The following is a 138,125-nucleotide window of genomic DNA, read 5'->3' as shown; positions in this document are numbered from 1 at the left end:
AGCATCAAAGGAAGACAGCATGGGGAAATTTAGTCTATTGAGGAAGTAAGACCATATCTCTCCATTATAAACGCATTGAAAGAACAGATTTTCACGATCCAAAGCTGAAGCGAAACACAAGACACACTGAGCCAGAAAGTCAAGTTCCCAACGACCCATTCTGTCTTTAGTGCTAGTCTGTGTGTCTAACATTCACCCAAGTGAAAAAAAAGCGTGTTTAGGGATACACTGCTTAAACCAAACTTGCTTGTGCCATAGAACTTGATGGCCTGGTGAAAATAAAAAAAAATTCCAAGTTCAAGCTGTTGGATATTTGAAAACTGTTGGCTGATCGCCAACCTTCCAACCATAGCGATCATCCTCCTCGTTGGCATTAATACTCTCCACCGGAGGGAGACACTGCCTAAGCATAGAAACCAAAGGTTGGCACGTTCTTATAGCATCATCCCGTCCACACCGTTACTAATGGCTTCAGAGAAAGTGACCCAGGACCTATAGAAGTGGCCCCATAGGATCGATGTATCGTGCCAAAAGCTAGCGGTATTACAAGAAGTGACTTCACAGACAATGAAAGGTCTTGCCATATCCAGGAGCTTGAATATATCTTTCCAAATCCAACTTCCATGGTGGCTGACCGTTAATTTCCCAAAAAAATGTTGTTCCAATCAGGTTTACACGAACCCAAGAGACTCACAATGAGCCACCTTCTGCAAAGATCAACCAGACAAGTTTTATAGAAAAAACCTTGTTCAATTCCAGCAATTGTTTCAATCCAAGACCCCACACTCTTTAGGGGTATAAACTGATTCCCATGAGATTCTGTCTCTTCTAGATGAGTATGGGGTATCCTTCCACAGAACCAGAGCCTTGACACACTCATTCGGCAGAATAAAGATGAACGCCATAAAGTTATAACATAATATATTACTGATTTTATTAACTCCAGTCTTCCAGCATAAGATGGATGTTTCACTGTTCAAGACTTGAACCTACAAGTAACCTTTTCAAGGAGAGGCTGGAAGTCTGATCTCTTCATTTTCTATGCTGAGAGGGGTACTTCTAGATATCTGACTGGCAGTGATCCCTGCTTGATACCTACACGCAGAGAAAGTTCCCTACATCTCAAATTATTTCCTCCATCTAACAAGATTTCAGTCTTACCACAGTTCAAAAACAGTCTAGAAACCTTCTTGAAATCCTCCATTATATTGAGAATACCGCGAAGAGAATCCTCAGAACCATCAAAGAACACTAGGACGTCATCTGCCAAGCTTAGATGGGTTGCTAGAGGCACTTGACAAGAAGAGTGAAGCCTAACGACGTTATCCAAAACTCCAGAAATCTGGAGAGTACGTCCATTACAAGAACGAAGAGCCAATAGGAGACTGGATCTCCCTGTCGCAGACCCTTCCTTCCATTAAAGTGACCAACCAATTCTCCATTCACTGAAAACACTGTAAGAGGTAGTAATGACACACTCTTTGATAATGGAGGTCTAAGGCTTCTAGGAGATTGAGAAGGAAGCCCCAATGAACGTTATCCTAGGCTTTAGAAAGGTCAACCTTGCGACATCTTGGGGTTGTGATGTTAGAGGACTCAAAATCTGAAACCAGCTCAGGTGCTAGAAGAACATTTTCACATAAGAGACGCCCTTGCACAAAGCATACTTGATTCGACTGAACTACTTCAAGGATGATGCGCTTGGGACAGTTCCTAATTATCCTTGCGATGACTTTGTAAACCGTGGAACACAGAGAGATAGATCTGAACTGCTGAAGCCGGTCTGCACCTGTGATCTTTAGAATTAGAGCGATGGTTGCAGCATTAAGCTACGAAGCATCTGACGGCTGGTGAAGAACTCTTGAACTGTAGCTATAGTATCAGAACCCACTACTGTCCAAGCTTCCCAGAAGACTCCAGGAAACCCATCTGGTCCGGGAGCCTTGTTCTTAGGCCTACTGAATAACGTGGAGGTAACTTCTTCCTGAGAGGGAACTGCAATAAACTCTGCAGTTAGGGCAGACGGGAATCTGTATGGGATGATGTTTCTGAGCTCGTCCACCAAAAATGGGTGTGTTTCTGAATTTTCTGAACCCAAAAGATCCTGGTAGTAAGTCACGACCATGTCATTTACCAAATCCTTATCACTGATTCTTTGGTCATTATCATCTATCATATACCGAACGGCGTTCCTTGCTTGGTGTGCTATAACAGACGTGATATAAAGTGGTGTTGACATCCCCCTGAGTAAGCCATCTTATCCTTGATTTTTTCGAGAGTATTTTCGATCTACTCTATAATAGATTTATAGAGATCTCTAAAATAGAGAAACAAGATGGAGTTTCTGCTTTCATCTGTTGTTCCTCTATCATAGAGAATTCTATATTTTAGCATCAATACCATTAAAAGAGAATCATTTCCAAATTATACCCTTAATGAAAATTGCAGTTTTTTTAAAAACATTCTTATTTTTACAAAAGATTAATAAAATTCATTAATTGCATTTAAGTCTTTTGGTTCTGGGCCTACATATACACCTAACATCTATAAATAACGAGCTTATATATATATTTAAAAGATATACTAACTTTAAATTGAATATAAGTATAAATATATTATGAACTATAAATAAATTAAGAAACATGAAAATTTATTTTCTTAAATATACGTATCAATATTCAAAATAGATCATTTAAATATTATACAGATTTCAATACAAACCAAAATCCTATATCCTACACCATATATCATATACATATTTGAATATCATTTTTCCATGTATAATGTCATTTTATACATAATATTGAGATGACAATTACAAGTGTTCAAGAATATTTTTAAAACTATATTAAAATCAATTTTTAAATCTAAAATAAAAACACAAACTTATAACAGGTTATTAATAACGAAAATAAACTAATATTGTCATATCAATAAGTTTTTTATATTATCATTTTTTTTATTTGGATAACATAATAAAATTTTATCAAATTCTAAGAAAATCACTAATTTATGTAATATTAAAAAAATATGAATAATTTAATCAATTTTTTTTAAAAAAAATACTATAAGATATTTTGTAATCGGATCAATGGTATCAGATCGTAGGTTAATAGTGAGTTTTTGGGTTTTTACCGGGTTATATCGGATTTTTAATTAACGAATTTTTTATTAAATCCAAACCGGATTATATACAATGTATCGGGTCTATAGGTTCAACCATGAATCTAGGTCAGATATGAAAACAAATCTTAAAACTCAAACATTATTATAGAACAACTACCATATTTCGATCAAATACTATATTTTGAAGAAAAAAATGATAAAAATCTAAAAACTCAATTGTTATGGTTTGAAAGAAAAATAATGGTAATTTGTAAATCAGTTTTCGATTAATAAATGAAAAACAAACAAACCCGCGCTTAGAATCTAGTTTCTCTATTATAGAAGAACACCTTGAAGCAAAAAACCCCATTTATATTTTTCTTATATTCTAGAGATCTTTATTATAAAAGTGAGCTGGAGATGGTCTAAAAAATATGTCTTCCGCTTTCTCAAATCGCCACTGCTTTCTAGCAACAAACTTCTCTTGAAATAGAAGGTTTGATGGACCGGATAAAAGATGCTGTTGAACTTCTTCAAGTTTGCATAGAGCCTCTTCTGCCTTCTGTTGAATGAATAAACACGTAAATATTTATCAAGTATGAGATAGGTTAAATGATATATAGTTAATATTAAAAATTGTTTGATTATATGGTACTTCGAACTATTGGTGGTGTTTACAATTACTGGTTTTTGTGGAATATTTCATAAAGACGTAAATATTTATTAAGTATAAGACGGTTGAATGATATATAGTTAATTTATATTAAAATAAAATAAATTTTGACAAATATAATTTTTTTAAATAGATTCATATTATAATTTAAAAGCATTTAAATATAAGTAAAATTAATACAAAGCAAGTTATGTAAATGGATTACTTTATTTTCATAAAATTATGTTTATATACTTTTTCATTTAATTATTTATACTTAAAACAAATGTTTCTATAAAAGTACATAGATATAAAATTTCTTATTTTTGGCAAACAAGTATTTGAATAAATGTTACTCTCGTGTTTTTAAAGCACGTATCAAAATCTAATTGTATAAATTGAGTAATAGAAGAAGAGAAAAAAGGAAAATGGGGAGAAGTGAATAATAGCTCGAGAAACAAACCATGGCCATCAGAAACTGAAAACATCCCAAATGCGGTTATGAAGCAAAGCCTCCCGACTCACCAACAAGGAAATCCTTCTTAAATTGTATTTTAATATTAATATTTGTATGACGATTTTAACCCTACATCTATATTCTCTTCCCTACGCGTAGCTTTGTCAGTAATCTCTATAAAGTTCATTTCCCAAGACAACTAGCACTACAAGAAAACACAGTTTTAGCAAGGAAATTTAACGAGGAAAACTATTCCTCGTGAAATTACGATGACTTAACGATGAAATTGCGAGGAAATAAAGTTTCGTCGTAATGGCCTTGTAAAATACCGAGTAAAGATTTTCCTCGTAAAATCGTCGTAAGTTAACGTGGTTTTTCCGAGAAAAATGTGTTTCGTCGCAAATTCGTCGTAATTTTAGCATGATTTTTACGAGGAAATAACTTACGAGGAAAGAACGAGAAATCCACCAACTTAACACGTTTTTTTTGCCACCAACCTAATTTTTCGTCGTAAATTCCTAGCAAAATTCAACTACCAGATTCGAAAATTTTCTATATATATGGAGGTTTGAACATAATTTTAAGCACACCAACAAGAAAAAAAAAAGTGAAAAAAATGTCGGGCTTGGGAAATATTTTCGAGTTGCGGAGGTGGATGTATATGCATAGAGATGCTAACGGGAGAGTGACGAAAGAATATCTTGCTGGGTTGGAGCGTTTTATGCATCAAGCAGATTCTACACCGCTCGCCCAAGAAAGCGGTAAAATATTCTGTCCTTGTAGGAAATGTAACAATTCAAAGTTGGCAAATCGTGAAAATGTTTGGAAGCATTTAGTAAATAGAGGTTTCACGCCAAATTATTATATCTGGTTTCAACATGGAGAAGGTTATAGTTATGATCAGAATGAAGCTAGTAGTAGTAATAACAACTTTCAAGAAGAACCGGTTGATCATCAATTGCATAATGCACATAGTTACCATCAGGAGGATCAGCCGATGGTAGATTATGATAGGGTTCATGATATGGTAACTGATGCATTCGTAGCTCATGATGATGAAGATGAAGAACCTAACATAGATTCAAAAAAGTTTTATGAAATGTTAGATGCGGCAAATCAACCACTTTACAGTGGTTGTAGAGAAGGTCTCTCTAAATTGTCATTGGCTGCTAGAATGATGAATATTAAAACTGATCACAATCTACCTGAAAGTTGCATGAACGAATGGGCAGATTTATTTAAAGAGTATTTGCCGGAAGACAATGAGTCTGCTGATTCTTATTATGAGATTCAGAAACTGGTTTATAGTCTTGGGTTGCCTTCGGAGATGATAGATGTTTGCATCGACAACTGCATGATCTACTGGGGAGATGATGAGAAGTTGGAAGAATGTCGATTCTGCAAGAAACCACGATTCAAGCCGCAAGGAAGGGGACGTAATAGGGTACCGTACCAAAGGATGTGGTACCTACCAATTACAGATAGATTGAAAAGATTGTACCAATCGGAGCAGACTGCTGGAAAGATGAGGTGGCATGCCGAGCATACTCAGACGGATGGTGAGATGACTCATCCATCAGATGCAAGAGCCTGGAAACATTTTAACAAAGTACATCCGAATTTCGCTAGCAATAGCCGGAATGTGTACCTCGGATTATGCACAGATGGATTTAGTCCATTTGGAATGTCAGGGAGACAATATTCATTGTGGCCTGTCTTTCTTACGCCATACAACCTGCCACCGGAGATGTGCATGCAACGGGAGTTTTTATTCTTGACCATATTAATACCCGGTCCGAAGCATCCAAAAAGGTCACTTGATGTTTTCCTACAACCACTGATAAAAGAGTTGAAGGATTTGTGGTCAACAGGGGTGAGGACGTATGACTGCTCAACGAAGAAGAATTTTACGATGCGAGCTATGCTTTTGTGGACCATAAGTGACTTTCCTGCCTATGGGATGTTGTCTGGATGGACTACACATGGGAGATTAGCTTGTCCATATTGTAATGGAACGACAGATGCATTTCAACTGAAGAATGGTAGAAAGACAAGTTGGTTCGATTGTCACCGTCGATTTCTTCCAGTTGGCCATCCGTACCGAAGAAACAAGAATTTGTTTAGGCACAAAAAGGTTGTGAGAGACACTCCTCCTCCATATCTAACTGGAGAACAAATTGAAGCGCAAATCGACTACTACGGAGCTAACGAAACAGTTCGCTGGGGTGGTAATTGGCATGTCCCTCGTAATATGCCTGATTCTTACGGTGTTCATCACAACTGGCACAAGAAGAGTATATTTTGGGAGTTACCATATTGGAAGGATCTCCTTCTGCGCCACAACCTTGATGTGATGCATATAGAGAAGAATTTCTTTGAGAACATCATGAATACAATATTGAATGTCCCAGGGAAGACAAAAGACAACATAAAATCGAGGTTGGACTTGCCGGATATTTGCTCAAGAAGTGAGTTACATATAAAAAGCAATGGCCAAGTTCCCGTTCCAATTTTTAGATTGTCTTCAGAAAAAAAGTCGGTTTTGTTCAATTGGGTGGCATCAGAAGTGAAGTTCCCTGATGGGTATGTTTCAAATCTTTCAAGATGTGTTGAAAAGGGTCAAAAGTTCTCCGGGATGAAGAGTCATGATTGTCATGTCTTTATGCAACGACTTCTGCCATTTGCATTTGCGGAGCTACTTCCAACAAACGTACATGAAGCACTTGCAGGTAGTTTACAATAGGACAATAATATTAAATTGGTTTAGTTTACAATAATAGTATTTGACTAACAATGTGTTTAATTGTTTTTGGAATAGGCATTGGAGCATTTTTCAGGGATTTGAGCACACGCACTCTTAAAGAAGAAGTCGTAGAACAGCTTCAGGAGAACATTCCTATCTTATTGTGCAACTTGGAGAAGATATTTCCTCCAGGCTTTTTTGACGTGATGGAGCATCTAGCTATCCACCTCCCATATGAGGCATTGCTTCGTGGACCGGTACATTACGGATGGATGTATCAGTACGAGCGAGCCATGAAATATTTGAAGGGAAAAGCAAAGAACCTCGCCAAAGTTGAAGGTTCTATAATTGCTGGAAGTTTGACAGAAGAAGTTTCTCACTTCACATCGTACTACTTTGCGTCAAAAGTACGTACACGAAGAAGAGCTCCAAGAAGATATGATGATGGTGGCGTTGCGCCCACATATGCAGTTGTTGGTGTTCCAGAAATCTTTAGCCAGATTGGACGACTTGGTGGGAAATCAAAACAGGTTTGGTGGTCGAGTGAAGAAGACGCTCATAGTGCACACACCTATATTCTACTCAATTGCGAGGATCCATTGATGCGTTATTTTGAAAGGTAACTTAAATTGAGTATACATTATATAATTGAGAGAGATTAATTCATGTAAAATGTGAATTTACAGCATGTTTGTTTCACAAGTCGAAGAAACATTTCCTGGTATATCCACAAGTGACGTAGACAAAAGAAAAGATCAACACTTTGTTAAGTGGTTGAAGAATCAGGTATTAATCAAATACTTTTAAAATTTTCATACATGAATGATTTGTATTTCAACGTTCTTTTTATTTTTAAATAGGTTGATTATGACGACGATGCAGATTATCCTAAGTGGTTACACGAAGTAATTCAATCTCCACTTGTAAAGGTCACCACATCACAGATGTATTTCACACGAGGCTATACTTTTCACACATATGAGTATGGTAAACAGCGGGCAACCAGTAACTATGGAATTTGTGTGAAAGGAGAAACAGATTTCTACGGAATCTTGACGGAGATTATTGAAGTCGAATTCCCAGGGATATTGAAGCTAAAATGCGTCCTCTTCAAGTGTGAATGGTTCGACCCCGTCGTCAATAGAGGTGTTCGGTTGAACAAATTCGGTGTAGTAGATGTCAACGGTGGCCGGAGGTACAACAAATTCGAGCCCTTCATCTTAGCTTCACAAGCAGACCAAGTTAGCTTCCTTCCATACCCACGGATGAGAGAGTCGGGTATAAATTGGTTAGCCGTGATCAAAGTTACACCTCGAGGACGAATCATCGTAGGAGAAGAACCACCATTGCAAGAAGAACAAATAAATGAAGTTCATGAACCTGAACAAGAAATTGATGACATCCTTCTCATTGATCCGCATAATCACGAGTATGAAGATCTTACCGAAGATCCCACGGAGGAAGCTGTTGAAGACGAGTTTCATGTAAATGATGATGTTTCAAGTGATGACGAGAATGTCGATGAATCCGATTAATGTATTTCATATTTGTATGAGTTTGATTTATTATATATAATTAAAGATAATGGGAGTTTATTTATAAATAAGATATCGACATTAATTATAAGTAAAGGAATTGTGTTTTTATAATTTTCGGTTTGGATTAGAATGAATTGCTTGAGGTTAAAGGATAGAAGTGTTTGATATATGAAGTAGAAGATAAAGAAGATGTGGTTTGGGATTTGGGGTTTCGTTTTAGGGGTTTAGAGACAGTCGTCGTACTTTCCACGTTATCTCACGGGAATTTTACGACGATTTATAATACATTACCTCGCATATTCCACGGTAACAGTAAACGTCGTAAGAGCCTCGTTAACTTACGTGGAATAAGAGACGATTTATAATTAAAAAAGCGGACCTCGCTTATTCCACGTAAGACTAAAACGTCGTAAGAGCCTCGTTAACTTACGTGGAATGAGCGAGGTTAGCTTTTTTATTTTACTTTTCGTCGTTAATTCGTCGGTAAATATACTAAAATGAAACCCAAATCCCTAAACCCCAAATGTGCAAACCCTAAAACTCCCCATCCTACTTCATATAAACTAAAAAAAAATTAATTTTCAATTTTTTTTTTATGTTTTTAAACCTTTCATATATGATTTGTAGAGTGTGTTTGATTTGTTGTGTGATATGTCAAATTCAAAATTTGTAAAATTGTTTTCCAACGTATTAAACCTTTCAAATTCAAAAAAATATATATATTGAAGTTAAAGGGTTAGAAATATATGAAGTATAAGATAAGAAATATAAGGAAGATAGGGTTTGAGGTTTGGAGATAAGAAAGATAGGGTTTGAGGTTTGGGGTTTAAAATTTTAGGGGTTAGCAAAAAAAGCCTCGCTATTTGCACGTAAAATCGATGATAAAAACAAAAATCGTCGCAAGAACGACGTTAAATAAAACACGGGCCTCTGTATATCCTCGTTAATTTGCTTGGGCCTTGCGACGAAACAAAAGACGGGCCCACGTAAAATCGATGATAAAACAAAAATCGTCGCAAGAACGACGTTAAATAAAAGACGGGCCTCTGTATATCCTCGTTAATTTGCTTGGGCCTTGCGACAAAACGAAAGACGGGCCTCTGTCTTTCCTCGTTATTTTGCGACGAATTGTCGACGAACACTAATCCTATATATAGGCGAAACCGCAGCCCTCTTCATTTCCTCTCTAATTCCTCTCTACAGCCTTCTATTTCCTCTCAACATGGTAACTCTCTTTCCTCTCTAAGTAGTTTAGGGAATTTAGATTAGGTGGTTAGTTTAGGGAATTTAGTTTACGAAATTAGTTTACAAAATTTAGGTTTCCTCATTTTATTAATTACGTAGTTAATACTGTTCATAATTTTTTATTTACTCTTGACTTTAATTTAGAAATTTAAATTTTGCAGACTATTCGTAGGCACCAGCGTAGTGCTCACTACTCGCAGATGTTCGGTCCACCGGGTAGTCGGTTAGACCCGTCTTCACTTCCCGGTTCTTCTTCAGCTCCTGGTTCTTCGGGTCAGCAGGAGACCGTCCCCGAGACTCAATCTTCTCAGAGAGTCTCGCCTTCTTCTACGGCATCGCCATCAGTTCCTCATGTGCCTCCTCCGGTAGCTCCTCCTCCGATGCCAGCTCCTCATGTGCCTCCTCAGATGCCCGCCCATCAGGTTCATGCTGATTTGATGGTGCCAGCGAGTTGTCCTTACTCTCAGTACACTGTTGAGGACATTCTCGGTTTGCCAGGCAGAGAAGGCTTACCGATCATAGACCCCGACCGACCTGAAGGAACTCTTTGGTATGTATGTTACATTTATTTTTTAAAATTCATTTGTGACTTTAATAAATATTTAAAACTTTGAATTTGTTTTTTTTTTCCAGGTTTGGGGTTGATAACTGCCTTGCAACAGAAGTAACCGAGACGATTAAAGGTTACTTCTCCATGGCACATCCCAACTGGAAATCCACTCCGATCTACATCAGAAGGACGTGGTTCAAGATTTACGCTGTAAGTTTTTACAATTTATTCCTGATTTATATTTTTTTAAATTTTATTTTTCTAAACTAATTATTAATGTTTTTTTTTTGCAGCAAAAATTTAATTGGTCCATGGGGGTCACTGAGAAGGTGCGGAAAGAGTTTATCGACAAGGCGAAGAAACGTTTGTTGGACACGGTCTCCAACTGGAAGGGTGACTGGATCGTGAAGGGCTATGAGCGGGGCAAACCCTCAACCATCACCACGGACGTGTGGGATGGCCTCATCCGTTACTGGAGGGATCCTGATGCCATGAGAGTCGCCCAGTCTTGCTCCGCCTCCCGTAACTCGGTAGATGAGCATGGCCACAGGGCGATGCAACATAGTACGGGCCAAAAACCACACGCCCGCGTCCGTTTGGAAATGGTACGTAATTTAAATATTTAACTTTTTGATTTTTAATATATATATATATATATATATAATAAAAACTTTCTTAACTATTTTTAGGCCAAGGAGTTGGGACGTTTACCGACTCTTATGGAACTTTTCGATCGGACCCACAAAAACAAGGCGGGCGCATTTGTAGATGAGAGGTCTGAGAAGATCTACAATGATGTGGCAGCTCGTATTGACGAGCGTGAGACCCAGCTGGCGCAGGAGTCCGCCGACGGATTACCCGTCGTCTTATCCACAATAGAAGTGGATAGAATTTACGAGGAGGTAAATTTTATATAAATTTTTTATTAATTCCATTTTACTTTAAAATTTAAATTTTAATATATATTTTATTGTTTTTTAAGGTCGCTCCTAAGAAAAAGGGACGTGTGTTGGGGATTGGTTCCGTCAACGATGTTCCGAGAGCGACTTCCTCTTATGGCCAGAGACGGGATGATGAAGTCTCTCAGCTGCGCGACGTGTTGGAGACGACACAACATCAGCTGTCGTCGACACAAAACGAGTTGGCCTCGACAAAATCGTCGTTCACAGCTCGTATGACTGGTCTCGAGAACTTCTTGGACGTCATAGCGGCCACAAATCCGGAATGGGAGGCCATGTTCAGGACCATGAGACAACAAAACCCCATTCCAGGCGAGACATCCGTGCAAGTCAACGAGGAAGATCTCTCGAGAAGGAGCGAGGAATTCTACGACGCGGCAATGCAGCATTAGTTTTTTTTTTGTTATTGTATTTTAAAATTCAAAACTTATTTATATATTATATAATTTCATTTTAATTCGGCCAAAAAAATTTTTCTATTCGATTTAATTTCAATTAAAATTTTATTAATAAATTAAATAAATATAATTTTTATTTATAAATTCAGTAAATAGAAAACAAAGTAATTTCGTCGCTAATTCCCGATGTATTAACGAGGAAAATTAACGACGAAATATCGAGGAACAATTATCGAGGATTTTACGTGGATTTAGTTACGATTCTATTACGACGAATTATTTTCGTGTTTCTTACGTTTTTATTACGACGAATTTATTTAGAGGTTTTTGCGTGTCTTTTACGACGAATCATTTACGAGTTTCTTACGAGGAAGCACAACGACCGCGTTACGTGGAAACCCCACGTGGTCTTTACGACGAAAACTTAATTCTTCTTTACGAGGAAAATATAACCTCGCTAATTAACGAGGAAATGGCGACGAATCTTCTCTTACGACAATCATATAACGACGAAACGCCTTTCATCGCCATTTCCTCGTAAGCCTTCTTTTCCGAGGAAATAACGACGATTTTGGCCGTCGTTAAATTTGTGTTTTCTTGTAGTGTAGCACGCTTTGTTCGACGAGGCTCTGAAATGTGTCAGCCAAGTGGTAGCCAGTTTGTATTTCTCTTCTTCTTTCTTCTCTTATTCATTTTCTAGCTTTTATATTTTCTTTTATTTTCTCTATTTTTTTTCTCTTGATCATCTTTTTTTCTCTCCATCATTTTTTAACTGGTTTATGTGAGGATATTGTTAGAGGCCAAGTAAACGGCTAATTGTTTTGGCCATTTGAAGAAATATCATGACTATTGCGTAAAATTAATAAAAAAAAATTTCTAAAAATTGTTTTTATTGATTAGGTTGCTTGCTTTTAAATAGGTTTATGCAAGATTCAATTTCTTTCCTTAGTTTTTTGGGTGTTTGTGGCTTGAAAAGATTGTTAACTGTCTAAAAAAATTCAAAATATGTTATGAGTTACTAGACTGGATTCCAAATATTAAGTTAAAGGAAATAAATCTTCATTTTGCTGTTATGGTTTTTTTTTTGTCGGATGTCCATCTAAGATAAATCAAGTGGTGGTTATGAAAGGTCTCACAACAAGTAATTTGATCTGAATAAGGATTGAAGAGAAAAAAAAAAAGAATAAGAAGCAACATAGAACAAAGAAAGAGACAATGATGATGACCCATGATGTTGAAGTATTTGATGCACTTGACACTAACCAATTGGAAAACCTTGGGGCTCTAGTCTAGAATCTGTATACTCTTGAGTTTAGATGTCGACATTTTCCATGTAAACTTTAAATTATTTATTTACATGTATGGTTTCATAGTAGCAATTAACTAATTTTTTTTGTCAGCAACATAAACAGAATCATGTAGACTCTGTAAACCAAACTGGTAGCTCTGCATCCATATGGACAAGCTCCTTCGAGGACTCATTAGTCTAGAAGATTTATATCTTTCCATTGGATGGATTTCGAAATAACAGAGTTAGATCTTGAAAGATCAGTTTGAAGCAAGAGGGTCTCCCCTTTTTGCTGGAAATTTTTACCTTTGAAGAAAAAGCACTTGTCATAGTTTCGTAATGAACTCTAAAGATCAAAGCAATTGAAATGGATCCTTCAATCATTTAATAGTTGTGCATTTTAACTTGTAACACCAAAGATTTTAAAATATTTTTGTCATTTAGAGAAACAGTAAAGTTTGGATAGCAATCAAATAAAACTGGTCCAGTACATAAACTACATTCAACCGAGCTTAACAAAGAATCTTCAAATACTTTAAATCGTGTGTCTCTTAAAATAGCTAATATTGAAGTATTTAACCTTTTTTTTAAAGAGGTTTAAAACCGACTTGAACCAAGCCAATATGAATATATTTAAAGTTTTTTCTATGTGCCTTTGTAAAGCACTTTCAGAAAATAAATGAATCGTCTCAAAAGGTTTTTTAAGTTGAATATCACGTTCCTCAGTTTTAATAGAAAAAATTGTTCTTAGAAAATTCATTTTCAAGATTTGATAAATTTGATCTTTATGAACTCTTGGGATCTCCCAATTATCAATTGATCCTTGGAAATCATCTATAGTTGTTTTTTGACTAGTTACTATCTTTTTTGAATCTTTTATAGCTTTTTTCCGATCTTGAAAATGAAGAGGCGGATTGGAATTTGTATGATGAAGATCTAAAATATGATTCCATTTTTGATAATAAAAGTGAAAATCTAAGACTCCTTACAATCCTATCTAGAGAGAGGTTTTGTTTTCCTAACACCAATCATGGCGATCAGATCTTTGCAATCCGTCCAAAAAGATCTGACATGTTGAATGCTGGAGCATACTCTCCATCGCCCATCGTAGTGCTTCCACTTCTGAATGCAAGGCATACTCTCGCCGTGGGTAATTTCGTGTCCCCATAAGTTGAACCTTCCCCAAGCTGTCCATCCAAACTCATCCACTCCCACTGAATTGTGATGTAGATGTCCAAGGCCCATTTATCATGCATATATTACCCAAGCTTAAGACTTGGAGTTCCTCAATAATTTGATCTTGTGGAATATGTGGCACAATCTCGTTGGCGTTGAACTAGGCTTAACACTCACTCTCTGCATAACAAACTAGCTCCAGTGGATCCCTGTCCATCCCCCTAAAGAGCTTGTCATTTCTGGCATTTCAAATATACCAGATTATCTAGGGATAAGGATCTCTGTCTAATTCTGGCTCGACAGTGCTGTTCTTTCTCCAGAATAGATAATCCATATTAGCATAAACACTCGGCAACGGAAAGATATCAGGACTTGTGGGTGTTGCTGATAGGGACCAAGCTTGTAGAGCTGGCGAGCATTCGAAGATGGCATGAGTAACAGACTCTTCTGGTTCTCCACATCGGGGGCAATAGTTATCGCATCTCATATTACGCCGTATCAAATTTCTCGTTACTGCAACATGACCTGTTATCAATTGCCATATAAGATGACATATTTTCTGACGCGCTTTTATCGTCCAAGCAAAGGCTTGAAGCTTAGTTATACTGGGCTCCAGTACCTCTTTCTCTTCTTCAGCCTTCAATAAGTTCCGAGCTACCCAATATCCAGATTTAACCGTGTACTGGCCATTTTTAGTGTAGTTCCAACCGAATGTGTCACGCCGATGAGTTGAGCTTATGGGAAAAATTCTTACGAAAGGTATATCAGCAGGGGCAACGTAATCCTTCAGTAGTCGAACATCGCATTCCTTCGATTCCTGATCAATAAGGTCGCTGACTCTCATGTTCGGGTGCAAAACTGGGGCTAAAGGGCGAGCCGGTCTAGCTGGTGTTGTAAGGATCCAAGGATCCTCCCACACTTTGACCTTATATCTAGAATGTATCTTCTGCTTGATTCCCAATAGTAGTAGCTTTCGAGCAGCTGAAATACTGGTCTACACATAGGATGTGCTGCTTACAGAGATTATTCGTAAAGGCGAACTCATTCTGTAGTATCTTCCCCTCAAAATACGAGCCACTAACGAATCAGGGTATTGAATTAGCCTCCATAGTTGTTTTGTTAGTAAAGCCAGGTTGAACTCATGGATCATACGAAAACCAATCCCGCCTTCCTCCCTTGGCAGAGTCGTGCTTACAGGCTATTAAAAAAGGCATTTGCCTAGGGCCCCCAAATTTTGTAAGATTTTTAGGGCCCCTAATTACAAAAAAAAAAAAAAATTACATGGTAGTTAATGTATTTTCTTAGTTAGATTTTTATTATTATTTGATTCTCAATTCCACTTATGTTTAAAATAACTATTTTATGATCAATTTTACTATATTTTATATAAAACTAGGGGAGGCCCGCCCTGCGGGCGGGATTTGATAGATTGGTTTTTATAAAAAAAGTGTCATTTTCTGTAAATTTCTTTTATATTAAATTGGGTGTGAGTATTATTATATTTTCTACAACAAATTTTAACTTTATAACTAAAAATTATTGCATTGTTATTAATTTTGTTGTTTTAACCCTAAATTATAAGTTTTTTTAGTGTTTCTGATTTATAACACTATAAAATACATAACTCAATCGGATTTGATCAAAAAGAGAATGGGGTCTGTATCTCGAATACCATTCTATCCTTATTTTGTGAGGGTATATAAAATAGTGGACAACGATGTTTTTATTTAGAGAAATTTTTTATCAAAGTTATTGTAGTTGTTTTTTTGGATGTTAGTAACTGATATTATTAACAATGGAGGTTGTTTTTTTGGCATATGTTTGTTTCTTTGGTATTGGTATGATATTTCTTTGATTATATTTGTTTATATATTATGAAATTAATCGTACTAATAAGTGTATTAATAATGAAGAACGAACCAAGCAAACCGAAGATGCTGATTTTATATAATAAAGCAGCATATTTAAAGGGTTTAAAAATATACATACAATTTTATTGATATTTGGTAATTCTTTTGCCTACAGTCTTCTTTAAATCCAAATTTAGGCAAGTAAACGAAACATACTTTGACCTTTACATCGAAAAATATCTGATATAATATTTATTTATTTCATAATATTATGGATTACTAATTTACTATATTTTTTAAAAATATTACTATTATCTTAATAGATTTACTAATTATTTTTGTATATTTTTCCTACTTTTGGTTTATATTTCATAAGGGGACTTATAATTTTTATGATCATTGCATATATATATAAATATATGTTTAACTTTCCTTATTAGGATTTGTTAGTTATATTTAAATTACTCATTCTAATTTTCTTGCTATAATGTTCATGAAAGAATATTCCAATTGGACAAAATAGTTTATTTAATTAAACATGGATTTCTTTATTTATGCTGGCTCTTTCTTTATGGGGTCTTTGTAGTATGCATATAGTTCTATAATATTCTAAGGGTATCCTTTGAAACATAGTATCACGAACTCTTTATATGAAACCTTAAATTTAAACAATGCTTAAGCGTTAAGAAGAAGATTTTCATCAAAGTAGAACATGTAAGACGATAAGAGAAGAGAGAATCGAGTCCTTCAAAATATTATACTTAAAACACTGATGAAAGATACCTTCTTCGAAGCCTATAACTGTTTAAGAACACATCGGATGCTCTTCCTGCGATGATAGTGATAAAGTCAGTACTTGAGAACATACCAGATCAGAGTTAGCGTACAAACTAAACCAGTTCAATGCTAACCTTTGTGTGTGGAAGGCCCTTGAAGACCTCCTTGTAGACTATGTTAGTTACTCCATCCGCATTGTCTGAATCAGAGGTATCGTCCAATATCTTAAGCCCATCCGGTGAAGTAACTCGAGATAACGCAACGTACAACTGGTCGTGAGTGAAGACCGTTCTTGGGAGATATAAATCAACTTGTTTGAAACTTTGTCCTTGACTTTATTGATTGTCATCGAATAGTATAGCCGCAGTGGATACTGGCCTCTGCAAAATGTGAAAGGATGCATGGTGTCAAGAGGGTAAAGCTGTAACTGTTATAAGTTTTAGAGGATATATACAAACCCGTGATTGGGACATTGGCAACGCCGAGAGCGTTAGATGACTGTTTTTTGTCCTTGACCATAGTTTTTTTGAAGGTAAACTTGACCCTGTTTTAGTTGTTTGAAGATTAAGGTTTTGTGAGAACATTGAAGGAAAGCAGGAGGACAGAATTGGCTTAGACACTCTATTGTTCCATGCAAAAGGTTATCATAATGTATTTAAATCGACTGTTACGTTGTCTACGGTGAGAATGCGAAGATATACAGTTTGAAGAAAATTTATGTATATAATGACGGCAGTAACAGTTTGTGGAATCCGTTGATATAAGGTTGAGTTGCTAAAACGGATTAGCAGGGAAGAGTCCGACAGTCGATAATTTTGGTTACATCGAGTAACATCAAACCCGGTTAGGGAATAACCCACCCCGCTTTCAGATGAGGCATGTGGGTCGCAAGCCGGTGTACATTCACGGTGACCGGCAGCATGGTCGCCTGATGCTGCCTGGACGTACGTGAAGGAGAAACAGCAATCATTAAAATTTGCAAAATGTCTCGGTAAAAAATGGTTTAACAAAAACTTTAAAATCTCAAAAACAATTGGTAATATCGATTCAGGACGACGGAATTACACCGGAAAAATAACTCTGTTTATGAACAAAACTTTTCAAAAAGATATTTCACAGATTCATATGGTGGAAATGGCTAAAGAACTAAACCGGTCAAAAACTATGCTTATGAACAAAAGGTGGAGTTTAATAAGATACTTGCGAGAATCCAGTAAGAGCATATCCACTCCCATAAGCTCTCCATCATGGCGGACATTCCTGGTCTCCCAGAAACGGAGCAACCGGACTTCAACAGAGGAGGAGGAGCGGCCCGTCTGGAAATCGGAGAGGAAGACCGAAACGTTAGCCATATCTCACGGATTTAGTTTACTGGTTAGCTTAAAAGAATGAAGAATGATTCTCAAAGTAGAAAAAAATCATATCTTTTTATAGGAGAACCTCCACAGCCTCACATAATGAAAATTGCATTGAATATAGATCGTGCCTGTGAGATTAATGGAGGGTTCTAAGATGATCATTCTGTAACTGGAATCGATTATAACTGGAACCGTTTTGAAATCTGATGAAGAAGATGAAAGATAAAAAAAAAAAAGAAATGAAAAATCGTTTGCCACGACATGGATTATGGATTCTGGGAAGCGGAGAAGAAGGACACTGGGTTTACCCTAATTAAAACACATAAATTGATAAAGGCCTATGACATAAAGCCCAACCGAAACTGAATCTAACACGCAGCCCATAATAAAAGAAAAGCATGTACAGAAGACTTAATGAAACGCAGCGGATTGGTGAAGTAGGACACGTGGCGAGCTCATGTTCAACGAATTGATGACGTGGCATCACAGGAGAGAGTCAAACAATACTTTATATATATAGACTATAAAGATTCTACTTCTAATTGAATGCAAATATTTGATCCACATTTGTCTTCTTTGTATATGTTATGAGTTAGATTTATTTTATATATTTATAGAAGTTGAATAAAAATTATAATATTTTGAATATATAGTTTATTGTATTTAATTTAAACGCTAAGATTTATCTTTTTAACAGCGACTAACATTTCAATCCAAAATTTGTATTTTATTTTTATATTATGAATTCTTACTTTTGATCATTTTTTTTTAGTTTATAAAAGTCTGGTGCAGAAAATTTAGAAAAAGTTTAGGTAATAAATCAAAACTTTTTAGTGTTATATATATATATATATATATATGTTTTTTCAAAAAAAAAGATTTTATATAATTCGACTTTAAATAGAACTATTTTCAAAAAACAATATCATGTATTATTTTTTTTTAACTCGCCTTGGGCCTCCAAAAACCTTGGCACAACACTGTCCCTTGGTAAAGAGATATTTTCCCATTTGGCTCAATAATTTCCTTTCTTTGGGGGATTTGAACTGCACCAGAATTGTACAATGGCACTCGCGAGTTTCTCACATATCTCCAGCGCGAGCAAGAAGCTAGACATAACATATGTCGGGAGAGCTAGCAAGAAAGATTTAATCAAAACTTCATTTCTTCCTTTTGAAAGCCGTCTATCCGTCCATTCATTCACTCTATCCATCTTTGTTTATTTGTTTTATAAAAGATATATTCTGCCAATTTTTCTGTAGATGTTATACGTTAGACTGATTAACGTAGATAATAAAATAATTCATATAAAGTTATTAACTAAAGAATAATTGTTTAAATACCATAAATTGGTTATCAGTAGTGTTTTTAAAACCGGACCGGAAACTGAACCGTAAATATTTTGGGTCACGGTTCAATATGCTTCGACTGGGTGAAACCTGGTTCAATAATATAGTTTAATATTTTTTTAGTATGTAAATATAAAAATAATATTAGTAAACATGGTGAATAGTTAAAATATAAATCAATTTTGAACATAAAATATTATAAATATAAATTAGTTTCTTGTTTATATGAATGATTTATAGATTTTTGATAGTTTTAGTGGTTTTTATTGGTTTAATAACTTTGAAATATAATCCGGCTATGTGACCGGTTCATGGTCGAACCAATTACTAGACCAACCCGACTATATAACCGGTTCATGGTCGAACTCGGTCCAACCATCGGGTCGGTCCAGTTTTAAAAACATTGGTTATCAGTTTTCAAAAATACATTTAACTAAAAATACCAACATATTTTCCCTAATGAATTTGTTTGGTTTGTGTATTTTATCTAATAAAAAAAAATGGGCAAATTTCAAAAATAGCACAATTCTAAATTTATGTTACAAAAATAGCAATCAAAAACTAAAATGACCAAAATAGCATTTTATCTTTCGAAAAATTTAATTTTTTTTTATTTTTTAAAATTTGAAATCTTATCCCAAAACCCCACTCCCCAACTCTAAACCCTAAAACCTAAACTCTAAATCCTAAACCCTAAACTCTAAACCCTAAACCCTAAATCCTAAACCCTAAACCCCACCCCTAAACTCTAAACCCTAAACCCTATATCTAAACCCTTAATCCTAAACCCACCCCTTAACTCTAAACTCTAAACCCTAAACCCCACTCCTAAACTCTAAACTCTAAACCCTAAACTCTAAACCCTGAACCCTAAACCCTAAATCCTAAACCTCACCCCTTAACTCTAAACCCTAATGTCTAAATTAATTTACCATTGGGGTATAAATATATATTTATCTCTTTGATAAAATATTAAGTACTATTTTGATCATTTTTATTCTTATAGGCTATATTTGTGACAAAATAGTCATTTTCTCAAAAAAAATTATCAAATCGAATAAAAGACTAGAGAAAGAAACAGCCAAAACCATGTCTCTTATTTCTCGTAGGGCTTTTATCGCTCTCCTGCGCTCTCCGTCATTCTCTCCGGCGTTCTTTCCATCGCTGACCGCCTTCTTCTAGCCATAGAGTCTCGCAGCTCCTCTCTCATCTCTCATCCGGATCTCCTCTCTCAACTGGTTCTTCTTCTTCTTTTTCTTGTTACACAGTCAGTCATCTCCAACGGATTCCTCTGTCTACTGTCGGATTTCGAATTAAGTAAGCGGTTACTTCATGTCCTACTAGAATCATCTTGTTCTCTGATTGATAAGGTAGAAGATATAAAAAGAGATGTCACTGCTATTTCATCTGCCTCAGAATCTCAAATCGCCTTACTCTCTCTCCATTCTCCGGTTTCTTTATCTTGTTGTTGAAATCTGAGGGGTGATTATTGTTGAAATTTGCATTGATTAATGGTCTAAATACGTCCTGCATACATCTCTAATGACCAATAATTAGATAAAAAAATTAAAACTTTTGTCTGTCTGCTTAGTTAGTTTATGAGTAAACCCTAATCTTTTATGAGTAAACTTTTGTCTTGGAATCAGCTTCCTATCGATTTACTCTTTCATCTTCTCTTTGTGTCTCCTTATTCTGAACTTAGAATGTCTGAAGTGGAATATCTGAACTTGAAATGTCTGAGCTTGAAAATGTATGAACTTGAAAAATGTCCGAACTTGGAAATGTCTGAGATTGGAGATGTATGAACGTGGTGTCGGTTGGGTTCTGTTCTTAGTGCATTTTAACATCATCTACCAAACTTAGAGATGATGATATATCTGAACTTAGAATGTCTGAACTTTGGAATATCAGCGAGTACTCTTTCGTGTTTTAGGCTAGCCAATTGTTTGATCTGGATTTATGATTTGGATTGAGTTTTTGACCTATTAATTTTTATTCATTTTGACATCTCTAGTACTGTGTATCTGTATTTTATCGTCATGGGTTTATTTCTGTCGGTTGGAACTGTAATTTAAGTTTGGGGTTTGTACTTCTGTTAATGCCTTAAAATGGGTTGACTAAAAGAAAAGAAGAATGGAAATTTTCAGTATTTATTTTTTCCAGGTTGTTGGTTTTTCGGGGAGATGGATTTGATGGAGAAGAAGTTGGAGTTAGTGGAGCTTCACAAACTTGAAGGCCACACCGATAGGGTTTGGAACGTTTCCTGGAACCCCGTCGGTACTCTACCATTCTTGCTTCTTGCAGTGGCGATAACACTGTACGCATCTGGGAACAGAGCTCTCTCTCTCTCACTCCTGGTCTTGCAAGGTACCTTAATATTGCTTCGTGAGTTTATTGCTTCTTGACCTTTTAAATTGATCATGAGTTTTGAGTTTAGCCCCCCCCCCCCCCCCCCCCCCCCCCAAAGAAAGGCCAAAGCTTTATTGGTTATATTGTGATTGCTCAGACAGTTTTGGAAGAAACCCACACTAGAACTGTGAGGTCGTGTGCTTGGTCTCCCTCTGGAAAGTTATTGGCCACTGCAAGTTTTGATGGTACCACTGCCATTTGGCAGAATCTTGGGGATGAGTTTGAGTGTATTTCCACATTGGAGGTACTTACTTACTCCCCACCCCCATCCTTGACTTGGCTAGTACAATCTTATATATATATATATATATATGGAATTGTATGCAGGAGCATGAAAACGAAGTCAAGAGTGTATCATGGAATGCAGCTGGTTCATACCTTGCAACATGTAGTAGAGACAAGTCCGTGTGGATTTGGGAAGTGCTAGGAGGAGGGAATGAATATGACTGTGCTGCCGTGTTAAATGGACATACACAAGATGTGAAGATGGTTCAGTGGCATCCCACTATGGATGTTTTATTTTCTTGCAGTTATGATAACACCATCAAGGTAATGAGAATATGCTGATTGGGTTGGGTTAATAGGGAGGGATGTAAAACTTGAAACTTGTTACAAATACAAAATTTATTAACGTTAGTTGCGTGCTGCTCACAGGTTTGGTGGTCTGAAGATGATGATGGTGATTATCAATGTGTCCAAACCTTAGATGAATCCAACAAGTACACCCTCTTCTTTATATGCCTTCCAGTTTTATTCTTAATAGACAGATTAATATGTGCGTTTATTCTTCACACAGCGGTCACTCATCTACTGTTTGGGCCATTTCGTTTAATGCTGCAGGGGACAAGATGGTCACTTGTAGGTTGGTAAATCTTCTCCCTTCGTCTGCCATACTGTTTGACTGTTTTGACAATATCGAGCTTCGCTTGAATGCGGTACTTGCAGTGACGATCTAACCTTGAAGATATGGGAGACAGATATTGCCATGATGCACTCTGGTGAAGGATATGCATCTTGGTGAGACTATAATGGCTTACATGGATTCCTTTTTTTCTTACAGTTCAGAGCTTGACATAATATAGAATTCTTTAACTTCTCCAGTTATATCTCCGTCCAACTTGTGCTAATCTGCTTGGAATTTGCAGGACTCATCTTTGTACATATTCAGCTCACTGGTCAAGGTATTAACACCTCTCTTGGTTTCCTTAAAATATGGTTTACCAGGAAGGTATTATTAACACCTAATGACAGGGACAACATTATTGCGAGTGGAGCAGGCGATGATGCTATACGATTGTTTGTGGACAGCAACAATGACTCTGTAAAAAAACTTCACCTTAAAATTTACTTCAAAAACCGAAATCCTTTTTTTTTTATCTCAGTGTGGGCTTTGGCTACTTCTTTCCATATATATACATCAAACCTTCATGTAATCTGTTACTGAAGAAGGAAAAAGCACATGACATGGATGTAAACTCTGTCCAATGGTCACCCGGTGTAAGTTCCATGTTTCAAATGAAGTAATTGACACAAATGCATACAACCTCATACGTCAATATATGGTTGCAATGATGATCTAATGTTCAAAGGCATCATTTAAATGTAGCTTAGAAGTCAAAACATAATATCAAAGATTTGTTATTTGATCAGAGACATTGTTTGAGGACATGATAGAGACATTTGTTTATGGCTAAGTATTTTACTAGATAATGATGTTGCATAGTATCTATGATTTTGAGCATGCTGTTGTTTTCTGAAACAGGAGGAGAACCGGTTACTTGCCTCAGCCAGTGATGATGGGATGGTCAAGATTTGGCAGCTTGCAACTAAACCGTGACTGGTTTTTTGTTCCGGTTAGGTTTGAAACTCCTTTGGTGTAACTTTGTTATAACCTTGAGAGCTTGTCATTCCTTATCTTGTTTAAAACTTTGTTATATGTTTTGTTAAATTTGCTATGTTTTATTCTTGAATAGTTTCCTTAGACTTGAAGTTTGCATCATCACAGCCCTGTCACATGTTTAGTTTAACATATATAGTTTCTTTTGATTAGAATTTACATATAATCGATATTTATGTTTGGTTCCCATGTTCAAATCTGATGCAAGCCTTTGTTAGAGATGAATCGAAGAAAAAGAGGATACATAAGAGTTTGGGGGTGAATGAAAACTTAAAAAATCCCTCGAAATAAATTATATATTTTTGCATCTTTTGATAGAAGTTGTCTTCTATTTTAGAATTTTACATATTAATCAAATACTTATGAATCAGACCAAGGATGTACTTTCCTTTACATGGACTTGAGAGGGATCGAAGAGAATGGAGCCACATTGTATGTCTCAGACACACCTTCCTTTACAAAATCATCTGGTGACTCCATGTTTGTGTCAGCCTGGTGCAAACACATGACAATTGAGTTGGGTCATGAAAAGTCAGAGAACCAAAGATGATGAAGAAAGAAGAAAACACTTACCGCACGGAACCATTGTTTTCTCGACGGTGACAAAGTAGTCATGGGGGTTGAAAGCCGCATACACATCTTGGCCGCTTACACTATCATGGAGCCTGCCATTAACAATCATAGTTATTAATAGTTAGAAGCGATAATACAGAGAATTAGACATCTTTGTCCTTGCGTAAAAGCTAGGAACTTGCTCTCAGGATTGTCCCAATTATCTATCTTCATGCCACACAAAAACACATAAGAGTAGGCACAAAGATTCAAGGAATACTACATGTAAACGAGAGGATAACGATTAGTTACTTTGCTGAGGAAATTTTCGTGCTTGAGTACACATGCATGGTGTGTATGTCGGAACTTGATCAACTCTGAAAAGAACCTAAAATGGTTCTGCTATTCTTTGCGTCGAGCTGGATTTTAAAATAACAAACAAGCCATGATACAACAGTTACAGCCTTACAGGGGAGAATCCATCCATATTAACTTATAAGATATAAGACTTGCCTCTTTCCACTGGAAATTGTTGAGAGCAGTATTAGCTATTGTTATTACCATATCGGGTAATGTCCATATTCGTCTCCCATTAGCATCATTGATCAAGGTCGGTCTCATATAAGATTGTTAACAACAATATCATTCATGTATGTTGGCAATGGTTTTACCTGAGAAATCATCAAAGCTAAATGAAAATTCTTCATCTGCCAGTTTCCCCTGACAAGAAACAGAGTATAAACTTGAATACTAAAACAAGAAACTTTCAATGTTTTGATAACGTTATAAACTGTACCTTCCAAACCACAGTTCCAGATTACAGAAGAGATATGTAAGGAATGGACACTCATCCAGGCTGCAACATCATTACATGAGAAATCAAAAGTACCTTAGAATTGTATGATCTCTCAATGTGAATCCATCATGCGCAATTATGAAATTTACACCGTGGTAAGGAGGCTTCCGCTGGTTAACCTATATAATAAGAGAAGCGAGTAAATGCGATGATGTCATGAAACGTGCTTGGAACAAAAATTAATAACTTGAATGTATCTTACTTACCTGGTAAAGATCAGAAGATCCTGCAACCCGAGTAGCAAAGCTTCCTTTCATACCCTAAATAATGTGGAACATAAGAGTGTTTCTGCAATAAGGCTTCTTCTAACAGCATTGGTGTATACCAGATTTTAACGTTGTATACCTTGATAAATCTTCTAACATCATCCCTGTACATCCCATTCCACTCAGCCCACCTGACTTTGAAACAATAATCCATTACTGTGAGAAAAATAGTATTATCTATCACATTTTGGAAATCAAAGGCAAAACTGTTACCCATCCCAATTTGGAAACTCCCCGACAAAATATAATCCTCCACAATCCCAAGGCACTGCAATCCCCGACGTGAACGAACGGAAGCGCAGTCTTCTGTTGTGTATACCTTAATTCATTGTTTTTTTTTTCCTTTTCCTGTTTGTCATTCTCCTAGAAAATATAATTTTGGTATGAGAACAGTAATAATGAGGCCGGTGATTGTCGTTGGGTGGTAAGGAGGCAGGGTTGGGACACTTACACGTTTCAGCTTCAATTCACCTGCTGCGCGAAACTAAGTCACAATTATGTCATCTAACACGAATATGAACACATGCTTTAGGGCTTATTTGAATGTTCGGAGAAATGGGTTGCACTTCCCTTTGGGGATTAGTCTAGACCTCTTTATAGATCTGGAATACCCCATGTTAATAAAAAATAATAATAATAATGAGAGTTACTTACTTACACATGGGAAATTTGGCTAATAGGAAGGTCATATTGAGGATTGATTTGTACTTTTATATTTTTGATTTTATTATTTTTGTCTTAATATACCTTTGATTTTATAAATACGAAATTAACCCTCTAATTTATAATCTAATACAAATTAAATATCTAATCTAATTTATAAATTATATTGGCCAATCAAAAATAAAATTTAAATATTTATATAGTTTATTTATTTAGTTTGTTAATAAAATAATTATAAATATTTAGCCTTTTTATTGTCAGCATCTTGTTAAAAATAACCTTTAATCGGCATTCCATTATGGAGAATTGGTGAACTTTGTCTCGACATTCCAGCCAACTATCGCATGCTCATCTGTCGAAGTCTCTTCTATTTCCGACAATTCAAAGTGATTTTGAACACAAGAAGAAGAAAGGAACAAGATTGATGAATAAAAAAAAGTTAAATTCAGCGTGATTCAATGTAATTCAACATAAAAACACGATAAATTTGAATAAAATTATTTAGGATTATTTCCTAGATTTTCTCAAATTTAAAAACATAGAATATAGGAAAATATAAAATACATAATCTAAAAACGATGGAACATAGAAAAAGGTAAGAATACATATTATAAATAAGATAGAACACATGAAAAATGTTAGAATTTTAATTCTACTATGGTTAGAGCATAGCATACAGGTAAGACCGCGCTGTTTTATCTACATATATGAACAAGATAGAACACAAATTAACGTTTTCTAAATTTTTCTACAATGAACACAAAAGCCTACAATATATATATTATATTTTATACATAACAAAGACATTTGATTAGAACTGAGACATATGTATTCTATATTTGGATAGATCATAGAGAAGACGTTACAACACAAATTGTAACTTTTATAAAACATATAAGATAAGTTAGAACATCTATTTTATCCTTGTAAAAAGAGTTATAATATATGTTCTAACAAATTTAGATCAACATATCCGTATTGTTTTTAGATTTTAATTTTGGTATATATCAAAAATGTAAATACTATCATCATGGAATTGCTTTTTTCTTATTTTTTTTGATATGTATATAATTTTAACTAATTATATTCGTTTTATGAGGATAATTATGTCAAAATCTGATCAATTAATGTAAAGGTATATAAAGACAAAAATCTTTTTATTATGGTTTATTTTGCCAATTTCCCCAATAGACCCCAATATCTTTCTTATATTTTTTTTTTGAATTTTTTTACTGTTTTGTTTAATTTTTCATGTGATAATGAGGATCTTTCGAATCAAGTAAAAAAAAAACTAAAAACGATGATAAAACACACACAAAATAATAATATAATTAGATTATTTTATTGAAGAGAAAAAAAGATAATAAAATATCTTTTTATACAATAGAAATATATAAACCAACCCTTAAATCACCAGTTGTATAAAAGATGACCACTTTCTAATGTTTTTTTATTTCACTTTTTGCAACAACATTGAAGTTTTGGAAAAGGACCAAGACATGCCCCTGTGCTGTATGTTCTTCTTTTACACTCAGCTTCGCATTCAGTGTCTAACCAATCTTTTGTACAATATCTTACACTGCAATAAGTATATCCATCCCCATAATTGATCACTGCACAAATACAAACAAATTACAGAAAATAAATATATATGCATACATATACATAACATCAATTTCACTAATATTAAATTTTCAAAACTGAAACAGTCAAAAATTATTATTAAAAATGAACAAAAGATAGATGAACAATAAACAATTTGCTACATACCCGGTGAGGCTAAAACGTTGGAGTTGGACAACGAAGACGTTGCTAATACCACTACAACAAAAAACATAACAAATGTTTTTCTAATATTCATTATTTTATATCTGTCAATTTTGTTGTGGGAAAAAAAGTCGAAATGCTTTATTTATATGATTCTTTGTCAAAAGTTGTCTTAAATTTATATAGATCTATTTATTAAAATAGAATCCTACCTTTGGACCTTACCTTTATTTTATAGATTTTTAAGTTAAATATACATTTTTACTTTATAATTAAACCTACTTTAAATCACTAATACTATTTTCTTTATATTACAATCCATGCTTTCAAACAATGTTATAATTAATCGTGTGTCCAAATAATATAAAATATTAGATCTTATCTTTTTAATAATTTTTTAAACAATTCTTTCAAATTATTTACATAAATTAAATAACTGAAAAATTCAAATAATTTTAAAGAACAGTGAAAATAAATAGAACTTATTTTTGTAGGTTAGATACTATAAAACATTTCAATCAATAACAAATCAATTAAATTAATGGATTATTTATTTATATTTTCTAAATAATGGTTATATCATTTGTTTAAGTAACATAATAATCCAATAATAGCCATTACATAATATATATATAAACACTACACATTGGAAATAAATACATTGTATAATAAATATAATATGAATAATAATTATGAAAACATTTCAAGATATATATTATCTGAAGAAAAGTTTTTAACAGAAATTGTGAACAACAATTTAAACCTACTATAATATGAACCAAATTATTAACAAAATAAATTGCACAAAACAAATATAATAAATTTAACTAAGCTATATAAAAAGGGTAATATGATCAAGACATATTTATAGTTCTTAATTATTCTGTCTCTATCATTTTCTCTATCAAAATTTTGTCGAAACATCATAATTTCATGACATTGCAAAACAGTGAAGTATAAAACGTGACATGCTACATGAATTGAAATTAAAACATTTACAGTCACTATTTCTTGAAGGAAAATTGGGAATCCAGCATACCTTCTATAGAGAAATAGTATAAGATAACTATACTTACACTTCTTCAACACAAACTTCTCTTCCATTTAAATAGAACCTCTAACAACACCACAAGCTCACAATTACTCTGTCCCATATCCTGTTACTCAGTTTTGAGGAACATGCCATCACTCCTCAAACACAAACAACCCTGCGAGTTTAAATCTCAGGACCACTAACGGCTATTGACATATATAAATGAAATAAATGATCCACACATTCAAAGGAAATTTTCAAACTCGGTAACACGAAATATTTAAAAAAACACGACCGAATTTAAAAAACAGAAAGATCCATATTAAGCAATAAGACTGTTACTCAAAGAGTTGGGGAACCCCAAAATACAACCTCAATTTACTAATTATCTTCTTAGGAGCAACTGGCCTATTTAGACGTCTAATGTCAACAAAATCTCTCATTGTTCAACAACAACCCCACAATATGTTAACAATATCCTACAATTACACAATGTCAAAATCTACAATTGAAACACACCCATTTACACAACTAACATTTTACAACACCTGATAGCATCATATACAACTGTATGGACAATATCCCGTGCAAAGCGCGGACACACCACTAGTAATAAATATAGGAGTGACGCACATGTAAATAGTAAAGCAAATCAAATGGATTTAAAAAAAAATAGTATAGATAAAAACCCAAAGTTATCCTAGATCCACACGTTTTCATTTTATAAATGTATAGTTTTGATATTATACAATTTTTAAATATATATATATATATATATATTCCATTTTAATGTTATATAGTGTGTAACTTTATAATCCTATTGTTCGACTTGTTATTCGGTATTATTAATATATAGTGATTTTTAATAAATTTTACTTTGTCATTAATTTCAGTTACTTATATTTTTGAGTTAGGTACCAAAAAATAACAAAAACAAACTCCTTCAAAACATATTTTTCTTTAATTTATACATTTTACATATAATACATTTTTAAAATTTATTTATTTATATTATCGAAAAGAGATATATATATATTTAAGATAATTTATATTTACATGTGGCGTTTAAAAAATATACTTTAACATATATCATTTTTTTATTTTACGAGATGTATAAGTAAATACAATGTCTTGTTTAAATAAAATAGCCCTATTATATTAGTAAATTTTATACATACTAGTATCTATCATATTATTTTAGTAAATTTTATTGATATATGATCTTTTTGGATGCTATGATATTAATTTGTTTTGTTATTAAATGAATATTTCAAAATATTAGATTAATTTAATTTTTAACATAGTTTGTTTTTTTGTGTTGCATTTCAAAAATTTATTCTTTATTATATATGATTTTATTTTTGGTAATATTTGAAATATCATCATTTTGAGTTTGGACATTTATTTCAGAATTTTATATTCTGTCAAGAAAAATTTGGAAAATTACAAAACTATTTTTGAGTCTAGAAGATTACATGAATTTTGAACCTTTTTTTGTTACTATATTAATACATTGTTTTATAAAAAAATATTTGAACTTTTGGTAAGATATTTTAATATATTTCTCATCATATTTTATAATAGTTAAAATAAAAATCAAATGTATATTAAAATTTAATTTGTCATTAATATTTTAAATGAATAATTAAAACTATATAATTTTATATTAAAATATTTTTTAAATATTATATACTAATATATTTATGGGCAAATCTCCAAAATAGCACCTTTCTAAGTTTATATCACAAAAATAGCACTCAAAAACTAAAATGACCAAAATAGCATTTTATCTTTTGAAAATTTTAATTTTTTTATTTTTCAAAATTGAAATTTTATCCCCAAAACCTCATTTCTCAACTCTAAACCCTAAACCCTAAACTCTAAACCCTAAACTCTAAACCCTAAACCCTAAACCCTAAACCCTAAACCCTAAACTCTAAACCTTAAACCCTAAACTCTAAACCCTAAACCCTAAACCCTAAACCCTAAACCCTAAACCCTAAACCCTAAATCCTAAACCCCACCCTTTAACTCTAAACCCTAAGTTTGTGACTTTTGATAAAACATTAAGTGCTATTTTTGTGACTTTTGACCTTGAGTGCTAGTTTGGGAATAAAAACTTGATTTAGTGCTATTTTTGTCGTTTTCTCTATATTTATTCTACAAACATTTTTAAACAATATATTGTTGGGAGTTTCAAAAAGAGAGAGATAATATATTGTTGTAGATATAAAAGTTTAACCTATGTTAGTAAATTTATTTTTGTATAACAATATTATATATTTTACAAATATTAATCCATTTTAATGATGAGTGATAATTTATTTAAGTGAAACTATTCTTAAAAGGTTACTTTGCCTATTTAATATAATTTTTTCAAGTTTAATGCATATAGCATTTCTTTTTTAATATAATACAGAATATAATTATAAAATTATAATTTTTATTTTCTTGTTTGATTATAAAATTTTAATTAACATTGATTTATAATAATAGTATATTACTAATTACGAAATTAATTAATGTATTTTTAAAAACTATTTAAAAGGTTAGTAGAATTTTGTTAAATTCTTTTTCAACATATTTTTTTCATTAAATATGTCATTTTACCTAATTTATAAGTGGTCCTACAAATGTAACATAATTTATAAGTGGTCCTACAAATTTACTGCTGGTTTATTATTAATGTAAATAATCAAATATGTCATATTACCTAATTTATAAATGGTCCTACTATGACTTGTTAACAGTAGATAAAATATTGGACCTAAATTAGTATATTAAATTTAATAGGGCTAAAGGGTAATAAGGGTATTTGATTAAGTCTGCCAACTAATGAAAGATGTTTAAAAAGTGATTATCCTCTAAAAAGGAGTCTAAACAATTTATCAAAGCTTAAACAGTAAGAGCATCTCCAATGTATATCTCTATATTTTTCTCTAAAATAGAGAATGTATAAACTATTAAAACTGAAGTACAAATAAATCTTAACCCTAAATTTTCTTCAATAATTACCATCCAATGCCTTTGATCTTATAAATAGCAATTTCCATAAAAATTGTTACGAAATTGCCTAATATTTAGTTAGCTAATAAATTTAGAAGATATGCAATCTTTCATCTACTTAAAAAATCAAAATCAAAAATTCAATTTTGCAATCCATAAAAGAAAAACTATGAAATAGATTAAATAATCAGATCAATTTATTGGTTTATTAAAAATTAAATTAATCAAAATTATTTAAATTTTCAGAATAATAAAACTAACTCAGTTATATTTAATTAATTAGCATCTTCTAATTTAATTAGTACAATAATGTATATATTTAATTTTTGAACGTTTACAAAAATTAAAAGCAAATATCTGCGCGCGGACGCACAAATCAAAATCTAGTCTCTATTATTGAAGCATATATTGGAGTAAATTCACATTTATAACAGAGATTCTATATTTTAAAGAAAAATATAGAGATGGAATAGAAACGGGCTAAACAGATATTGAATTTCAAAATTTTCTCTACTTTCCCAACTTAGTCGCCAAATAGGTACTCTCATGCTATAATTCTCTCTATTTGTACAGAGTTTCCATTTTGATACCACCCTAAATTAAGGAACTTTCTCTCGACGGAATTCCGAAACTCATGTCGATTTTGATTATTTAAACGGAACCCTAAATAAGTATTGATCCCTCGTTTCTCAGTTCTAATTTTGTTTCCTTGTAATGACTTGTGGTCACTCTTAGGTCTACAAAACCTTATCCTTGATTAGCTTTTTCTATTTTTTTTTTTGTAATTCAGTTTACGGAATATGAGCGTTGTGGTGAAGACTTCACATTCACATAAAAACTTTTTTTTATCAGATATCCAAATCACATGTCATCTGAAACTGTATATGCTATATGTTGTTATTCATCTAATGTCTCTGAGCTTCGTAAATGTTCTTTTAAGTTGGCTATTGTATTAGTTGAGTGGAGTAAGTTATTTTGTCTTTCTTATGAATTGTTTTTTCTTGTGCTGGTAGATGATAGACATGAATCACATGACCATCATCAAGTTGACTATAACATTAAGGCTACTTCAACCAATGATACTATTAAAGCGTCAAAATTACACTATTTTAGTATAGTTCTAGCAATAAAGTTTTTTTCTTCTCCAACCACAGCATCAAACTTTACACTAAAAACTATTTTATAATATTATATATATTTATGTTTTTAATTGTCATTTATCTAATTGTCTATTATAATAATAAAATAAATAAATAGTGTTTTAGTGGTGAATAGTGTTATCGTGTGGTCAATAGCAAATTTGGTGAGAAATTATAGTGTTGCACTAAAATAATGTGATTTTTAGTGTTGGGTTTGAAAAGGTTTTGGTGTCAAAATTACACTAAAATAGTGTTTTAGTGTTGTGTTGGAGATGACCTTATAGTGTCAAGATTATAGTGTGATTTCAATACTAAAAAATTTATCATCTCCGACTCAACTCCAAAACACTATTTTAGTGCGATTTTTACATTAAACCTCTCCAATCCAACACTAAAAGTTATAATATTTTAGTGCAACACTATAATTTCACACCAAATTTGGTGTGAAAATATAGTGTCACGCTAAAATGGTATAATTTTTAATGTTGGAATGAAGATGTTTCACTAAAATAGTATGAAAATCACGTTAAAATAGTGTTTTGGAATTGAGTTAGAAGATGATCTTAGAACGATGGAAGATATCCCTGCGGAACAGTACTATTTTAAGGTTATTTTGGGGATTTTAGGTGTGGTCTTTTAAAGTCAAAGGCTAATTTGGGTATTCGATTGAATCTGCCAACTAATGAGAGAGATGAGAGAGAGGTTTAAAAAGTGATCATCTTCTCTCTAAAAGAGAGACGTCGAACCATTATCAAAGCTTAGACACTAAGCAGAGATATAATTTCAAAACTCTCTCTCTACTTTCCCAACTTCCTCTTTCTCGTCGCTAAACCCAAACAGGTACTCTCATGCTTCTTCTTCTTCTTCTTCATCCTTTGTACATAGTTTCCATTTTTATAGCACTCTAAATTAAGAAACTTTCTATTAAGGGTTCCGAAACTCATCTCGATTTTGATCTATTAAAACGGAACCCTAAATAAGTATTGCTTCCTCGTTTCTCAGTTCTAATTATGTTTCCTGAAATTGACTTGTGGTCACTCTTAGGTCTACAGAACCTTATCCTGATAGTCTTTTTTTTGGTTACTGTTGCAGTTTAGTTAACTTGTCGTGTAGTAGAAGAGTTGTATCATGAGCTGCTTTGGTTGGTGTGGGAATGATGATGGTTTCCGTAATGGTGATGATACTAGACCAATGCCAAGCCACATCCCTGCAGGTATCTCCACTTCCCTGTATCGTTAATGTTTCTCTTAGTTCCCATCCTTTGGCTTAATGGGATTTTAATTGTCCTAAAGGTGACAGTGGAAGCCACTATCTAAGATCTGATCCACCCATGAATCAGCCCGTTGTTCAGATGGAGCCTATTGCTGTACCAGCCATCCCAGCTGATGAACTGAGTGATGTAACCGAGAACTATGGTTCCAAGGCCTTGGTGGGTGAGGGCTCTTATGGAAGGGTGTTTCACGGTGTTCTTAAAAGCGGTATCACATCTGCCATCAAGAAACTTGATTCTAGCAAGCAGCCTGACCAAGAATTTCTTTCCCAGGTATATTAGTACTACTACTACAATGCCATGTGTAAATGGTTCTGTACCAAACAGCTCCTTTGAGAATGTTCTGTTTACCTTTCTTTTATTAATAGTAGAAGCTTTTTTTTCTAGATATCAATGGTTTCGAGATTGCGACACGAAAATGTTATTGCGCTTGTGGGTTATTGTGTTGATGGCCCTCTCCGTGTTCTTGCTTATGAGTATGCTCCTAACGGATCTCTTCATGATGTTCTTCATGGTGAGTGATGATTCAACTTTATATGGGATTAATCTCACTGGAGACTTGAACATCTTCATGAAACTATGGATGTATCTCTTTGGTGGTGCAGGCCGAAAAGGCGTGAAAGGAGCGCTGCGAGGTCCTGTTATGACGTGGCATCAGAGAGTCAAGATCGCTGTTGGTGCAGCCAGAGGGCTTGAGTACTTGCACGAGAAGGTCAACCCTCAGGTTATCCACCGTGACATCAAATCCAGCAACGTGCTTCTCTTTGATGACGATGTTGCCAAGATTGGTGACTTCGATCTCTCTAATCAAGCGCCTGACATGGCTGCTCGACTTCACTCTACTCGTGTACTAGGAACCTTTGGCTATCACGCTCCTGAGTAATGCCCTTTTGTAAAAATATTTTCTTTGATTTTCAGTTTGTTTCATTCAAACAAATCATCTTGGTTCTACTTGCCTCCCTTCTCACAGTTGAATCTAGAGCTTAAACATTGTTGGGTTATGTGTGTGAACAGGTATGCAATGACGGGAACATTGAGCACAAAGAGCGACGTGTACAGTTTTGGCGTTGTTCTGCTAGAGCTCCTTACTGGTCGTAAACCAGTCGACCATACCTTACCTCGTGGACAACAAAGTCTAGTGACTTGGGTAATGTTTTAGTGCAGTCTTCTCTGTTTCTGGTTCTGGTTTGCTTTTATTGATAAACAAAGGTTTTTAGAAGACCAATTTGACTCAAAAATATCGGAAAATGTTAAAGAATAAAAGTCTAATTATCGTTACTCAAATAGTATGGATTTTGTATGTTGTCTCAGGCAACCCCTAAACTGAGCGAAGACAAGGTGAAGCTATGTGTTGATGCAAGACTACTTGGAGAGTACCCCTCCAAAGCTGTTGCCAAGGTATTAATAATCCCATAAACATTGTTTTCTCATATCATTGTTTCATTGCAGCATATAAGATACTTTGGTTATAACGTAGAAGACCAGTTTTCTCTACTGAGATAACCAAAGGAAGTAGGGAGAAACCACATTCTGTTTTTTTTTTTTTTACCTTTTACTTCAAAATGCCAAATAAAAAAAAAAGCGATAGTTTTGCTGTCCACATTCATTTCTATGACAATTTAATTTGTGGTCTTATATATGCCATATGATGATGATCAGCTAGCTGCGGTGGCTGCACTGTGCGTGCAATATGAGGCAAATTTTAGACCAAACATGAGCATTGTGGTGAAGGCACTTCAACCTCTTTTGAACCCTCCTCGTTCTACTCCACATAGGAACCCTTATTGATCATCAGATATCCAAACCACATCTCAGCTGCTGCTTCATAATGATTAATCAACTGTGTATTTGTTTTTGCATTCAACCCCCACTTTTGAAGAGCAGTGTATGTATTTCTCTATATTATCTGTTTTCTGTCAGAGAAAAAGACAAAAATAACACTAAATCAAGTTTTTGTTCCCAAACTAGCATTCAAGGTCAAAAGTCACAAAAATAGCACTTACTGTTTTATCAAAAGTCACAAACTTAGGGTTTAGAGTTAAAGGGTGGTGTTTAGGATTTATGGTTTAGAGTTTAGGGTTTAGAGTTTAGGGTTTAGGGTTTAGAGTTTAGGGTTTAGGGTTTAGGGTTTAGGGTTTAGGGTTTAGGGTTTAGGGTTTAGGGGTTAGGGTTTAGAGTTGAGAAATGAGGTTTTGGGGATAAGATTTCAAATTTTGAAAAATAAAAAAATTAAAATTTTCAAAGGATAAACTTAGAAATGTGCTATTTTGGTCATTTTAGTTTTTGAGTGCTATTTTTGTGATATAAACTTAGAAAGATAATATTTTGGAGATTTGTATTTTCTGTTATGTAATTTGAGGTGGAGAGAAAATACCAAATTATATTTTGTTTATTGTTAACCTAATAATGATTTCAGAGACCTCACTATTAAATCTTAGACTAGAGATTCTCTTTTGTTAAGGATGAATGTAAAATTGTATTCAGCCAAAAAATCATCTTTTACAACTTGTGTGACGTTCGTTTGAAAAAGAAACAGATTACATCATTTTAAATATTGTTCTTAAATAATCCTACCCATTGTTGAACCACCTAGTGAGAGATTTAGCGTAATGGCTTTTCCTTGATAGTAGCAACTGTTGCTTCTCTGGCTTTCCATAATGGTGAGTTTCTATGACAGTAGCGACTGTTGCTTCTCTGCCATTCCCAAGTCAATGTAGCCTCTGGGCCCTGTGATATCAATTAGTCTCCACTTCTTACACCAGTTATCAAACCAAAAGGGTGTTCTCTCTCTCCATTTACCACTTTGTAGTAATTCTCTAAACTATTTCTGCATTCGAGAAGCTTCCTCCACATCCAAGATCTTCTGTTTGTAGTCTCTTTTACTGTCCGAAAAGACTGCCGGTTCAGGTATGTTTTTATGAATCCACACGACCCATAAAGTTGGCTTTGAGGAAAGAATCCTCTACACAAGTTACATACAACTCACTGTATTTGCTTCCTTTATCGGTTTGATGGCCAGTCCTCCTTCATGTAGTGGTTTGCAGACTTCCGACTAAAAAGCTTTATATTTAATTGTTTGTAAAGCTGGACTAGACCACAAGAATGCAGAACATAAACGCTCCATTTCTTGATATGTTTGGGAGTCGATCAAGGGCGGATCTACGGTACAACGAACGGGGGCACGTGCCCCGACTACTTTATAAATCTTAATCAGTTAGCAATGTCACTATTGATTATCGTGGAACAATCGGTATAGATGCCTCCGGTTACGTTAAGGTGTTACAGTGTTCGAAGCCAATCGCGTTGCTTTTTTCTCCCTGGTTTACTTTTACCTCTTGGACAATTAATGTGAGACTTGTCCTAATTTTTCTCTTATTGTTAATTTTTTTTTTCTGTTAGCATTTCTTTTCATTTCTTTCTTTATTTGTTTTTTTTCATAGTTTTCTATTATAATATATATTCATTGTTTGATTTCAACTTTCTAGCACATTTTTTGAATCATCTTTTAATAGGACAGTAGCAATTGCTAGTAAAGAAATAAAAAACTAATTAATCCATTTAATTTTGTTTAATATTTTAGAGTTTAGTCCCTTGTGATATGATGACTATAAACAAGTTATGTATGATATTGATTACTGTTATATATGTGTAAACTTGAAGTCTAATTTTTACATACATTCAAATTAATTTTAATTGTAACAGTATGTTATTGTGATTAGTTGCATTTGTAAGAAAAAAAATAGTTTTAGAAAATCTGTTCTGAGTTGAACAAAATTAAAGTTTATTATTTTCTTGCAGTTTTGATTATTTTTATGATTAATGGTATACAACCATTTTTAAAATATGTTGTTATTTACTTTATATGAATTAGTTTAATATTATTTAATATATGTATTAATTATGTGTCTCCGTCAAATAATTGGTTTGGATCCGCCACTGAATTCGATAGGCTGATATACAGAAGTTCACTATACTCATGATTACTGATTTTAAGAGCTCTACCCGTGAAAAATAAGAATATGTTCTTTCATGAGGAGACCTGCATTCTTATTTTCTCGACTAGAGGCGCAGAGTCCGCCGCCATCATTTTATTAGTAAGTAGAGGTAGGCCAAGGTAGTGAACTGGTAGCTTACCCACCTCAAAAGAAAACTGATTAGTACCAGCTTTCGCCACTGCTCTTCCACTCCTGCTACGTACATAGTGGGATTTTCAATGCTGATGCACAGACACGAGCGTTCTGCAAACTTATCAAATAAACTGGTCACACCTCGAATGGATGCTTCCTTAATCCTTACCATCAACAAATATCATTAGGTTATCAGGGAAGCAGAGATGGGTCAGCTGAATAGGTGCACAGTTTGGGTGAAATCCAATTGTTTTCTTCACAACCGCTTAATTAATCATGCGAGAAAAGACATTCATCGATATGACAAATGGATATGGAGATATGTTAAAAGTATCCATGCGAAAATTGGATATAACAGAAATTAGGATGGATAAAATATACATAAAATTTGATCCGGTCCGTATTCGTTTCGATTGACTCAATTTTTTTGGAATATATGTGACTTTACTAATTAAATCAAATACTGATATTCACTATCTATGAAAGACATAATAAATCACAAATTAATATTTTAGAAATAGATATTTGATTCGGTCCATTATATAAACATATAGAATATAAATATACATTCATGTATTTAAAAATTATATACAAATGAAATAATTTGGTATCTCTATATAGTTATATGGTATTTTTATTCACTAAATTAATTATGTAATTATTTAATTTTATAAAATTATGCAGTTTTCTAATTTATATAATGAAATAATATTATTTATATTGAAATTTTTATTTTCTTAAAAATTATTTTTATATTTTGTGGACCAGATTGGATATTTGGTAAAATAGCAAATTTTTAACATAAAACTCTTCTCCCTCATCTCTTATTTATTAGTAAATTAAGTTTATTGGTAAGACTAAATAATATATTTAGTAATCACCAGAAGGAAGTTTTTGTAGAAGTAGCAGCCTTGTTGTCTTTAGTAATCACCACAAGGTTCCTTAATAGTACAAAAGCAGTCATGCTGGTGTTTCTTTTCATAAAAGATGTCTGAACAGTGGCACCTCACATAGTTGATCTTCTTATCAACCTGGCACGTCTTGTTTCTATCAGGGCCACATTTTCCAAGATACCTACGACCATATTCACACAGGCCATTCACTTCTATAATTTTCCGTCGATCAATAGAAAGAAACAAAATAAAAGTTAATATTAGACAAATATTTTGGCTAAACAATGATTGATGCGATATATCTATTACATTTTGCTCTTTTATGTCAACGCCAGCTTTGTTTATAGGAATATAATTAGTATCTCGACAACTTGCGGATACATAATCAAATGAAAAATAATGTATTACCTTTCACAATGTTCGAAACATGAAACATGAGAACGCATAAAACAAGAACTGAAATAACGCACTTCATGATTTAAGAAATTGAAAATTTTGTTTCTGTTATATGGACAATATTTCTTTGTTTTCTCTTATCAATCTAAAAGAATGTGTTTTATTTTGTCCATACACATCATATATATATATATATATACCCAACAACAGGGGCACTAAATAGATCTTAATGTTAACCTGAGAAGTGAAACCTAAACAGAATAGATGAAAAGCGTACGGTGTGGCCGATTTAACGAAACCGCTGAAATCGGTAGATTATTTTTGGAAAGAAAAAAAACCTTTTCACTTTTTTGTAGCGACTGAGGAAAGTTTTTTTTCCCTCAAAATTACTTTCATTAGCCCAAAGGTGGATTAAATGATTAATACCACAAGATTTTTTTTTTTTTTTGTCATCAATACCACAAAATTAAAACCCAACATATAAACAATGAGATCTAGTAACATCCATAATCACGGATCCTACACTACATAATCTAAGCGTTGCTGTATTTTTTACCACAACAGAGCCGAGTACACCTCATGACTAGAGATGAGAGACTTAGAATTTGACCACAAAGTACAAAGACAGTATTAAACTGGTGGACCATGAAGCTTAAATGTTTCCAATATTGCTCTTGACTATTAGTCTCCTAGTAATGTTATTTCAGTTCGTATACTAACATAACCTCACCAATGGCCCATTTCGCTAAACTCCATCCCTCTAGCAAACACCATCCCGACCCTTAGCCATAAACCAAACAATACAATCCAGACTGAAAATCGCAGCTTCAAGGAGTGCAGAGCTCGTGCCATTCGACCAACCCTGGAGGTAACTTCGGGGCGAAGTGCCAACTCTCACCTTCACCATGCCTCCTTGAATCCAGGGGCGGATCTACGGTACAACGAACGGGGGCACGTGCCCCCGACTACTTTATAAATCTTAATCAGTTAGCAATGTCACTATTGATTATCGTGGAACAATCGGTATAGATGCCTCCGGTTACAGTGTTCGAAGCCAATCGTGTTGCCTTTTTTCTCCCTGGTGTACTTTTACCTCTTGTACAATTAATGTGAGACTTGTCCTACTTTTTGTCTTATTGTTAATTTTTTTCTGTTAGCATTTCTTTTCCTTTCTTTCTTTATTTGTTTTTTTTTTCATAGTTTTCTATTATAATATATATTTCATTGTTAGATTTCAACTTTTTAGCACATTTTTTGAATCATCTTTTAATAGGACAGTAGCAATTGTTAGTAAAGAAATAAAAAAACTAATTAATCTATTTAATTTTGTTTAATATTTTAGAGTTTAGTCCCTTATGATATGATGACTATAAACAAGTTATGTATGATATTGATTACTGTTATAAATGTGTAAACTTGGAGTCTAATTTTTACATACATTCAAATTAATTTTAATTGTAACAGTATGTTACTGTGATTAGTTGCATTTGTAAGAAAAATAAAATAGTTTTAGAAAATCTGTTCTGAGTTGAACAAAATTTAAGTTTATTATTTTCTTGCAGTTTTGATTATTCTTTTATGATTAATAGTATACAACCATTTTTAAAATATGTTGTTATTTACATTATATGAATTAATTTAATATTATTTAATATATGTATTAATTATGTGAGTTGAATCTAACCGCCACTCCATAAGACGCCAAGAACAGTCTTCATCAGTCCAGAAATATTTTTGGGAGGGGTCTCAACAGCACAAAATGGTGAGCATATCGATCGAGGAAGGACGACGAGGAATAAAGCAAAGTAAAATCAAGACTAGAGAGAAAAAAGGTTTGGCATTTTTATAGACGTTTAGTATTTTTTAGGGATACAGAATCGTTAGGTTACTCAAGTTGACACTTTAAATTTTAAATGGAAATAAAAATCGATAGCAAGAACATATGATCTGTTTCTTCAAAAAAAAAAAAAAGAACATATGATTTGTATAAAAAAAAACTACTTTCTCAGATCGAATTAAAACTTATACATAAAGAAGAAAAAATTCTTTAAAAATTCACAGACTAATTTTCATTTGCTAATAAAATACACGAACTATTTTGGATTCCCGTTTAATACACGAACAAATTTTCGTTACCTATTAAATACACAAACTTTTGAAATTCGCAGATTTTACACATCATTTTAGACGGCGTTAACAATATTTAACGGAATTGACGACGGCGTTAGTGTTTAATTAACACATATTTAAATTTTGTAAAGAAAATTTCTCTAAAATACACAAACTATTTTTCATTTTATAATAAAATACACGAATATTTTGGATTCACGTTAAATACAAAAACTAATTTTCGTTTATCATTAAATACACAAACTTTTAAAATTTGTAGATTTTACACATCGATTTAGACGATGTCAACTATATTTAACAGAAGATGACGTTAGTTTTAATTAAACAAGTGGTTTAACTGTGAAAAGCACGCTCCCCTTCAGCCAATTGAAATTTATTTGATTTAGTTTCAATTCGAGTTTGACACTCTAATCTGTTCCAACCTATTCTCTAAACTATGTTCTCTTTCTTCTTATTTACTTTGATTTTCTTTTATATCAATTCGAAATGGAGTCGATGATAGGCTATGGATTTTACCCACTTTTAGTTATGGTTTATAAGTGTTTTAATAACTAATTATTATGTTTTAGAGTCTATTTAGTGTATTTATAACACCATGAGTGATTTGGAAGAAATTGATGATTTTGGAGCATTTTGGAAATAAAAGGAGAGAACATCCGAGCTGACCATCGAGCAAGACCAATGGTCGATATTTAGAGATAATACTCGATCGATGCACACCCTGTGATATCGATCGACAGCGAACCGCGCAGAGCCCGTTTGGTTCCAGCCGACTTAGAGCCCAAGACTTCACCAAATTACAAGATTGCCCTGGCGAGTTTTTAACCTAATAGTTATAGCTTGCCAAAGTGTTTTAGGCAAAGTGTGCTTTCTTGTTTTCTTGTTTTTACAGCAAAAGGTTTTCTAGGATTTTAGTAAAGTTGGAGAGAAGATCCAAAGAGATTTGTGATTGGAACTCCATTATTATCTATTATATATCTATGCAGTTTTTATACCTTGTTGTTATGAATTGCTTTATTATGTCTGAGTAGTTCTATTGTTAGGTTTAGGGTTCAATTAGATTATGAGAGATTAGCACCAACAATAGATTGCTAAGTTGTGATATTCATCATTAGGATTGTCATTAATGTTTGTTTCTAGTTTAGCTAACTAGAATCTTGACCCAGGAGTTGTAGGCACAAGTTAACACTTGAATCTTACCTTGAATCTGTCCTAATTAAGCTAGGATTGTTAAAGTAAGGCGAAAGCTGATCTAGTAAGTCTAGTGAGCATTATTCAACCCGTGCGTAAAGCTTGACTAAGGGTATAACTGGTTTCCCTGATACTAACCGCAAACCCGCTACCACCCACAAACGAAGTTTTTACGGTTAGTAGCGATTGTTGGCGTTTTGCAACAATCACTCAAACCGCTCAAAACTGTTTTAAATCGCTCTAAACTTCATAATTTCAAAAGTTGGTTCCAGCTACCGTTTGCGTTTGCTGGAGTATAAATTTGTTTTCTTTAAAAAATAAATTTAAATAAAAAATTTTTAATTTTAATTTTAAATTCGAATTATAAAAATACTAAAATATATCTATTATATATTAGTTAATATTATGAAATTTTAAAATAAGAAAATTATCTTTAATTTTTAAAAATTTAAAACTATGACTTTCTAAATATAATTTTTATATTTATTATAAAATTATGATTTTTGATATTTTTATAATTATAAAAATGTAAATATTGTTAATTTATTATTTAACCGCTTCTGCATTTGGTAGTTAACCAGTCATAAGTATCCCGCAAGCGCACCAATTTCTAACCGCAGAACCAGTCCTACAAATCTCTTAAAACCACTAGAAACCGCAACCATCCGCATCCGCAAACTCCCACAACCACAACCGCAGCCGCTGCGTTTGAACCAGTCAGGCCCTAAGAGCGCGTCGATCGATATTCCTATAGAATAATCGATCGACGGTGCAAAAGGTGAATCGATCGATATTCCTCTAGAATCATCGATCGACACTTAGACCTGGTCAATAGACAAACCTAAAAAGCAAACGCCGATCGGTATGTTCATAAGCGATTGAGCTCTATAATATCATGCATACAACTATTAGGCATCTGTAGGATTATAATCCTGATTACCTGAATAGAAACCCTAAGTCTAGCTATTTCATTTAAGTGCCAAAAATCCAATCAAACCAATCAAGCAACTGTCTTACTCACAACCTGCTATTTACATTTAAACATAATCAACCTAGCTTAATCACTCTGATAAGATTTATTAGGTTCCCTAGCTCATTGTGGATTCGATCCCTAAGTACTACAATTGAACCTCTTATTTGAGTGAGACCAAATTCGGCACCATTGCCGGGGAACTTTGATCTCCTATAGATTTAGTCTGATTTAGTCTAGGTTACTTCTTTAAACCACTTTCTGACATAAACTTTTTCTTGTCTTTTCAGGTGCATGCCCAGCAATACTAGAAGCAACAAGGAAACACCACTGCTATTCTCATCAGATCCTACAAGCTTGGAACATTTGATCCGCAAAGGAAGACGCTCCTCATCGATCGACAACAATACTAGTTCGTCGCTCGATACTCGCCAACCACCGTCGACACAGACACCAATTTCGTCGACCGATACTCACTCACCACCATCGACCGAAGCTACTCTTCCGTTGACCGACATCTTCCATCCGACATCGATCAATACTTCATGATTACACTGAAGAAGAAGAGTGATCCTGGTAAGTTTGCAATACCATGTCTGGTTAAGGGTATTGAGTTCCCACATGCATTATGTGACACATGAGCATCAGTCAGCATTTTACCAATGGTTATGGTAGACCATCTAGGTCTGAAGGTGGAGCCTTCCAAGGAATCATTCACTTTTGTGGATTGTTCTCAGAGGAACTCAGGAGGAATTGTCAGAGACCTTGAGGTGCAGATTGGTAATCCCCTAGTTCCAGTAGATTTCCATGTCTTAGAAATCAAGATGAACTGGAAATCTTCTCTGTTACTTGGAAGGGCTTTCTTGTCAACAGTAGAAGCAGTATGCAACATGCAAACCAATCAGTTGTGCCTGGCGCTCATAGATCCACACTTCCACTATGATTCAATTCTAGTCATAAAACCACAGACGTCCTCCAGTCTCATAGCCACATGTCATTGTGAAGCTGAGTACGAGACTGAGTATTCCGCGTCAATCGAAACTCACACCCCAACATCAATCGACAGTCATAAATCGATTGACAATCACCTCGAAGAATCGATCGACAGTAGTCCAGACGATTGGGAGAATGACTACTACAATCCCACCCTTGCAGTAGACACTACAACACCTTCAGCCAGAGCTAATCTACATACATAGGAGAATGATGAGGATTATTAGGAGGAACGAGCTACAGAGTATCAAGGTATTTGTGCTGAGGAAGATAGAAATGCGACGTCGATCGACATAACCATCCCAATATCGATCAACACTCATCATCACCAGACAAATCGTAAACGAGCATCGAGCGACATTGCCTAGTACGCATCGAGTCGACCATGCACAAGAAGGAAACTACTAAATTGGCAGTTGGGCAGATGATCACTATCACGAAAGCTATGCAGTAGAACAACAATACATGAGCCAGGAGCAGATGAGTTACATGAAGGTTTCACTACTGAGGAACTCCTCAACCTCCAGGAACGTTCAGATACATATTCACTCTTTGCAGCAGCATGTGGAAAAGGGACTCGTTTCTACAATCTTTTCACCAGAGCTAAACGCCCATCGATCGACAACAATGCTTCAACATCGATCGACAACTGTCCAAAACCACCATCCATTGTAAGTGAAAAAGTTAAACATAATATTGACTTTCTAACATCAGTTGAGTTTGGTATTTTCAGGGATCCAGAAGGCTATGCAAGAGCAGTGGATGGACATGCACTGCAAGTATCCAGAGAGTTCATTGCAGACATCCTTCAGATGGCTAATGGAGCAGAAAATCTCTTCATGCAACAACACAACATTCCAGAGCACCAGCAGAGAGTTACAGACGAGTTCTATGACACAACTGGTGAGGTGGATGATCGTTTCAAGCCAAAATATCAACCACATACTCGACTATCGATCAACATCAGTGTACCAACATCGATCGACAGACGTTCAAAGTTAGGAAAACGAGCCTACGACCGTGATGGAACAAGGAGATTCCACTGGGAAGAGAAGGATAACTATTGGGTCTACAGAGATGATCATGGACTTGCACGAGGTGTAGATGGACACATCATCCATTTATCTAAGGATTATATCAGAAATCTTCTGGAAAGAGCCTCAATGGATGAGTATAGCTACATATGTCTTCCAGAACAGGCAAGATCATTCACACAGGCCAAGCTAGTAACAGAAATCTACACTAAAGATGAGATAAATGAGATGCTTTATGGAATCTGTGGAGCTCAGGAAAAGAATGAAGATGACTTCCAGACAAAGCTTGATGGTGTCTACTACGCATTAAATGATAGTATTAGTTGGTTGACTACATGCATGGAGGAGATGAGGCAAGACATAGCTAGAATGCAGACACAGCGTGCCGCCGAAGCAACCGCACTAGCATCGATCGACATAAACATCTCGACATCATTGACGATGACCCGTCATAACCAAATACGATGAATTCTCGACCAGATTCTTACTCCAGAGCAGAGATTGATCAGATGGTAGAAGAGATCTACAGAACTCTGGGAACAGCAGAAGATAGGCTTGACAGGATATGTGATGAAATCTATTTCCCATGGGACATCACCATCAGTTCTTTGACTTCTCAGACAGAAGCAATACAGAGGGAGATAGTGCAGATTTAAAGATACATTGCGAGTCGTCCAGAGGCATCGACATCGATCGACAGACGCATCAAAATATCGACCGAAAATCACAGAAGAACATCGATCGACGAAGCCACCAACAAACCGAGGAGAGCTAGTTACAAAGGTGAAATCAGATATGTCTGATACAAAGAACCATGGAGAGGAGATCTTAGCTGACACATACGCCACACTTGTGAGACATCAGCTCAAACTTGAATGTCTTGGAGACAAATTGCAGAAGATAGAGAATACAACTGCAACAATGAAAGACAAATGGCGCAGAGGAGACGAGGCAATGAGAGACTTCACTGGTACATGGTTCAACAAGAGCATAGAAGAGATGTAGACCTGCTTCCCAGCAAGTACATGTTTTCCACATTACTAGCCAAATCACCTCCAAAGTCAAACTAAATGACTATAACAAAACGCTGAGTGGGAGACAACTCACTATTAGGTAAATTTAATTGGTTTTCATTAGTCTAGTACTTATGCTAGTTTTTGAATTTTTGCATGTCATAAAGAAAAAAAAGAAAAAAAACCAAAAACAGATCCGAGTAGACGATTGCCTTGAATATCGACTGACGACACCCTGCCGATATCGATTGACAGAACATCACCTGTAGCGACCGATGACAACATCTTCACATCGATCGACATCTATTCCGGTCTGGTATATCGTTCTTACTTGTTAAATTGAGTCCTTTTGTTTTAGTTATCACCATAACTCCGACTGAATTTACACTGGGGACAGTGTAGTTTAAGTCTGGGGGGAATTTTACTGCTATTAGTTTATTTCATGAGTCTTATTAAAATGTTTTCAAAAATAAGTTTTTAATGAGTAAAGAAGGAGACAATGAACTTATTGATTTTGCTTATTATCTAACCACACCATTCTAGACTCACTAGTTGCAGATAGCACTAAAGATACCAAAGTGGATCAACCTGTCAACTATGTTACACTCGCTGAGAATGTTTGAAGGAGCCAAAGCTGACCTCCAACCTAATTGAGCTCAACTTTGCTTGTCTTGGGTCTTGGTATACATGAGATCAGATTCTTCAAACAAGTCTGGAAGGTAAAGCCTTGTGTAGATATGACACCCTCTCTCTCTCTATTTCGAAATTTAGATTAGATAAAATAATAAATAATAATAATAATATATATAATTATAGATGATAATTTAGGAAAGAATTCGAACAAGACTTGGTGGCTACAACCATTAAGGCTTGATTCATAAAAATTCTATAGGTAAAGGATTAGAACATGAATTGGTGGCTACAACCATTAAGGCTTGATTCACAAAAAAATCCTAGGATATAGGTCAAAAAGAAGTGAACATAATTTGGTGGCTAAAACCATTAAAGCTTGATTCATGGAAGCTTGTCCAATCTTGGTTAATGATTTTGCAATGAAAGCAGACTTTGACTGAGAGAGAAATTAGTAGAGAGAGAGGAAAGGAAATCCTATTTACCTGGAGGTCCAGATACTTGTTTGAGCATCCTTGCATCCTGTGTTCGATTCTCCCAAGGTAAAGCCTACACTTTTATTTATGCAAGAAATGTCAGACATGTTTTGCTAAGTTGTTGACTAGGTGAATTTGGTTGGTAGACTAGGATATTGTATAATGTGCTTCTGAGATTAGAATTTTCTAAGGTGATGATTCTGAGTTTTAAATATGTGAGTCTCTACTGTTTTCAAACCTCTTTCAGAGAGACTGCCTGTATATTTTGCTTGAGGACAAGCAAAATGGTAAGTCTGGGGGAGTTGATAGGCCATGGATTTTACCCACTATAAGCCATGGTTTATAAGTGTTTTAATAACTAATTATTATGTTTTAGAGTCTATTTAGTATATTTATAGAGTCATGAGTGATTTGGAATAAAGTGATGATTTTGGAGCATTTTGAAGATAAAAGGAGAGAACACCCGAGCTGACCATCGAGCAAGACCAATGGTCGACATTTAGAGATAATAATTGCTCGATGCACACCCTGTGATATCGATCGACAGCGAAGCGCGCAGAGCCCCTTTGGTTCCAGCCGACTTAGTGCCCAAGACTTCACCGATTGCCCCTGGCGAGTTTTTAACCTAATAGTTATAGCTTGCCAAAGTGTTTTAGGCAAAGTGTGCTTTCTTGTTTTCTTGTTTTCACAGCTAAAGGTTTTCTAGGATTTTAGCAGAGTTGGAGAGAAGATCCAAAGAGGTTTGTGATTGTAACTCCATTATTATCTATTATATATCTATGCAATTTTTACACCTTGTTGTTATGAATTGCTTAGCTATGTCTGAATAGTTCTATCTTTAGGTTTTAGGTTGAAATAAGTTATTAGGGATTAGCCCCAACTATAGATTGCTAAGTTGTGATATTCATCATTAGAATTGTCATTAATGCATGTTTCTAGTTTAGCTAATTAGAACCTTGACCTAGGAGTTGTAGGCACAAGTTAACACATGAATCTCACCCTGAATCCAGTAAGGCGAAAGCTAATCTAGTAAGCCTAGTGAGCATTATTCAACCCGTGCGTAAAACTTGACTAAGAGGGCGTCGATCAATATTCCAAAAAATAATCGATCGACGGTGCAAAAGGTGAATCGATCGATATTGCTCTAGAATCATCGATCGACACTTAGATCTGGTCAAAAGACAAATCTAGAAAGCAAAGCCGATCGGTTTGTTCATAAGCGATTGAGCTCTATAATATCATGCATAAAACTGTTACGCATCTGTAGGATTATAATCCTGATAACCTAATTGGAAACCATAAGTCTAGCTATTTTATTTAAGTGCAAAAACCCAATCAAACCAATCGAGCAACTGCCTTGCTCACAACCTGCTATTTATATTTAAACATAATCAACCTAGCTTAATCATTCTGATTAGATTTATTAGGTTCCCTAGCTCTTTGTGGATTTGATCTCTAAGTACTACAATTGAACCTTTTATTTGAGAGAGTAATTCACTTCTTACGGTAATTTGAGTGAGATCAGTCGATTTCCATATCGTGAAAAAGGACGAAAAAACTACGTAATTTTAAACGAGTTTCTGATTTGGAATTAGTTTGGTGTTATGTTTATAATTCTTGTTCTTTGCTTTGGTAGTAGTGATAATGATTGAAAGTTAATTTACACTATGATAAATAAGTTTAGTGTTATGAATTACACTATGGACTATAATTTATAGTTCGTGTATTCTATTAACAAATGAAAATTAGTCTATATATTTTTAATGAATTTTTCCCATAAATAATGGTGTGCATTGCAAACAATAAATACAAAACTGGATGACTAGAATTTTAGTTGGAACTTTCTAGAGTAGGTTCCACCTCGTTTTATCTCAGAGAATGCACATGTCGTACGCATGTAGTATCGGAGGAGAGATATGTTAATGTTACACTCCTGGATGCATATGGTTAGTAGATATTCTGTATGTAATTTTCACCCTCATGATCGAAAATTCACCAACCCAACCCGGGGCGGATCTAGACATACTTGTAATTGGGAGCACTATTATAAATTTCAAATTTGTAGGGGACATTTTGATAGAGTTTAAGCTAATTACATAAAGTAGTAAAAATAAAGAAAATATATACTATCAAAGCAGAATATTTTCTAGGATTTTGCGTATAATTTTACAATATGCCATTGAGTAAATATTATATATTCAAAAAAATGGTATGACCCACCTAAAAAATTCAACAGAAAAAAAATAAAATCTGAAATATACGGGATCCACCTACAATTTGGTCACTGAAAAAAAGTAAAATTGACTTGCCATAAAACTTACCTACTAACTAAATCGTTAAGTATAAGCAATTTAAAAATTATAAAATTCACTCCTACTAATTAAATTGGTAATATGTATGTACAATTCAATGAGTTTTTTAATCATGATTCTTATATGTTGCTCTACAATAATTCAGAAACAAAGCCTTTATGTTTAGACCATTTACAGTAATATTAATCTCAAACAATGATTTACATTACGAAATTTTTTGAACTAATAATTCATATGTGCTAATTTATTTAAGAAATTCCATATGAATCAAATCTCCATACTTATAGGAATTCATTAACAAACAGATGAGAAACTGAGTAAAGTCGTAGATCAATAATTTTTTGAAATAATGTTTACTTTCATAATTTTGGCTAATCATTATTTTTCCCAAAGATTGTGTTTATAAATTTTAGAATAGTCCAAAAAATTCTCCTATATATTAAACGAGAAGTAACTTAAATGACTTTTGCCTAGGTGTCAATCATAGAAAAAATTTAAGAAATTTGTTATAATTTGATTGGTTGAAGTATATTCAATTTTTAATTATTTTAATTATATCTAAAATAAAAGGTAAGTCTAGAATCAATTAATATAACTTACCAAATAGTCTAAATAATAATTTATGGTAACTAACTGTCAAAATTATAGAAAGTGTAATAATATTTGATTAATTATTTTTATATTTATATAATACATAATATAATTAATTGAACACAATTTCTAGAAATCGATATAATGATTTCATATTCCTATATAAAACATTATATTTATATAAAAAGAATTATAATAATTATTAATGTCATAAAATGTCCATATATGTCTTATAAGTCATTTACAAAAACAAATAAAGCATTTATAAAATTATCTATCATGGCTTACAAAATTATTTTATCTTAATTTTAAATTATTATATGAGTTTATAAAACATTTATAGAAAATAAAAATTCTCCTATATATTAAAATAGAAGCCACTTAAGTGAATTTTGCTTACATGTCAATCATTTGTGCAGTCTTAAGAATTTTTTTTTATAATTTGCTTGGTCGATAATTTTTAATTTAATTTATTTTATTTTAGATTTAAAATAAAAAAATCTAGAACCAATTACTATCACTTGCCAAAAATCTATATTATATTTCAAATACTGATTTATGATGAAATTATATAAAGAATATTAACGCTTGATTAATTCTTTTTTTATATTTATAAATTACATAATATAATGAATGGCACTTTTGAAACTTTTTATTATTTTAATTATATCTAAAATAAAAGACAAGTCTAAAACTAATTACTATCACTTTCCATAATAACCCAAATGATATTAAAATAATAATTAATGGTAGTTAATTTTCAAAAATATAGAAAGTGTAATAATATTTGATCAATTATTTTTATATTTAAACAATACATAAAATAATGAATATAAAACAATTTATAGAAATCGATATAACGATTTCATATTCATATAGAAATATAGTCGTATCTATAATAATTACTAATCTATTATAATGTCCATATATGTTTTATAAATAATTAGACTTTTAAGATTGGAAGGATTATATTTAACGGATCATGTGAAAATTTTGATTAAAAAATGTTAATATAGTGAATAAGTTAATGTTATGACTGAAAAGAATTCTAAGATGGATTTTTGTTCTGTTGATTGTAAGTTTTGTATTACTATTTAGAGAGAGAAATAAATATTAGGCAAAATTATGTAAAAAATTAGGAAAACATTAGCTAAAATTTAATAGAAAAAAATGAAATGATAACAAAAAAAATTAGAAGAGGCTGAAGAAGATGCATAATATATGTTGGAGAAGTTAATGTGATAATTACATATATAATTTTACAAATATTTGATATTACTTAATATTCATCACTTATTTTTACATCAAATTTATAGAAAATTTAAAATTGATTTTCAAACTAATTGAAGTTAAAAAATATATTTTTAATGTTTCTAATTATTATTCAAAATTTATGACATTATATACATAATATGTATTTTCTTACAATATTTATATCCGCGAATTCGCGAGCAACCACCTAGTAATATATTACCTAACCATGCACACACTTTAAGTTAAAATACTTAACTTTAACATATTACTAGATTAAGACCCGCGCCTTGTGCAAAATGAGCATTACATATAAAAATTATTTTATGTATTATATGCTTTTATATATTATAAAATAATAAATATATATTGAATAATAAAAGTCAGTAACTATTACATATATAATTAAATTGGTGCGATCATATAAATCAATTTTATTAGTCTAAACAATATTTTGTTTTCTATTTGATAGGATATATAATTAAATTTAAATGATATTAACATACATAATATATATTTAAAATATTAATGTCTATTAAATGATGTTTTCTACACATGATTTTTTTGATCATTTGTAGCATTTATAGCAAAATCTTTAAATTACTGATGACAAAATTTTCATGGTGGGATTAATAGTTTTAGTAATTTATAATTTTAAAAAAAATTAAGTTGTCAATGTTTGTTCAAAACTATTATCAAAGAAAAATGTTCAACGTAAAATTCAAAATTAAAATATTTATGTATTTTACATGGTATATAGTTTAATTTAAAATGCTATTTATATGGTATATAGTTTAATTTAAAATGCTATATATATATATATATATATATATATCTTTTAATCTTAATAATTAATTAAATTAGTCATTTTATTTGTATGATTTTGTAATCATTTGTATTTTGTCATAACAAAAAAATTTAAACCATGGATCACAAAATTTGAATGCGAGACTTTTAACAGTTTTAGTAATTTATAATCATTTTTACAAATTCAAAATATAACATATACAAAAAAAATTAAATTTTATTATATGGTTAATGTGGTTGTTTAATTTATGTTAATAATTTAAAATTAAACAAATATGCTAGAAGATACACTAATTTTTTATCAATTCTTTATTATTCAAAATCATTAATTGTCATATATACTACTTTAGCCACATTAGGCAATTCCGTAACTTTTATTTAAGGAAATAATAAAGAACATTAATAATGAATTTATGGTGAGTTTAATAAAAAGCTTATTATATAATTAGATGGGTCTACTTCTTCTAGTGCACAATCGGCTCCTCATGTGCCTTCCCCGATGGCTCATTCGACGATGCCTCCTCCTGTGCCTCCTCCGATGGCACCTCTGATTGCCGCCGATATTCATCCCGATTTGATGGTGCCTCCGAGTGCTACTTACTTGCAGTACACTGTAGAGGACATTCTTCGTCTGCCAGACAGAGAAGGTTTACCAGTCATCGACCCCGACAAACCGGACGGAACTTTATGGTATGTTGCATTAATTTTTTTTATTCGTTTAAAATTCTTTTATAACATTAAAAAATAATTTATGTTTTAAATTTGTATTTTCCAGGTGGTGGGTTGACGGATGTCTTGCATCGGACGTAACCGACACGATCAAATGTTACTTCTCTATGGCACATTCGAACTGGAGTAAGACGTCTCACTACGTCAGAAAGACGTGGTTCAAAATTTACGCTTTAAGTTTCTATTAATTAATTATATATACTTTAATTTTTTCATGATTTATATATATACTTTCTAAAAAACTAATTGTTAATTTATTTTTTCAAACAGCAAAAATATAATTGGGCCTTGGGGATCACTGAGAGGGTGAGGAAGAAGTTTAACGCGAAGGCGAAAGTTCGCTTGTTGGACACGGTCTCCAACTGGAAGGGTGACTGGATCGTGAAGGGGTATGAGCGTGGCAAACCCGCTGAGCTCACCACGGATGTGTGTGATGGCCTCATCCGTTATTGGCGTCTTCCTGATTCCATTAGAATCGCCCAGGCTTGCTCTAACTCCCGTAACACGGTCGATGAGCACGGAAACGGGCCGATGCTTCACACTACGGGCCAAAAACCCCACGCCGGTGTCCGTTTGGAAAAAGTAATTAAATATTTTATTAAATAATTTTTTTAATATATATATTTGTATTCTAACTTCCTTAAATGTTTTTTAGGCCAAAGAGACGGGACATCTCCCGTCTCTTATGGAACTTTACGAAAGGACCCACAAGAATAAGGCGGGCGTATTTGTAGATGGCAAGTCCGAGCAAATCTACAACGACGTGGTTGCTCGGGTTGAACACCGCCAGACCCAGCTGACCCAGCAGTCTACCGACGGATTACCCGCCACCTTATCCACACTTGAAGTGGATAAGATTTACGAGGAGGTAAATTTTCAAAAATTTTAATTTTTTATTATTTATTTAATATAACTTTAAATTTTTACTAACAATATTTATTTTTTGTTTTTAAAGTTGTCCCTAAAAAAAAGGGACGGACGTTGGGGATTGGTTCCGTCAACGATGTTCCGAGAGCGACATCGTCTTATGGTCAGCGACGGGATGATAAAGTCAGTGAGCTGCGTAACGAGTTGGCCGCGACAAAATCTCGTATGGGTGGAGTCGAGGGCTTCTTGGACGTTATAGCGGCCACAAATCCGGAATGAGAGTCTATGTTGAGGAACATGCGACAACAACATCCCATTCGAGGCGAGTCATCCGACGTACATAACGAGGCGGATGTTACGAGGAGTGATGAATTCTACCAGGCGATGAACGACCCTTAGTTTTTTTTTCCGGTTGTTGTATTTTAAATTCAAAACTTTTTTATATATAAAATATTTTCGTATTGATTTATTTTTATTTTAAATTATAATTTTATTAATAAATTAAATAATTTTAATTATTTTTTAATTATTTATTTAAATTCTGTAAAATAATAAAAACGAAGTAAATTCGTAGCTAATTTACGACCTATTTACGTGGAAACCTTACGAGGAAATAACGAGAAATAATAAACGAGTATTTTACGAGAAAACATTTACGAGGAAATAACGAGGAAATATAAACGAGTATTTTACGAGGAAATACTTTCGTGGTAGTTATGTGTATTTTGCGAGGAAACACTTTCAAGGTATTTACGTGTAGTTTACGAGGAACTCGTTTCGAGGTATTTACGAGGAAATATAACGACCTCCTTACGTGGAATATTTACGTGGTCTTTACGACGAAATGATCTACTTCGTCTTTACGACGAAATATTTTCCTCGCTAAGTTACGACGAATTGGCGAGGAAATATGTGTTACGACGGATGAGTAACGAGCAAACGTGGTTCCTCGCTAATTCGTCGTAAATCCTCTTTTACGACGAACTCACGAGGAAAACCGCCCTCGTTAAGATTATGTTTTCTCGTAGTGCTAGCATTATCGCGAAACGTTTTGATACATTATCAAAATGCTATTTACATGAATCGTTTTCAATAATCGCTTCCTTAAGCGAGTTTGTGAAACATTCTAAGCCTATACAAAACGATTTCTGCGAACTCTTTTAAGCGAGTTTGCAAAACGTTTTTCTCAAGACTTATATCGATATGATTTGGTTCAAACACCAAAAATGAAAATCGATTTTAGACTATTATTTTTCGCTTAAAAATAATATGTTATTTGTTGATTGGAGTACTAATCCGTCTTCATGTTTTCTCTACAGAAAAATGACGAACGATAACAACACCCCCATTGACACCATTGATGTCACAACAACTCCACTCAACGTTGCAGCCACTGATGCAACTGTGACAACCGTTGGAAACATCACTGCGTCAACCGCTGCAGCAACAACAAGCACTATCCTCCCTGCGGGAAACACTGCTGATGAAACCACTCGCCGTAGCCTATTCGGTGCTGGTCTTTATCAGACGGGTTCAGTTTCAGCAACTGCAAGTGGTCTGGTAGCAGTTCAAACTCCTCCGGCTGTCCCTAGTGTGTTCACTCAAGGACTGATCCCAGACAAGTTTGATGGCAAAGGCTTCAAAACGTGGCAGAAGAAGATGATGTTCTTCTTGACAACGATGAAGCTGGACAAGTTCATCCAGGAGGATAAGCCCCTTATGCCTTACGGGATTGATGATGTTCACAGTCTCGCAACTGTTGACATATGTGTGCATTCCGACTTCTTCTGCAAATGTTACATTTTGGGTCGTCTTATTGACCCATTGTACCGTGTCTACTGTGAGATCCCCACGGCGAAAGAGCTATTGAGATCACTGGACAAGAAGTACAGAGGTGAGGACGCTGGCTACCAGAAGTATGTGGTCTCCAAGTTCCACGACTTCAAAATGGTAGATTCAAAACCCATCATGGATCAGGTGGAAGCACTTCAGCTCATTTGCCATGAAATCGCTGCTGAAGGAATGTCCATCTGTGAGACATTCACAACTCTCAGCTTCATTGAAAAGCTTCCTTCAAGCTATGCGGATTTCAAGAACTACTTGAAGCACAAGAAGAAGAAGATGGGGCTCGAGGAGCTCATCATGAGGCTTCAGATTGAATCTAGAAATTGAACTGCTGACAAGGTCACTGCTAAGGAGCACACTGTCAACATGGCGGAGCACAAAGGCAAAGGAAAGGCACACGCCAATTCTCCTACCAAGCCTTCCAAAACTGCTGCAGCCCTGAAGGCTTCTGGAAAAAACTTCAAGAACAAAGACATTGAGATCAATGCGAATGTGGAGAAGTTCAAGGGGAAATGTCACTACTGCCACAAAGTGGGGCACAAGACTGTTGAGTGTCGCAAAAAGATCAAGTATGAGAAGGCTCAGGCAAATCTCACTGAGGAGGATCTCGTTGTTGTGGTGACTGAAGCCAACATGGTTGAAAGCAACAACCCCAAGGAATGGTGGTATGACACTGGTGCAACCACCCACATTTGCACCGATAGGGTGATGTTCAGCACCTATCAGAAAAGCGAGACTCAAGAGAAGCTCAGGATGGGAAACACTGTAGTCTCCAAGATTGAAGAACGCGGCAATGTGATTTTGAAGATGACATCTGGACGTGAGGTCACTCTGACGAATGTGAAGCATGTGCCTCACATGAGGAAGAACCTTGTCTCGGGAACCTTGCTCAGCAAGAATGGATTCGCCACAAGTTTTGAGGCGGACAAGCTCGTGATTAGGAAGAATGAGATGTATTTGGGAAGGGGGTATGTTAAGGGTGGACTTGTCAAGTTGAATGTAATGACAATCCCTCCGAAAGTTGTAGCTCCAAAAGTTTCAATGAAGAAGAAAGAGCCAGTTGCTTATTTGGTTGAGTCTTTTAATATATGGCATGAAAGATTAGGCCATGTAAACTACAAATCTATACAAAGATTAATGAATTTAAATCTAATTCCTAAATGCAAAACAAGTAAACAAAAATATGAAGTATGCGTACAGGCTAAGCTCACAAAAACGCCATCACCTCGTGTTGAAAGAACTAATAAACCTGTAGATTTAATTCACACCGATTTATGTGATTTAAAATACATACAAACTAGAAGTGGGAAAAAGTACTTTGTGACCTTCATAGATGACTGCACAAAATATTGTTATGTATATTTATTACATAACAAAGACGAAACCTTAGAAAAATTTAAAGAATTTAAACTCGAGGTCGAAAATCAGCTTAAAACAACTATTAAAGTAGTTAGAAGCGACATATGAGGCGAGTATGATGGTCCATTCAATGCATTCTCTAAAGAACATGGAATAATCCATCAAACTACAGCTCCTTACTCACCAGAATCTAATGGAGTTGCTGAACGCAAAAATCGAACTCTAAAAGAGATGATGAATGCAATGTTGCAGGAATTTGGGTTACCCCAGAACATGTGGGGGGGGGGGAAGCGTTGCTTACCACTAATTATATCCTCAACAAAATTCCACACAAAGTAACTGGCAAAACACCATATGAATTATGAAAAGGTAATTTACCTTCGTATAAATACCTCAAAGTGTGGGGGTGCTTGGCAAAAGTTGCGGTACCGCCACAAAAAAATGTCACTATTGGACCTAAAACAGTGGATTGCATCTTCATCGGATATGCACATAATAGTAATGCTTATCGATTTCTGGTACATAAATCCGAAATATCAGACATTCATGAAAAAACAGTTATGGAATCAAGAAACGCATCTTTTTTCGAAAATATTTTTCCATATAAGGAAAAAAAAGGTTCAAAACGAACTCGAGAAGAAAGAGACAATGACAAGAACTCAGAAGCTGAGACAATGACAAGAACTCAGAAGCTGAGACAAACGTCCAGATTTCTATAAATAATATTTCAGAAAATGAGGAAAAAGATGAACCTCGAAGAAGCAAAAGAGCTCGAAAGGAAAAATCTTTTGGTAAAGATTTCCTAATGGCATTTCTAGTCGAAAATGTTCCAAAAACTTTGGCAGAAGCCATGGCTTCACCAGAAGCTCCATTTTGGAACGAAGCTGTCAGGAGTGAATTTGATTCTATCATGCAAAATTATACATGGTACATAACAGATTTACCACCTGGCTGCAAAGCATTAGGAAATAAATGGAGAATGACACGAAAACCTGGTGGAAAATACAAATCTAGGCTTGTAGTTCATGGATTTCGACAAAAGGAAGACATTGACTATTTTGATACATATTCTCCAGTGACGAGAATAACATCAATAAGACTGATGATAGCAATCGCAGCCTTAAGAGACCTAGAAATCCATCAAATGGATGTAAAAACCGCTTTTCTAAATGGTGATTTAGAAGAGGAAATTTACATGAAACAACCTGAAGGTTTTGTTGTTCCCGGACAGGAAGACAAAGTATGCCGACTTGTAAAGTCACTTTATGGGCTTAAGCAAGCTCCTAAACAATGACACGAAAAATTTGACAATACAATGATGTCAAATGGGTTCAAAATAAATGAATGTGACAAATGCATATACTACAAAACTACCAAAAATGCGTAAGTTTTGCTATGTCTATACGTAGATGATAAGCTCATTATTGGAAGCAATAAATACATCATCAATCAAACAAAGAACATGCTCAAAGAGACAAAGAACATGCTCAAAGAGACAAAATCAAACAGAATCTAACCAAAGCACTTGAGACAAAGTAGTCTCTTCCCGGCTTCTAAGATGATAAAAGTGCTAACAAATGTGAGAAGGATAAGCATAAGCTTTTAATGATTTCATAGCTTCTAAAGCGGAGTATTACTCAATACTTTTCATGATCAATCACTTAATGAGTGTGAAATGGGGCCGTTTCTAGGAGAATGAATGCAAGGCTATATTCTCTAAGTTCACTCATGAAAACCATGAATAGTTCATGGCCACAATGAACACAATAGAGAACTAAGTTCTACGAGAAAATGAAGCTGCGTTATGCCTGTTGTCTCGGTCTACATAAAACACCGGTTGGTTCAAAAAATCATGTTCACCTTCTGGTAAAGTAAACCCGACATATATTAACTATGAGTGGTTCAAGGCTTAAAAATGCCACCAACTCAAACACAGTGAATTTTTCGCAAACACTCTCGATAAGTCTGTCTAGTCTAGTCAGGATTAGAATAAGTATAGTTTTTTAGAGTCTATCGAGTATGCATTTAGTCTGCATATGTTTAGAAGAGTTATTTCTATTATTGTTGGGGATTGTTGGATCAAATTCTCAAGCCCATTGGTTTAAGGAACATTGATTAAAGTTGTGTGAAAAGAAATGTAATGGGCTACGTAATTAGACAAGCCCAGCATACTTGAAATGTCGAAATGACATTATGAAGAAGTCCCACATCGGGGAGAAACAAGAAGAATGAGTTGTATATATATGTGCACTTACTTAACCTTGTTTAAACGGCTCAGAGAGAGAGGATAGCCCCCCCCCCCCCCCCCCGCGCGCGCCGCCGCCGCCGTCCGGCCGGCTCGGCTCGGCTCGGCGTGGGCGTGGGCGTGGGCGTGGGCGTGGGCGTGGGCTTGGGCTTTGGCTTGGGTTTGGGCTTGGGTCTTGGATCTTGGTGGAGGGCCTCCGGCCCAATAAGAATATTCTTTTTGGACCAAGTTAAGCTCAACATAAACGACAAGTAGTTTGTCTAGAAAATAAAAACGTCATGCAGTTTATCCTCTCAAATTTTTTAAACGAGATAAGAGAGAGTCTTGGGGAATAAGTTTCGCAACTCAACTTCCCTCGATCTCCGCGAGATTTTTGCCCACGTGCAGCAGCTGATGCGGGAAGTGTGTTGTCTCCGTCTCTTTAAATATCGCCTCTTCTCTTCTTTATTTCTTAACGTTTTTCACAACTAAAACCAGCAAATCCTATAGCGTAAGTCTATAAAGTGTTTCGTAGAAGTATTAGTTCGTTAGAGGTTCTTCACGAGTGTCGCGTGATAACCTATCGTGGTTTTATCCTGGGACCCCTATTCGTACAGACCCGTCGCACTAACGGAGCGAATATTAAGAGTTAAGGAAAGATATTCGTCTTGACTCCATGATTTCGTTTTCATTAGGTTTCGAATCGTCTATATATTTTCCTTAGCATCGTATATATTATATCGTTTCTTTTGATCCGGTTTTCTGGCTTCTACACTTGTTCCGGGAAGACGGTGCTGCAGAGAGAAAGCTCTCCGGGGAAAAGCACGGAGGAGCAGCGGCGGACGATTGAAATCCAGGAAGCGATTTCTCCTTGGAGAGACTCCCAGGGGATCCTCTGCACGTCTTCCACGTTGATCCCTTCGAATCCGATCTCGCTCAGCTCCTCCTTGAACGCGTGGCGTCTCGACGTTTCGTACGACATGCAGCACTCTGTTTCGTAGCCCGCGGAGATCATGGCTCCGGCGATTTTCTTCAGCGTGGACATTGATTCCGGTGGAAATCCTGGAACATTTCTTCCTCTTGCGGTGGATCATCATGTAAAGCGGTTTGATCTGATTCATCGTGATTGTGTCCGTCGCCGTTCTTCTTCTTAATCTCCCGGGAGCGATCGAGAAGGTGACGAAACTCTTATTTTGTGTGTTTTGAATTGTAAACATATTCTCAGAACATCTCTACGTATAAACATAAAGTTCTTATTTTGTTTTTTTTTTTTGAAATAAACATAGGACTTCGAATAAAAAGGTGTGTCTAATAACCACCGCGCTAAATATGTGACTTCAATAGCAGCCTTTATATGTAGGAGCGATCAATAGCAGCGTTTGTATTAAATTAAACTTCTAGTAAAGTACGTATTAAATTTTTTTGGACCTGCTTTTTTTTAGATTGAATCTAAACCTGCAGCGTAATCTAATTATGCATCTTAATTGATTAACAACTCGCCATTTTTTAATTATTACAAACTTAAAGTTACGTCTTTTCGTATGTTCCTCAGTTAATATATAGGGGATATATTTTTTGGTCATGTGGCTCAGTAAAAAACAAAGCGTTAAAAAAAAGAGAAGTATATTGAAGAGCCGATTATTAAGAGGGGCTTATTGAATTATGTATTTGAAAGAATTCTGGTTTTTTGGCAAATCTTACCTTATTGGATTTAGTATTTATAAAACCTCTTACAAATCCATAGTTATTGAACTTATCATTTGTATAAATCCCATTAAATCACCCCTTATTGGAAAACTAAAATTTCATGAATAATATTTATCAAGAATTATTTTGGATTATCTAAAATAAATTTTGTAGTCAAAATTCAGTTAGAGCAAATATCACCTAATGAGATGGTCTTTCACAAAAATAAAAAAGAGATTTCATCCTCTTCTTCTTATCATCGGTAAAAAAATTACGAATGCGACTAGATGTAGTTCTATTACCCTATGTGATCCCATAAAGCCGTGCTATCACCACTGACTATCGTCATCCCGACCACTGTCAATAAACGCTAGTCGCAGACGTTTTCACCACGTCGGTTCCTGGACCCACTGCTAGATATACACTTGACATGGTTCGGTTATGTTCTTTTAACAAAATTTTGTTTACTTGATCTGATGATGATTCATATGTTGCAGTATTATGTATTATTCAGTGTGATGATGAGCCTCTTAAGATAATTAAAGTTTTTGTTTACTCGTGATAGAAAAGTTTGTTTCCAGATTTTCTGTGGTTAATTCATAAAAGAAATTTAAAGTTTATTCATATCTGAAACTCCTAAATCCATTTTAACCACCTCCTTAAAATTTTGTTTAAATCCCGAGTTTTAAAAAAAATCCTTTGAATTTTGTATTTAACGAAATCCTCTCAAATTATCAGTTCAATAAGCCCCCTGAGTGATAGTTTGAGAAAGAAGAGAAAGAAAAGTATAAAATCTCCAATTTAAGGAAAATGAGATTTGGAACATGGTATATGGGGCCCCCACATTCACCCCCATAACTAAAATGGAAAACAAGCACCGTCCCGTAGATAAAACCACAGCCGTTAGATTTTGAAATCACGAGAGAGGAAGATTAATCTCCACCGTTACTTGTTCTTTTTGTTGTTGTTAATTTTAACATAATCTTGTGATTAAATCGTTTGTGAAATAACGAATATTAATCAAAAGTTGATGCTGTTGACAAAAAATAAAAAAAAATAATCAAAAGTTGTAAATCTCTATCTCTCTCTCTCTTCTCCTTGTTCTCCTTCAACAGTAGCTCCGACTAACATATACGTCTCCGAATAAGTGGATCTTCGTCGATTCTTCATCGAAGCAGTTACGCATTCATCATCTTCTTCCTTGGGAGTTTCCGGAGAGACTAAAGTCAATCCAAAGTCTCCTTCGTTTCTTCTTCGCTAATGCTAAACTAGATTCTCGCTACTGTTCCAAATCCGAGATTCGATTTTTGTTTTCTGGGATTATCATATCGAGGTAATTGCTTCTTTGCTACCTCTCTCTCTCGGATCTAATCATGATCTCTCGATTTCTCCCTTGATTTAGGCTTTTGCGTGAAGAAACTTGAATGCGTTTAGCTAAATCTCAAGTGCTAGATAGAACTTAATACTTTTGATGATGATTTTATTTTCAGATTTAGTTTTCAATGGAATCACTCAGTTGCGTGCGGGATACTCGAGTGTATTGAACTCAGTATCGTGACTATCGAACAGCTGGTATTGAATTGGTTGTGACTATCGAACAACCTGAATCTCCTACTAGCTATTTAGCTTTTCTTTTTGAGAAGAAGCGTTGAGGAAAATGGCAAAGATGATAAACAAGACGCTTGTGCTAACATATATCTACTTACTCATCTACGTTCTTCTCTCTTCCGGAGTCATACTCTACAACAAGGTCACTTCACTAATCTCTTTATTTATAGTTTGTCTGTTGGATTTTGCATGTCATAGATTATTGTATCTCTTTATACTAGAATTGAGATTTGAAGCGAAATGTTGTTTAAAATTAAATCATCATCATAGGAACATACTTCACAGGCCCCTTTAATTGTTTTAGTAGTATATATGTGTGTGCATTGTCATAGTTTGTGTATCTATTACCCTGACTCTAATTTGCATCTATCGGTATTGGATTTCATTATGCAGTGGGTTCTATCTCCCAAATACTTCAACTTTCCGCTTCCTATTACATTGACTATGATCCACATGGGATTTTCTGGATTTGTAGCCTTCCTTCTTATTCGAGTATTCAAGGTATTTTAAACTCTTTGTTGTAAATTATTTACACTTCCGTTCAAGGGCATGTTACATATGTCCCTTTTTTTTTGGATTCTTCAACCTCTGTAATTGTCAAGTAATAAGTATCTTATCTTCTTCTATAATGTAGGTTGTCTCTCCTGTTAAAATGACATTCGAAATGTAAGCCACCTTACTAACTTCTTTCCTCCCTTTCTAATGTAATTTCCATTTTGTATTTCTTCTTATAACATGTTTTCCTGGATACCAGATACGTGACCTGTGTGGTACCTATAAGCGCATTCTTTGCATCCAGCCTCTGGTGAGTCTTTGTTTCATATACAGTGGGACGTATTAGGTTTATAGATGTTTTTCTCTCTCTCTCTAGTACAGTACATATCAGATACTGAATTTGTCATTTGACTGTCATACATCCTGTCTGAATTGTCTCCTGAGTATTCTGTTTACTCGCTGTTACAGGTTTGGAAACACTGCATATTTGCACATTTCAGTTGCCTTCATACAGATGCTCAAAGCACTAAGTATGTAAACTTTCTTTTGGATCAAAGCCCATATTAGTACATGAATCTTTTTGACCATATTGCAAAGCTTATTTTAACACTTGAATATGGAATGACAGTGCCGGTAGCAACATTTATCATGGCCATTGTTTGCGGCACTGACAACGCAAGGTGCGACGTGTTCATGAACATGCTGCTCGTCAGTGTTGGAGTTGTGATATCCTCCTATGGAGAAATTAATTTCAACATAATTGGCACGGTCTACCAGGTCATGGGGATATTTGCTGAGGCACTTAGACTGGTGCTAACTCAAGTTCTTCTTCAGAAAAAGGGCTTGACATTAAACCCGGTCACAAGCTTATACTATATAGCTCCCTGCAGGTACACAATCCTCTGAAAACTGACTTGTATCCAGACTTCTAATATTTCATTGACTTGATTTGACTTGTTGGTCTTTTATATGTCTTATATTCTATTCGTTTGGATGTTTGCCTAGATCATGTATTATGTCTTGCTAAGATGCAAAGAGTCTCCTTTGCTACACGCTAAACATGTTGTGTTTTCCCTTGAATTTGTGTAGCTTTATTTTCCTGTCCTTGCCTTGGTATGTACTGGAGAAACCAAACATAGAAGTCTCGCAGATCCAATTCAACTTCTGGATATTTTTCTCGAACGCTCTCTGCGCACTTGCCTTGAACTTCTCCATATTCTTAGTAATAGGAAGAACAGGAGCAGTAACCATGAGGGTTGCTGGCGTTCTCAAGGACTGGATTCTCATAGCTCTCTCCACTGTCATATTTCCTGAGTCCACAATCACCGGTCTGAACATTATTGGATACGCAATAGGTTTGTTCCTTGTTTTTGTTACAAATTGGTATAAAGCTCTTAAATTTGCATGTGCGTTGTATAATTTTATATCTACTTGTGTTGATGCAGCACTATGTGGGGTTGTAATGTACAATTACATAAAAATCAAGGATGTGAAAGCGACTCAGCCAATCACTGATAGCCTCCCAGATCGAATCACTAAGGTACAGTCAATTGATCTGTTTAATGACGCTGCTCTCTCTGGGGTAGTGAGTATTGATTATGATTCACAAAAATTGAGCAGGATTGGAAGGAGAAGAGGTCGTCGGATGGTGAGAGTCCCAGAGGAGGAGTAGAGCTTAATGATGAGGAAGCTCCTTTGATAACGTCTTCACGGTTGTCACATATCGGGCGGACACAGCTCGGAAGCCACACTGCTGTCTGAGCAACGTACAGATGAGACTGAGACAGACTCATATGTTATCTCACTTCTCAGGTCAAAATGTCTTCTTATCTCTTTTGGAACCCAACATTTTCTAAATATATTTTTACCTTGAGATTATTACTTAACATTGTTTAGTTCTTAAAAAAATACAAAATCTTCTGGCAAAGTTATAAATGTTTTCTTCCACCAGACACATTAGGTCGGGCCTCTTGGTATTTATGATACAAACAGTTTTTGACTTCTGAGTGTGTGCAGTACCCCTGGATTGGATTTGAATTTTATACTTGTTCTTCTGTTTATAAAACTTTGAACACTATCAAGGTATACAAGACAAATCAGTGAATAAGAGAGATTTTTTGAAAAGAATAATATTAGTGAGAACTTGTTATGAAACTTTTACAAACGGGCATAGGGTTAAAAGAATGATGATATAATACAAACCACTAATCGGAACTCTGATTCAAATTAACATCAAAGCATACATGTAACACAAAGTGTAATATGTACCAAACCCTTCTCGACCATGGAGTGTCCTTTCTCAGTCTAGCCAAAAGCTGATGTACTCTAGTCTGGATCCCTAAAGTATAATAGCCTTTTCGATTGCGCTGGAGGAGCTAATCACTGGATGTCTCTAATGTCTTTGTTGTTTGGTTCACGATCTACCATTTGTTTTGCAAGTAGAGTCAGAACCCAAACTTCATATGAAAAAACTGGAGAATGCAATAGTTATTATACCTTCACAACAATAATGGCTATGACACCACCTACAATCAGAAACAGGAACATCATTATGCATGTATCTGTAGCTACAGCTTCATTAGCTTTTGCATTGAGAAACTTATCTCCAGGGAGATTAGATTATGCAAACCTGTCTCTCTATCTCTTTAACCAGCTGTGAAGCTTTCTTGATAGAGAACTGAATTGTGTCTAGGTCATTCCCAACCCGGCCCATTTGATCCGCCTGTCAAATTTATAGGAGCTCAACGTAGTACGCCTCGTAGGAATATCAGGACAAGATGGTGAATGCTTTGTTTTACCTGGCCCTTTAAATTAGCTGCGGTTTGAGTATCGATTTCCACTGTCTGATGAACAACCTGAAAAGAAACACTGAGTGTTAACTAGGGATATAGGACCAAAGACCCGAGTGGAGTACACTTCTTTCCTATGTAACTTACCTGTTTAGAGTGTTCAATCTCGTCCATCCTCTTCATTCCAGCATCGACAAGCTCTTGGTTTGATATTGCTATATATATATATATATATATAAACAAAAATCATTAACCCAAAAGTTCGTAGTACAGGATTAACTATTGTAGAACATGTAGCAGCAAGCAGCTTTAGGCTTCCAATAGCAACTTCATGTAGACAGAGACTCACATGAAGACATTTGTACGTTTTCTTCTGCTGTGGATTCACTGCTGAATCCAGCTCCCGTACCAAAAAGATCAACTTTCTTGTTGCCGAGTGTACCTGAAGTCATACAACACAAACATCTTAAATACACTTGGTAAAAGGATCGATGTGAAATAGTATAGGCAAAGACAATGCAGCGTCTTGGAAATGGCATGACAGGCGTACTAGTTACGTTTTTGTTAGTGCAACATAAGAGTTGAGTTTCTTAATCCGTCACATAAATCGGAGGAAATATCAACAAGCAGATTTTGAAAAGACACAGAAACCAAAATGCTAATAGTGATGTTCATAGAATCTATAACACATTAACTACTGCAATGATTACTTCAGAAGTATTATTACAAAAGCTAGAATCTCAAAATGATTACAACCTCCATAAATTTCATCAAAACACCATAGATTGTTTCTCATCATTCAATTGCTTATTTACTTGAGGAGAGTTTCGAGCTTCCCCATCTTTGAGCTCACGATCAAACTATTTAACCAACCTAATTTGAATACATTACAAGATTAGCGCGCATTAAAACTCGATTCAGAAACATCTAAAAAAAGAGAAACATCTTTTAGAGTTTCTCATCTTGCCAGCAAGTTGCTTGCTTTGTCTATTAGAATCCTTCACCTTATCAAACCTCTGGAACCCAGGCTCGAAAAAGGTCACGGATTTCTCCATGGATCTGCTCCAAATGAGGGCTCATCGGCAGGTCAGAAGCCATATCTGCCGGAGATTTTCAGATTCCGGCGGAGTTTGAAGAGAAATACGAAAGGAAAACGCGGCAGAGCTGGGAAGAAGAGCGTCACTCGTGGCTATCTGGTAATTATTTGGTTATTTGAAAACATTTAATATAATTATTTAAAATAATATATATATATAGCCGTTCGACAAAAATTAAATAAAAAGGGGAAAAAAAAAAAAAAAAAAAAAAAAAAAAAAGACAAAAATAGCACTAAATCAATTTTTTGTTCCTAAACTAGCATTTAAAGTCAAAAGTCACAAAAATATCACTTAATGTTTTATCAAAAGTCACAAACGTGGGGTTTAGAGTTAAAGGGTGGGGTTTAGGATTTAGAGTTTAGGGTTTAGGGTTTAGGGTTTAGGGTTTAGAATTTAGGGTTTAGAGTTTAGGGTTTAGGGTTTAGGGTTTAGAATTTAGGGTTTAGGGTTTAGGGTTTAGGGTTTAGAATTTAGGGTTTAGGGTTTAGAATTGAGAAATGAAGTTTTGGGATAAGATATAAACTTAGAAATGTGCTATTTTGGTCATTTTAGTTTTTGAGTGCCATTTTGGACATTTGACCAAAAGAAAAAGGTGAAGCGGATTCTTGTGATATTTTCTTTCTTCGTGGCTTTGCGTTTTGCTTCGTCGTCGAGGCGAGGGTCTCTTCTGGGTCAGCCAGCCACAGTAAGTCTTTGAACCTCTCATTTCTTCTTCGTTCCGTTTGATTCTCTTTCTCTCGTTTCTGCTTTGTGCTGCGCTTCTCTCTCAACTGCGAACTGATTCAGTTCAATTCTACTTTGCTTAGTGACGAATCCTTTGTTTCCTGTTGATTCTAATGCTGCTTTGTGTATGGATTATTCATCAACTGTTCAGATCTGACATTGGGCTGTTTGTTGGGATTCGAGAGATACGTTTGTTGTTTTTAGGGTTCGTTAGTGAGATTGTTTAGCTAAAACATTAATGGGCCTTGTCTTGATTCTTTTTGTTAAGGAGAAATTGAACTCATTCTCTTTGGTCTGATTGTTGTAGACTTTTTTTTTTACAGGATAGTTATGAGTTCCCCTGCGAGTGTTACTGTCATCTGGGACTTTCAGTATGCTTGGATCCCTGAGGGCTACGATCTTCGTTCCCTTAAGACCAGCATTGAATCTGCCCTCAAAAGATGCAATCCTGATTTCTTCATTGAGGGGAAATTGATTGCCCTTGGACATGCCACTGGAGATAGACATCAAGCCATCACTATGCTCCCTGATGACTTCGAACTCTCACCTGTCCAACGAGATAACGTTCCTACTCCAGACCCAGAAGGTAACAACACTCTTTTCTTGCTTTGACTGGATAGTAAAGCTTATTCATTTCATGCTACGCCATCATTTAAGACAGTCTTCATGTTTTTTTTTACAATTGGTCTGATTTGGTTTGTGATATGTGTTTTGCAATGTTGACTCACGGATTATTAGTATGTTTGGCTTGGGAACTGATGAAATTGTTTTGTTCTCAGATCAAACTGCTTCCTGAAGCTATCTATGAAAGTATTAGACAACAAGGCTAACGTTTTGGTCATTTCTGGAAACCATGATGTGATGCGTCAGATTAACAGATGGAAACAAAGGGGTATATTTATGATGTTAGCCCTACCTGAAAGCTCGGACCCAAGCTTCTACCACTGTGCCAACGTGACTTGGCTTTTGTCTTCGGAAGATCCTGAGAGAGCTGCTGCTACCATGGTTAATGGAGGTGGACCGATCCCTCCTGTACCCCGTATTAGAGGTATTGTAAATCTAATAGATTTTTGTAGTTGTATTAGTATCTCCTAACCGAACTTCTAACCTTTTTTTGTTATCTTTTTTTTTTTTGCAGGATGAGCTTAATAAAATAGTGGTAGATATAACAAGAACTCCTAGTAATATCATCTGTTTTAGTTTCAGACTCTCTTATGCTTGCGCTGTTTTAGTTTCAGACTCTCTTTACCTGCTTTGTTGTTTTGGAATATGACTTTTGAGTAATATTGTAGTATTAAGCTTCTGTCTTTCTTTTGCTGTGTGTGTTTTAAGCATTGAGGAGATGGTGGGTTTGTCTGATTTGCAGGAACCCTTTGTTCTTCATGTTCTCCTGTTTTAGAGGAACATTGATGTTCTCATCATCATCTACTCTCCTATCAAAATCAAGCTTAGTTACTGTTGTTTACGTGAACTCATCGCATAACTCTTTTTGGCTGTTAAATCTGCTTTTATTACAAAATTTGTTCACATAAATCCTCTATCACGACAAATTTGATGGCTTATTGGGGGCATGGAATGTGAGGGCATGCCTCTCACCTCTTCTTTCGGAGATAGGAGGCATTATTGCGCAATGAAATGTGTGAAATTTAAGACAGCTTCAGGTTACGTTTGCAACGAATCATTCTCAATTGGTGAAGATGGTTTCGTTCTCAATTGGTGAAGATGGTTTCGGAACCAGAGAAATGACCAGCATTTGAAAGCTATCTGGAAGATATTAAGCTTTTGCGACAAAGTTTTGTCAACTCAGATATCGTTCATGTTCCTAAGATGGAGAACAAAAGGGCGGATAGCTTGGCACATAGTGCTCGGCAACAACCGTTTTTCGTCGTGTACATGGATGCAGATTTACCACTTTGGTTTACAGAGTCTATATGAATCTGTATATGTCTGCTGTCAAAAAAAAAAAAAATCATCTATCACAACATTTGTTTCTGCTTTTATATTTGGGATGATGCGTCCAATTCGTTTAGTAATCTCTCGCACAACTGCACCAACCCATAAACAATAATCTGTTTTAGGTCCACGATTGTAGAAACATAGAGGTGCCAAATAAACATTGTTACAAGAAGAATATATAACCTGTTTATATGGAGATGAATCGCCATGTGATTTTCTTAGTTCAATCACATTCAGCGATGGGATTATCTCGAATACCTCAGCCGTTAATGATAACCCGCCTGGCCCTTTTCGAGTACTCTCTTCTCGGATTGCTTTTAACTGAAGCAACATCAAGTTTCTCACCACTTAAATTACTTACAACATCTCCTCAAGTAGCAGATAAGAAGAGATAGGGGTGTCAAAATGGATAAAAGTTAATGGGTCAACCAAAACCAATCCAAACCATGAATCTTAATAGATAGAATAATTGGGTATAAATGGATTAATGGGTTAATGAACTTAGTGGATTTGGTTAAAATAGTTTGGATTGTAATGGATAATGAGTTATCCATAACCAAACCAATAAAAATTTATAACAAACAAAAACTCAAATCAAATATATAAAACAAAAAATAACCAAACAAAATTTCTAAACCAATTTTATTTATTTTTTCATACATATAACTAAATTTTAATAAACTAAATCTAACCCAATTATTCACATATACATATATATATATATAAATTTGTTAACACCCAATTTTTTTATATATAAAACTATTATTTGTTGACTTTTTTAATAAGCCAAATTTAATCATAAAATCAAGTTTTCCACCAAAACTCTAATTTGGATACTTTTTCATCAAAACGCTAAATTTCATTTTCCCACGGAAGCTACAAAATCATGTTTTCCTGCCAAAACTGCAAAGTCTTGTTTTCTCGTCAAAACCAGAAAATCTTATTTTCTGCCAAAACCGCAAAGTCATGTTTTCCCATCAAAATAATAAAATCGAGTTTTCCCGCCAAAACCGTAAAATTGAGTTTTCCGCCAAAACCGCAAAGTCATGTTTTCCTACCAAAATCGTAAAATCAAGTTTCCCCGCCAAACCGCAAAGTTGTGTGTTTCCCGCCAAACCGCAAAGTTGTGTGTTTCCCGCCAAAACCGTAAAATCAAAATTTCCCGCCAAAACAGCAAAGTCGTGTTCTCTCACCAAAACCGTGAAATCGAGTTTTCCCGCCAAAACCGTAAAATCGAGTTTTCCCGCCAAAACCGTAAAATTGAGTTTTTCCGCCAAAACCGTAAAATTGAGTTTTTCCGCCAAAACCGTAAAATTGAGTTTTCCCGCTAAAACTTCAAAATCGATTTTCCTGCCAAAACGACAAAATTGAGTTTTCTCACCAAAACTGTAAAATTGAGTTTTTCCGCCAAAACCGTAAAATTGAGTTTTCCCGGCAAAAATTGTGTTTTCCATCAAAACCGTAAAATTGAGTTTTCCCGCCAAAATCGCAAAATCGCGTTTTCTCGTGAAACCCGTAAAATTGAATTTACTGCCAAAATCATAAAATTTAGTTTTCCCGCCAAAACTGCAAAATCGTGTTTTCCCGCCAAAACCACAATATTGTATTTTCCGGCCAAAACCTAATATTGTGTTTTCTCGCCAAACCCGTAAAATTGTATTTCCGCTAAAACAGATAATCTTGTTTTTTCACCAAAATGTTAAATATAATTTTTCTCTGAAATCGCAAAATTATCTTTTTTTTTTTTTTTGACAACAAATCGCAAAATTATCTTTTCTGCTAAAATAATAAAATTGTTTCTAACACCAAAACCATATAATTTTATTTATCAAAAATTAAGTATTCAACCCCAAAATAATATTTTTTACTTAGAAACCATATAAGCTATAAATTATTGTTCATTGGTTAACCATCAAACCATTAACTCATTAACTTAAATGAGTTGTGGATTGACACAATCCATTTGTCAAATGGATTAGTTAAAACCATAACCCATATAAGTTTAAAACCATTTGGATATGGTTTGGTTTGGGTTGGTTTAACCATTTTGACAGCCCTAAGAAGAGAGCAAAAAGAGACTCTCACCATTGTGTGTTTTGGTTTGGGTTGGTTTACCCATTTTGACAGCCCTAAGAAGAGAGCAAAAAGAGACTCTCACCATTGTGTGTTTCTTCTGTACGTAGAAACCCATCTCCATGAGAATTGTTTTTATTTTCTCCATAACATCAGTGGCTAACCTATTTGACATGAATCTTATCTGCCTCTCTGATACTGTCTGAGTCAGCCCACAAAGTAAAACAATACACACCTTTGTTGTAAGCAAAGAACAATCTTGAAACAGAGTAAAGGAGGAAAAGAGTGTATTGTTTACCTCTGTCTCAAACAAACCGGAGAGGTCTAGAAACGGTGACATTCCGATCAGCTGAAAGGCGTTGATGACGGTTGATGAATCATGGCTCTTCTCTTCTTCTGATACCTTTGTTATAAATAACAAAAAAAAGGCAAGACTCTGAGAATGGCAATGCACATTGATCCAAATTAATGCATAGGAACACCAACATGATAAGACGTAAAAAGATTCTTACATCTTCTTCGACTGAGGATGATTCATCTTCAGCATCACAACTGGAAGGAGAGTAGTCGTGTCTGAACCAGTCGTTTCCCATAATACTTGCGACTGTCATCCTTGTGACTGGATTTGGATCGAGCATTCTTTTGATCATGGTTTTAGCACCAGGTGATAACCATCTAGGTATTGGAGGGTCACCTTTGACTATCTGAAAAGGCAAATATCTTTCAGTTATGTTTCTTCAAAATATATATTAAACTATGGAAAACAGAGGAAAAAACACAAAAAGCAGCACCTTCCGGCAGAGAACGGCGAGGTTTGTATCATCAAAAGGGAGACAACCAGTAAGAATAGCATACAAGATTACTCCACATGACCATATATCTGATGCAGCACCATCATAGCCCTTGTTGGCTAGAACCTCAGGCGCGACGTAGTTAGGACTACCACAGGTTGTATGTAGCAATCCATCTTCCTGACATGCCAAAAATGTCTGAACATAGGTTTCTTTCTGCTGATTTAAATATATAGGTTTAGGATATTACCCTAAAATGCTGAGGCACAGCACTAACGCCAAAATCAGTGATCTTAATGTGCCCATTTTCATCAAGAAGAACATTCTCTAGCTTCAAAACAGAAACCTTGGTATCAGAACATGTGTCTGAATACTACAAACAAAGTTTGAAGTTTTTCTAAAAACGTGTACACAGACCTTGAGATCCCTGTGGAAAATGCCCTTGTTATGACAATAGCTTATTCCATCAATCAACTGCTGAAACATTTTTCTTCCTTCTGTTTCTGAAAGTTTTCCTTTGGAGACCTGAGAATGAACATAGCATGTTTTTATAAACCAACCTTTGGTTAACCGACGAAACTGTCACTGTTCATTTACAAAAAAAAAAAACAACTCACTGTATACATGAATCTTACAATTCTGTCAAATAAGTCTCCTCCAGCGACACATTCAAGGACCATGTAGATCTTGGTTTTGCTAGCCAAGACCTGAAAGTGGTGGACACAATAAATAATGGGCAAATCTCCAAAATAGCACATTTTTAAGTTTATATCACAAAAATAGCACTCAAAAACTAAAATGACCAAAATAGCACATTTCTAAGTTTATCCTTTGAAAATTTTAATTTTTTTTATTTTTCAAAATTTGAAATCTTATCCCCAAAACCTCATTTCTCAACTCTAAACCCTAAACCCTAAACTCTAAACCCTAAACCCTAAACCCTAAACCCTAAACTCTAAACCCTAAACCCTAAAATATAAACCCTAAACTCTAAACTCTAAACCCTAAACCCCATCCTTTAACTCTAGACCCTAAGTTTATGACTTTTGATAAAACATTAAGTGCTATTTTTGTGACTTTTGACCTTGAATGCTAGTCTGAGAATTAGTGCTATTTTTGTCTTTTTGTCGTAAATAACTGGCATATCAATGATATTAGACCAAGTTTATGTGGGTTGCTCGCAAGAAAAGTAATCTATAATCTGGACGGATGATGGTTGTTTATAAAGAATAAAAGTCGACAAGAATCGCAAATACCCATAAGTATTGGAAATATGAAAATGGTTTCACGTAATAAAGTGTGAAAACGAGTTTTACTGGATTTATTAATTTCTGTATGAGGTCTACATGACAAGACTATTCTTTCTTTTCTTTTTGGTTTTACTAAGACTGATATTAAATACAGATATATGAGGCAGCTGTGGTGATTATCAAATATCATTACACAAAATCGAGGGGTCAATTTTTGGGACCGACCTCATAATCCGTCATTAAATCTATTACCAGCCCAATGAATGACCAAATCTCAGGAGGAACATAATATATTTAAAGTACAGAAATTAATTAATTATACGTAGCTTGGCAAACTTTTTCTTTATTTGTTTTAAGCGTGGCAATTTAGAACGTGAAAAAAACATTTCTTACAGAAATTAATTGATCAAAACGACTTTTAATAACTTCTGACCACAAAAAAAGAAGAAGATGCTTCTTCACAAGCAAACAAGCAAAGTTTATGTATTTTTTCGTCAAAACTTTCTAATTAGTAACAAAAACAAATAATGGAAGGTCCAAATATTTGGTTGGCGCACCCATGTATGGTTCTAAAAGTATATACAAAATCTGAAACCCAGTTAACATAAAGCTCGTATCAAGAACTATGATTTCCTTATGCAGGTCATAAAACAATGTATAATTCAAGTCTTTTCCATAATATTATGCAATAATTACCCTCTGTAGTGTTTGGAACTTTTTGGGTTTTATTAACACTGATATTTAATCCTAAAATAAGGCAATAGTGAATTTCATTTGCTGTTGACAAAAAAAAAGAAAAAGAATTTCATTTGCCATTATCATTATTCAAATCGTCAACTTTCTCGGGACCGACCTCATAATTGAATTGGTCAGGTCATCAAATCTATCTTGAGCCAGCTAATGATCAAGACTCAAGCTAGGACGACAAAAAATTATTTAATAGTTAAGAAAAATGATTATATGTTAAGCGCTCATATTTAGAAACGTGAAAAAAGAGATTAACTAAAATTAAAAATATCAAAATGACTAAGATACACTTATGCGCAAACAAAAACAAAAGTTTCACAGGTTTAAAGTTTAATCCTCGTCAAAAGTATTTTACCGAAAAAAAAAGTGAAATAGAAAAAAACCTGTAACGAGAATGTTACTGGTCATATCTAGGATAAACCAAGAATTCAATCACGCTTATCCAAGAATCTCATTAAGCTATTGAAACATTTACCTCATGTAATCTGACAATGTTTGGATGCTTCAAGACTTTGAGTGTGCGTATCTCTCTCTTAATCTGAAGTTATCAAAAATCAAGAGTGTGTAAGAACCAGAATCCACCTTTAAACCATTCAAATATAGAGCAAGAAAAACCAAAAAAATTGATTCAAAATGCAAAAAAACCTGAAAAGGTACGTTGAGGCGACTGGTACGCGACTTGTCGATGATTTTGACGGCAAACGATTGGCCAGAAACAATATCCGTAGCAATTTTGACCTTTGCAGAGTTCCCTTCACCCAGCGTTCTCCCAAGCTCGTATTTCCCAACACGCATTCCCTCCGTCACCATCCAAAGTTCCAAACACACACGTACAATACAACAACCAAAAATCCTTTGTAACGATTACTGGGTTGAGCAATATAGACTGAGTTTGAGCTATGAATCTGTGGCTTTGTATAACACTGAGATAACACTGAGATTTGAAGAGGTCAAGAAGATAAGAAGAGGGGGTTGAGTTTTGAAAAAAACAATGCGCCACTTCTCTTTTACTTCTTCTCTCTGCTTGGAAAAAGAATGTATCCGTGAGTAGCAGAAACAAATAATATATTTTTGTAAACTATTTATGTTGTTGTCCTTTTATATTCATGACTCCATGACTATTCTGTTTCTAGAAAACATGATCAAAATTTTTTTCTCAATTATTATCATGATTGACTTTTAGATCCTTAAATTAATTTATTTCCTTCAAACCTCATTCAAAATCCTAAAACTTGTGGGGGGGGGGGGGGGGGGGGGGGGGGGGGAGTTATTGGGATTGGGAGTTAAATTTTCAAAGAATTTTAAAATTTAGAGATTTCATTGTTATTGGTTTATGAATTCTTAAAATCTTATTAGAATCTTTTGTTATTGGTTTGTGGACTTTTAAATTCTATGGAAATACTATGTTATTGAAAAAGTTTAGTTTTTATTGACTTTGTAATTCTATTAAACTCTTTTGTTATTGAGACATAAATTCTCTCTAGTTTTATTCATAACACTCAACTTTACAAATATCACATATAGTCATAGGATTCTCAAAATCAATGTAACAAAAACACAAATACACAAACACAACAAGATTTTTTTACATTTTTATTGTCAAGTCAAAGATAATTGTAAAAAGAAAACTAAAGATAAAAGAAATTATTAAAAATAACAATTTTTAAAAAAAAATCTTTCATGAAATATAACTATTTGATATTAAAATAAAATCATGAGAAAATTCATAGGTTGATCTTAAAAACTTTAAAACAAAAATCAAACAAGACAAATCAAAATATCAAAATATTAAAAAACCAAAAATTTTATTTAATTTTAAAATAGTTCTATTTTATGAAATAATTTTTTTCAAAAAAAAATAATGGAAAGAAAAGTTTGGAAAGAAAAGTATATATGAAAATCTATAATAATCAATGACAATTTATACAATACATTGGGTAAGAATTCATCAAATCTAATTAATTTTTAAAAATCTATTAACTCTTAAAATTTTAAAACTCCACACAAATTCTATTTCCAATAGCACCCTTAGTAAACCGTGAGTAGCAAAAGCAAATAATATATTTTTGTAAACTATTTATGATGTTGTCCTTTTATATTCATGACTCCATGACTATTCTGTTTCTAGAAAACATGATCAAAAACATTTTCAATTATTATCATGATTGACTTTTAGATCCTTAAATTAATTTATTTCTTTCAAACCTCATTCAAAATCCTAAAACTTAGTAAACCATCGTTTGGTCACAATGCAATATGTAATGGTTTCTGTATTTTTTTTTAACGATGGATAATTATGATATTATAAACTATGAAAATTATTACAGATGATTCTACTGCCGACAGTTTTACCTGCCTTATGAGGATTCACGCCTGACTGCATTACCGAAACCGCCCTATGGAATCCACGTTTGATAGTACTTTTTGCGCCATGCTGCAGATCTTTTGTAAGTTTTTTTCTCCATTAATTCGCATAATTCCGCCTTTTTTGGGAATCGAAATTCAGACCTCTAGATGTAGAAGCATTAATGAATTCTTAGTCAAATCAGTGGATCAAGTAGGCTTCCACATGTAACCGTTTCTGTATATTGAGCCCTTTTTCAATAAATAAAAAAAACATTTTCTGTATATTATGATTCAAATCCCTCGGGGATAATATCGTATTTGTTCTATACTTTATCATTTTATATATGAGATTATCATATTTTGTGATAATAATTCTATATGTTTGAACCAGACAAGCAAATGCTCACTGAAAGTCTGAAACCATTATTATCCTACTAATCTTTAATATGACCAACCAAATTTTATTCATCCAAGATATGTTTTTTATAATATGTTTAAAAAGTATTAAGCTTCAATTGGTGACCATGAAAATAAATGAAATGAATATAAAAATATTGAACAAAATTTCATTTAGTGAATTGAAAAAAAAAATTAAATATGGAGGAATAAACGTTCCTCATCAAATTTAGAAGAAGAAAATATTCTTCGTTAATTCATCAATATATGAGGAACATAGATGAATATGGTGGAGCTCATATGTTCTTAATTTGACAAAAAAAATCAACTTAATTGGTATCAATTTTGAGAATAACAAATTCATCATCAATTTTTTCCTAAATTATAGTCACGAATTGAAGCCTTAGAATTCTTTTTGCTAAAAAAAAAGTATTAGAATTCAAAGGAGGATTTGATTTCTGAAACTTGGCTCACACGTGCCACGGTGTCTTTGTTCTTTGCGTGTGTTCGGTCAGAATTCAGGAGGACAGTGGTTTTTAAGTACTCGTGTTACACGGCGAGCTGTTCTTTATAGTTTTTGGCTTTTTTGTTTATCTTGATTCGATTTGATGTTTTGGATCCATAACTACGCATATCTTTCCGACCAAACATTATTATAAACCCAAAACTTGATACAATGCAAGGTTGTGGTGCGGATGCGAGGGGTGGATGTGTGATAATTTGATGAAAAATGCTAATGATCTCACTACCTAGGAGAAGCTCTGGAAGGTGCTATTAGAAGTGTCAAAATGGGTAAACCAACCCAAACCATATCCAAATAATTTTACACTTATATAGGTAATGGATAAAACCAATCCATTTGACAAATAAAATGAGTCAATCCATAACTCATTTACATTAATGAGTTAACAGTTTTTAATGGGTAAGCCATGAACAATAATTTTATATTTTAAATGGTTATTGTGGATTACAAAAAAGAGAAATAGTTATTAAGTTTGATGTTAAAGAGTTTTCAAGGCTCATAACACAAATGATGTAGTATAAAAGATTGTCGAACCAAATCTAAGAGATTTCAAAGCACTGAGAACTCAGTACCCACTTAATCTAAGTGCAACAGGTGATTTAAAAGATTTCTAAACTAATGATTAATGCTAATGCAGTTGTAGAATAATAAAAGCGATAAATGAAGTAACTTTCTTGACTAAGGGAAAAGAGAACTCATGGGCATAGGGATTAGACCTTGGGTGATCAAGTTTCGAACTAAGGATGACAAACGATTAATCAAACTATCAACCTTAACCTTAGACACAGTTCTAAACAAGCTCTATGTCTAGATGAATGTTCATTTACTAATACATTTCAAAGATCAAATGTCTTTGGTCGAATAATATGAAAGCAATCATTACTAACAAGTCTAATGGCTATCTTAGCACCTCTAACAACAAATATCTTTGGCAAAGTATGCTAAAAGCTTAGAAGAGTTGTCTCAGGCATTTCATCAAACACCTTTTGGGTGGAAAATGCCTAAAGATCAATTTTTGAGAGGCCAACTCAGAAGATGCATTATGAATACTCTACTAGCAGGGACTAAGAATGATCTACACAAAAACATCCTAGCTCTAACCTAATCACCCTTAATCTTCCTACCCATGAATTCAAAAGGTGATTACTCACTAATCTCCATGATTCCTCTTAAACCCATATTGGATTTCAGATTAATCATGTAGAGAAATACAGAGAATCGATATGAAAACAACATGATTGCAATAACAAAAATGATCAATTGAATCAAAGAGATGAACTTTCCAAGAGGTTTTTGGTGGTTTTCTTAAGATAAAAGATAATCAGCCTCCAATGGCTTACAAAAAGTACTTAAACATAGGTTTATAAAGTGTAAAAACGTGCATAACAAATGACCAAAAGGCCCTTGATTAATCATAAGTTCGACCAAATAATTGAAGCGCAGCGACCTCGGCACGTCGCTCCGGGAGGTCGTTCTCGGCTCGTTTTTGACACAAACCCGAGCGACCTCTGGGTGTCGCTGTGGTGAGGTCGCTCTGGAGCTGGAGCGACTTCGCCTTGTCGCTCTAGGAGGTCGCTTCGAAACGAAAATGGCGAGCGACCTCGTGTTGTCACTCTGGTAAGGTCGCTCTGAGAGGTAGGGCACAGCGAGTTCATGGCATCGCTCCGGTAGGGTCGCTCCCATGCACTGCTCGTCCAATGATCACCTTTATCACCTCTTTTGAGCTCCAAACGCACCCAAATGTCTCTAAGAACTCCATGTGGTACTCCAATACCTAATAAAGACTCATGCATGAAAAATGCAACATAAACATGGCTAAATCCTAGTCTATATGATCAAAATGCACATGGGTGAATGGATAACACAATGAAAATATGCAAGATATCAACTCCCCCAAACTTGTTCTTTTACTTGTCCACAAGTGAACTTTCTAGAACTCATAGGGAGAGAAGTTTGAAGGTGGGAGCTCATAGACAAAAGAAACACATCTAGCACTCAATTCAGCATCTAAATCCAACAGAGAACACTCTCTTATTACACTCTAGTTTCTCTAGGCCTATCTCAACTCCTTTTGCCCTTACAAACATCATCAAGCATCCACACATTCAAATCAACCAACTCTCACATTCATTAACCAATAAACATCAGGTGAATTCTTGTAAATGGTCAATTGGTCCAAATCATTTGGTCGGGTAAGGGAAAGCTTTTTTTTTATTCGAGTGAGTCAAGAGGTTCGAGATACGTGATCTTTAAGGTGGTTCACTCTCAAGACAAGTAGCCTTGACATTGCACATAATATATCTAAGAAAGGGATCAACTCATGCATACAATGCTCAATCTCCATTGTTCTACCCTTTTCCCAAACATACAAGTTACACAATCATTTCCCAATGTCAAACCCAACTTACATCTCTCACCAAAAGATCTTAAGAACATTTTTCACATAAAACTCTTTCTCTTTGAAATCTACAAGGGATTTTTCTTTTTTTTTTTAATATCAAAAACATTTCTTAGCTCCTAACAACTTTGCTAGCCCTTTTTTTTATATATTTTTGGGGGCCAAGACTTTTCATAAACTTGAGCTAGATGTTTATCTACTTATCCCAATAAGACTATTCACTTAAACACAAAGAGTCTATTATTTTCCTTCAAACTTTTCATACTCCCAAATCACAATCACAACACTCACCCCCCACCTATAGCTAGACAATAGAGTGCCTAATCTAGCAAGAATGAAGATCAAGCATTGTCGTTCCCGATACTCTCAACATTATGCACATGTAAGACTTTTCGAAAAAGACCTCACTCATTAAACAATGAAAGCTTAAAAGGAGGAAATGGTTTTGGGAGTGGTCTACCACTTGAGTTTGTCAAAAAGATTGGTGTAAAGGATGTGACAACTCAAGTGTGTATAGCCATGACTCAGTACCTAAGAGACCATGAGCAAGAAGCATTAAGTTCGTTCAGTTCAAATAAGGTTGTAGTTGGCTTCAAAGATTGAGTTTCAGCAACTAATGAGATTCAGGAAGAGTTTTCAAGGCTCGAAACATACAAGGCTTTTCGAGAGATGCAATAGCTATTCGAGCGCGAGGTAGTGTTCTTTACAAGGCATTTTAAATCATTGCTCCCAATGCAAGTGAATGCAACCTATATGCTCTAGACTCTCCTAAAAATGCAAGTGATGTAGTCTATATGATTTTTTTTCTTTTTTTTTATGAAAAAAGGTATGTATGCAAGACTCAATGCAAAATCATCAAAGCAAACATGATCAAATACTTGGTACCTCCCCCAAACTTAAGTTACACAGTCTATGTGTTGTCAAGTAGAGAGAGATACCCAAAAGAAAGCTAATATGCAAAAAAAATGAAATGGTATATACAAGGGAAAGTAATGAAGTACCTTCTACAGATAGTGAGTAGAGGAAGATGCCCCAGCATCGTCGTCGTCAGGTGGGAATGTGGTGTAGTAACCACCTGGTGCTGAGCTGTAGCCTCCAAACCATGGCTGGCTCTGAACCTCGTCAATCTCGACCTCATTATCAGAAGAGGCTAGGGATGGGGACTTGTTTCCTGAGGCGGATGGTTCAATGGGTGGGTTCCTCCACTTGCGCTGGAGCTGTCTAGCAGTGAGGGGGAAACCAAGATCCGCAGGCTGAGGTGGAGGCTGGGGGACTGATGTGTTCGCGAAGGCGAAGTCTGCTGAGCTACATCTAGCTATTCCTCCCCTGGTCAAGACATCAGCTACTTTCTTCATGAACTTGGCTGAAGTCTTTTCTTGCTTCTTCATAGTCTTACTAAGCGCCTTGCACCTGTCTTTCAGCTTTTCTATCGTCCTGTCTTGTGCTTTGTTCCATCTCTGAAGTCGACCAATATGCTCATGAGCATCACGAAGCGCACCAGGGGGAAGAACTCCAGCATATGGCTGGAAGTAGTAGCGCGGAGGTCCATAGACGGGTTCAAATGCTTCTGCAGTAGGTTCGTCATGTCTCTTCAGAGCACTCCTTTTCCTTGGTGCAGCAATGGGACCGAGAGACCCGTGCTCTCCAAGAAAGTCTTCCTGGGAAATGTTGAAGCTGATAGCTCCAGGTCTCTCTAAGCTCGTCAGGTTCTTGTTTGGAAGAACCACCTCAACAGGCTTGCCTTTCAAGTAGTAGTGGTAGACGTAGTTCTTTCCATAAATCCCGCTGAAATAAGTGGCAATCCTCAAGTAAGTGCCATCAATGTATCTAGGTCCTGCTGCGTCCTTTCCCAAGGGAACATTCATAAATTGAAGCAGTGGTGTGATCAACCCGCCAATTCCAACCTTCGGGCGCGAATCAGAGGTGTACCAGGCCCAGTCTCTGCAGTGCTCGAAACGACTCACGAAGAAACTGACCATCCCAAAGGTAGCATAGATGTCGGTGCTTGGAAGAGGCAACACTCCAGGGGCGGCGTAGGGTCAGATAGCCGGGCAAAGCAGTCGCATATCTTCCTCGGTGACATTACCTGCTTCCTTCCGTGGATATAATGCATGGACGAGCATCCTATGGAGGTAGCGCACAGACGGATGCCGGATATGTGAGTTCTTGTCAGACCCGATAGAATGCCTGTTTCCGGTGATCAATTTCCAAAGCTCGGTGGGGAGATTTTCGCATTTGGGAAGAGATGAGTCTTCCAAGTCTTGGAACCCCATGACTCTCCCAATGTCCTTGAAGTTTATGTTGTAGTCTCTCCCATTGACCTTGAACTTGATCTTGCCCCATCCTTGCCTTACATGCGGAGTGTTATGGTAAGTAACCTCAAGGGAAGACAAGAACTGACAGAAGACATCCTTGTAGACAGGGTAAGCCATGGTGAGGAGTTTTGGCAGCTTCAAATGTTCCAGCATCGCCTCAATATCAGAATCAAGACTCAACTCCTTCAGCAAATCAAGGTCGGCGAACCTTATTGGAGTCCAAGTGACACCATTCAGCAAGTGATCATACAACTCTTCCACAGATGGAGTTTTCTTCCTGTCTCTATCAACAGCAACCGCCTTCCCTTTTGACATCTTGGCTTTCTTTGTAGGAGTCTGCTCATCCTCACTTTCATCGTCACTCTCCTCATTAGTGGGAACTGCTACACTTTTCCCTTCCCTCTTCTCTTGCTCTTTTGATTTCTTTGTAGCCAGGATTTGTTGTCGAGAAGTCCTCTGTGCCCTAGAGCCAGCTGGCTCGGAGGCTAAGGCTTTCCCTCTTAGTGCAGACTCTTTTCTTTCAGCTTGCTTCTCAGCATCCAGCTTTCCCTTTGTTTTCTTAACCATTGGTACCTGAAAAATTCAAAACTTGAAAATGGATAACTAGATGGAAGCAAAGAAGATTAAGACTTTGTAAATAAAAATTGCAAGAGTAAACTCAACAAATGAACTAACAATTTAAGCTCAAGTTAACCCAATGCAACTATTTCACACATTTAGCACTAAGAAGCCAAGCTAAGAGCAAATAATCACACTTCTCAATCTTATCAAAATATGAAAATTACAAGTTAAGTAAAATTCAATAATCAAAGTGGTTCTAGAATGAGAAAATTCTTTAATCAAACTTTTAAACACTTGAACAAACCAAGTTCACCCACCAACACACTCAATTAAGGTCAATTTCGAAAAGCTCCAAATCCATGAACCCTAATTTTGTCAAAGTTCAAATTAAACTCAATTTCACCATTAATTTAACAATCCAACTTGATAGATAAGCTTTCCCTAGTCTATTTCACCACAATTAAGCAAGAAAATGACCAAATTTCGACTTTCAAATTCTAGGGTTCATGAACCTACGAAATTGAATTTAAAAACTCAATACCTTGCTTTGGATGAAAGGAAATGGTGAATGGGTGATGGGGAATAGGCTACAGGGGCCAAAGCTTTGATTTAGAAACAAGAACTAGGTGATTTGGTTGAGAATTGAGAGAGTTATGGGATTTTTGGTGTGGGTGAGTTTGAGAGAGTATGAGTGTTTGGGAGGGGAGGGAGAGTGAGGAAGATGAAAATCGAGGGTTGTGGGCTAGGTTTAGGGTCGTCAGGTTCGGTTTAGGTGGGAAGGGACCGGTCCAATTAAATTGAAACCGGGATTAGATCGAAAATCACTTACCTAAACCGGTCGTGGAGCGACCTCGGCACGTCGCTCCGGGACGTCGCTCTCAAATCGACACTAACCGAGCGACGTCTGGGTGTCGTTGTGGTGTCGTCGCTCCCAGCTCGACAAACCCGAGTGACCTTAGGGTGTCGCTGTGGTGAGGTCGCTCCGGAGCTGGAGCGATTTCGCGTTGTCGCTCTAGGAGGTCGCTCCGAGAGTATTTTTCGAGCCCCAAAATGCCGTAAAGACGAGCGACTTATTTCACTCGCTGTGGTGACGTCGCTCTGGAGCTGGAGCGACTTCTTGTCGTCGCTCTAGGTCCTCGCTCCCACGCCTGATTCTTTGCTGAAACCGGCTCGATCAAGCACATGCACACAACTTCAACTCTTTCTTTTTTTTTTTTTTTTTAGAAATATGATGAAAATGAAAATACTAATGCAATATGTACAAGGATATACATGGGACTTCCTCCCAAGTGAGCTTGTTTAAAGTCTCTAGCTTGACTTTGCCTCCATTTAGATTAGGTCGGGGTAGGATCAGAAAGTGGAGTTGAAACCCCATCTTCCTCTGGTGCTGTCGCCATGTAGAGCTTAATGTAGCATCCCCATCCCGCGGTCTGAACTGGATCAGTCCAAGGTCGGACTGATCAAACGAGACAGACATGTTGGACATGTCTTCTGGATAGTTCTAGTCAGATTAAGATGATACTGTCTGTCCGAACATAGCAGTTTAGCTTGTCGGACTAAGTTGGACGGATTCAGCAAGGCAGCTGGACATGTCAGCCGATATCAGTTAGTCCTTGTATGGACGGACTGATGTACGTTCTGATGGGAATGGATACTGAGCTAAGTGCGTACTGAAAGGCCAAGTTGATGTCGGGAACAGTTAATCTGGCGGTTACAGGGTGGTTATCTGAGGCGGTTACTAAGCAGTTCCGGAACAGTTGCTAGAGTAGTCAGCATAGCAGTTGGGAACTGTTTAAGTACGGTTCTGGATTATCTGAACTGACTGGGACAGTTGATGGGTTCGGGAACTGCTAAGGTAGTTACGGAACCGAGAAAGAAACTGCTCGAGGGCAGTTTATGAATTAAAATAGGCGAGAGCAGTTATAAGCTTGATGGGGGCGCGGGAGCGGTTATGGACTAACGGTTTTGGGGTGGAAACCGTCCAACCACTGATTTAGTCTGATTTTCGCGGATCAGAAAGGGGGAGATCTTTCTGGACACGGTTTTCAAGTGAGAAAAGGGAGAGAAATACCGAGAGAGGGGGGAATCAGATCGAGAGACACTGAGATCGCCGTGAAAGGACCGGTCGGATTTGGTTCCGGCAGCCCACGTACCGAGCAATGGTACGCGTTGGGTTTACTGGTGCGTACGACGGTTAGAAGCAAGCCGCATACTGAGAAAAGGATATCGCGATGGTTCGCGATGTATACATGGGTGTCTACGGTGTTAAAATCAGCGAATCCGTGCGCAAGCCATGAGAGTGGGACGATCGGCTTGGTCTGTACGGCGGGAGCCGTGTACTGGGTGTGCGCATGGTGTTGACTGGGTTTGATGGATCGACAAGGTGCGGGCGGTTACGATCGATACATGTGAGACTGGGATCTAACGCGAGATAGTCTGATCGAGTCCGCTTGAGACGACGTTCAACGCACTGAAGGGAGCAAGCGATGGACTATCCAGTGGGTTCTGGTTGGACTACGAGCAGTACTGGTAGCGTACGGGAACGCGAGTATGTGTCTGGATGCAAACCGTACTGGAGGCATACTGAAGAGGAACGGCTGGAGGAGTATTGGCTGGATTGGATAGTGTACTGATGTACATGGCTCAAAGGAGCGTGTTACTGGAACTGGATGATTTGAGGGAAGGATGGCTGTGAGGAGAACTGACTGGATCGAGGGCTGTGGAGCCGACCGTGTATTGACTGATCCGGGTGTGATCAGGGACTGGTTCTGGGACGCTAAGCATGGCTAGTGTACTGTCTGTTCTGGATGGCTGGTTGGAGACCAAGCCGTCTCTCTTTGTTTACTTGGATCACGTGGGGATGGTTGGATGAGTGACTAAGGAACAAGGGGATTCGGTTAAGTATCTGATCGAGCTGGCTGGATAAGACGGATGGGAAGCAGGAAGACAGCAAGGAAAGAGTGTATGGATGGATTTTCAGATAACAAAGCACCGAGGCAGTAAGGTACATGTTTATTATACTGTCTGTTGTAGTGATTCGCTAGGATGCTGAATAGACTTAGCGAACACTCGGATCTGAACTGAACCTCTTAGGGAAAAGCTGGTTAAAAACCGTAAGTAAAGGGAATATTTCGTAAAGGGCTAGTTTGGGTCGGGGCAAGCGAATTGAGGACAAACCGGCGGTAAGGGAAACCGGATCGGGGCCTTTCAAGTGGTATCAGAGCGATTATGGTTCTAGGACAGAGTTGGAAGGAATATTCAAGATTTGTCTAGACCGAACGGATGTGGAAAATGCTAAGCACGAGCATTGGAGAACTGACGAGAGACTTGATCTTGGGAGTGATCAAGTCGGACTTACACTTTGTATGGGCAATTGTAAGTTAGAAGTCTAACTGGAAAGAAACCGGAGATAATATCATTGATGAATGATTGGATTGGTGTAATGAAGTCTGAGTTAAGATCATTTGGAGAATGATCGGGATTTTGCTTAAGGTGTTCTGGATTACTCAAGAGAGTTATCCAATAAATTTTTTTAAGTGTTGGAAACAACCGAGAGGTTTATTTAAGTCAATGGATCCGGATTCTGATGTGGAGAAACGGGAAAGATTGACAAAGTGTATTCTGAAGCTTAAGGATAATCAGCTGACTGGAGCTAGGATTGAATCAAGTGGCTCGAGGAAGCCAAAGATGCTTCGGAAAAGTCTAAGTAAGACAAGGAACTGTCAAGGACAATGATGTCGGATATGGAACCAAGGAGCTGATGAGTTTAACTCTGTATGGATAAGATGTCCATAATTGAATTTGGAAAGAAGACTTCATCGGAAAGGTTCAAGGCAGGATAGCCGAGTGGATGAGCTGGATGTTGTAAACGGGAACTGAGTTGGACAAGTGGTCCGAGAATTGAGATAGTATCTCAATAAACTGGCTAACGTAATGGATGGATTACTGTGAGATAACCTGAAAGAGTCGGGGAATCGGGAAACTGAAATGGATAAGTCATCCATGGAAAAGTCTATGATGACTAAGACACTGATGCTGGAATGTGAAGTTGAGAGACTTATATTCAAGTGGAACGTTCTGTTGAGGATGCTTTGACAGATTCTAAGATTTTCAAGTGATGGACAACCTGGTCCGGGAAATTGAAACTAGAAGTTCCATGGAAGGATTCGGAAAAATCTGCGTAAGACTTATACATAGCAAGTGGCAAGTGTAAGCAAGTCTGGATATAAAGAACTGGACAAGAGAATTTTCAAGTATGACTAAGCTCGATTGTCTTAGTAGGTTTGTGCGGTCCGAGAGTTGAGATTATCGGAACAAGAGATTAGAAGTCAGGTGTACTTGCCAAAGACTTGTTAGGTGAGCAAGAAACTACTCGGAGGTATAAGATGCTATAGATGATGAGTTGTGGTCGGAGTTTCAAAAGTGGTAAATGATCGGTTCCTGCCATGAGCGTCTAGATCACACAATCTAATTAAGGGCTGTTATGCTTGCTAAGGCTTGCTGAATTTTGGATGACGGTTCGATGAATTGGGACGATCATTTGAGTTTAGATTATTGATTCCTTTCATGCGAGAGTCTAGATCAGTCTAGGTGCTTTTGGCTGAGATACTCATTAACACTTAGCTTGATTGTAAGACGGCTGCTCGATGACTTGGAATGATAATGCTGGACCAGACTAAGTGTCTGATTAACTAGACAAGTGGGAATACTGAAACCATTAGTGTTAGTGTTGATGATATGTCCTTAGGAACCGAGTGGGGTTGCTGAGCCATAACAGTTCTGATACTGTCTGTTATGGCATCTATGGAAACCGAGAGTTTCCAGGACGTGACTGTCTATCATCGCGTGTTCTATCCTGACGTCTGTGGGAAACGGAGTGTTGCCAAGACGTAACTGTTATCGCGTCGGTGGGAACTAGATTAGTTTGCCATCGCGTGTCTGTACTGTAGTATGCAGAAACCCAATTTGATGTCTGTGGGAGATGTACCTTCCAAGACATAACTGTTTTGTCACTGGAACTCAAGGAGTTCACTACTGTGGGTTTCCGATCGCGATGAAAGCATGGATGGGAACTAGTGAGAGTTTGCCATCACATGTCTGTAGGATGTCTGGCTGTTTGATATGTCATGTATGTACTGATGTCTTTGGGAACTGTTGAGTCTTCCAAGACATAACTGTGACTGAGTCAATGGGAAAAAGATGAGTTTGTCATTATGGGATTGTGAACCGGGAAGGATTGGGAGTCCGAAGGGAAGACTATGCAAGGGATCAAGTGTAGGATCCAATAAGAAATGTCTGTAAAGATTAAGAATGATCCGGAGGTGTCAATAAAGATCAGTAAAGATCTGAGAAAAGCTGATGTCGATCATAAGTGGTCGAGAATGGTTAGGATGAGGGATTGATCCGAGGAAACAACTGTGAGGATGTATATGAGATCTATGCGTTCTAAAAAGATTAAGTCCCTAGTATTCGGAGTTAGGCCATGCTAAGGAACCCTGGAGTGCGAGAATCAAACAGTCAAGTCAGGATTGGACTGAGACTGGTTGTAACTGAGTTCTGGAGGGACTAAAGTTGAGTCAATAAGTGACTGTGATTGGTTAAGGTTTAAGATGGAAAAACTTAACTAAGATAGTGAGTTAACACTTCGAGAATTGAGGTAAACTGGTTAGCACTGTTGGGAGTCTAGCGTTCTCGCCAAAGTGTGTGTCCAAACACTAAGAGATTGCTCGGAAGTAAGGACTACTATGCTTAGTGAGTTGGTGCATTGAACCGAGTCTGTTGAGATTAAAAAAAATGGTAAAGAGACCAGATCAAATAATTAATATCTGAGATCAAATCCAATTGTGATTGTGATCAGGAAGTCTGGAACACAGTAATGGTCGAGTGACCGAAAGCCTGAGAATTGAGTTAAGGCATAAGTGTCATGTGTTGGGATTCATTCCAAGTGGGGGAGACTGTTCTGATTGGGTAGAACAAAGTTCTATTAACTGCTGAATTCGAGGACGAATTCATTCCAAGTGGGGGAGACTTGTAGCATCCCCATCCCGCGGTCTGAACTGGATCAGTCCAAGGTCGGACTGATCAAACGGGACAGACATGTTGGACATGTCATCTGGATAGTTCTAGTCAGATTAAGATGATACTGTCTGTCCGAACATAGCAATTTAGCTTGTTGGACTAAGCCGGACGGATTCAGCAAGGCAGCTGAACATGTCAGCCGATATCAGTTAGTCCTTGTATGGACGGACTGATGTACGTTCTGATGGGAATGGGTACTGAGCTAAGGGCGTACTGAAAGGCCAAGTTGATGGCGGGAACATTTAATCTGGCGGTTACAGGGTGGTTATCTGAGGCGGTTACTAAGCAGTTCCGGAACAGTTACTAGAGCGGTTAGCATAGCAGTTGGGAACTGTTTAAGTACGGTTCTGGATTATCTGAACTGATTGGGACGGTTGATGGGTTCGGGAACTGCTAAGGTAGTTACGGAACCGAGAAAAAAACTGCTCGAGGGCAGTTTATGAATTAAAATAGGCGCGGGCAGTTATAAGCTTGATGGGGGCGCGGGAGCGGTTATGGACTGACGGTTTTGGGGTGGAAACCGTCCAACCACTGATTTAGTCTGATTTTCGCAGATCAGAAATGGGGAGATCTTTTTGGACACGGTTTTCAAGTGAATAAAGGGAGAGAAATACCGAGAGAGGGGGGAATCAGATCGAGAGAGACTGAGATCGCCGTGAAAGGACCGGTCGGATCTGGTTCCGACAGCCCACATACCGAGCAATGATACGCGTTGGGTTTACTGGTGCGTACGGCGGTTAGAAGCAAGCCGCATACTGAGAAAAGGATATCGTGATGGTTCGCGATGTATACATGGGTGTCTACGGTGTTACAATCATCGAATCCGTGCGCAAGCCATGAGAGTGGGACGATCGGCTTGGTCTGTACGGCGGGAGCCGTGTACTGGGTGTGCGCATGGTGTTGACTGGGTTTGATGGATCGACAAGGCGCGGGCGGTTACGATCGATACATGTGAGACTGGGATCTAACGCGGGACAGTCTGATCGAGTCTGCTTGAGATGGCGTTCAACGCACTGAAGGGAGCAAGCGATGGACTGTCCGGTGGGTTCTAGTAGGACTACGAGCAGTACTGGTAGCGTACGGGAACGCGAGTATGTGTTTGGATGCGAACCGTACTGGAGGCATACTGAAGAGGAATGGCTGGATTGGATAGTGTACTGATGTACACGGCTCAAAGGAGCGTGTTACTGGAACTGGATGATTTGAGGGAAGGATGGCTGTGAGGAGAACTGACTGGATCGAGGGCTGTGGAGCCGACCGTGTACTGACTGATCCGGGTGTGATCAGGGACTGGTTCTGGGACGCTAAGCATGGCTAGCGTACTGTCTGTTCTGGATGGCTGGTTGGAGACCAAGCTGTCTCTCTTTGTTTACTTGGATCACGTGGGGATGGTTGGCTGAGTGACTAAGGAACAAGGGGATTCGGTTAAGTATCTGATCGAGCTGGCTGGATAAGACGGATGGGAAGCAGGAAGACAGCAAGGAAGGAGTGTGGATGGATTTTCAGATAACAAAGCACCGAGGCAGTAAGATACATGTTTATTATACTGTCTGTTGTAGTGATTCGCTAGGATGCTAGATAGACTTAGCGAACACTCAGATCTGAACTGAACCTCTTAGGGGAAAGCTGGTTAAAAACCGTAAGTAAAGAGAATATTTCGTAAAGGGCTAGTTTGGGTCGGGGCCTTTCACTTAACCCTTTGCCCATTGACTGTGAAGTCTCTTCCATCAGTACTCCACAAAACTATTGCCCCATATGGCCTAACCTCCTTGACCTTGAAAGGAACGGACCACCTTGACTTAAGCTTTCCTGAAAATAACTTCAGCCTATAGTTGTAGAGAAGAACTTGATCTCCTTCTTTAAACTCTCTCTTCAGGATATTCTTGTCATGGGAAGCTTTAGTCTTCTCCTTGTAAATCTTGAGTTTTCAAAAGCATCCATTCTTATCTCATCAAGCTCATGTAGCTGTAGAAGTCTTTTCTCCTTGGCACTCTTGATGTCAAAGTTCAACAACTTTACTGCCCATAGTGCCTTGTACTTAAGCTTCACTGGCAGATGGCAAGCTTTCCTGTACACTAGGTTGAAAGGTGTGGTCCCCAGAGGTGTCTTGTAAGATGTCCTATAAGCCCAAAGCGCATCATCAAGCTTAATGGACCAATCCTTCCTTGTAATCACCACAATCTTCTCCAAAATGGACTTGATCTCTCTGTTAGAAATCTCAACTTGACCACTTGTTTGAGGATGGTAAGGAGTTGCTACCTTGTGCTTTACACCGTTCTTCTTGAGAAGTCCCTCAAGCAGTTTGTTGATGAAATGAGAGCCTCCATCACTGATCACAACTCTTGGAACTCCAAACCTTGGAAAGATGATGCTCCTGAACATCTTGGTTACAACTCTAGCATCATTGGTGGGGCTTGCAATAGCTTCCATCCATTTGGAGACATAATCAACTGCTACAAGGATGTATTTGTTGCCAAAGGATGATGGAAATGGTCTCATGAAGTCAATACCCCACACATCAAACACTTCAACTTCAAGGATTGGATTTTGAGGCATCTCATTCCTTTTGGTGATGTTCCCTCTCTTTTGGCATGAATCACACTTTGAAACAAAGTCTTGTGTATCCTTAAACATGTGTGGCCACCCGAATCCAGCTTGTAGCACCTTTGCAACAGTCTTGAAGGTAGCAAAGTGGCCTACATAGGATGATCCATGACATTGTGTAAGGATCCCATCAATCTCCTCATTAGCAACCACTCTCCTATAAAGTTGATGCTTGCAGAGAATGTAGAGGTAGAGCTCATCCCAGTAGTACCTCTTCACATCCTTGTAGAACTTCTTCTTGGCATAGCCTACAAGATTCAAAGGTTCTTTTCTTGTGGCTAGGTAGTTCACCAAATCAGCATACCGAGGTTCTTTCTCTTCTATTGTCTTGACTTCTTCAAGCTTTCTACCAGTCTCACAAACTGCCATCACTGCTCCAATAGCCATGATCTGCTCCTCTGGAAGTCCTTCGTCAATAGGAATGCCACACTCCACTCTCAGCCTGGACAAGTGATCAGCTACACCATTCTCAACTCCTGACTTGTCCTTGATCTCTAAATCAAACTCTTGAACCAAAAGGATCCATCTCAAGAGCATGGGTTTTGCATCCTTCTTGGCCAAAAGGTGTCTCAAAGTAGCATGATCTGTGTAGACAATGACTTTAGATCCCACCAAGTAGCTTCTGAACTTCTCAAAGGCAAAGACAATGGCTAGCATCTCCTTCTCTGTTGTGGCATACCTCATCTGAGCATCATTCAGGGTTTGGCTCGCGTAGTAGATCACATGGGTCTTGCCATCTTTCTTCTGCTCCAAAACAGCTCCCACAGCATAGTCACTAGCATCACACATGATCTCAAAGGGAAGATCCCAATCAGGTGGCTGGACAATTGGAGCACTGATGAGTTCACCTTTCAGCTTCTTGAAGGCTTCTAGACATTCCACATCAAAGCTGAAAGTAGCTTCTTTGCACAGCAGCCTGGTCAATGGTCTAGTGATCATGGAGAAGTTCTTGATGAATCTTCTGTAGAACCTAGCATGACCAAGAAAACTTCTGATGTCTTTCACTATCTTTGGTGGGGGCAAACCAACCATAACATCGATCTTAGCCTTATCCACCTCAATCCCCTTCTCTGAAATCTTGTGTCCCAGCACAATTCCTTCCTTAACCATGAAGTGACACTTCTCCCAATTCAGCACAAGGTTGGTGTCTTCACATCTCTGTAGGACCCTGCACAAATTTGACAAACAAGCAGAAAACGAAGATCCGTAGACAGAGAAATCATCCATAAACACCTCCACAACATCCTCAATTAGATCAGAGAAGATTGACATCATGCACCTTTGAAAGGTGGCTGGAGCATTATATAGACCAAATGGCTTTCTTCGATATGCGAAGGTACCACAAGGACATGTGAATGTCGTTTTCTCTTGATCATTGGGATGTATGGGGATTTGGAAGAACCATGAATATCCATCAAGAAAGCAATAAAATAGGTGATTTGCAAGTCTCTCAAGCATCTGATCAATAAATGGTAATGGGAAATGATCCTTTCTAGATGCAGAGTTTAGTTTTCGGTAATCAATGCACATTCTATGACATGTGATGGTTCTTGTTGGTATCAATTCATCCTTGTCATTTCTAATTACAGTGATACCACATTTCTTTGGTACAACATGCACAGGAGATACCCATTTAGAATCTGAAATAGGGTAAATAACACCAGCATCTAAGAGTTTAAGAATCTCTTTCTTTACAACATCCTTCAGGTTAGGATTTAACCTTATTTGATGCTCGATAGAAGTCATTGATTCATCCTCAAGATGTATCCTATGCATGTACAAAGAGGGTGATATTCCTTTGATGTCATCAAGTGAGTAACCTATTGCTTTTTTAAATCTTTTAAGTGTTTTCAAAAGTTCAGATAGCTCAATTTCAGTAAGTTCACTACTCACAATGACATGATAAGTTTCATTAGGACCAAGGAATGCATACCTTACACCATGGGAGAGAGGTTTAAACTCCACTTTAGGCGCCTTAAGCTCGCTCCAGTCATCTTGCTGGGTGTCCTCTTGTTGAGTGACTGAGGCTTCTTGACGAACCACTTGTGGCAGCTCCTCATACTGATCCTTACGAACAAACTCTTTGTGTGAATCCAGCATCATCCCATAGGCAGTACTCTCCAGGTTCTCAATCACTTCAACCTCTCTCTCTATCGTCAAAGCATGCTGTAAAGGGTCTTCCAGTGACAACTCTTCAAGGAGTTCATCAGCAAGGGCGTCCTTCTCTTCAATGTAGAAGACTTGCCCTTGAATTGTTGGTTTCTTCATTACCTCCTTGATGTCAAAGTGGAGAATGTGGCATTTACCCAAGTGGAGATCAATCTGGCCCTCTTTCACATTAACAATAGCTCATGCTGTAGCTAAGAAAGGCCTTCCAAGGATTAAGGGATCTTGAGCTTCCTCACCCATCTCAAGCACCACAAAGTCTGTAGGGATCTCATCGTTTTCAACCATCACGGGGAGGTCTTCCAAGATACCCACAGGGTACTTCACTGAACGATCAGCCAATACCAGAGAAAGTCTACACTTCTTGTACTGAGTGAAACCAAGCTTCTTAGCAACATATAAATGCATCAAGCTGACACTAGCTCTCAAATCATAGAGACATCTCTCAAATACCATAGGTCCAAGAGCACAGGGTAATGTGAAGCATCCTGGATCTTCAAGCTTCTTTGGAACAACAAGCCTCTGGATGATGGCACTGCACTCATGAGTAAGAATCATCATGCCCTCCATCTCTTTCTTCTTTGCAGCTACAACATCTTTCAGGAACTTGCTATATTGAGGAATCAACATGAAAGCATCAATAACGGGCATTGTGACTTGAACTTTACTCATCTGCTTCTCAAATAGATCTTTGTACTTCTCTAGCATCTGCCTCTTGAATCTACCAGGGAATGGAAGTTTGGGTTCATAGGGAGGAGGAACAAAAGAATTCTCACTTTCTGGAACAAAAACTTCACCATCTTTCACTGTTTTCTTCTCTTCCCCAACCTTTCCTTTACCTTTGGCTTCAACAATCTTCTCTAAAATCTCATCATTGATCTTCTCATCAACAATCACTACTTCATCATCTATGTTGATGGCCACCCCCTCACCTTGTTTCTCAGCATCCTTGGTAAGAGCTCTATGAGGTAACTCCTTACCACTCCTGAGGGTGATAGCTTTCATGGTCTCTTTGGGGTTTTGCTCAGATTTTCCAGGTAAAGAACCTTGTTGGCGATTTTGGTGAGTGTTCATTGCAGCAAACTGCTTCTCTAAAGCTTTGAACTTGTTGTTGAGATCATTGTAGCTCTCATCAATCTTTGAGTGAAGGTTCTTCAACTCATAACCAACATGCTTCTCACTTCTAGTCTGAGACTCCAAGATTTGTTTCAGTAGGGTATCAGTGCTGCTTTCTTGAGGAGTAGAGGTAAAAGGATTAGCTTGTTGTTGGGAAGAATGGTGTCCTTTGTTGTTGAAACCAGGAGGAGGGTTTTGCTGAGGCTGATAGCTGCCTTGCTGGTTGTTCCTAAGCTGATAACCACTCTGTTGGTTGTTGGAATAGGATTTCTGTTGGTAGTTGTTGTACTGAAAGTTTGGCTCTTTTTTGTACCAGCTACCATTGTTGTTAATGAAACACAGCTCTTCTTGACCTTCCAAACCCTCAACCTCATGGACAACAGGTGGTGTCTCTTGGTTTGGGTTACCAACAAAGTTCAGCTGCTCTTGGGTGCATTTATCAGCAATTAGTATGTCTATCTTATCCTGTAGAGCCTTTAACTCCTTCCTCATCTGCTTGTCATTTGTTCTACTGCCTCTGTCGTGGTCTCCACTGTAGACTGCATCACTTTTTACCATGTTGTCAACCAGCTCTTCTGCATCTTCCTCAGTTCTTCCTAAGAAGAACTCATTGCTAGCTGTATCCAATCTGGCTCTGTACTTAGGAAGAGCACCCCTGTAGAATGTGCTCAGCAAGCTTTCCTTAGAGAAACCATGGTGTGGGCATTGAGCTTGGTAGCCCTTGAATCTCTCCCAGGCTTCACTGAATCCTTCCAAGTTCTTCTGTTGAAAGCTGGAAATCTCATTTCTCAGCTTAGCAGTTCTTGAAGTAGAGAAGAACTTCTCCAAAAATGCTTTCTTGCAGTCGTCCCAGGTGGTGATAGAGTCGCTGGGTAGAGACTTCTCCCACTGACGTGCCTTATCCCCCAAAGAGAAAGGGAATAGCTTGAGATTTAAGGCATCTTCGGAAACACCATTGGTTTTTGACAACCCACATTAGCTGTCGAACCTGTCCAAGTGATCAAATGGGTCCTCTAGAGCCAAGCCATGATACTTGTTGTTCTCGATCACGTTGAAGAGTCCTCATTTGAACTTAAAGTTGTTAGTTGCCACAGCCGGTGCTCGGATTCCCAGTCTATGACCACGAATGTTGGGGCGGTCATAAGTGCCAATGGGTCGAGCTGCTCGCTATGGGTGTTGTGGAACGTTGTTGGCTCCATTGGCGTTCGCATCATCTTGAGGTTGGTCTCCCATATCAATATCCAATCTCTGTAAGTGAGCCTGTTGCTCTTCTTCTCTTCTCTTTCTAGCACACTCTCTCTTTAAAGCTCTGATGTCTGCAACTCTGGGAACTAGGTTTGATGGACCCTTGTTCCTCAAGTTCATACACCTGAAAGTAAAAGGGAGGTGAAGAAGGAGAATCAGTAACAAAAGAAAAAAAATAAAAATGACTTAGTCTCAAGCAAGTGACTAAATCTCAATGTTCAAATCTACTCAGAATTTGGCAACGGCGCCAATTTGATGTTAAAAAGTTTTCAAGGCTCCTAAGAAAAATGATGTAGTATAAAAGATTGTCGAACCAATTATAAGGGATTTCAAAGCACTGAGAATGCAAGTACTCACTTAATCTAAGTGCAACCGGTGATTTAAAAGATTTCTAGACTAATGATTAATGCTAATGCAGTTGCAGAATAATAAAAGCGATAAATGAAGTAACTTTCTTGACTAAGGGAAAAGAGAACTCATGGGCATAGGGATTAGACCTTGGGTGATCAAGTTTTGAACTAAGGATGGCAAACAATCAATCAAACTATCAATCTTAAGCTTAGACACAGTTCTAAACAAGCTCTATGTCTAGATGAATGTTCATTTACTAACACATTTCAAACATCAAATGTCTTTGGTTGAATAATATGAAAGCAATCATTACTAACAAGTCTAATGGCTATCTTAGCACCTCTAACAACAAATGTCTTTGGCAAAGTATGCTAAAAGCTTAGAAGAGTTGTCTCAGGCATTTCATCAAACACTTTTTGGGTGGAAAATGCCTAAAGATCAACTTTTGAGAGGCAAACTCAGAAGATGCATTATGAATACTCTACTAGCAAGGACTAAGAATGATCTACACTAAAACATCCTAGCTCTAACCTAATCACCCTTAATCTCCCGAACCCATGAATTCAAAAGGTGATTACTCACCAATCTCCATGATTCCTCTTAAACCCATATTGAATTTCAGATTAATCATGTAGAGAAATACAGAGAATCGATATGAAAACAACAGGATTGCAATAACAAAAATGATCAATTGAATCAAAGAGATGAACTTTCCAAGAGGTTTTTGGTGGTTTTCTTAAGATAAAAGATAATCGGCCTCCAATGGCTTACAAAAATTACTTAAACATAGGTTTAGAAAGTGTAAAAACGTGCATAACAAATGACCAAAAGGCCTTGATTAATCATAAGTTCGACCAAATAATTGAAGCGCAGCGACCTCGGCACGTCGCTCCGGGAGGTCGCTCCCGGCTCGTTTTCGACACAAACTCGAGCGACCTCTGGGTGTCGCTGTGGTGAGGTCGCTCTGAAGCTGGAGCGACTTCGCCTTGTCGCTCTAGGAGGTCGCTCCGAAACGAAAATGGCAAGCGACCTCGTGTTGTCGCTCTGAGAGGTAGGGCACAGCGAGTTCTTGGCGTCGCTCCGGTAGGGTCGCTCTCATGCACTGCTCGTCCAATGATCACCCTTATCACCTCTTTTGAGCTCCAAACGCCCCCAAATGTCTCCAAGAACTCCATGTGGTACTCCAATACCTAATAAAGACTCATGCATGCAAAATGCAACCTAAACATGGCTAAATCCTAGTCTATATGATCAAAATGCACATGGGTGAATGGATAACACAATGGAAATATGCAAGATATCAAAGTTAAAAATATTATTTTAGGGATGAAAATAAAAATAGTGTTTAGACTTTTAAAAAGCACACCTATATGTTATGGTGGAAAATACAGTTTTGATATTTGACGGAAAACAACAAATTTGTGATTTTGATTTTTGTGAAAATCACGATATTTAATGATTTGGCGGGAAAACACGAGTTTGCAGTTTTGGCGGAAAAATAATTTTGCGGTTTTGGCGGAAAAACTCGATTTTACGATTTTGGCGGGAAAACTCGATTTTACGGTTTTCGCGGACAACCCCGAGTTTACGGTTTTAGCGGGAAAACACGACTTTACGATTTTGGCGGGAAACACGACTTTACAGTTTTGGCTGGAAAACTCAATTTTACAATTTTGGCGGAGAAACTCAATTTTATGGTCTTGGCGGGAAAACACGACTTTACGGTTTTGGCGGTAAACACGATTTTACGGTTTTGGCGGAAAAACTCAATTTTACAATTTTGACAGGGAAACACGTTTTTTCGATTTTCGACGGAAAACTCGATTTTACGGTTTTGGCGTGAAAACTCGATTTTATAGTTTTGGCGGGAAAACGTGATTTGTGGATTTGGCTTGAAAACTCAGTTTTTGTGGGTTTGGCGGAAAATGAGGTTTTTGCGTTAAAAAATTGATTTTACGGTTTTGACGGAAAACACGATTTAATGGTTTTGATGGAAAAATTATCAATTTAAAATTTTGGTAGAAAAACTGGATTTTATGGTTTTAGCAAAATTATGATTAAATTTGGCTTATTAAAAAGCCAACATATAATATACAAATTTAATCTTATGAAATATTTAATATAAAACCAAAATATATTTAATAAAAGACCAAAATATAATCTAAATTTTGACTTATTATGAGGAATTGGGTGTTAATTAAAATATATATGAGAATTATGTTAGATTTAGTTTATTAAAATTTAATTATATATATGAGAAAATAAGTAAAGTTTGATGTAGTTAAATTGGTTTAGAACTTTGGTTTGGTTATTTTTTTATTTATATTAATTTAATTTTTTGTTTGTTAAAATTTTTATTTGTTTGGTTATGAATAACTGATTACCCATTACAATCCAAACCATTTTAACTCAATCCATTAAGTTCATTAACCCATTTTATCTATTAATCCATTTGTATCTAATTTTTCTATCCATTAAGATCCATGGATTGGATTGGTTTGGATTGCGCATTAATTTTTATCCATTTTGACACTCCTAGTGCTATTACAGCTCAATTACTCAAAGGAAGAGATTCTAATGTGTATACTAATTGAAATTGTGTGTAATATATGATCTGAAATGTAATTAAACTAATGAGAAATGTTGCTAAGTTATATATATAAACATGTATGTTAGAGTAAACTTGTGCAGATACTTTGTGATATACTACGTAAACAAACAATAAGCAATAGAAAACGAGATTCAAGGAAAAAGTATAAATGTTATTGATCGATGAAGTAATGGTTTAGAAACCCTAGTTCTAGCTACCTAATTCTATAGTCGAATTCTTGAATAACCGATCTCTTATTATAGGGTTTGGGTTTCCTTTTTATAGGTTGTCCATAGTAAAAAAATTAGGTTAGATAGTTGCATGTTTTGAAATATTTTTCTTTTAATAGAAATTTTTCTATTTTACCGCCCAACAGTTTGCCCATTATCTTTTGTTTTAATGGGTGAACTCGGGAGATAATTTTTTGATATATCATGGTGTTTATAAAATTTGACCAAGATATAAATCATATTTTAGAGTCTTTGATATTAACTTTCAAGTTGTTTTTAGAGTCTTTACAAGTCCAAGTATGTTTTGGAAATTCTTGAGAAAATGAGAGTTTAAAGAGAATTAAAGTCGAAAAAATCAAGTCGCTGTCGAACCAAGGACTTGGTGTCGGTCGATATCCTTCACTTACAAAAAGCAATCAATGTATTTTAACCAGGTTTCAAAAATTGCAACTTTTTCCCAAAAGTTTTCAATACTTACAAAGAAATTCCAGACGAGTTTTCCCTTATATAATATATTCTTAAACCACGATTTAGGTTATGATTTATTTTAATTTTAGAGAGATTTTGAAGAGACATGTTAGAACTCTTTTAGACATTGATTTCGAACTTCAGTATCTCTCACTCTTATCTTAATGCAATTTATTCAAACTATGATTTGTTTAGAGATTTAGTGGCTTATCAAACATGATCTTAATATTTGTCTGAACTGATTGAATTTTCAAAAGAAAAAAAAATTCTAGGAATTAGAAATTAATTATCTCTGCAACTAAAGTTGATTGATTCGCTGCTGTGAATTTAGTTATAGAGCTGTTATTCATAAACTCTGATAATTGATATTTTAGTTAGGTCTAGCGCATTTCTCTTTCAATTTGTTTGTCTAGCTAAATTCGAATATAAAAATCTATTGTGTGAATCGAGTCTTTATAGATTTGATGTTACATCATACTCTGAAATTTGTGTGAAGAAAAAAAGACCCAAGAACAAAGATGTTAATCCAGAGCAAGACCGGCGCGCCCCAGAGCCCTGGTAGTTAATCCAAAGATGTTAGTCAGTAATCTTATTGATTTTCAAACAAAGGAGTGGGATAATTGAATACTGGAACAGTATAGACCAAGAGGATATATCAATGATTCAGAGTCTGGCCATAAGCCCTACTCATCGACGCTATAATTTTTGCTGGAGCTACACCAAAAATGGATAATATGCTGTCAAATCAGGATATTTGGTAGCTACAAATATTCTCTGAGATGTGGAGGAAAAATAAGTTGTTGAGCCAGTATAACCAAACTTCAAGCCTTTGCTTGGAAAGTCAATGCACCACAAAAGATTTGTCATCTTATATGGCAACTTATTTATGGGCAGGTAGCTGTCGCAAGGAATCTGGTACGTCGCAATATGCGATGTGATAACTACTGCCCAAGATGTGGAGAGCCGGAAGAGACGGCTACTCATGCGATCTTTGAATGCCCACCAGCAGTACAAGCATGGGCATTGTCATCAACACCGTCAAGCTCTCAAACTTTCCCTACTTCAAGTATCTACACCAACATGGATTATCTCTTTTGGAGGAAGAATAGTATTATGGAACCACAAAATGATAGAGATCCATATCCTTGGATAATTTGGTACATCTGGAAAGCGAGGAAAGATAAGCTGTTCAGAGGTATAGATAGGGACCCCTTGGAGTTAGTCAGATACGCAGAGAGTGAGTGCCAGTCATGATATAATGCAAAGGATTCTACACCTGCTCCTCCAAAGACACAAATGGTTGGAGAAACACAAGCCTTAAGCTTAGAGAACATCTGTATGGTGGATGGTTCATGGACCTCTACGGATCAATTCAGTAGAATTGGATGGGTATGGAAGGATGACAGAGGGAGGATACAACTAATGGGGACAAGGAACTTAAGGAGGCGTGAGATATCACTTCACTTTGAACTGGAAGCATTAAGATGGGCAATGGAGAGCATGCTACAGCACTCGACATGTCAGAAATTTGGAACGGATTGCAAGGACCTGATTGCAATGGTGAATGATCCACATGCATGGCCAAACTTCTCAACTGAGCTGGAGGTCATTCAAATTCTCAAGATGTGTTTTCCGGATTTCAAAATTCAATACTTCCCAAGGGTACAAAATGGAATTGTTGACTCGCTAGCTAGGAATGTCCGTTCTTTTCATAAATCTTTGTGTTTTGTTGGTTGTTCTATTCCGGTCTGATTATCCAGGCCACCTTAAGTTTGAGTAATAGAATAGCTGTTTGTTGAAAAAAAAAAAAAAAAAAAAACAAGAACAAATTGACGAAGGAGAAAAAAGTGAAACCCAATTAATTGATGATTTGTTGGAAAAAGGGAAGAATTCATTAAGATTATTTAAGTGATCCATGTAGATTAGTTTAGGTTGTTAGAGGATTTTTTTAGTGCCAAAGGCCCAAAAGGGCCCAATGAGATTGGATGTACAACAGTAAGAAATCTGAAGTGTGGTTTCAATGATTAGAATGTTTCCCCACGAGCACGAGTTTAGATTTGGTTACTGAAACGAAACATATCTTTGCCACACTCTGCTTGCGAGGTCTCTTCTGGGTCAGTCACAGAAAGAAGCGAAAGTCTTCTTCTTTGCTTTGATTCTCATCTTCGCAGTCTTTCTCGTTGCTCGGAACGATTCGGTTGAGATCGATTTGGTGAGTGACAAAGACACATAAACTGTTCAAATCTGACTTTCGTATTTTTTGAAGTCTTTTTAAGTTTTTGGATTACATTATTGTTTCTAGGGGTTTTGTATTCTCATTTAGCTAAAAGATTAGATGATTAATGAATGGCCTTATCTTGATTATTTGGTCTGATTGTTGTAGAACTTCTTCTTACAGGGGATAGTTATGAGTTCCCCTGCGGGTGTTACTGTCATCTGGGATTACCAATATTATTGGATCCCCCATGGCTACGATCTTCGGAGTCTCAAAACGAGCATTGAAACTGCCCTCAAACGATGCAATCCAGATTTCTTTGTTGAAGGGAAACTGATTGCGGTTGGAACCGCCACCGGAGACAAACATCAAGCCATTACCATGCTACCTGATGATATCGAACTCTCACCCATGCCAGATTATCATACTCGAGGACCAGACCGTGACTTGGCAGGTTAAAATCTTTCCCACCCTCCACTTTCGAGTTGTTTTTTTTTTTTTATCTAAAGCCGATTTCACAATTGATGGATTATTAGTATGTTTGGACCGGAACTTATGCAACTGTTTTTTGCCAGATCAAGCTGCCACTTTTTTGGTCATGGAGATCACCATGAAAGCGCTTGCCAACAGGGCCAACATTTTGGTCATTTCTGGAAACTATGATGTGATGGGTGCGATTAAAGAATGGAGAAGGGATATCTTTATGATGTTAGCCCTACCTGAAAGCTCGTCACCAAGCGTCTACCCCATTGCCAACGTGACTTGGCTTTGGTCTTCGGAAGATCCTGAGAGAGCTGCTACTACTATGGTTAATGGAGGTGGTCCGATCCCTCCTGTACCCCGTATTAGCGGTATTGTAAATCTATTAGATTTTTGTAGTTGTAATAGTATCTCCTAACCGAACTTCTAACCTTTTTTGTTATTTTCTTCTTTTTTTTTTTTGCAGGATGAGCTTAATAACATGGTGGTAGATATAACATCATGAACTCTTAGTAATATCATCTGGTTTAGTTTCAGACTCTCTTATCCTTGCGCTGTTTTAGTTTCAGATTCTCTTTAGCTGCTTTGTTGTTCTTAGTAGGATCATCTGACTAAAATGACTCTTGAGTAATATTGTAGTACTCTACTCCTTTTTAAGCTTTTGTCTTTCTTTTCTGTGTGTGTGTGTGTTTTGTCTGATTTGCTGCAACCCTTTGTTCTTCATGTTCTCCTATTTTAGAGGAACATTTATGTTCGAATCATCATCCACTCCCTTATCAAAATCCAAGCTTAGTTACTGTTGTTTACGTGAACTCATCGCATAACTCTTTTTGGCTATTAAATCTGTTTTTATTAGAAAATTTATTCACATGAATCCTCTATAACAACATTTGTTTCTGCTTTTTATCTTTGGGATGATGCGTCCAATTCTTTTAGTAATCTCTCGCACAACTGCGCCAACCCATAAACAATAAGCTGTTTTAGGTCATGATTGTAGAAACATGGAGGTGCCATATAATTTATACAAGAAGACTGTATTATTACCTGTTTATATAGAGATGAATCTCCATGTGATTTTCTTAGTTCAATCATATTCAGATGGGATTATCTTGAATACCTCCGCCGTTAGTGATAACCCGCCTTGCCCTTTTCGAGTACTCTCTTCTCGGATTGCTTTTAACTGAAGCAACATCAGTTCTCACCACTTAAATTACTTGCAACATCTCAAGTAGCAGATAAGACAAAGAGCAAAAGAGACTCTCGCCATTGTGTGTTTCTTCTGTACGTAGAAACCCATCTCCATGAGAATTGTTTTTATTTTCTACATAACATCAGTGGCTAACCTATTTGACATGAATCTTATCTGCCTCTCTGATACTGTCTGAGTCAGCCCACAAAGTAAAACAATACACACCTTTGTTGTAAGCAAAGAACAATCTTGAAACAGAGTAAAGGAGGAAAAGAGTGTATTGTTTACCTCTGTCTCAAACAAACCGGAGATGTCTAGAAACGGTGACATTCCGATCAGCTGAAAGGCGTTGATGACGGTTGATGAATCATGGCTCTTCTCTTCTTCTGATACCTTTGTTATAAATAACAAAAAAAAGGCAAGACTCTGAGAATGGCAATGCACATTGATCCAAATTAATGCATAGGAACACCAACATGATAAGACGTAAAAAGATTCTTACATCTTCTTCGGCTGAGGATGATTCATCTTCAGCATCACAACTGGAAGGAGAGTAGTCGTGTCTGAACCAGTCGTTTCACATAATACTTGTGACTGTCATCCTTGTGACTGGATTTGGATCGAGCATTGTTTTGATCATGGTTTTAGCACCAGGTGATAACCATCTAGGTATTGGAGGGTCACCTTTGAATATCTGAAAAAGGCAAATATCTTTGAGTTATTAACTACCCAAAGCAAAAGCAGCACCTTCAGGCAGAGAACGGCGAGGTTTGTATCATCAAAAGGGAGACAACCAGTAAGAATAACATACAAGATTACTCCACATGACCATATATCTGATGCTGCACCATCATAGCCCTTGTTAGCTAGAACCTCAGGCGTGACGTAGTTAGGACTACCACAGGTTGTATGTAGCAATCCATCTTCCTAACATGTCAAACCCATTAAAATGTTTGAACATGAATCTCTTTTCTGCTGATGTATAGATAGGTTTAGAATATTACCCTAAAATGCTGAGACACAGCACTAAGGCCAAAATCAGTGATCTTAATGTGCCCATTTGCATCAAGAAGAACATTCTCTAGCTTCAAAACATAAACCTTAGTATCAGAACATGTGTGTGAGTGAATATTACATACAATATTTTTGTAAACGCAGACCTTGAGATCCCTGTGGAAAATGCTCTTGTTATGACAATAGCTTATTCCATCAATCAACTGCTGAAACATTTTTCTTCCTTCAGTTTCCGAAAGCTTTCCTTTGGACACCTAAGAATGATCATAGCATGTTTTTAGAAACCAACCTTTGGTTAACCACAGAACTGTCAGTGTAGCAATACATTACAATTCTGTCAAATAAGTCTCCTCCAGTGACACATTCAAGGACCATGTAGATCTTGGTTTTGCTAGCCAAGACCTGAAAGTGGTGGACAAAATAAATAATTTAGCATATCAATGATATTAAAATTGTTTAGAGTTTACAAACAAAGTTGGAAAATCCCTAAATTATCAGGAAAGTTATCATTCTCAAGCAAAACCTAGACTAAGAACATCTCCAAAAGAGACTATTTGAAGTTTTTTGTTCTCCAAAAAGAAACTTCAAAACTTCAAATTTGAAGTTTCAGATTTTTATTTGCATTTTGGTCCCTATAATTGCACATCACATTTATAATTCTTAAATATTTTCTCGTTTATCTTATTAATCCTTAAAAATTTCATATCTCGGAAAATTTCATTTTTTTTTTATAAATTTATCTTTTACACATAAAATTAAATAAAACTTTAAAATTAGATTTAAAATATTTCAAAACTAGATTTACACAACAACAATAGAAAAGAAGCTTAACAACAATTTTTTTCAAAAATTACATGAAGACATAACTATTACACAAATTTAAATATTACAACACTAGTAGTCATGTAAATTTGATCCAGATCCTCCAAAATCTCCAAAATAGTGTCCAAACAAATTTTGTGTAACCGAAGATGGTTATTGTTTTGATGTCTATTTCGTATGATTCTTTTTTATTCGGACCGAATGTATTCACGAGTTTTAATATCATTGATATAAGTTAAGTCTTTTAGCAATATTTACTTTCTTCTTTACTTTTTTTTTGTTCAGATCTAATGTATTTACAATTTTAAGATCACCTGATTTCAACAATTTTAGTTTGTGATCTACAAATTAAAAATAAAGAGAGTCATTGTTACTTTTAAATACACTAGTTGATCATATATGCATTACGAAAATAGTTTTATGAAATAATATGATATTTTTCTTGAAGTTTAATATAAATTATGTTATTTCTATTTATTTTTTTTAATATAAATTTATTAGTTAATACTGTTGTAATATTTTTTATATATGTGCTTAGTTATTTACAATAAATTTATGAATTTAAATTAATTATGATAAATATAAGGACCATAAAATGAAATACAAATAGTTTTGAAGTTAAGTTTGAAGTTTTGTTTTTTGAGAATAACATTTTAAAATTTAAATATAGAGTTTTGGACACTTCATAATAAAGTGTCTTTTTGGAGATGCACTAAACTAAGTCTATGTTGCCCTTTTCCAAAAAAAAAACTAAGTCTATGTTGATTCAACGTCCTTGTCCTTGTCCTTGTCCTTGTCCTTGTCCTAAACTATGTGGATTGCTTGCAAGAAAAGTAATCGTTAGTCTGGACGATTGCTGGCTGTTTATAGAAAAAAAATAGAAGTCAACAAGAATCGCACATACCCATAAGTATTGGAATTTTGAAAATGGTTTCACGTAATTTCAGTAGGGTGTGAAAACGAGTTTTACTGGATTTATTACATTCTTTATGAGGTCTACATGGCGAGACCGGACCCGTCTTTGGGCATGTGCTGAGGACACATTTGCACAGGACCCAAAATTTTTATGCAAAATTTAGTTAGAAATTAGGGCCCTTTGCTAAAATATTAGCGCTCATTTTTATAGATTACATGTGAATTTTTATAAACTGCACAGGGTCGAATAAAAGCCTGGGACGGGCCTGGGCGAGACTATTCTTTTTTTTTTCGGTGATTATAAATATCATTACACAAAATCAAGTGGTCAATTTTTGGGACCGACCTCATAATCCGTACTAAATCTATCGCCAGCCCAATGAATGACCAAATCTCAGGAGGAATAAATTTTAAGCACAAAAGTAATTAGTTATATACGTGTTTTTTACGACCATTATATTACTCAAATTTGAAGTGGTCTGGGTAACGTGACAAACTCTTTTGTTTTGTTTTTTTAAGCGTGGTAGTGAAGGAGACATTACTTACAATTTATATCAATTTGATCAAAACGACTTTGATTTATCAATTTGATCAAAACGACTTTGGTTTTATTAAGACCGAGATTTATCATTATTCAAGTCGTCACATTTTTAGGGACCAACCTCATTATTGAATTAGTCAGGTCATGCCAGCCAATGATCAAGACTCAAGCTAGGACGACAAGGATATATTTAAAAGTAAAAACAAAATTGATTATGCGTTAAGCATGTCTATTAGTATTTAGCAACGTGAGAAGAGAGGGTAACTAAAAACTAAAATATCAAAATGAATAAAGACACACTTATCCATTTATGAGCAAGCAAACAAATTGATCAATTTATATCAATTTGATTAAAACGACTTTGGTTTTATTAAGACTGAGATTTATCATAAGTTACAAAAAAAAAAAAAAAAAAGACTGAGATTTATCATTATTCAAGTCGTCACATTCTTTGGGACCGACCTCATTATTGAATTGGTCAGGTCATCAAATGATTCAAATCCATCGTGAGCCAGCCAATGATCAAGACTCAAGCTAGGACGACAAGAATATATTTAAAAGTAAAAACAAAATTGATTATGCGTTAAGCGTGTCTATTGCTCCCTCAGTAGTTTTAAAAAAGTTATTTTGTTTTAAAATGTAAGTAGTTTCCAAATATTTAGATAATTTTTATATTTATTAGATATATTGTAACCAATTAAATAATATTAATTTTTTTATAATTGGTTGAACTAATTAATTAAATATTTTTTTTTTTAAAGTACCAACTTTCTTAATATTAATGCTTTTATTCTAAACTACTTACATTGTAAAACGGAAGGAGTAGTATTTACTATTAGCAACGTGAGAAAAGAGGGTAACTAAAACTAAAATATCAAAATAAATAAAGATACACTTATGCTCAATTCAAAAAGTTTTTACAGGTCCAATTATAAAAGGATAACTTTGTCTTTATAAAATCGCTTATTTGGCAAATAGACCCAACTTTTAATAGGTTTCTGTAGCTTTTTGGTATTTAGTGGATCACTATAGCTATTTGTTAAGAAAAAATAGGTTTTTATAATTTTCTCTTCAATGTTTATTCCTTGTAAGAAATATTCCGGCCAAAAGAAAGTGATAAAAACTGACGCTGTAATGAGAATTTTAGTAAATATCTCTTCTACCACGGCAAGAATTCAATCACAACTATCCAAGTTTTTCCATCAACTATTGAAACATTCACCTCATGCAATCTGACAATGTTTGGATGCTTCAAAACTTTGAGTGTGCGTATCTCTCTCTTAATCTGTAAGTTTTCAGAATCAAGATTGTAAGAACTCGAATCCACCTTTATGCCATTCAAATCTAGAACAAGATAAATAAAAAAAGATGATTCTAATGCAAAAACCTGAAAAGGGACGTTGATGCGACTGGTACGAGACTTGTCGATGATTTTGACGGCAAACGATTGGCCAGAAACAGTATCCGTAGCGAGTTTGACTTTTGCAGAGTTCCCTTCACCAAGAGTTCTCCCAAGCTCGTATTTCCCAACACGCATTCCCTTCGTCACCATCCGAAGTTCCAAACACACACAACAACAAAAACCCTTTGAAACGATTGGATATGAGCAATATAGACTGAGTTTGTGCTATGTATCTATGGCTTTGTATAAGATTGATGAGATTTGAAGAGTAGAAGAAGCTAAGAAGAGGGGGTGAGTTTTGGAGAAAAACCACGCCACTTCTCTTTTACTTCCTTCTCTCTGTTTGGAAAAAGAATGTATCCATGAGTAACAGAAACAAATGATATCTTTTTTTTTTTTTTTTTTTTAACTGACCAAACAAATGATATCTTTCTGTAAACTATTTATGTTACTGTCCTTTAATCTATCTACTAGATCCTCTTTCCGCGTTACGCGCGGAAAAGTGTGTTGATAGTTTATTTCCCGGTTATAAGTTCAATGTTTTTTTTTTGGAATAGGAGTATTGTATTTTTTAGAAAAATGGAAAAGTTGTGAATATCGAGTCTATGCAATTGTTTAAAAATAAAAGGAATAGCTAAGTATTATAAAAAATGTAAGAAAGAGATCAGATATTTAGATGATCGGAAGTTGCGTTGTGGACCATGAGAAAAAAATAACCTGAAATTGGTTAAGAATAAGTTAGTTAACTTAAGTTTAAGTAAATACCAAACTATAGTTATTTATATAAAAAGATTCATACCTGGCATAGCCGGGTAAAATCTTTGTGTAAGTCCTGCATTTTTGGATTGTAACATCGTCTGGTCGATATGTTGGACATCGTAAATCTGTAAGTAGAATATTTTATCAGAAGACCTTTGAAAAATAGTGGAAGTGTAAACTACTAATTATTTTTTTAAATATTATCCTCATATTTAAATGTTTATCTTAGTAATCTAATATTGTATTTCAAGTGCAAATTTTCAAACAAATATACAAAGAAAAAAAGTTTTCTTTTTGTCTAACAGTACTATGGATTACTAATATTTCTTATTTCTATTCCTTAGGACTCTTAATAATAACCGAGCAATTAATATATAATACTATAGTTATATGTAAATCATATAGTATAATTAATATATATACCTGAATTATTTTTTGATATGATCCTCATATTTAAATGTTTGTTTAGTGATTTAATATTAAATGTTAAGTTCAATTTTTTTTATCAAATATGAAAACCCACATTATTTTTAATTTTTTTGTTTAATAGTACTATGTTTTACTAATATCTAAAAATACGGGGTATTGGTGAGCGATGTCAAAGAGTTTGTATATGACCAACTTTATGTTCATGTAATTGATATGGAACATAGCAATCACATTTGTGTTGATCGTTACTGAATAAAGATTACATCAACCGATACAAACGAAACAGTACGATATGTAGCCTTATACACAATAGCTAATGAGGTTATTTTGATCCATTCGGTTGATTCTCTTTTATTAAAGTTAACGTTGTGACTGAGGAGACTAAATGCAACAAATGTTTGTTTAGTAATCTATCTAAATCAAATTTATATATTGTTTAATAGAAGTGTCCAGGGTTAAGCATGAACCGAATCACCAACAAAACTAATTTACTATATATTTTGATTGTATATTCCAATACCTTAACCAAAAAGAACCGGAAACCCATCCAAAAAATAAAATAAAAAGTTTTGACAGCATCAAATACATTCTTGGTTTTAAAGAGAAAGGTGCAGAAGATAACATATTTACCTGCATGTTCTATGGCTTGGTCAGAGGGTGGTGAATCCATTCCGGCGATACGCTTATCCTTGCAAACAATCTATTATAACTTTGGTAAATGTATTAGCTTTCCGTAATGTTGAGTTAAGAATTCATTGAACTTACACAGTTTATTGTGGAGGATAGTCTTGCAAAGATGGCGTTAATGTTTCTTCTGCTTATGAAAGATGAGTTTGGTGAGATTTATTTTTTTCCCTTTTGAAAGGAGATACTCGAAGATTGATAAGGCTGATTTTAAAAATTATACTACATTCCTTTTTTGATGTAGAATTTTCGTAGATATGGTAATTCATAATGATTCCGTATAAATATACAAATCAAGTATGATTCACAATCCTTTAATTTGTTTAAGACTGGTGCAAACCGGCTATGTTCACAAGCTGTAGAAGTAAGTGGCTTCCGGCCACTGATAGATATGAAATAAGCCCGCCATAAATTTTCAAATGTGTCTTTACTCTAGTGGTATAATAGCCCTCGTTTAGGTTACTGACCCAGGGTTGGAACTCTCCTACCAACATAATTTTTATTCTCGGCCATTTCCATTTTTGGCTCCTAGTACTTAGACATGCGTTGTATCTGTTGGAGCGAAGATAGAATGAAGATATTGTTGAGAAAGATGATTGGTAATAACATCTCTTCTAGACAATAATATCATAGCAAAACAACATTTATATTTATGCAATAACATCAAACCAAAAACATAACTTTCATTGCGATTACAACTGTTTCATAGAGGATTCAGACACAAGCTACTTAACAAAAAATCATATATTAGCCACATTCGTGAAAGAGTGATGGACATTACAAAAAATCATTTGGTTGCTAAACTAATACAACCTTCTACGTCCCCTTGGTCCACTTGTGTCACCCGCTAATCCTTGGATAGGGATACCTCTTCCAATAGGTTCCTCATCGCCTGGTAACAAAGGCACCTCTCTTTGAAGCATCAACAGTTGATATATGAGGTTTGGAAAGATAAGGTTTGTGTCCCAGTCTGTCTTGCGGGTCATCTCGATCACTTGGTCATACACAAGAAGACCAAAGTTAATTTTTTTTTGCGTTTGGCAACTACATAAAGAAGACGGAGCCGGTTTTTGATCATTGAATCGGATTCAGGTCCTGGAAGCCAATTGAGCTCGCAGATACGGTACAGAGCTTGGAAGGGATTGATCAAAGCATTGAGATTGAACCCCGTCCATCTAGAGCATTGGTCTCCAGTGAGGTGTGAGATCGCCTGATTCAGATCAACATCTTTCCACTCAAAAGAGTGTTCGACAGCTGGCGTCATCATCAATCGGTTGATCACCGCAGAGGTAAATTGGAACACATAACCCCGAATCAGAACACCCTCATCATCGAAAGGTTTGTTTGAGATAAACTCTCTCACAACCCTAGGACAGAATCGATGTACATGCATCATAGTGTAAAACCATCCTATGCTATCGATAACCCTAAACACATGATCTAAAACGGGTTCCATAGGATCTAAAGAACCCTGAACTACAAATCCTCGGAGACAAAGATAGCGATACCCGATAGCAGCTTCCTCGTTATGATGACGGCGAGAATATCCTCCGATGATCGGAACGGTATTCGAGAACAACAGTCGGGTTTTTTGTAGACGATCATGGAACGATATGAACGGAACTCGAGGACGGAAGTGATAGTGCTCTCCGAACGAATGATCGATTTCACTGAACCTCCGTCGTCTAGATCGATTAAGGGAAGAACGACTTTGATCAGCCATGGCGGATGAGATTTGAAGAGAAGAAAGTGGAGAGATAGGAGTGGAAGAGTCTCGAGTTTCCCTCGTTAAAAGGAAAAAACACTCAAACGTTTCGAATTGTGGTGATTGACAAATTCCAGTTTCTTCCGGATGCTGGTTATATGTATTATGCCGGGCACCTATTTCAAAAGTGTGTCTTTACTCTAGTGGTAGAGTAGCGCTCGCAAATGACACTGGACCAGGGTTCGAACTATCCCACCAACATATTTTCTAATTTTCGGTTATTTTCTGTATTGGCTTCTAGTATATTTTGCACATAGAGAATTTCTATAAGAACCTGCTAAATCTTCGGGAATTGCTTCCATCTCCGATAATCAGACCAACAAATATATTGGTTTAATGTTGTGGTTTAATGTTGTAGTTTAATATCTTATAACCAAAATAAAGAAGAACATGGAAAAATCATAGGTACTGAAATATTATGTTTTAAGCAATGAAGAAGATAGATATATTATTGATGTAGACTTTGGCTCAAAGGCTAGATGACCTCTTTATGAGTGACTAAGAACTTTGTTTCTCCGGATGAAGCTTTGTATGAGATCAATAGTGCTGTCACAGTAAAAGCGAGTAGCAGATGTTGATGTGAGTATCAGTTTTCCTGTAATCATGTAATAGAAAAAAGGTTGAGGATCCGAATCAAACTCAATGATAACATAGTATTTTTGTTTAAACCTAAAACCATTGGTAATTATTACCTTTGCATACTCTGGGATTGATGCTTGTAATAAGCGCAACTTTGTATTTCATGACTGACATCCTATGTAAGTCTCTAAACAGAGCATAAGCATTGTCCATTAATGTCAATCGGACCATTCTCGATCTGTAGGAAATGTGTGAATATAAATAAGTTGGTCTTAGGTTCTTTTTTGTATTGTTCTTCCAAATTTCAATTAATAACTTGGTAATTTCAGAATTAAGGTGTTCATGTTAATATTCAAGATTTAACTATCACTACTTGGAACTACTAAGTATTAACTAAACTGGCAGCAACATTGAATAGGAGAATTCGTACCTTTTTAATTTTTAATATATATGTTATAATAGAGAAAGTCTACTCTAACATATCTATATATTTTTTCTTTCCTTTGTGTGTATAGGTTTGGTTTGTTCTGATTATATTCGTAGTTTTTTTTTTATGATAAGTACATCAAATCCTGATAACCAAAAAAAAAAAGAGGTTTTTTATTAAAAAGATTCAATTATCTCTGTTTCCTTAATTTTTATTACATATATAAAACATGAGTTAAGTTTATAAAACGATATGTAAGAAATACAGTTTGTTTTTACTAAAAAGAATTAAAAATTAAAAAATTGCATAAATGGCAAAAAAAAAAAAAATACTTTAAAGAAGGTATAATTATTTTTCCAAATCCTGATAACCAATAAAAAAAAGACTTTACTATAAAGAAGATAGAAAGATTCAGTTATCTTTGTTTTCCCTAATTTTTATTATATACAAAATAGAAGATAAGTTTATAAAACAATAAGAAAGAAATACATTTCGTTTCTACTTAAAAAAAATATTAAAATTAAAAATGACATTAATGCCAAAAAAATAAAAAATTACACTATAAAGAAGGTAAAATAATTTTTTCAAGTTTTCAAATGTTATTTTTTTTTAATAGTTTGAATAGTTTTCAAAATAAACAACATAATTACTACTTAAGATCATAAAAAAACTGCATAAATTTTAGCAACACTAAAATGATCAAACCTCAAAAATAAACAAAGGAACAAACAAACCATAAAAAATCAAATAGAGCATATGATATAAATAATGTTAAGGCAAAAACTGAAGCAAATGAACCAAAACAAAAACTGAAGCAAATGAACCAAAACATAGTCTTTCAACAAACTGAAACAAAATCCGAAGCAAATGGACCAACACATAGTTGGTCAACAAACTCAACCCAAGTACATAAAACATGTTAGCCACATTTAGCACGCTTAGCATCATCTGACACAATCATATCAGAACCTCTTTTCACCCCATCATCTGCATGTTCTTCATTCACAATGGAAGAACCTTCCTCACCATTACCAGTTTCCAAAGTCACCGCAGTAGGAGGGACAACCACGATGTCGTCTAGATCGCATCCAAGCGCTGGAACCTCAAGAGGTAGGACCTTGGTGACAGTTAAAGCTTGCGTCTTGCCTTCCAGGTTGTGGTTTTATATCTTGATAATGAACATGCGTGTCTGTCCAATGATATCAATCAGGGCTTGAGGCACCGGGACTACATGCCCATCTACTGTGCCCTCACTAGCCTATACAAATTTAAACAATCGTAAGTACACAAATGAAACTGAATGATGGAAAGGTTTGTGATTACCTCATAGTAGCTCTCAACCAATCCAGAGGCTTTCTTCCCAGTTAACTCATGCCCAACGTCACCGAGAACCACAAAGCTCGCATAATCATTGTTATCATAGACAGATAGCATAGTGAGATACCTGTTTCATAGGCACATTAATAATGAATGTTGAAGATGTATATGACAAAAAAAAAAAAAAAACTAAAGTACAATGCTTACTCTGCAGCACTAGTAATCTCAGTCTTTCCACACTTCTTACACATAAGCGTGGTAGGTCCTTTAGTTTCTTTAGTTTTGCACCCACCACAAGCAATGTAATACCATGCAGAATCACGCACAACATCATCAATAGTGGCTGTACACTCAAACCAAGCGACCTATAAATTTACAACAGTAAGATACTCAATAACTTATCATAGCGCAACGCAAGAATGAAAGAATGAGATGTCATACCTTCGCTTCTTCCTGCTTCATGTAAGAGAGTAGCTCCCCTATAGTAGCTGTCTCAGCCTTGGTGACAATTTCAGCATTAACTCTATTAGGAATTTTTGAGTTTGATTCAAGCCTGAAATGTTAAAAAAAAAAAAATAAGCAAGACGTTCGATAGATTAAAGTTGACGTTGCAAATACACAGGTCAATACATACCAAGCCAGATACTCTCTGGTTGGTTGAACATCCATATCAAAAAACACCCTTGAAGATGATAGGGATGACAGAGATAAAGCACCTGTAGCATAACCAATTTTCATACCAAAGAATAACAAATTAATCAAACAAAATGAGCTTACTAACATCTATAAACCACAACAAAAGTTAAGTATTACGAACCTCCAAAACGCTTAGGATTCATAGTTGTCACCAAAATAACACTCGGAGGTTTTCCAAGCGATTTAAACTTCTCACAGAAGTCTGTAGCTGTCGTGTCCCATATGTAAAGCTTCATCACATGTCCACTGTATCAAAGCGAACGCATGTATTAGGCAAAAACATATACGTATAGAGATTAAAAAAAAAGAAGAACCTACTCATATGTCTGAACATGAACCAAAATTCACCGCATAGAAGATATCTCGACTTCATCAAGCACAAGACTCTCATTAAGAGTCTGCTCATTCACCAATCTAATATGACCAATATAATCTGCGTATAAAAACAGAACTTTGCGTATAAAAACAGAACTTAATCATCTACGTACTAAACAATCAAGAGATGTCTGATCAACATAAACAGATAAGACTGAGAGATCTTACCATACAGATCCCCTCTGAGGTCGCAAGCCGCTTCGAACTGTTCATAACCATGGAAACGAAATCGATCTTCAGGAAACCGAATTGAACTGTCTTTGAGAACAGAGAGGACAGAGTTCGATGAGAAAGCAATGGTCACGTCTGGATCAGCAACCCAGTACACCTTCTTGGTCTTAGAACCAAAGAATTTGTTGAGTCTGTAAGTGGAACCGGGAATCATGTGTTGCAGATAAGTGTCAATCCTCGATGGTGGGATAAATCCCTGAATCACAGTACCCTGTTCAAAACGACCAACAAACGATTGTTATTAATCTATCGGGCAACATAAACCAAAAACAAAAAGGAAATGTTTTCGTAACAAACCTCTTCGTCGATCAGAAGCATCTCCAGACCAATAAGGATCTTCGAGAGTGCGTTCCTGGCCTCCCAAAAATGGATCAGACGAAACCTTAACTCGTCTTCCTGTGGTCCAAAAGTCACATTTTTGAAGAACACGACGCCATCGTTTTTGTCGGAGGGGACATCGGAGCTAACAATGGCCTTGCCGTTATGTTTCTTCGAAGAGGAATCACCGGAGACGCCGGATTGGCCAATATGTTTCATCGGTGCGGCGGAGGGTTTCATCGGTGCGGAGGAGGGTTTCACCGGTGCGGCGGAGGGCTTCACCGGTGCGGCGGAGGAGACAGCGTCCTTTCCGTTAGGTTTCTTGGAGAGAGGATCGCCGGAAACGGAGTTTTTGCTGTTGGAATTCATCGGTTTAGAGGATAGTATTGTGTGTAATAAAACTGGGGGAATGATCGGTATTATAAAAGAAATCAGAGAGAGGGATGCGAAAGGAACCCATTAATGGAGGTTAATGGGGGTTTGATGGAGGGTTGATTGAACAGACGTGAATTGATAAACGGAAGGAAGTGGAAAAGACGAAAGGGATGAGATCGTAGGGATGAGATCGTTGTCTGCGCAAGAGAGAAGGAAGCTAGGGTTCGTCGAGACGGCTCGAGGAGTTGCTCTCCGTTCTGTCTAAGCTAATGGGCTTACGGACCAACTCCATAACGAAAAAAACACATCGAAGCCCAATTAAACCTGACGTGGACGAAACATGCAACGCGATTTGTTAATTATTTTTTCCGACGTGGACGGTCTGAGCGATGAGCTTATTTGCCTTTTACTTATCGTATGATATTCATGACTCCAGAACTATTCTATTTCTAGAAAACATGATAAATAACATCTTAAATTATTATCATGATTGACTTTTAGATCCTTAAACTAACTTATTTCCTTCAACCCTCATTAAAAATCATAAAACTTAGTAAACCATCCTTTGGCCACAATGCAATATGTAATAATCTTCTGATAACAGTTTTATTTTCATTACATTTTCTGTATTTTACGATTCAAATCCCTTGGAGATAATATCATATTTATTATATTTCATATTTTTTTTATTAACTTGGGGTACTTCAAACCGATTTTTAACGAAAAATGTAACTCACATATGAACTTTTTTCTGAATATTTAAATGATGTTCAAACATGATCTAATATATATCCGCAAGGTCACAAGTGTTTAATGTTATGAAGTTGCTTTGAATCCGGATCACATACTTTCCAAAGTCATGCATATTTATTCAACTGAAAATATTTTGTATTAAAATGATAAATATAATGTTATTCAAACATGAATTTTTTAAAAATCATTTAAAATTCACTGTTATTGAACTTAATATTTTATAAAATACTATAAAATTCACTGTTATTGAAAATATTTTAAATTGTAGAGCTTTTTAGTTAAGTGATTTTAGAATGTTTGGATGGAGTTTCTTAGTTTAAAAAATTTAAACTCAAATCTCATGATTTTAGATGATATTCTAGAGTGGTTTTGCAAAAATCATATTACATTTTCCAATTCATTTGCATCATCTAAAACTTCACTAAAACTAAAATCACTTTAGAATTTAGGTTCGGGCTATATAGGTTAGAAGCTCTCTGGAAAAATCGTGGTTCGGTTTGATGTTTTCTAAAGGAGAATAGAAATACAAAGACAAACTAACTAAAGACAATTGACATGAACAATCGAACGGATGGCAAAAGATACAATAACTGAGAAACTAAATTGAATTGAACGGATACTCGAATATATAAAATATTAATTATATATATACATATAAGATAACCAATTATATAATTCAAAAGTCTATTAAGAGTATCTGAAATTATTTAAATTTGTTTCTTATAAAAAGTATATGAATTACTAAAAATTATCATAAAGTATATGAAAGTATCAAGATATTTTTATCCAAATGTTCAAAATAATCTTAACTTTTCGATAATTTATCTAAAATACCTGAATTTCTCCAAAACAACCAAGCCAGACAAGACGGGAACAAAAATATTTTAAGTATTTTTCAATTCATAGTTTTACCATCCCAACATAACCTTGCTGAAACTACTCAAACCGAAAGGTCATGTAGTAAATAAATCCTCTATCCTCCTACCCAAACTATCCGATACCCAAAATAATCAAAGTGAAACAAATCGAAACCCAAAATTCCCAGACCTAGTGATGACGGATGTGATTATTTTATGAAAAATGCTAATAAAAAAGCTCCACTAGGAGAAGCTCTGGAAGGTGCCATTACAACTTATTTACTCAAAGGAATAAGTTATAATATGTAATACTAATGAAAAATATGTGTAAGATATGATCTGAAATGTAATTAAACTAACCCTACAAGAAAGCAACCCATTTCTGATGGACGTTTTCGTCAGGAATCCATCGGGAATTACTCCCGTGTCGTCGAGTATATTATGTTAGGAAAACAAATTCATCGAGAATTTGTCGGATACTTTCAATGGATCCTGATGACTGTTTATCATCAGAAATGTTTCAGAAAAATTTCCGGCAAACTATTTCTGTAGGAAAGGTTTTGTCGGAAATGTTGTCGGAAAAGTTTCGACAAATTCTTGACGAACAATTCCCGAATGAAATAGTTTGTTGGAAATTTTAAAAATTAAACTAAATATAAAAACTAAAACAATATCAGTTTTAAAAATTAAATAAAATAGTAATTTGTTAATAAAATATACCAAATATATAAATAATTTATAAAAAGTTTGCATAAAATATAATAATATATATCCTAATATATCAGATTATGCAAACAAATACAATTAAAAAATTATAAACTAGCAAATTTTAAAAGATATTAACAATTAATCAGAACATATATTAAATTAAGAAATTTAAATATGAAAATCGTGTTTAAATAATACAATATTTTTTTCAGTTTTGTAACTTTTGGTAACAACAAAACATATGAAAATTTAACCAAAATTTTATAAAATAATTTAAGAAATTAAAAATAATCAAAAGTTTTTTAATTTTTTTTTAAAATATCTAAAAAAATTTAAAAAATAAAAACGTTTTTAAACTACTAGTGATAATTTTTAGAATTAAAAAATTATATACTAAATTATTTCTATAAAGCGAAAAAAATTGGAAGATCTTGATCCATGTGAACGACTAAAGACGATTGCTTCCTGACACTGCTTGCTAGGCTATCCACCTCTGTATTTTGCGTCTTTGGTACATAGATAATCTCTGAATGGAGGAAACTTTCTTTCATGGCCTTAATATCTTCTAAATAATTTACAAATGCTGGCCATTCTTCTGGTTCTGAAACTATTTTCACCAATTGAGAGCAATCCGTTGCAAATGTAACATGAAATTGATATAAGTTTCTAATGCATTCCATTGCCCAGAGTAGTGCTTCCATCTCCGCATGAAGAGGAGAAAGATTAGCCCGAACATTCCTCGCCCCTAACAGCCCATGAAATCCTTCTACAGTATTGAATCATCCCTGTCCGGAGAAAATATCATTCTCTTTCCAGGAACCATCTGTGAAACACCATCTTCCTGGAATTGACAGTAGAGTCGTAACCTCTATGTGTCGTACATTCCTCTGTTCGTTCAATATTTGTGCCTCAGCTCAAAGTGTTGATTCTGTTTCTGCCAAATTAAGCGTGTCTCTAGGATCAATGTCCTATCTACTAAAAACTTTATTATTCTTTCCTTTCCAAATATATCATAGCATCCATGCAAATTGTCGCGGGAAAACTCTCCTGAAGAGATGATCCATGTTTGTGAAGAGAGAGCTTGTTGGAAAAATAGCTTGGATTTGATGGTATCTTTGAGAGAGCCCAAACCTGAAGTGCTGGAGGACATTCAAAAAACACATGGTTTATCAATTCCTCATCGGCTCCACACCGTGCACAACATATATCCCCATGTATCCCCCACGTTTGCAGATTCTTCTTGACTGCTATACACCCGTCACCAATTGCCATAGAAAATGTTTTATCTTTGGTGGACACCGTATTTTGCAACAGAACGCATTCAATACATCCACCGTGGGTCCAAACATTAATGGTGGTTTGTCCGTGTCTGGGTAAACCCGTTCTACCTGATATCCTGATATAACAGTATATTTTCATTGTTTGTGAAATGCCATCCATCCCTATCTACCATCCGAGTTCTGCTCAGTGGTATGTTTCTATAATTTTCACATCCTGTGGGTCCACCAAAGCCCGAAGTGCATGCGAATCCCAAGTTCGCGAAGTAGAATCAATGAGAGAATCCAATGTGAGGTCTGGGTAATAGTTGTGTTGGTTTTTATTAGTTGGTCTCGGGCGAGTGGTTGGAAGCATGGATCGTTCTATACAGATATAGATGATCCTGATCCCACCCGTTTGATTAGTCATTTGCTTACCAGAGATCTAGCAGATGTGATACTCCGCCAGCCATATGACGGAGAGTATGAACGAATCGGTTCTAGGGGTGAGACGTTCCTGTAGTACCGACCTTTGAACACTCGTGCAAATAATGTGTTTGGCTTCTCTTTCAGACGCCATAATTGTTTGCCAAGCATCGCTGTATTGAAATCAGTGATGTTTTGAACCCCAAACCTCCTTCATCCTTATTTACACATACTTTGTCCCATGATTTCCAGTGCATGCCTCTTGTGCTTCCCCCTAGACTCCACCAAAATTATGCTACCGCGGTCGTCAGTTTTTTTTGCGGTTGCCTTAGGTAAACGATAGCAAGACATCACATGATTTGTTAATGCCGTAACCACTGGTTTAATAATCACTTCCTTTCCTCCTTTTGTGAAAAACTTAAAAGTCCAACCGTTGACCCTATTATTTAGCCGGTCCTGCACAAAGCTAAAACCTTGTATCTTGGAGCCCCCAATATTTTCTGGAAAGCCTAGGTAAGATCCTATTCCTCCAATATTCTGGATACCCCGAATATCTCGTGACTTCTGTCTGGCCATTCCTCAATCTTATGCCCAAATTGAATCAAAGAATTATCAAAATTTATGAGTTGACCTGATACTACCTCATATTCCTTTAAGATTCTGAGAATGGTTTGACACTCTTCACTTTGAGCCTTACAAAAGAAGAGGCTATCGTCCGCAATAGCAAATGAGATATCGATGGACATGTCCTGGCTACCTTCATTCCGTTAATTGTTTCCCTCTCTCCACCTTCTTAATATTTGAAATTAAAGCCTCGTTACACAAAATAAATAAATAAGGAGATAAATGACCCCCTTGACATAAACCCCTATGTGCAATAATGAGACCACATGGTTGACCATTTAGTAAAACCTATTGAACCGATGATATACACTCCATCATTAGTTTAATCCAATGGAGATCAAAACTCATCTTTTGTAGTTAAGCCTTGATAAAATCCCATTCCACCCTTTCATACGCTTTGCTCATGTCTGTTTTAATTGCCATATGCTTTCTTTGACATGCTTTATTAGCCCGTAATCCATGAAACATTTTCTGGGCTATAAGAATATTATCAGAAATCAACCTTCCTGGCAAAAAACGATTATATATGCTAAAAACAATTGTTAAAATATTTCTTTAAACTACTAGTATCTCTCATTGTAAAAAAAAAATGTCTTTGAGTGTAATCAACTCTTAATGCAGCTGTTTCCAAGTCAAGAGCTGAAAGCCAGAAGATCTTATCTTAGGACACCTTGAATGAGTGATACTCATTAAGTATCTATATAATTAAAGAAAAAGAAAAAATAGGAAAATATGAAGTAGATAGGAGAGAGAAAGAGGTGAAAAGTTCTAATATCACATGTTTTGGAACCATTTAAAATCCGTAAGTAGCACATCTAATCTATTAAAATAAAGTCCTATTTTTATCTAATTAAAATAGTTTGTCATTTAAGTTTGGCCTTATTCATTTCTCATTAGAAAAATATGACATTCATTATTATTAGATTAACATTACAAAATAACCAAATCATTTCCTAAATTTATGCTAACAAAAAAAACAGAAATTATTAGTTTAGAATCATGATGAACTTTAGATAACTAACTTAATATTGTTAGAATTACTATCAACCAAAAAATCTTTTGTAAATCTAACCTAAACAAACAATAATAATAAGATATCAAGACTTATTAAACATTTACCTTACCTCATAGTAGGTTATATAATTTTTGTCATGTTTAATATTTATAATTTTGAACTTATTTTCTAACAATATTGTCAAGATTTAATTATTTCCATTTTATCAAGATTTAGATCAATATTTTATCATTTTGTTGACAAAAAAGTAACTGATTTGCAAACTACCCAATGTAAATATATAAATTTACGTTTTTTAAAATATAGTAAGTTCATATGTATCCAACTAAACATTTTCAAACTAAAGTCTTATAATATTTTCTTGCAAAGTAGAAATTTTAAGATTGTTTAATAAATATGATGTCCAACTACATACATAACGATAATTTTACATAATCAACTATGGTTCAAAATCCATTTATATAATCTAATTTACTTATTTAGAGTCCTATTTATATCTAGTGATAAAAGGTTTTCATTTAAATTTTGGACATATGCAATGATAGGTTAGATTGGATATTAAATAGATAAATCTGAAAATTCTGTAACACTAATTCATTTTGCTTACCAATTATTTGGGAATCAATAAACATGACCCATATTTTTACCAAATGACATTTAGTTTCGAGTTTCGACATACAAAAAATATCTATCTCTAAATATGACATACATAATACAATATATTATACTTGAACTCATTTCATTATGTCTCTTTACATTTTTCACTGCTACGTAGACTAATCCGAACCTTTTATTTATTAAGAATTTAATCTATGCGATGGTAATTAATAACCGGTGCTATAGGGAATTGGTTTAACTAAGCCATTTTCTATTTTTTGGACATATAAATCAATCTCTTGGTAGCATATAAAGTTAGATGCCGTTTTAAAATATTCAATATTTCGAGCATGAAATGTTTAAATTATGTTTTTGACACAGATTTACTGGAAAAAATTCATCCTAATATTTTTATAAAAACACAAAATAATTATAAAAAACAAAATAAGATTTACTAACAAAAAAAAAAAGTAACTGAACTACAAGCCACACATTGTAGATCAAAATCAAATTTTAAGTTAATGAAACTGTAAAAATCTTCTGATACCATTTTATAAAAAATAATCCCGCGTTTTAACGCGGATTAGAATCTAATGTTACTTTAAGATTGAGTTTAACTTTTCCTAAACATTTTGATTTATTTAAATAAATAAACTTTAATAAATTATTAGTTTTATGTCTGACAGAATTCCAATTTACCATCCCATGCGTTGAGGTTGCTCTTAGGGCCTGGCTGGCAAAATCATGAATACCGGTTGGTAGTACCGAATACCCATGATCATAATTGGTATTATCAATATAAAGAAACAAACTTTCAACTTGTCTCTACCTAATCTTTCTTGAGTTTGGTGCTTAGTTTCATAAGCATCTTTAACTCGGTCTAAAAAAACATCGCCATATCAGTACACAGAAAAGTCTATATAAATGATGTCGTGTCACTACTTTTAGAAAATAGTGTAAATAGAAGACTTACACGTTTAGCGTTTCTTAGCATCCAACGTATCACTTGGAAATATGTAAACCCATTGTAGAGAATGGCACCCCCAAAGAGATACAATGAAGATGTAAGATGTCCGTATGAAATAGTCGCTAACGTAGTTTGTTGAAGTAGACGTCGTGTTGAGTGGTGAAAACCATGTGGAGTCAAGGTGCTGAGTTGGAATTGTGTAAACTTGGAGAGCAAGAGAATATCTTGGAGATAAAGAAAGAGTAATAAATTTGATGAGTAAGTTTATGATTTAAAAGAATAGAAATAAGTGCATTCCAAAAAAAGGAAAGTTGCACTTAATGTTATGGAAGATGTTTATATCCATGTTGCCTTGGAGAATAGGGTTTCAGGAATGTGAAGAATAATATAAGATAGCTATGGGTCATCTGTAGAGACACAGAGACACATAGTCTGATCTTATAGAGAGAGAAAAGCTTTTGAGAGTGTCTTGGTCGTGCTGAAGCAGTTGCCGAAGTACTTGACAGAAGAGAGACATGGTTGGGTAGATTAGGAATCCTTCAGTAGCAACTGTTAGGGTGTTGACAGGCTGTGTAAAGCTGATACGCAAGTCTTGTAATAGATTGTTTATACGATTTCTAATAAAGCATAGTTGGTTGCTTGTATCCGATTTTCTCTTTGATTTATCTTCTGCATTACCTTATTGTGGCATCTTTGCACTAACATGTGGTATCAGAGCGGGACACCTAAGTTATCAGTGTAATCCTGAAGATGAAGATGGACACGATTGTTTCAATGCATAAGGCAATTATGTTTAACGCGGACCAGTATGGTCATTGGAAGGCTCGCATGAAGCAGATGATTCGAGGAATCAATGAAGATGCGTGGACAGCTGTGGAGATTGGTTGGGAAGAGCCTACCATAGGCACAAGAGATGAGAAGAAGCCCAAGCCAAAAGAGGATTGGTCAGAGGCAGAACGCAATGCATCAAAGTTTAATGCAAAGGCGTTGTCAGTGATTTTTGTAGCTGTTGAAGCAGAACAGTTCCAGCTGATTCAGGGGAGTACTTCGGCTAAAGAAGCGTGAGAGATCCTGCTGAATTCGTTTGAAGGAGATGAGAGTGTCAAGAGGACACGTCTAGATCATCTTGGGTCACAGTTTGAGAATCTCAGGTAGTTTGATAATGATTCTGTGGCGAGCTTCAGTGCCAAACTCAGTGGTATGGCGTATAAAGCATATGTACTTGGGAAGAAGTACAAGGAGAAAAAGCTGGTAAAGAAGTTGCTACGCTGTCTTCCAATAAAGTTTGTAGTTCACAAGGCGGTCTTTAATATGACTACAAACATGGATGAGCTCAAGTTTGACAAGCTTGTGGGTATGCTGAAGGCAGAAGAGATGGAGACAGACAGTAGTTCAATCTCTACATCAAGCAGTGCACCAAGAAGTGTGGCGTTTGTAGCTGACAAAGATACTGATAGGCTTCAAAAGATTGAAGATGACATTGGTATGTTGGTCAGAAATTTTGGTAAGACGAATTACTCTAGTGGTTGAAATCAGTATGAATGTTCGGGAGGTGGTTGTTACAGTAGCAGAAGAAGAAAAGGTCTCAAGTGCTACGAGTGTGAAGGAGTTGGTCATATAAAGGCTGACTGTCCTGTGGCACAACGAAGGAAAATTAAGTGCCCTGAGTATAGAGGTGTTGGACACACACGACATGAATGTACAAACTCAAGAAAGGGAAAAAGCGTTCCATTGCAGTCGTCTGAATAAGATGGAAAGGTGATGAAGAACCTTGTTGTATTTGGTGCATGCAAGGAGGAATCCAGTGAGTCTTCGGATTCAGATGTTGATACAAATGAAGAGGAGTATCACGTGCTGCTAAATAAGTGGTTGAATCTCAAGAATGAGAATCTGAGGTTGCAACAAGATCTGGTGCAGAGCCGTGAGTAGAATGAAGAACTTGCTGAAGAGCTTGCTACTGTAAATGAGAAGAATGAGTCTCTGGAGCAGGAAGTTAGCAAGATGAGAGAAGTTTCTACTGGTGAACAAGAGAGAGAAAGGATGCTGGAACGTAATATGACTGAGAATCACAACGGGTCAGGATTCTCAATGGTGAAACCAAGGACTTGGATAAGATACTCTCGATATGACAACCAACCAAAGTGAATTGCGGACTGGGATATCGAGGAGCTGAGTGTACTAAGGAATTACAACAGAAGGGGCTATCACACTTCATGCAATGAAACATATCAAAATGTGGAGCCAAAGAAGCTTGTCAGGAAGTACGACAAGGAGTACCGCATGAAGTTCTACAGCGCATAGCTGTGAGTAACAAGCTAAAGGTGGTACATCAGTGAAGCAACATGAAGGTCAGACAGGAGGTTCTGAAGGATGGTTGTGCATCTGGTACAAGGAAGGAGACTGATCGGTGCATCAGCAACTGTGTCAGGCTGAATAAGAAGCAACATCGAATGTGCTGTTGGTTCTGTGGGAAGGTTGGACACAAGAAGGTAGAGTGTTTTGCTCGTGAGAAGATCAGAAACATGGCCAAGAAAGTGAGCAAAACGTTCACTAAACCCAAGAGGGTTGAAGTTGGTGTTTTAGCCAAGAGTGGCTTACTTGATGAGGTCAAAGAAGAGACATCAGAAGATGGATGCAGCACGGCTAGGAGTGATCTTGAGGTTTGATCAAGAAGCATCAAGTCTAGAGCCAGGACACGGAGTTGTTTGTGGCACAAATGGGAATGAGATCGAAGTTCGTCAGGAAGTGATGCGAGATGATTTTCAGGAGGGTGATAGTGAAATCAATCCAAGACAAAAGCTACGAGTGCAGAGGGCACTCGGTGTGGATAAGGAATGGCTCATGGTCAAGAAAACAACACATGAAGGAAGCCAGGTCCTCAATAGAAGATGATCGAAGGGTAATTCGACAGATGCGTTAGATCGTGATGCAATACTTGTTATTCCGCTGCAGCAAGGGCTGTGTCATGATTATACATGAAGAAGCAAACAACTAGGTCTGTAAGGCTTGACATCTAAGCACCTGTTTTAGTTTGGTATGCAATCAAGCAGGGGGAGAATGGTGATGTTCTGGTACAGAGAATGCATATCTCATGGGGAGAAAAGCATGGTTTGGTGCACATCTCGTGGGGGAGAAAAGCACATTTGGTGTGAAAGTTTCCAGGTGAGGAACGTGGTTGCAACGTGGTTGCTGAACCAGAAGAATGTTGTGCTTGATCGGCACACAGAGCTAAAAGGGGGAGATTGAAGATGTAAGATGTTTGCCCTGAAGTAGTGGCTGACGTAGTTGCTGAAGTAGACGTCGTGTTGAGTGGTGAAGACCATGTGGAGTCAAGGTGCTGAGCTGGAGTCGTGTAGACTTGGAGAGCAAGAGAGTATATTGGAGATAAGGAAAGAGGAATAAACTTGAGGAATAAGTTTATGACTTATAGGAAGAGAAATAATTAAGTACATTCTAAGAAAATGAAAGTTGCACTTAATGTTATGGAAGATGTTCATATCCATGTTGCCTTGGAGACTAGGGTTTCAGGAACGTGGAGAATAATATAAGATAGTTATGGGTCACCAGTAAAGACAACACAGAGGCTGATCTTATAGAGAGAGAAAAGCTCTTGAGAGTGTCTTGGTCGTGCTGAAGCAGTTGCCACTTGACAGAAGATAGACATGGTTGGGTAGATTAGGAATCTTTCAGTAGCAGCTGTTAGAGTGTTGACAGGATGTGTAAAGCTGATAAGCAAGTCTTGTAATAGATTGTTTAGACGATTTCTAATAAAGCATAGTTGGTTGTTTGTATCCGATTGTCTCTTTTATTTATTTTCTGCGTTACCTTATTAGTGGTGTCATCTTTGCACTAACATACAAAGATAAGAAATGAATAGCCACATTCAAGTGGCATATAGTTGAACCAAACCAATCCCATGATAGAACTAGTCTTAAGACCAGCCTGTTTGTACTTATTTTAACATTGTGTTCCTATCCCGTTGCTAAATCAAGAGAATCGATCAAGGCTTGCTAAAACCTACATGATAGAGTTGCAAACGAGATGGAATCAGCTCGTAATTTGGATAGTGTCCACTCAAAGCTTGCTAAAACCTACATAAATACTTTTAGTAAATTCTATTTTTACTCTTTATTACTTTTTATCACCCAATTGTTATGCAATAATGTTATACACCATATCTTATATATTCTCAAAAATAGACTTACAATATTTAAACCTCAACTATTAAATGAGTTAGTATATATCATTCAACATATTATAACATGTCATCTTACATTATATAGCTCCAAATATTTACAAAATCAAATTTGATAAAAACACTGATAAAAACACTTTTGCAGATCATATGTTAAAACAAAATTATATAATATTATATATTATTTATTTTTTATAAAAAGATACCTATAAAAAAATTTGTTATTTAAGATAAGTTAAAAAAAAAAATTAAACCCTACAAATCTATATTAGTAAGTTAGTTAAAAATCTGCTAAATAAATATTAAATCTCACCAATTTAACAAATGTAACTTTTCTTATAAAATACACACAAAATATAATTAATGAGAGAAAGAGTAGGCATGGACATTTTGGTCTTTGGGTCGGGTATGAGTCGATTTCTTTCGGTCCGGAGTCTTTAAATCCTAGACATTGAACCCAACTAGATACTTTAAATTTTTTAGTTTAAGTTCATGTCGGTTTTTTTGAGTCTAGGTTGGTCAGGATCTATAATTCAAATACTTGTAAAAAATACATATAATTTTTAGGCAGCGGGTCTGGATACGCTTGAATGTTTTGGACCCGAAAAAAACTGAAGCATCTGAAAATCTGAAAAAATACATGAAACCCAAGAAAATACTTGAAAACTCAAATACATACCCAAAAATATTAGATACCCAAAACTTTACCTGAAATCTGACCCGATGAACCGAAAAATATTCAAAATTTAATCTGAATATCCAAATTATATATTTCAAATTTGAAATTTTACCTGAAACTATATCTAAAAGAGTAATTAGTAATAGGATTACAAAGATAATAAAGAGTTATCTATGGATCCAATGACTTTTTATAGTAGATTTTGAGAATGATTCTATTTTAATAGTATGTATTGATTAGGAACTTGCATATATTAATATTAATTCATATTTGTGATATCAATATTCTTTTATAAGATCCAGTTCTTTAACATAATTCGCTAGATTGTTTCATAGAGTTTTGTTTTGTGTGTGTTTCATAAAGATTGTTTCATAGAGTTCACCACATACAATACTTCAAATCTGAGTGATAATATTTTTATTTTAAAAATTATCAAATAAATAAGTAAATATTAGAAGATATCATAAATCATGGTTAACGCATAGTCATGCAATTAAAATGGAGTTTTTTTTGCAAAATTGACTCAAAATTCAAAATCAAACACAAAAGTAACCTATGATTTTTTTTTTTTGAAATTTCATTTGCCCTATTCACCCCAAAGTTTGGATTATTCACGAAAATTTACTATTTTTTTTCCGAAAATGATTTTTTTACTCTTTCAACCTCATCATCTTCAATTATTTACAAGATTGTCATTGCGATCAATACACCAACCACCATGAACAACCAATTCGAAGCTCTCATTGCACCTAAAATCGAAATACCCTCCTTCTTCTCATTTCTTATGAACTAAAAACAACAACTCTTTCACTTTCTCTCTATATTCATCCAAAAAACCCAAGATTTTGATTCTAAAATTTTTATGGTTCATAGAGCCATTCAGGCTTACGATTCTTGGTGGGTCACTTTCGTTTGAGCTCCTGTGTGCTTGGAGAAGACTTATGTGTTCTAGAGAAGTTTTCTCACTAATTTAAGATATGAAATCGAGATTTTTTCCAGATTTGTTCACCAAGAAGACTTCCGGGTAAGTCTTATGGCCAGAAGACCTACATGGAAGTCTTCTGGTCAATGCAGAGGTTATGTTTTGCAATTGACTTTTATATGTGTTCTTAAAGAAGACTTATATAGAAGTCTTCCAATTTTTTTTTGTTAAAAATATCTCGAGAATACCAAAGAAGACTTCCATGTAAGTCGTCTAAGATAAACATGTTAGTTTTGCATTTGACTGGACTGTGTCAGAAATTTGACTTTTCCTAGGCGACTTACACATAAGTAAAACTGGTAAAGACGACTTTTCCAGTAGAAAAATAAAAATCAATATTTAATTATAATAAGACGACTTACATAAGTCGTTTCAGGTTAGTTTTTATAATTGAAAAATAAAACTTAAATATTTAATTTTTTCAAGACGACTTACATGGAAGTCTTCCGTAAGACGACTTATACGAAAGTCGTCCAAGATTTTATTCCAAGATTCTGTCAAAACTTGCTTATCTCGGACGACTACCGTATTAGTCATCTACGGAAAACGTTCGTGTAAGTCGTCTAGCTAAAGTAAAATATTTAATTTTATTTTGGAATTGCAAAACTAACGTGAAACGACTTACATGTAAGTCGTCTTATTATAATTAAACATTGATTTTTTTTAATTTTCTACTGGACGACTTACACATAAGTCGTCTAGAGAAAGTTAAATTTTTGACAAAATCCGGTCAAATGCAAAACTAACCTGTTTATCCTAGGCGACTTACATGGAAGTCTTCACTGGTATTCTCGAGATTTTTTTTAACAAAAGTTAGCCAATATTTAAAAAGAAAGACTTCCAAAGAAGTCTGCTGTAGAGTAGACTTCTCTGGAAGTCTTCATTTGTAAATTTTTAATTGAAAAAATGACATAAATGGACGACTTCCTAGAAGTCTACCAGAAGACTTCTAAGGATATCGTCTGCGTCAATGTTTAATAAACTTTCATTTTCTCTAAAACTATAAAGACTTGTTAACATTTTCTTGTTAATTCATGTATATTAATCAATATTGGAGCTACTGAATCAAATTTATAACCAAATTGGTGATATATATGAGGTTTCCAATATTCATGTTAATTAAAGTTTCTAGCTAATGTGCTTTTAACTCATACATGTTCTATGTTTGCTAATGTGTTTTCTTTTGAATTTTTGCAGATGAATCGTCAGTTACATGCAGTGTATGGAGAATGGTTGTTGAAAGATGGCTGTTGAAATTCTGTCCAACCAATTGATGGATGGCGATTCTTGGTAAAAGGTGGCAAAGTGGACTGTGTTGTTGATTTGGAACATGGAAAGTGTGATTGTGATGTCTATGCAGTCGAGAAATTACATTGCCCTCATGCTATAGCAGCTGGAACATATGATGGTATCCATGTCTCTTGTATGCCCGGTCTACTCAAAGAATAATTTGTTCACAGGATACTAAGAGAATATAAATATCCATGTGCTGGACAACACGTTGAGACACACACATGCTTTCCTCCGGAATAAAAGCGTGGTCCGAGGAGACAAAAGAAATCAAGATGGCAATCTTGGTTGGAGCTATCGAGGATGAGAGGACGTACACCCCGGAAGCAACACAAGGTTTATAGATGCTCAATCTGCAAAGAAACTGTCCATACGCGTCCACAATGTAAGAACTGACGTGGAAGACCTTCTGGTTAGTCTTCCCGAAGACCTTCTGGTTAGTCTTCCAGAAGACAACTATAAGTCTGTGGTGTCTTCGAATCTATCTATCTGCTTATCTATGTTATCAACTTATCTGTATTAAGAATTTATGTGTTATGAACCTATATGTGTTATGAACTTATCTGTGTTATCAACTTCTATGTATTAAGAGTTTATTTGTCATGGGTATATATGTTATGAAGTTTATATTTTAATAGTGGAATTGCAATTTAAAAAGATAACAAGTCCAACATTAGATTATTGAAAAGGTTACTGCACTACCAAACTAATTTCCAACGAAATGCTAGTTTGGTAGGAGGATAGGTTACAAAAAAATTCATCCTATTCTGACCCTGTTAGTGTAGCCTAATCTATCATACAAAATTACACAAAAGCATCAAGTTCAAGTACAAATAACACGTCACACATCATTAACCTCGCTGGTTATACGTTGCCAGGTTCTCATTATTGTCTTCGTTCTCTTTTTCATGGCATCCAGGAGTCTTTTGAAATATATCCAACACCATCTTCTCCCTGATAGTCGTCGCGTTCTTTTTACAAAAGTATGGAGGAAATGACAGCATGGCATTCAATGTATTTCAGAGTGAACACGCCACAATCACCAAGTATGCACTGAGGTACTCCAACAGTCAGTCTCTCATATGTGTATGGCTCCAGAATGTGTTGGACACGTTGTTCGCCCGAGCCCGCGCACTGAACAAGCAGATAAGGGATTATTGTGACAAAAGGGTCCATTACCTCATCGAGTTCTTCAGGGCTAATATGTGTATGAATAATGTCCTAGACGACTATGTGCTTCTTAGGGATCGATATCCATATAGAAATCCAATGATTATTCTTGAAGTTCACTGGCACATATATCATCCACATCCAACCCCCAAACCTTCATAGATTGGCAAAATGTTGGTACTAAGCTTGCATGATAATTTCACGCCCCATCATGAAGTCTTCTTCCTAAACTGTTGTGATCACACTTAGAGCTCTTAAAATCTGGGTAATGGGCCCTCTACTGCCGAGAAAATTCATGATCAAGAAAGCACATTCTCACTCCTGAAATATTGTAGATTATTTTGGTCCGCTACCTCGGTAAATTAATAAAAGCATCCATATGCTGCATATAAAACAACACAAGTCAGACAGACTTATCATACGACTTACAGACGACTTACTAGTAAGTCGTCTACTAAGTCTAAATAAAAGACTTACCAGGCGACTTACCAGTAAGTCGTCTTCTAAGTCTTCTAGAGAAGACATAACAGAAGACTTATTGGTAAGTAAATAGCAGAAGACTTACAGAGTCGTTCAGCCATACTAAGGAGGTTCGGAGGTTGTAATAAAACAGACTTGGACATCTACGTAGTTTTTTGTCCACAGCTGTTTTATAATAACTACAAACAATAAATGTAGATAAGCAATAATTTTTGGTAGACTAAATCAAGCTATTATGGAAAATTCTCTCACTTACGGATGAAGTTTCAGCCAGTCATTGAGCACATTCGACATCTTCTTGTCAACAGGTGCAAAAGAATCATAGCCTAGGCCAACGGGGTTGTTTGAAATGATCAGTTTGGCACTGATATTTTCCTTAAAAGCAAATTGCTGTGAGGCAGAAAGTTTCCTTGCTCGCTCACTTTTCCACGGACGTATACCATAGCAGCATCATTCCTTTTATGTCTTCTAGTTTTCCCATGCTGTACATCTGAAACAGTGGATACTCGTTTGTCCAATACAAGAACGCTAGGTTCACTACTCGGTTCTGGAGCTTTATCCTCGGGCACATTAACCAAAGATCCAATTTCCCCCTGATGTCCTGCTTTCGCCTCATTCACACTTTCACTCTTCAATTTCAATGTACAAGATAAAGTCAAAAATCCTTCATGATAATTTTATACAATATAAACCAAAGTTCCAAGTAACACATGAAACAAAAGCCATTCATAAGAAAATATCCAAGCACACTACTGAAACAAAGCACACATGTTCTGACATACAAACGGTACATCCACACACACAAAAATTTCAGTTCTGATTCCTAGCACACACAACTTTCAGTTCTAATTCCTAGCACTTTGCCTAGTGACTCTCTTTTCTGTGATTTTGGGAGAGGTTTTGGAACTTACCTCGGGTTCGTGCCCACATTTAGGTGGACTTTCAGTACATAGTTGAAGATCATTAGATGCAGTCGCTTTTTTTGATGATTCCACCTTCTTCTCCACAACTGCCATCCTATCCCTGAAAAGCTTAATCTCCCTGAGGCACATCCCAAACCCATCCCGCATGGCATCAACTAGGTCTTTGAAGCCTTGTTCAATCTTTTCTTTGGTCATCCCACCAACAACTGCAGAATCCTCTGCATGAGCCCTTTACGAGCTTCTGTAGAATCCTCAGAACGAGCCTCTTTGGGAGCCTCTGAACGAATGTTGGGGTCAAAATCGGTTACGACAAAATCAACGTCGGAAACTTCCCTGGAAATGTCCTCTTTGAAAAAGAGAGATACATTTCAAAACATAAGAGAAGCGAGAACACCTAAATCAAGTTTCGTAACAATTCCGAAAAGGATTCACACGATAAGTCTTCGAGAAAGTTTACTCAAAGCCAAGGACAACGGATCCCGGACAGTGAAACACCGAGTTGGACCGGATTCACCGACCAACTCGCCGAACGGGCGAGTTGGATCGAGCAAGCCATCGAACTCGCCCGTTCGGCGAGTTGGATCAATCTGCCTGCCTTCGTCCCATCCTCATAGCTCCCCCCCTTCGGGATTAGATTGAACCTGCTCTTGTTTCATGTCGATTAGAGTCACAATTAGAACTTTACGATTTAAAAACCGCAAGAACTGGTTCTCTCAAATAACATTCGTATTGATCGTATAAAATGACAACAGCTAGCTGAACACCTACGCTACACGAGGAATTTGAATGTTCTTCGGAATAGACGTCGTTTCGAAAGTGATCTTTTTATAAAATCGTAAAAACGCCTAAGTCGGAAAACAGCCCGAAAGGCCAAGAACGCGGCTAAGAGCCCACTTACGATTTTATATGAAATCAAGCCCAATCATTATGATGGTTTATCTTTTGTTATGCAGGAGAAGATAAATGTCAAGTTCAGAGGATAAATGTTACGTTTCCGAAGATAAATACAAATATTGAAGAAAAATGGAATATTTCCGGAAAGTGATTAACTTGACCGAGGGCAGAAAGTTAAAGAGAAAACAGCCTCTAGAGGAGTATATACGGATGTCGAGGTCGAAGATGCAGGAACACAGTTCTTTTTACTCTTAGAACTCTCTGCACTTAGAAACTTTAGGATTATTCTCGACATGTTCTGTTTCTATGACTGGCACTCGATTACTAGACGAACTCGCAAAGGCAGTTCGATCTCTTGTTCTTCTCTTTCAATCGAACTACGTTCGGCTTAATCCTTGAAAGGGGTACGTAGGCAGCCTTTCATAAGGTTCAGTCCGAAATCAACCCAAACCTTTTTCGTATCTTTTTCATCTTTTGTTATCGAGCTCGACTCAACTAAGGTTTTAGGTTGCTAGAACTATGTAACTCGCTGACAGCTCTTGCGGTCAAAGCTTTTATCATCTTTTGTAATGATCGCAACGCTCTTACGCGGATTCGAAATAAGATCAACTTTTTCTAAACTCGTTAATCGTCTTTATATATTTTCCGCTTTTATTCGGTCACTTGCCGTTGGCTCTCGTAGAGAATCCGGGACCTTAGAAAAAGTTAGGGTTTCTTTACTTTCCCCCGATTACGAAAATCGACAGTGCGAATTTTGGTTCCCACATTTTGGTGGTAGAAGGAGGGGGGTACGTATTGCTCTAACTCATAGCCGCCAAACGCTTGATCAAAACGATGTCTGGAAATACGAAAGACAAAATCGCAGCTCGCAAAAACGCTGGTAAAACAACTCCAGCAGCCACTGCGCCTATGGCCAGCGCTTACGCAAACACCACAGTTCTTGAGAAAATCGAAAACCTAGTCGCACTTTTCTCCACAGGAAGAGAACCGAAACGAGCTCGTGATTTCTCTCTCTAAACATAAAGGGAAATGCTAAATTTTATCAAACCCCGTAAGATTTGATTCATTACCGAGATAAAGAAGTCTCAACGTGTAAGGGTTTTACCGAAAAACGTTTTCCGAAAACTTTTCGGAAAAATAAAGCTTGCTCTCCCTTAAACCGCGGAAAAACCCTAGGTTAATCGCGGAAAAAAGGAGCAAAACAAATCGGGTACATAACTCACCGCTGTACTTCTTCCGAATATCTTTCGAAAAAACCCTAGGTTAATCGAGAAAAAGGGAGCACAACAAATCGGGTGCATAACTCACCACTGTACTTCTTCCGAATATCTTCTGGAAAAACCCAAGATTAATCGCGAAGAAAGGAAGCACAGCAAATTAGGTACATAACTCACCGCTATACTCCTTTCGAATATCTTTCGGGAAAACCCTTAATTACTTGCAGAAAAAGGAAGCACAACAAATCGGTTACACAATCCCCCACGGTTCTACTTCTTCCAAACTTTCATAAAATTAAGCTTAACAACATTTTCTGAAACAACTTTCGTAAAACTAAACTCTTGACATTTTGCGGAATAACTTTCATAAAATTAAAGCTCGACAACATTCTCTGAAACCACTTTCGTAAAATTAAGCTCGACAATGTTTTATGGAACATCATTCGCAAAGTGAAACAAGTCAATATGTTACAATACAAATTTTATGGAAAAAAATTGACAGCATTTACGAAACGACCGCATCAACGTACCATCAAAACTCAAGTTGGACCGAGTGAACCATCCTACTCACCCGTTCGGCGAGTTGGACCAAACGAGTCGCCCAACTCCCCTGTTGGGCGAGTTGGACAGTTAGACCAGCCCCTAAGAGCTCCTCCTTTGCGTTATCTTTCTAATTCAGATCGAAATGCTTTTCGTTTCATCTCAATCGGAGTTTCCGTTGAGATTTTACGACAAAAACAAGTTGGACGACTTGCTAGTTGATCCAACTCGCCGAACGAGCCGTCTAACTCGCCCATTTGACAAGTTGGAAAAACCCCCAAGGGTTCCTCCTTTGCGCTCTCTTTTGAATTCTGATCGTTCGTTTCGTCTCAATCAGAGTTTCCGTTGAGATTTTACGATGAAAACAAGTTGGTGGACTTGCTAATTGATCCAACTCGCCGAATGAGTCATCTAACTCGCAGAATGAGTCATCTAACTTGCCCATTTGGCGAGTTGGACAGTTGGACCAGCCCCCAAGGGCTCCTTCTTTGCGTATTTTTTTTAATCCTAACCGAAACGCTTTTCATTTCGTCTCAATCAGAGTTTACGTTGAGATTTACGACGAAAACAAGTAAGACTCGCCTAAACTCCTTGGCTTGCTCCTACTCGCCCTCTTGAGAATCCTACACGCCCTTATCACCATCTTTGCGTTCTCCTTCGAATCTCGATCAAAACGTCTTTTTTCGTCTCGATTGGAATTACCATTGGAACTTTACGATAAAAACCGCAAAGACTTGTTTTCTCGTATGAATTCAAATTGATCGTATAAAACAGCCACGGTTAACTTAACACCTTAGCTGCCTCAACTATATGTGTAATTTGAACCTTTTTTACAAAAATTGACTTCGTATCAAAGGAGAAGATAAAAGTCAAGTTCGGAAGATTATTGTCAAGTTTCAAAGGATGAACACCAATATCGAAAAGGGCGTACAGACACGAGAAGAGGAAGGGGAAATGAGCAAGCAAAACGGAGAAGAGGTAAAGCCAAATCTTCGAGAGAACTAAGGTATGTCTGACTTGATATCTCTTGAAATCAGACTTGGAATTTTCGTAGGAAAGTACTAAGAAATAAAAACGCTTTTGAGACTGCCATAGAATTTTGGGGAACTTAAAACCAAGGTGGATAGTCTAGCAAACTAAGTCTTAGGCGATTTTTTCTGTCTCGGTATGTTGTTCCATGACTGTTCAGGCAGATCTTGCAAACCGATCTAAACTCTCTGAAAATCGAGAAATGATCGCCAAGCATATTCAGATCACATCCTAAAGAAAGAAAGAA

At 35.9% G+C, this 138,125-nt stretch overlaps 11 protein-coding genes, 3 long non-coding RNA genes and 1 other non-coding gene across 24 annotated transcripts; 7 read left to right on the top strand and 8 right to left on the bottom strand.

Moving 5' to 3' along the window:
• Positions 1-16,582: 16,582 nt before the first annotated feature.
• LOC111212762 lies at positions 16,583-18,811 on the bottom strand. The gene is made up of 5 exons (XM_022714349.2): positions 17,939-18,811; positions 17,599-17,676; positions 17,197-17,282; positions 16,873-17,118; positions 16,583-16,790 (listed from the first exon to the last, which is right to left on the bottom strand). Exons 1-4 carry the CDS (start codon positions 18,088-18,090, stop codon positions 17,084-17,086), a joined length of 351 nt encoding a protein of 116 aa, XP_022570070.1. The 5' UTR covers positions 18,091-18,811; the 3' UTR covers positions 16,583-16,790; positions 16,873-17,083.
• Positions 18,812-21,427: 2,616 nt separating this feature from the next.
• On the top strand, positions 21,428-23,938 carry LOC111207979 (protein CIA1). Its single transcript, XM_048766113.1, is given in 11 exon segments — positions 21,428-21,722; positions 21,725-21,783; positions 21,786-21,812; positions 21,952-22,098; positions 22,182-22,403; positions 22,509-22,573; positions 22,651-22,716; positions 22,800-22,871; positions 23,000-23,035; positions 23,106-23,175; positions 23,617-23,938. Coding segments are annotated over 11 exon segments (933 nt in total). The 5' UTR covers positions 21,428-21,628; the 3' UTR covers positions 23,692-23,938.
• LOC125591616 lies at positions 23,774-25,714 on the bottom strand. The gene is made up of 4 exons (XR_007327711.1): positions 25,366-25,714; positions 24,616-25,278; positions 24,325-24,416; positions 23,774-24,243 (listed from the first exon to the last, which is right to left on the bottom strand). It is a non-coding gene; the product is annotated as an uncharacterized LOC125591616 (long non-coding RNA).
• A 1,694-nt stretch (positions 25,715-27,408) lies between these two features.
• Positions 27,409-28,192, bottom strand: LOC111207667. The gene is made up of 2 exons (XR_002659907.2): positions 27,859-28,192; positions 27,409-27,701 (listed from the first exon to the last, which is right to left on the bottom strand). It is a non-coding gene; the product is annotated as an uncharacterized LOC111207667 (long non-coding RNA).
• Positions 28,193-33,679: 5,487 nt separating this feature from the next.
• On the top strand, positions 33,680-36,270 carry LOC106416329 (receptor-like cytoplasmic kinase 1). Its single transcript, XM_013857189.3, has 8 exons — positions 33,680-33,873; positions 34,126-34,246; positions 34,326-34,576; positions 34,691-34,817; positions 34,909-35,182; positions 35,318-35,450; positions 35,615-35,701; positions 35,963-36,270. The coding sequence occupies exons 2-8, from the start codon at positions 34,162-34,164 to the stop codon at positions 36,089-36,091; spliced, it is 1,086 nt and encodes a 361-aa protein (XP_013712643.2). The 5' UTR covers positions 33,680-33,873; positions 34,126-34,161; the 3' UTR covers positions 36,092-36,270.
• A 2,874-nt stretch (positions 36,271-39,144) lies between these two features.
• LOC125591552 lies at positions 39,145-40,846 on the bottom strand. The gene is made up of 2 exons (XR_007327615.1): positions 39,732-40,846; positions 39,145-39,535 (listed from the first exon to the last, which is right to left on the bottom strand). It is a non-coding gene; the product is annotated as an uncharacterized LOC125591552 (long non-coding RNA).
• Positions 40,847-44,672: 3,826 nt separating this feature from the next.
• Positions 44,673-45,209, top strand: LOC125591802. The gene has a single exon (XM_048766657.1). It carries the CDS (start codon positions 44,673-44,675, stop codon positions 45,207-45,209), a length of 537 nt encoding a protein of 178 aa, XP_048622614.1.
• Positions 45,210-62,854: 17,645 nt separating this feature from the next.
• On the top strand, positions 62,855-65,931 carry LOC106411641 (probable sugar phosphate/phosphate translocator At1g48230). Its single transcript, XM_013852432.3, has 10 exons — positions 62,855-63,160; positions 63,318-63,577; positions 63,829-63,936; positions 64,070-64,101; positions 64,190-64,240; positions 64,399-64,460; positions 64,559-64,820; positions 65,020-65,285; positions 65,376-65,470; positions 65,551-65,931. Exons 2-10 carry the CDS (start codon positions 63,485-63,487, stop codon positions 65,689-65,691), a joined length of 1,110 nt encoding a protein of 369 aa, XP_013707886.1. The 5' UTR covers positions 62,855-63,160; positions 63,318-63,484; the 3' UTR covers positions 65,692-65,931.
• A 99-nt stretch (positions 65,932-66,030) lies between these two features.
• On the bottom strand, positions 66,031-67,930 carry LOC106413965 (novel plant SNARE 12). Of its 6 annotated transcripts, none has more exons than XR_007327500.1 (7): positions 67,724-67,930; positions 67,476-67,592; positions 67,069-67,161; positions 66,867-66,934; positions 66,729-66,785; positions 66,427-66,652; positions 66,031-66,350 (listed from the first exon to the last, which is right to left on the bottom strand). XR_007327500.1 is itself a non-coding variant. In XM_013854684.3 (7 exons), exons 2-6 carry the CDS (start codon positions 67,256-67,258, stop codon positions 66,444-66,446), a joined length of 420 nt encoding a protein of 139 aa, XP_013710138.2. In that variant the 5' UTR covers positions 67,259-67,592; positions 67,724-67,930; the 3' UTR covers positions 66,031-66,350; positions 66,427-66,443. The 6 variants fall into 6 exon arrangements, 3 of the variants coding, with proteins under 3 accessions (XP_013710138.2, XP_048621716.1, XP_048621715.1); XM_013854684.3 differs by having other exon boundaries at positions 66,427-66,455; positions 66,560-66,652; positions 67,069-67,592; XM_048765759.1 differs by lacking the exon at positions 67,476-67,592 and having other exon boundaries at positions 66,427-66,455; positions 66,560-66,652; positions 67,724-67,920.
• A 429-nt stretch (positions 67,931-68,359) lies between these two features.
• LOC106411810 lies at positions 68,360-69,850 on the top strand. Of its 2 annotated transcripts, none has more exons than XR_007327459.1 (4): positions 68,360-68,501; positions 68,863-69,125; positions 69,319-69,587; positions 69,678-69,850. XR_007327459.1 is itself a non-coding variant. In XM_048765690.1 (4 exons), exons 1-3 carry the CDS (start codon positions 68,653-68,655, stop codon positions 69,333-69,335), a joined length of 372 nt encoding a protein of 123 aa, XP_048621647.1. In that variant the 5' UTR covers positions 68,526-68,652; the 3' UTR covers positions 69,336-69,587; positions 69,678-69,850. The 2 variants fall into 2 exon arrangements, 1 of the variants encoding a protein (XP_048621647.1); XM_048765690.1 differs by lacking the exon at positions 68,360-68,501 and adding an exon at positions 68,526-68,744.
• A 450-nt stretch (positions 69,851-70,300) lies between these two features.
• Positions 70,301-76,435, bottom strand: LOC106411809 (CBL-interacting serine/threonine-protein kinase 17-like). 3 transcript variants are annotated; one of them, XR_007327458.1, is made up of 11 exons: positions 76,002-76,435; positions 75,832-75,894; positions 73,977-74,066; positions 73,777-73,884; positions 73,610-73,690; positions 73,360-73,539; positions 73,081-73,272; positions 72,867-72,971; positions 72,581-72,770; positions 70,679-70,816; positions 70,301-70,584 (listed from the first exon to the last, which is right to left on the bottom strand). XR_007327458.1 is itself a non-coding variant. In XM_013852642.3 (11 exons), exons 1-11 carry the CDS (start codon positions 76,164-76,166, stop codon positions 70,537-70,539), a joined length of 1,287 nt encoding a protein of 428 aa, XP_013708096.2. In that variant the 5' UTR covers positions 76,167-76,433; the 3' UTR covers positions 70,301-70,536. The 3 variants fall into 3 exon arrangements, 2 of the variants coding, with proteins under 2 accessions (XP_013708096.2, XP_013708097.2); XM_013852642.3 differs by having other exon boundaries at positions 72,654-72,770; positions 76,002-76,433; XM_013852643.3 differs by having other exon boundaries at positions 72,654-72,770; positions 73,995-74,066; positions 76,002-76,432.
• A 20,112-nt stretch (positions 76,436-96,547) lies between these two features.
• On the top strand, positions 96,548-96,654 carry LOC125592077. Its single transcript, XR_007327927.1, has one exon. It is a non-coding gene; the product is annotated as a small nucleolar RNA R71 (small nucleolar RNA).
• Positions 96,655-102,752: 6,098 nt separating this feature from the next.
• On the top strand, positions 102,753-104,199 carry LOC106360552. 2 transcript variants are annotated; one of them, XM_048765688.1, is made up of 4 exons: positions 102,753-102,955; positions 103,142-103,412; positions 103,534-103,809; positions 103,905-104,199. In XM_048765688.1, exons 2-4 carry the CDS (start codon positions 103,151-103,153, stop codon positions 103,907-103,909), a joined length of 543 nt encoding a protein of 180 aa, XP_048621645.1. In that variant the 5' UTR covers positions 102,753-102,955; positions 103,142-103,150; the 3' UTR covers positions 103,910-104,199. The 2 variants fall into 2 exon arrangements, with proteins under 2 accessions (XP_048621645.1, XP_048621646.1); XM_048765689.1 differs by having other exon boundaries at positions 102,762-102,955; positions 103,127-103,412.
• Positions 104,200-104,759: 560 nt separating this feature from the next.
• Positions 104,760-109,699, bottom strand: LOC125591801 (CBL-interacting serine/threonine-protein kinase 17-like). The gene is made up of 9 exons (XM_048766656.1): positions 109,307-109,699; positions 109,142-109,204; positions 105,972-106,043; positions 105,788-105,895; positions 105,632-105,712; positions 105,375-105,554; positions 105,223-105,321; positions 104,916-105,020; positions 104,760-104,819 (listed from the first exon to the last, which is right to left on the bottom strand). Exons 1-9 carry the CDS (start codon positions 109,469-109,471, stop codon positions 104,760-104,762), a joined length of 933 nt encoding a protein of 310 aa, XP_048622613.1. The 5' UTR covers positions 109,472-109,699.
• A 5,184-nt stretch (positions 109,700-114,883) lies between these two features.
• Positions 114,884-117,270, bottom strand: LOC125591800. Its single transcript, XM_048766655.1, has 10 exons — positions 116,881-117,270; positions 116,521-116,794; positions 116,326-116,410; positions 116,099-116,223; positions 115,916-115,997; positions 115,723-115,834; positions 115,489-115,646; positions 115,288-115,408; positions 115,150-115,222; positions 114,884-115,059 (listed from the first exon to the last, which is right to left on the bottom strand). Exons 1-10 carry the CDS (start codon positions 117,268-117,270, stop codon positions 114,884-114,886), a joined length of 1,596 nt encoding a protein of 531 aa, XP_048622612.1.
• Between the last annotated feature and the right edge of the window lie 20,855 nt (positions 117,271-138,125).

Source organism: Brassica napus, chromosome C8 (genome assembly GCF_020379485.1).
Source record: "Brassica napus cultivar Da-Ae chromosome C8, Da-Ae, whole genome shotgun sequence".
Classification (NCBI taxonomy): domain Eukaryota; kingdom Viridiplantae; phylum Streptophyta; class Magnoliopsida; order Brassicales; family Brassicaceae; genus Brassica; species Brassica napus.
The sequence above is the reverse complement of the archived record's forward strand: the minus strand, read 5'-3'. Positions and strand labels throughout refer to the sequence as shown.

Coding starts and splice junctions, on each gene's coding strand:
- LOC111212762 (XM_022714349.2), bottom strand. CDS start 18,090: ATGGCTAACGTTTCGGTCTTCCTCTCCGATTTCCAGACGGGCCGCTCC. Junction 17,283..17,598: donor ATGCCTCATCTGAAAGCGGG/GTGGGTTATTCC, acceptor CAACTAAAACAG/GGTCAAGTTTACCTTCAAAA. Junction 17,119..17,196: donor TGCCAATGTCCCAATCACGG/GTTTGTATATAT, acceptor CACATTTTGCAG/AGGCCAGTATCCACTGCGGC.
- LOC106416329 (XM_013857189.3), top strand. CDS start 34,162: ATGAGCTGCTTTGGTTGGTGTGGGAATGATGATGGTTTCCGTAATGGT. Junction 34,577..34,690: donor ACCAAGAATTTCTTTCCCAG/GTATATTAGTAC, acceptor TTTTTTTTCTAG/ATATCAATGGTTTCGAGATT. Junction 35,702..35,962: donor CCTCCAAAGCTGTTGCCAAG/GTATTAATAATC, acceptor GATGATGATCAG/CTAGCTGCGGTGGCTGCACT.
- LOC125591802 (XM_048766657.1), top strand. CDS start 44,673: ATGGTTATGGTAGACCATCTAGGTCTGAAGGTGGAGCCTTCCAAGGAA.
- LOC106411641 (XM_013852432.3), top strand. CDS start 63,485: ATGGCAAAGATGATAAACAAGACGCTTGTGCTAACATATATCTACTTA. Junction 63,937..64,069: donor TTCTTATTCGAGTATTCAAG/GTATTTTAAACT, acceptor TCTATAATGTAG/GTTGTCTCTCCTGTTAAAAT. Junction 64,461..64,558: donor ACAGATGCTCAAAGCACTAA/GTATGTAAACTT, acceptor ATGGAATGACAG/TGCCGGTAGCAACATTTATC.
- LOC106413965 (XM_013854684.3), bottom strand. CDS start 67,258: ATGCCATTTCCAAGACGCTGCATTGTCTTTGCCTATACTATTTCACAT. Junction 66,935..67,068: donor AAACGTACAAATGTCTTCAT/GTGAGTCTCTGT, acceptor ATATATATATAG/CAATATCAAACCAAGAGCTT. Junction 66,653..66,728: donor CAGCTAATTTAAAGGGCCAG/GTAAAACAAAGC, acceptor TAAATTTGACAG/GCGGATCAAATGGGCCGGGT.
- LOC106411810 (XM_048765690.1), top strand. CDS start 68,653: ATGCTGCTTTGTGTATGGATTATTCATCAACTGTTCAGATCTGACATT. Junction 68,745..68,862: donor ATACGTTTGTTGTTTTTAGG/GTTCGTTAGTGA, acceptor TTTTTTTTACAG/GATAGTTATGAGTTCCCCTG.
- LOC106411809 (XM_013852642.3), bottom strand. CDS start 76,166: ATGGTGACGGAGGGAATGCGTGTTGGGAAATACGAGCTTGGGAGAACG. Junction 73,273..73,359: donor TCGCCGTTCTCTGCCGGAAG/GTGCTGCTTTTT, acceptor TTGCCTTTTCAG/ATAGTCAAAGGTGACCCTCC. Junction 72,972..73,080: donor CATCCTCAGTCGAAGAAGAT/GTAAGAATCTTT, acceptor TTTATAACAAAG/GTATCAGAAGAAGAGAAGAG.
- LOC106360552 (XM_048765688.1), top strand. CDS start 103,151: ATGAGTTCCCCTGCGGGTGTTACTGTCATCTGGGATTACCAATATTAT. Junction 103,413..103,533: donor ACCAGACCGTGACTTGGCAG/GTTAAAATCTTT, acceptor GTTTTTTGCCAG/ATCAAGCTGCCACTTTTTTG.
- LOC125591801 (XM_048766656.1), bottom strand. CDS start 109,471: ATGGTGACGAAGGGAATGCGTGTTGGGAAATACGAGCTTGGGAGAACT. Junction 109,205..109,306: donor GCATCAACGTCCCTTTTCAG/GTTTTTGCATTA, acceptor GAAAACTTACAG/ATTAAGAGAGAGATACGCAC. Junction 105,713..105,787: donor TTTTCCACAGGGATCTCAAG/GTCTGCGTTTAC, acceptor TATGTTTTGAAG/CTAGAGAATGTTCTTCTTGA.
- LOC125591800 (XM_048766655.1), bottom strand. CDS start 117,270: ATGAATTCCAACAGCAAAAACTCCGTTTCCGGCGATCCTCTCTCCAAG. Junction 115,647..115,722: donor TGAAGCAGGAAGAAGCGAAG/GTATGACATCTC, acceptor GTAAATTTATAG/GTCGCTTGGTTTGAGTGTAC. Junction 115,223..115,287: donor TGGTTGAGAGCTACTATGAG/GTAATCACAAAC, acceptor AAATTTGTATAG/GCTAGTGAGGGCACAGTAGA.